We start from the raw sequence: 144,179 nt of genomic DNA on the forward strand, positions 1-144,179 counted from the left end.
AAAAAGGTCTCCCCAGGCTCCGGAGACCCTCTGGAGACTGGAAACAGACCCGTCTCTAGCCTTCCTGAACTTCCGGTAGGCCTGTTTTTCGCCCTCTCCGAGCCTGCATCCAAAACAGGCCACCTGGGGACTCCTGAGAGGGGAGGGGAGGGTGGGGCCAGGCAGGAGTGGGATTTGGGGGTTCTCTGCACTGCACAGAATCTTAGCTAGAGGTTCTCCCAAACCCTGCAAACTCCCAGCAACCCACCTTTGGTCTCTGGGCCAGAGAAATAAGTTAAGGGGAATTTAATGTTTCTTTTCATTTCCTGCATTTTAACAACAAAAAAATCTTTCTGAAATTGCTATTAGTATTTTAAACACAGCTTCCTTGATGCCTTTGGGAGTTTTCTATGAAATGCAAACAGCAGTTTCGAATGAAAATTTTAATCAGGACAGTGAATGAGAGAAAAGGATGAACTTTCCCTCTCCAGAGGTCTGCTAAGGTTCCATTCACAGAACAGCAGTTAACCTCCCACTGTGTTTGGCTTCAAAATCGTAATGTCAACCCTGCGTGGAATTTCATCATTACCCCTTTAACTTTAGATAGGATCTAAGAAATCAAGAGAGTTTTGATTTGTTCTGTGCGGTGATAATTGATTAACTACACATGGTAAGGTTGAAGGCTGAAAGGAGTCGTAAGTTACCCCTGATTAGTGAAATCGGTTCAGTTTGTTTAGCACACATTTTTTTTCCCCTTAAGCTAAATTATAACCTTTTTGGTGGCAAGTAATAAATAGCTTTGTCTATAAACCAATATGGAGGCTAAATAAAGAAGGAAGGAAGGGCATGGCTTCCCCAGGAATGTGGTTTCCTGACCATGTTCTGAGGCCAAAAAAAAAAATGCAACTCATCATGAATATTGGAACAACTATATCAGCAGAGAAACTCAAAAAAACATCTATGTGTGGAAACGAACTGCTCTTTGCCTAGAGCAGTGAAGGTTAACCTTTTACGTCACCGTGTGCCAACCTGCAGGCTGGAAATGGCACGCAAAACCATCCCGCCTGGACCATGCGGCCTTGCTGGCCTTCGCATGCGCGGGAGTGCTGAAACCCAGAAGAGCAGCGTTCCGTCGTGCACGCACGCACCAGCACCCAAACTTCCGGTTTCCGGTGCGGAGGTGAGCCTGAGGAACAGCTGACCAGAGCACGCATGTGGGTTTGGGTGCCGGTGCGCGCATGCACGACGGAACGCTGCCCTTCTGGGTTTCGGCACTCCTGCACGCACGAAGGCCAGGTGACCAGTGCACTTGTGTGCATAGGAATGCGGAAGAGGAGCCAGCGAGGCTGCGCAGCCTGCGCAGGATGGTTTTGCGTGCCGCTTCCAGTTGCCGTTCCATAGGTTCGCCAATACAGGCCTAGAGGTCGATGGGGAAACTATTAAAAGTCTCAATTTTTAAAATGTGCTCACAACTGAGCAGGTTTTAATACAAATGGCCCTCGACTTACAACCAGAATTGAGCCCCAAATTTATGTCGTTAGGTGAAACATTTGTTAAGTGAGCTTTGCCCATTTTACAAGCTTTCTGCGCAGAAGCAAAGTGCGCAAGTGCGCGTGCACGATCCCATTGCGAACCGGCAGTAAAGGTAAGTAGAACCCACCCCTGGATCACATGACCCCGGGACACTGTAACCATCATAAATATGAGTTAGATGCCAGGCGTTCTGAATTCTGATCATGTGACCATGGGGATGCTGCAATGGTCATAAGTGTGAAAACCGATCCTTTTTTCAGTGCCGTTGTAAATTTAAATGGTCACTAAACAAACTGTTGTAAGACGAGGACTAGCTGCACTGAAGTAGTGCCCCCCAAAATGGGTCAAAACCTGGCAGAGAATAAGCTGGGCAGAGACCTGATTAGTAAACTTGTTATTTTTTTCACTGACTCACATTTTTCAGTTGGACTGATGATCCAGGTTGAATTATTAAACCAGGTGCCTTCATATCCTTTGATAATTTGGAAAGGCTTTTGACCTGAGAAAAATAGAATGACTCAATTTTTTGAACCAAGTTGGAATGATCAAACCAAGCAATGATCTGAATCAAACCATTGGTCTCCTCTGAATAGGTCCAAAACCAGGGGTGGGCTTCAAAAATTTTAGCAAGGGGTTCACTGCCCTGGTTGCTGGGTGGGTGTGGCCTAATAGGCCTCCTGCACCACGGCAGGGGGCATTTTTGACCTCCCCGGGCTCCGGAGGCTCTGGAGGGCCTCTGGAAGCCAGAAACAGGCCCATTTCCTGCCTTCCCGATCTTCCAGGAGGCCCGTTTTTCACCCTCCCCAAACCTCTACGTGCATCTTGCACTTACCTGCATCCAAAACGGGCTGTGTGGGGACTCCTGGGAGGGGAGGGGAGGGCGGGGCCAGCCAGGAGGGTGATTTGGGGGTTTTCTGAACTGCATAGAATCTTAGCTAGAGCGTCTCCCGAAACCCCGTGAACCCCCAACAGCCCACCCCTGTCTGAAACCAGCTTGCAAACCTTAGCAAAGACTTTAAGAAGAGGAAGGGAGGAGGAAATAAGGAAATAAGAAACATACCTTAATTGATGGAATCGTGGAGGAACAAGATGTACTACAGGGAGTTAAATCAGAGATTGTTTAACAGAAATCTGATCCCCAGAGAACTTTGCCTGTCATTACAATAGTGAAGATGCTTGAACAAGCCATGTACTCTTCACTCACATTCATAATATATGTGTTATCGTTAACAGACTGAAATACAAAAAAAGTAGGAAAAAAGCACAATAAAAAAAAGACTGTTTAGATTTAGAAAAATACTAAAAAAAGAAAGAAGATAAATCGCCTTCTAATGATATTTCCAATCACTCCCTTCCATTTATATCGCAAACCTCTAGCCATTGTTTAAATATTTAAGCTTTGCATTAAACATTAAGTAACGATTGCTAGTTTCTATTTAAGTCTTAGAAACCGTACTGCAGATGGCTAAATCTGCCTTGCTCTGTGATATATTTTACCCAAGAGAGTCAATCCTGCTTCAATTTGGTTAAAAAAAAAATCTGTTGTGGACATATACTATCAATTTTGCCATTGTATCTTAGTCTCCAGTTTGATGTAGTAGGTAAAGTATTTCTTTTCCAACTGGTTTAAAATATGGGCCATTAATGGTGTGACATGGGACTGCAACATGAAAAAGTGCCATAATCTGATACTCTATGAAATAACCCGTAAATCTGAAAAAGCACAAGATCACAGATATGCAAATAACATCGAGTACAGCTTCCATAGTTTATTCAAGACTTGTACAGGTACCAAAACATAATGAAATAGAGTATTTTTATTACAACTTATAAAACAATTAAATAGTACAATTTATGCTTTGAGTTTGTTCATTTTTTTTTCCTTTTACATCACAATCTATACTTCTATGCAACATTTCTTTGCATTGCCATCACTTACTTGGGAAGCCAGTGATAAAATTAAAAAGAAGGGAGAGCTATGCATTAATAAATTAATATTTTTTACATCAAATAATAAAATATGACAGTTGTAGAACAAAAATTGGTCAACACCTTGTTGGAGAGAAAGATCTCTCTCTCTCTCTCTCTCTCATTTTAAAATGTTCAAGGAAAGTCTACTTAGAACTCAAGATTGTTGGAATAATCATTCCTTAATGCATCACATTTCATGTTGTTCCTTGCAAAAAAGGAACTGCTAATGTTGACTGACCACTTTCTGACATTAATGTTGACATGTCTAATTTTAGATCAGAAATGATAGTTTGGAGAGCCATAAATCTGAGCTACATTCATCCAGGGATGATGTGGGATTGGCTGGAAAGAGGACAAAAACGCCCAGGATAGCCATGCCCCAGAAAATTACATCAAAATTTAAGCTTCTTTAGCTGTATTGGTTTTAGTGAGGAGATCTCCTTGTACTTTAGTTTATCGTTTGAGCATTCACAATATATTTTTTCCATAATGGATGCAAGTTCTTTCTATTTATTCCACGAATGGTGAATCCACTAATATCAGTTGTACTGCAAACATGGGCTGTTGAGTGTATTTATGTGCCAACTGTCCAGTGGTGAAATCCAATTTTTTTTTACTACCGGTTCTGTAGGCGTGGCTTAGTGGGCATGGTATGGCTTGGTGGGCATGGCAGGAGAAGGATACTGCAAAATCCCCATTCCCTCCCCACTCCTGGGGGAAGGATATTGCAAAATCTCCATTCCCATCCACTCTGGGGCCAGCCAGAAGTGGTATTTGCCGGTTCTCCGAACTACTCCAAATTTCCACTACCGGTTCTCCGAACTGCTCAAAATTCCCGTTACCGGTTCTCCAGAACCTGTCAGAACCTGCTACAACTGTCCTAGATCAAACGGGGGAAAATATTTTGCAGCAGAGAAACACAAGTGTACAGGACCATCAGTTTGACTAACTAATACAGAGCTTCTTTTTCTGATAAAGAAAACACAGATTTTTTTTTTTTTTTTTTTTGAAAACCAGGCAGCTCTCCTTGGCTCAATTGTCATGTTCATCAATATCCTTTAAGAACAGGTTTCTGACTTACCGTGAAACACTTAACAGCTGTATTTGCACAACGCTTAACCAGATGACTGTATGGTATGGTTAGTTTATGGTTTAACGTGTTCCATAAAGAGGTTGGGTTTGTATCAGTGGTGGGTTTCTACAGGTTCGCCCTGGTTCAGGAGAACCGGTAGCAGCAGCGATGAGAGGCTCCGCCCACCCACCCGGACGTCATCATGGACACTCTGCGCATGTGCGCTCACAGTTCCGAACCGGTAGTGAAGGTAAGTGAAAACCACTACTGGTTTGTATTATATGGCAAATAATAAAAAGAACACAAGACAAGGATAAAATTAACCAGACATAGCATGTTACTGTATCTGAATGCAGTTGGTAGATCTTTAAATAACCTGTTCAAAATGTTATACAAAAATAGCCAGTGCATTTAATCCTTGAGCCTATAAATCCGTAACTGTGTTTGTGTTTAGCACGACTGATCATATCTGGAACATAGAAAAATGCAGGTTCGTTTTCTGGCCCTGTTTATATAAATGAATCCATAAAGGAAGAAATTTCTTTCAAGTGGTTTGCAGATGGAATGGATAAAAGGAAAAAAAAATAACTATTTGTCTGCAATAAAAGTTCAAGTAATAGCAGTGTGCATTTATGTTTGAATTCAGGAAGATGGGTCTGAAATGGTTTGATGAATTTCATGCAATTCCTACTATTTCGGCCATAGTTGCAATTTCCTTTTCATTTCTTTTAATGTTTGAATAGAAAAAAAAAGGTCTGTTTTTTACAAGGGACACCCCAATTCTGAAACAGTCAGCACAAATCAACTTCAATGTTGAATGTAAACAAGAAAATGGTGGAATTTTTGAATGCCTGTCAACGTGAGTGACAATAAGGCAAAGCCCATAGGTAAGAGGTGAAATTCTCGCAATACAACACAGAAATGCTATGTTAAAAAAAAAAAAATTCAATGGGGTTTTGTTGGATGAATATCCCAAGACATGCCAGCCCATTCAAGTGGCTAGTAAGCTATGATTCATTTATTGCTAAACATGGAAAGAGTAACACAATAAAGCAAGGAATTCCATTTTGATATAGCCCTTAGTTTCCCAGAAGCACCTGAAATAGAAGAAGCACCTTTTAAGTCTTGTTTGTGCAGCATAGTGTTTGTCTAGCTATCACACCTCTGTCGTGTATAGCAATTCACAGTCTCAGCAGCCAGCGTTGTAATAAGCCTAAAGGACCTTCTCCTTCTTATGAAGGACTCTGCTGACAAACACCACATTAGCTAACATGTCTCCATAGAATGTTCTAGTTCCCTATTTTAGGCTCTCTGTATTGACTCTTATGGTGGAAAAAGTTGGACCACTGTGCCAAATATGCCAATCCAGTGGGGTCGGGATCAGCTTTGACCATGAAGTGGAAAGATTTCTTAGTCTTATTCCATCCTATGTTCAAAATCCAGTCCTTGAAGATTCATCACTGCGATTACTGCTCCATGTTTAGAGAGTTATTGTTTTCCTTGACAATTTGGGTGACGTTTGGTTCTGGAAAACTCAATCTTGACAAAATGGAATCAACCTGTGGAAGCCTCAGCCTGACATGTTCAAGTCAGTTCTTCCATGTGCAGGATTTGCAGCACTGTTTGCCATAAAATTTATGATTGCAGACACCATGTTGAGGAACCAGGTGGCACCAAGCGAAGAAGTCCACACAAGAAGGATCTTCTGTTTTGATGAAATCACAGACAGTATATTTAGCTTACAATTCAAATTAAACAGTTAACATTTCATTCTCTGTGTGCTGTATAGCCTTCATGTCCTGTCGATTTTTTTAAAAAGAAACGGGGACTTTGGATATACAATAAAGCTGTTTTCTGTGGATTTACTTGCTAGAAAGAAGCTATCAGTTCACAGTTTGTGAAATTAGTATTTTGCATTATATAGCATTTAGCAGAGTAGTGCTGAGCTAGTTGAGGAATGGAAAGAAAAGCATTTCCATATACAGTAGTGGCCAAGATGGAAACCTTTTGGGAAAAGTGTATTTTCTAAAACTAGCTAATAACACTACTTTTTTTTTTTTGAATAATACCCTAAAATTATATATCAATAGAAAGATAATTTAATCAAGAATGTAATGCAATAACTTTTAGGAAGGATTTGCTATTAGACTAGCAGTTATAGTATGAAGAAGAAAAGTGAAACATGTAGAAAAAACGAGATCTACAAAAATGATCACCATGTCAGTTAATACTTAGCTGGGTAACCTTTAGCATGAATTATGGCCTTACAACGTCTTCCCATGGAATGAACCAAGTCTTTTAGTTCTGCAGCTGTTCTAATGTGAAACCAAGATTGAAGGATTGCTTCTATTAACTGGGTTTTATTGCTGGGTCGCTTCTGAATAACAAGTTGCTTTAGTTGGCTCCATAGATTTTCAATTGGCTTAAGGTCTGGGCTATTCCCAGGCCATTCCAGCAGTGGAATAGGATTATCTTGAAACTCCAAAAAAAGTGGTGTTATTAGCCATCAAACCTCAAAAATACACTCTTCCCAAAAGGTTTCCACAATTTTGGCCACTACTGGTACAGTACACAAAAAGAATGCCCATAGACTGTATTTATTATATACATTATCTTTTCAGCTCAAATCAGTTGTTGTAAGATACTGCACAGCCAAATAATTGATTTGTGGTTCACGTTCTCTTCTTAAAGCATGCGATCATGTAGGTCCTGTACATTAAAAAGCAAACTACATGAGCATTAATGTACTGGAATGAGTTAGGAAAGACTGCAGCAAATGTCAAGCTGTTTCTGAAATGAAAAACCACCTTTCAGTTTATTCTTAATAGCTCATAGCATAAAGGCAGAGGGAATTGCCAACACAATATCAAAACATCTAGTTTAGTATTGTCTACGGTAGAGATGGGGGATCTTCTGGACTGAGAGCAGGGGTGGGCTGCTGGGGGTTCGCAGGGGTTCGTGAGAACCTCTAGCTAAGATTCTGTGCAGTTTGGAGAATCCCCAAATCTACCGGCCCTGCCCACCCTACCCCGCCCCTCCCAGGAGTCCCCAGACAGCCTGTTTTGGATGCAGGTAAGTGCAAGGCACGCACTTGGGGAGGGCGAAAAACGGGCCTACTGGAAGTTTGGGAATGCCGGAAACAGGCTCATTTCCAGCCTCCAGAGCTGGGGAGGCTGTTTTCACCCTCCCAGAGGCTCAAGGAAAGCCTCCAGAGCCTGGGGAGGGCAAAAACACCCCCTTGCCGTGGTGCAGGAGGCCAACTAAGTCATACCCACCATGGTCACGCCCACCAAGCAACCGGGCAGAGAACCTCTTGCTAAAATTTTTGAAGCCCACCCCTGACTGAGAGATACCCCAACAGTTATGAGAATGAAAGAGCCCCTGGATGATTTATTTATTTATTTATTTATTTATTTATTTATTCAATTTATATACCGCCCTTCTCCTAGTGGACTCAGGGCAGTGATGGAGATGATGATGATGATGATGATGATAGTAATTAGGGTACTTCTCTCCTATCCCACACAGCCCCTTTTCCTGGGCATTTAGAATTGGTTTGACCATTTTCCTTCTTAACTCTGATTTCATTAAGTTCCAATTCCCCAAATGTTATTGATTTTTAGCCAAATGTAGTCAAAAACGTGGTATGGCTCCGAAAGAAGGACTGGCGGTGTGCTTTCCTGGGACCACCTGATGTCAGTTTCTGCTTTCCAGGAACCCATTGTAACTTCCCAGAGTTGCAGATTTAAAAAAAAAATAAAACCAGCCTTATCAAGACTGGCATTGACCCTGGGGATTTTTGCAGACAAAGCAGAGGTAACATAGCTGTATAACTTTCCATAACTTCTCTTTAGAGAAAGAGAAGAAAAACTCTTGGCTGATACAGCTTCTCCAGGGAAAAAAAAAAGCCTTTGATGTTCTGAATTCATTGCAACTCATCTTCCACATAGGAGCATCCCGTTAGGACTGGAGAATTGAACCATTTTTGCCCCCAAAACTGTTTGCTATTTGTGTTCAATTCTGGAGGAGCAGCGGTGAAATGTGAAGCTTTGGTCTTCTTTGTAAATATCTCAGCCGGCCACAGCATGCATGGTTTTCTTCCAAGAAAGCTAAATTGACTTATAGCTTTGCAGTTTACAGGACATAACAAGATACTCCAGACGACCAATGGAGCAGATCAGCTTGTCTTGAGAAACATGTTCATTCTCCCTAAAAAAAACCCTCTCTTTTTTCCCCCCTCTTTTTTGCCCCCATCATCTCTCCCTAATGTTTCACGGAGCAACGTGGTGGGTGAATGGAAGTGTTTGGCTTCAGTGCAATTCAAGCACAGCTGGCTGTGTTCGCTGGTGGAAACGGATTAAAACCACAGTGAGGAAATAATTGATCTCTCGAGTCCAGAGATCTAGTTGTGAGAAAGCAAAAAAAAAAAAAAAAGGTTTCTGCAGCTGGGAAAGGAGAAGGCTAAACCCAAAATGAGTAATAGGATCCATTCAGAAGGGTTTTATTTTTCTACTTTTGCTTCCTTGTATTAGACAGAAATTGTTTCGGTGTCTATAGGGCACCGCTAAAAATTAGTAAGAGGAACCACATTAATTTACTGGAATAATACTTTTTTCAAAGGTCCAGGATTCCGTGCATATTCCAGAAAGGCTATGTTCTGGAAGGAATCATGCAGAAGCTTTAGGACAGTGTTTCTCAACCTTGGTAGCTTGAAGATGGGTGGACTTCAACTCCCAGAATCCCGCTGGCTGGGGGATTCTGGGAGTTGAAGTCCACCCATCTTCAAGCTTCCAAGGTTGAGAAACACTGCTCTAGGAGGAAACAAGTTCTGGAAGGAATAAGAAAGCCATGATTTTGGACAGAGAATCTTTCTTTCCTAGCTATGACGCAGAAACTTTTGGTGGCTTAGAGCCGTGATGGCGAGCCTATGGCATGCGTGTCAGAGGTGGCACGCAGCGGCCTCTCTGATGGCACGCGAGCTGTCGTCCCAGTTCAGCTCTGTTGCACATGCGCACATGCCTCCTACTGGCCAGCTGGTCTTCGGGTCTTTGCTGCACATGCACGGAGGATGGTGCAGCTCCCTGTTGCCGGTCAGCTCCACAATTAATAAGGCTTTCAGTTAGGACAGGTAGAGGAAAAAGGATGCCATGGTAGGAGGAGACTCTATGGTGGGGGAACCAGACTTCCGGTCGGCTCCAGAATTGAATGAGGGGCTTCCGGTTAGGACCTTTGTGGCTCTTTGAGTGTTTAAGGTTGCCGACCCCTGAACTAAGCATTGCAAGTTATGAGAATGCAGCCATTGGGGTCTTTAACTGGTCTAACGGTTGAAAACCCCGTCAGTGTTTTAGATTTCGTAAAACCGTTTTTACCTTTCTTCTCAGGAGCAAGGCAGAAATTAGTATTGCAGGCTCGCGACATTGCAGGCTTCTGATGAAGCAGGCACCCGGTGGCTGGCTGTCCTTGAAGGAGACACTGCACACTCCGTGTTTGTACTCCCCCACCACATGTCACTGTGCACTGTATGTGGGATGCAGGAATAAGAAATTAAACCTTCACACATTCCCCATTTTCTGCACACAGGCAGTCCTTGACTTATGCACCCAACGGAGTCCAAAATTTTCATGGCTAAGCAAGAAGTTAAGTAAGTTGTGTCCCCTTTTTACGACATTTTTTGGGGGGTCACACTTGTCGAGCGAATCTCTGCCATTGTTAAATTATCAGAGCTCCCTGTAACATCATTGCAAAAAAGGCCCTAAGAGTTGTCAACCTTATTCTATGAAGTTTTCTCTCTGGTAACGCTGTACTTCAAACTAGTGCATACAAAACCTTTGCCAGACCTATCTGTGATTACTGCTCACCGGCCTGGAACCCTCACTGTATTTCAGACATCAATACAATAGAGAGGGCCCAGAGATATTTTATCAGAAGAGTACTCAAATCTTCTGCTCAAAATAAAATTCCCTATACCACCCTGCTTGAAATTTTAGGCCTGGATAGCCTCAAACTACACCGTCTACGTTCTGACCTAATCTTAGTACACAAGATTATTTACCATAATGCCCTACTTGTTAATGATTTATTTCAACCATAATAACAAAGGGCTATCAATAGATTCAAACTCAATGTAATTCGCTCTAATCTTGATTGTAGGAAATATGACTTCTGCAGTAGAGCAGTAAATGTCTGGAACGCCCTACCTGATCCTGTTGTTAATCTCGCTAATCCCCATACCTTTTACCTTAAACTGTCTACTGTGGACCTTTCACGATTCTCAAGAGGTCCCTAAGAGGGCATGCATAAGTGCACCAGAATGCCTACCATCCCTGTCCTACTGTCCCCATTTATATGTAATCATTTTATGTGTTTATGGCTATGTTTTGCTTATTTATATCCATTTATTTGTGCCAAAAAAATTTGCATGCGTCCATGTTTATATCTATACTTCTACTTGTTTCCTTGTACTTAACTGACAAACAAACAAGCAAACCAACAAATAAATAAATAAATAAAATTAATCATGCAGTTGTTAAAGCAAATCTGGCTTCCCCCATTGACTCTGCTGGTCAAAAGCCATCTGGGAAAGATTACAAATGGTAATCAGATGAACCCTGGGGGTAGTGCGATTGTCATAAATGCAGTTTATGACAATTTGGGCACTTGTCAATTGCCAAGTGCCCAAATTTTGATTATGTGACCATGGGGATGCTGCAACTGTCGTAAGTGTGAAAAATGGTCATAAGTCATGTTTTGTATAGCGCTATTGTAACTTTGAAGGGCCACAAAACAAATGCTTGTAAATTGAGGACTACCTGTAATCTTTCTGCATAAAGTTGCAGGTTTTACCTGCCAATACAATTGAAAGTTCCCTATACAGCAGTTGAGTTCATAGGATGAATTTGGGCTATTTAGTTTCTCCATGTTCATAAACTCCATAGAATGGCTGTTATGAAAATAAAGTGAAAGGAAATCACATTTATGCCATTTTGACCTTCTCCAAGGAAAGCTACAACTTATATACAATGAACAACTTTAATAAACTCTTCTCTTTTTAATGATCTCTTTATAGAGATTATGACTATCTCCAAAGCTATCAAAAAGTATTTTGGCTGAACTCAGGAACATTTTAATACTTTTTTTAAAAAAGAATAAATAGTTGCCATAGAAGTTACTCTCCATTCCTATGTCTATTTATTGTCAGTGATTCCAGTTTATATTAAAGTTAATTCCAGTTCATTAACAGTTTGTTTTAGGTTGTAGACATTGTGCCCTATAATTGATATTTTTCAATGAACATATGAACAAATGAAGTTATTTAGTAAGATATACCTACTTTGGCATTAGTACCCATTTTTTCCCTCTACGGACTTAATTATTATAACTGAGATTAAGTCAATTTTTTTCCCTAGTTAGCATAGTTTCTAGTTGAAATCTAGAGACTTCAATCTACATTTTATTGCTCCAGGTCCAACACTGTACTACACTTGCTCTCATTGGAACATGACTCCATCTAGAACATTCAACATAAAGGTAAAGATTCCCCTTGCACATATGTGCTAGTCGTTCCCAACTCTAGGGGGCGGTGATCATCTCCGTTTCAAAGCCAAAGAGCCAGCGCTGTCCGAAGATGTCTGGCTGGAAGTTGGCGAACAGGCCATTTTCGGCCAGTGGAGGGGTGGGGAAGGCTGTTTTCACCCTCCCCAGACTCCTAGAAAGGCTCTGGAGGCTGGGGAGAGCAAAAAACGGGCCTACTGTGCCATCGCGTGCTAGGAGCAGGGGTAACATGGGGGAGTTGCGTGCGCATGCACAGGAGCAGGCCACATATTATTATGAGTGTGGGCACGCACATGCCGACACCCCCTCCCCCCTGCTCCTGGCACGTGATGGCAAAAAGGTGAGCCATCACTGCCCTATACCATTCCAGGCAAATAGCTGTCCTGTCTCTTCTTTAAAACCTCCAGAGATGGAGCAGCACAACTTCCGGAACGAAGCCATTTCATTGATTAATTATTCTCATTGATTTCTCCTTAGCTGTAGGTTAGAGTTCTTTTTCATGATCTTCCACCCCGTTACTTCTTGCGTGCCCCTCTGGTGCTTTGTAGAATAGGTTGAGCTTTCTTCTTCGTCTTAGAGCCCCTCAAGCACTAGAATTTTGTTCAATCTGGTTCAATATTATCTTCTCTCTTGACATCAGAACTCCAAATATACAGAAGTACATTAAGTGGCCTTTTAACATCTTTTTAACCTCTTTCATCTAGAGTCACTTGATAGCAGAGAATAACCTTTTGTGGGCAAACTGTCTGCTGTCCCAAAAACTCCTCATCTGCTTTTGCTCACTGCCAAATCTGAAAACCCGTCAACTAGGCTGAACTTGCAGAGAAGTGCTGAGAGATAAGCACGCTTTAAATTACTTCTTCTTTGCTTCTTTGTTGGAATTTATATTGCCATGGGCAGTTAGGAAATTTGAGGAACTTGCTCTGCTATTCTACGCAGGAACAAATAATGAGTTATTACAAGTCTACCTAGAAGGAATTCCCTGAAGCGCTGATGATGTATGTGAATTTGTCTACCAACGCTGTGTCCACAAGACAAATACAATCATTTCCATCAGATTATTAAACCTGAGCATCCTCTATGGCCTGTCAAATGAATCTTAGAGACAGGTGACCCATGCAATGTAATCAGTTCCAAAACACAGAAATGTGTTTGCAAGGCAACACACTAATCCAGACATCATAGTAGTTAGGGAAATCCAGACAGCCTTTTGTTGGTCCTTGAATTGTGTCTGAAAACCTAAATGGTTCAAGTACAGTGCAAGTTTTTGAAGAATGTGTTGGGAAAAAGCACAAAATGCACAGATTACAACTGCAAGGATTTGGTGAACTAAGCGACAATCTTCAATTGCAATAACTCAATTGCAATAGCTCACTAGTACCGTGTTTCCCCCAAAATAAGACCGGATCTTATATAATTTTTTGCTCCAAAAGACACATTATGGCTTATTTTCCGGTTAGGTCTTATTTTGGGGGAAATACAGTACTAAACACCTCTGTCTGCTCATGATCTTAACTGGGGCTAATTTTTGGGGTAGGGCTTATATTACGAGCATCCTGAAAAATCATGCTAGGCCTTATTTTCAAGTTGGGTCTTATTTTTGGGGAAACGGTATAATTACACATAATCCACAAATTACGATGGCAATGAAGTATGCTCACCATGGTCGTTAGTTGTGATAGTCATAAAACAGGACATCATGAGACTGGTTTGATTTTATTACCATTAGATAGAAGTTAAAAATTGTGAGGAAAAAGTCTTGTCTCCAGATCTACCTATGGGCCTCCTGGAGGCATCCCATGGTGGCTGTAGAAAAGACAAGATTGATCCAAATGGACATTAAGTTGATTCTTATGTATCATCTTATATGCTTATTGCTTTTAATTATTATTCCCTTCCTGGAGAGGGAAGCACCCACAGGTCCTTTTTCCAAAGATTGACCCACCATCCAAAATTTGCAATGAAGAAGCTGGCATAATTATAGGCGCCTATATGTTGGCGCCAAAGTATTGAGGCCTTTGAACTATGGTGCTGGAGAAGACTCCTGCGAGTCCCTTGGATTGCAAGATGATCAAACCAGTCAGTCCTAGAGGAGATCAACCCTGATTGCTCTTTAGAAAGCCAGATCCTGAAGATGAAACTCAAATACTTTGGCCACCTAATGAGAAGGAAGAACTCACCGGAGAAGAGCCCAATGCTGGGAACGATTGAGGGCAAAAGAAGAAAGGGATGGCAGAGAATGAGGTGGCTGGATTGAGTCACTGAAGCAGTAGGAGTGAGCTTAAATGGACTCCAGAGAATGGTAGAAGACAGGAAGGCCTGGAGGAATGTTGTCCATGGGGTCGCAATGGGTCGGACACGACTTCGCAACTAACAACAACTACAACATGTTGGCCCTTACACAATGATGATACATTTAGCTCTTTATTTCCCAGTAAGTTCAAGGACTTGCATATTCATAGCCTCTTAGTCTACACTCAAACATCCTTACCTGCTGCCAAGGTGAAGAATACCACCCTGATATCCTATTGTACAGAGGATGCATAGGACATGGTCCTTGGTGGCATACTTCTTCCAAATCAATGCTTGGCTTCTTCAGATTTCGACAGCGGCGCAATGGGAAAGTGATCAATTTGCCACCAATACTTTTCTCAATGCACTGCATTTCTCGCCTCCTAATTCCCGGCCCACAGGTAGAGGAACACTGGGGACAATAAAAGACGTACAGAGGTTCATTTAAAGCTGGTTTGCAAAACAGCCTACCACCAGACACATTTCAAGTCTACAGATCCTTCCAAAATTGGACTTTTTGTGGAGACAAGTAGCAATATGAATTCTTTCAGGAGCTGGGGGAATCTATTTTATCCCTAGCAATGAGGCTCCCTTTGGGTTCTGGCCTCATCAATTTTTGGGATGTGGCTCTTGACATGTTAAATAAAGCCCACAATGGCTCTTCAGCTGCCCAATGATGCATGTGTCTGATTCCAAAGGTATGTCCATTTCTGGTGATTAAGACCACTGGATATTTTTTCAAATACTTCACATCCAGAGGTGAGCTTCAAAAATTTTAGCAAGCGGTTCTCTGCCTGGTTGCTGGGTGGGCATGGCCATGGTGGGCGTGGCCTAGTCATCTTCCTTCACCATGGTGGAGGGGCAGGCATTTTTGCACTCCCCGGGCTCCAGACCCTTTCTTTGAGCCTCTGGGAGGGTGAAAACGGTCTCCCCAGGCTCTGGAGGCCCCCGCTTCTGGCTTCCCCAAACTTCCAGTAGGTCTGAGCCTCCACGCATGCCCTGCACTTACCTGCTTCCAAAATGGGCTACGTGGGGACTCCTGGGAGGGTTGGGGTGGGGGGACCAGCCAGGAGTGGGATTTGGGGATTCTCCGAACTGCACAGAATCTTAGCTAGAGGTTCTCCCGGACCCCCCCAGCAGCCCACCCCTGTTCACATCAGGTCATACTATTGATCCAATCACACCCATTTTGTTTACACAAATTCGCCACAAACTCGTCAACATTTGTTTACACATGGCAAGCTCCAATTTATTAAGTCAACCAGACAGAGCACTGTAATTTAACACCAGCTGTCTGCAATTAAAGTAAGATCGAATGTCACCAGGCTCAAGGTTGACTCAGCCTTCCATCCTTTCTAAGGTACGTAAATTGAGGACCCAGTTTGTGGGGGCAATAAGCTGACTTTGTATAAATATACAAAAGTATAAAGGCTATTGCTTAACGCATTGTAAGCCGCCCTGAGTCTCCGGAGAAGGGCGGCATATAAATCAAATTAAAAAAACAAACAAACAAAAACCAAACCAGTATCGCACCTCTAACAGTTTTGCAGATACACACAGTAATCATGGCTTCTTCGACCAATACTTGGGGGTTTTTTTCTCTCTTTCCCTAAAAACAATGCTATGTTTGGATACTTCTGTAGAGGAGCCTTAAAAGCTTAGACAAGATGCTCATGTGTGCCTTCAGGTCAGTCTTGTCTTCTGGCAATTGAGTGGGCAAGTCCCTGCAGGGCATTTCGGTGACATTTTCAGAAGCGGTTTGTTATGACCTTGTTTCTAGGACTGAGAGTGTCACTGGTCCAAAACTATCCACGCAACTAGGTACCCATGGCAGGACTAGGACTCACTAACCCAGTGCTTTTAATCACTATCCCAAATGACCATGGGTGGTATTCACTTATCTTCACTACCGGTTCGCAAATGTGAGCGCGCACACCTCCTCCACGCATGCGCAGAGCCAGTGATGGGATTCAAAAATTTTTACTACCAGTTCTATGGGTGTGGCTTGGTGGGTGTGGCTTGGTGGGCGTGGCAGGGGAAGGATGCTATAAAATCTCCATTCCCACCCCATTCAAGGGGAAGGTTACTACAAAATCCCCATTTCCTCTCAATCAGCTGGGACTTGGGAGGCAGAGAATAGATGGGGGCGGGGCCAGTCAGAATTTTTGCTACCGGTTCTCCGAACTACTCAAAATTTCCGCTACCGGTTCTCCAGAACTGGTCAGAACTTGCTAAAACCCACTTCTGTGCAGAGCCTTCTGTGCATGTGCAGAGGGTCAAAAACAAGACATGATGACATCCGGGCGGGTGGGCAGAGCCTCCCGACACCGGCACTACCGGATTGTGCGACCAGATAGAGCCAGCTGAATTTTACCACTGCAAATGACTCTCTAACACATCCTACTTGATGTCTTTACTGATGATGACAGCAAGTTGCATTTTCCATGTTTTGCATTCATTTGCTTCAGCTCTTTATTCCCCAAAATTTAATGTCACAAGTCTTTGTTAAATAGAGTGCTTCTTCTGTTTGCCTTTATCTATTAGATTGTAAGGAGCTTCTTAGTGAAAGAATAATGACAAATAAGAAAATAAACCCTGAGGCTTTTCTTGATAACTCCTAATATTTACAATGGACCAAGTCTTAAGTTAGATCTAGCAAAGTTCCAAGATTCTTAAATCTATAAAAAGGGGGTGGGTGGGTGGGACATTTTTAACAACAGGTTATGTATTACTATATATTATTCATGTTGTGTTTTATAGACAGGTTTTATTACATGACTCAAAGAAGCATTGTTACTTTACCTCACTCCAAGCAGAGATCACCCATTGAAGACGCTCATTCTTAGGGCATCGTCCCAACACGCAGGCCTGTTGCATTTCTGGCTTGGTTTCACCGTTGCACAAACTCTCTGGCACAATTTTTAAGATGGATGTTCCTACACTTTTGCAGGAAACCTCACGTTTCATTATTCCTCGTCCACAGGTTTTGGAACACTTTATGGGATTGGGAGAAAGTCTGATGTTAGTAACCTTTAAAACTGAGCTTGTTCTCCTGTCATAGGGCAATAAACAAAATAAATTTCATCCCGTTCTGAGTTATATGCTACATATATAACCTCCAATCTTCCCTCCAGGACGAAATCCAACATATTAAGTTCCCAGAAAGATTTCCAGTGCAGCTATTTATTTATTTTATTTCCATCCTACTTTTCTGTTTCTTCGACAACTGTAGTAGGTTAAGGTAAAGGTAAAGTTCCCCTCGCACATATGTGCTAGTCGTTCCCAACTCTAGGGGGCGATACTTATCTCTGTTTCAAAGCTGAAGAGCCAGCACTGTCCAAAGATGTCTCTGTGGTCATGTGGCCAGCATGACTCAACGCCAAAGGCGCACGGAATGCTGTTACCTTCCCACCAAAGGTGATTCCTATTTTTCTACTTGCATTTTTTATGTGCTTTCGAACTGCTAGGTTGGCAGAAGCTGGGACAAGGAGGAACTCACCCTGTTATGCGGCACTAGGGATTCGAACCGCTGAACTGCTGACCTTTCTATCAACAAGCTCAGTGTCTTAGCCACTGAGCCGCCACATCTCTTTTATTGTAGTAGTTTACAATGCCTAAAACCAGGATCCCTTAACTTCATCGTGGATCTTAAAGCTATGCTCACATTCTATCTACCTATTTAGTAATCTATCAGGCCAGATCAAATTATATATTCTTAGGTAGTCATCATTTCATGGGTTTTTCTAAAACAAGGAGAGTGTCAACCATTTCCACCCCACTCAATATACTCCAGCAATTAGGGAGCTTTTGCGAGTATTTGGCAGGAATTAGCTACCAGTTTAGAGCCACCAACAGCCCTTTGATTCATCTGCAAGCTCTCCGAAAGCTGACTTTTTTATTGACTTTTTTTTGGGGGGAAAAGCCACTTCATCTTCGTCCTGCAATCTCTACTGTATTCCAAACACCAAACATCTATTTTTATTAATTTTTTTGCTAGTCACTTCTAGCCTATAACTCGGGCTAATGATAGATGAAGCGATGTGTTTCAGAAAAGTAAGTTAATACTCTCCAGTCTTAAAGAATGCTCATTAAGAGAAAGAATTTGACAGGGGGTGCTTTCATAGCTGGGGCTCCCCCACCCCTCTCTGTCTTTTTTTTTCCAGAAGAGGCTGAAAGATTTTTTTTTTTGCAACAGCGTATTCGCTTAAATGAAATCTGTGATACGTCTGTCTTGGCAAGTGTACAAAACAGCAAGACTTTGTTTCACTCTAGTGAAAAGGCTGCTAGAGATTTCATATCTTTCAGAAAAGGGGTGTCTGTGTGTACATATTGGAATTTGCCTGAGGCCCTATGCTACCAACTCTGCTTTTAAGAGCAGGGCTTTTTTTTTTTTTTTACTATATTATGATATTAGGTTGCTTGAAATGATACATTATCTAAAGGGGAGGGAGAAAAATACATCCTTCATTTTGCTGTGTGCTGCTGATCATCACTGAGCATTGAATACCTACTTTGGAAAAGTGAATTTGCATGCGCTTAGTGAAGTAATTAATAATAGCTATCTCTTAAATGCAAAATACTGCTTAACGCAAGAGCTATACCATTAAGAATTAGTATAAAGATATACCATTAGAAGACAATGTGATTAGAAAAATTATGGAGTGTGCAGAAATGGTTAAGCTCACGAAGGAGATACTGTACAAGAAAAGGATGAAACAGAATGCTCTCTAGTCTGGGAGAGATGGTATAAATGGTTGGAGGAAAGGGGGAAAAGGACAAAGGAAGACTAAATAATGGTTAAATGAGGTGGAGAAATATAGAAAGTTTATGTCAAATGTAAATAAAATAATTAGAATAATATAATATATTATAATGATATATATATGATATATTAGAAATATATGTATAAAAGATAATAAGATAAGAGAAAATGTATAAATATGGATTACTGATGTGAAACTGTTGAAAAGAAGATGTAAATATCTCTTTTTGTTTGTTTTTAAAAAACTGTTTAATAAAATATATAAAAGAAGAATTAGTATAAAGATAGAAATTAGAAATGGGGAAAAGATTCCTTTTTTTAATTTGGTAACTATTCTATTAATGGGTATAAAATAGCAGCAGAAGTTAGAAATCTAGACATGTAAACAAAAGTGAAGGAATTTGTGTAATTGAATAATGAACATTGAATAATTAAGATCAGTAAACTTTAGGATTATTTGTAAAATAATGGTTATAAATGTGATGTTTGCTTGATGTTTATGATGTTTGATAGTATTAATGGATTATAGATAAAATTGAACAGAGGGCCTAATCAAATAACACACAATTTTCAACAAGGATAAGTGAAGATGAAGTTGAATAGATATTGAGGATAATATTTACATCTATTGTGTGTATAAGATTTACTATCTGTATTCAATAAAAATTGTAGAGATTGCACCCAGATGGTATACTGTTATTGTGAATATAGAAATTTTTATACATAACCAAGAAAACTGTACAATAAAAAATAATAACAACAACAACAAAAGCTATCTCTATCTTATTTTTATATTTTTATTCTTTCTTAGTACTCTGCTACGGAAAGTTTAATTTTGCCCAGCTACTGTATGTGTCATTTGTCGCCCTATCTGGGGATCTAGGACAACTCAGTATGGCCAGCTCGCTTCAGCCAACTGGGGCAACTTGCCGTAGATAAATGAAATGTATATGACAAAAATTAAAATACTTTTTAAAAATTATTGTAAATACTTAATTTGAATTGTTGGATTGTTCCGCAGAAAGTTGTCCCACAGTGAGTGGGCCATGGTGAGTTGGCTGCATGAAGTTGTCCCATTCCACTACCTGGAGCATTCAGGAAGTGTGAAGGTAGCACAAGCTCTTATCACCATTTTTCTCGATTGCTGCAATGAGCTCTATACGGAGCTACTTATGAAGACCATCTAGAACCATAAAGTGCCAATGGAAAACTAGGTGGAACTACAGAACAATCTGATCACGTTCTTCAGGCCATCCAGTGGCTTTCTGTAGGCTCCTTAGTATAATTCAGAGCGCTGGTTTTACCCTTTAAATGACTATTGGTTTGGCACTGAGGCATTCTGATTTAATTTTGACCCACCTAACATATGTTAACGCAGTAGCTCACTGGCTAAGAGCTTGTCGATCGAAAGGTCGGCAGTTCAGCGGTTTGAATCCCTAGTATCGCGTAACAGGGTGAGCTCCTGTTACTTGTCCCAGCTTCTGCCAACCTAGCAGTTCAAAAGCACGTAAAAAATGCAAGGAGAAAAATAGGGACCACCTTTGGTGGGAAGGTAACAGCGTTCCGTGCGCCTTTGGCATTTAGTCATGCTGGCCACATGACCACGGAGACGTCTTCGGACAGTGCTGGCTCTTCAGCTTTGAAATGGAGATGAGCACTGCCCCTTAGAGTCACGAACAACTAGCACATATGTGCGAGGGGAACCTTTACCTTTACCTTTATTTTGAACAGAAGACCCTTATACCAGTGATGGTTAACCTTTTTGGTGCCAAGTGCCCAAAGCATGTGCACTCGCACGAATGCACACGTGTATGCCCGAACCTCCAAAATGCAATGCAAGTGCCCCCCGCCCATGCGCCCTTCCCCGCCTATGCACCCTGCCCCGCCCATGTGCACATGGACAGTCCATTCTTCTCAGGTTATATGCTGACTGACTCCCAACCATTTTTCTTTAGACTCAAAAGAAGATTGTGGCAACTTTTTAAAAAAAAATTACCTGTGACCAAGGCCCAGGATTCCATTCCGGTGGGCAGTCCTGGTTATTACATGCCTGTATTTGTGCCGGAGTGGTTACTGGGCAGAGAGCGTGAGCCACAATCTCTTCCTTATGAAAAGCCTTTTTCTGGACACATTGGATATGACGGCTTTGCTGTCCTCCACCACAGGACTGGCTGCAAATGCTCCATTCACCTGCTGACCAACTGAAAAATATATAGACATATATGACATATCCCCCTTGTGATCCTTATTACCTTGAATAAGGGTAATTCCCTTATTTCCCCAAAAATAGGACCCAATTGGAAAATAAGTCCTAGTATGATTTTTCAGGATGCTCGTAATATAAGCCCTACCCTCCCCCCAAAAATAAGCCCCAGTTAAGATTGTCAGCCAGATGAGTGCATTTAGTATTTTCCCCAAAATAAGACCTCACCAGAAAATACACCCTGATGAGTCTTTTGGAGCAAAAATTAATATAAGACCCAGTCTTATTTTTGGGGAAAAACAGTAGTAATATAAGTCTTCCTCAATTGCAGGTCTTCTACCAGAGCCCTGGGAATTTGAGGGTTCTGTGCATAATCTTAACTATTCCTAACACTGGAACACTCTTCTGGATAGAGAGCTCTGATGTTCTTGGGATCTGTTGGAGCCATTTTCCGAGCTTAGGTGTCCCAGCCTCAGTTGCTCCTACCACCACTGGGATCACTTTATTTTCAACATCCTCCCCAGTTCTTCCATCAGGGCCTGGGACTTCTCCAGATTCTCATACACCTTCTTCCTGAAATTGCTGTCACTTAACACCGCTACTTCTATCACTACTGCTATTGGTTTTTTGTGTGTGTGTGTGTGTTTTTTTGTTCCTTGTCTACTACCACAATGTCTGGTTGAGAAACATGTATTCTGATTCTGAAGCAGAGGTTGAAGCTGTAGATATCATCTCCACATGGGCAATTTTAGAAAATTTAAGACAATTTAGAACTACGCTGCCTTCGGTCTGACCTAAGCGTAGTACATAAAATCATCTGTTACAATGCCCTACCTCTCAATGACTATTTCAGCTACAACCACAACACACGAGCAGACAATAGATACAAACTTAAGATAAACCACTCCAAACTAGACTGCAGAAAATACGACTACAGTAACAGAGTGGTCAATGCCTGGAATACACTATTTGACTCTGTGGTTTGTTCCTCAGACCCCCCAAAACTTTAATCTTAGACTGTCTACTGTTGACCTCCCACCATTCCTAAGAGGCCTGTAAGGGGCGTGCATAAGCGCACCAACATGCCTACCATCCTTGTCCTACTGTCCCCATTTATTCATATCCTTATCCTGTATTCATAATCATGTTTATACATTTCATGTATTCATAATCATGTTTATACTTTTATCTGTAATCTTATATATGCTAGACAAATAAAATAAAATAAAATGAAATAAAATAAAATAATAAAATTAAATTAAAGTAAGTAAATAAATAAATATTTTTTTTTCCAGCTGAAGAGGGAATAATGAAGGTGCTAAACACTGATTTAAAATTATTCCTGGGCTATGTTTTTAATTAGCAAAATTATTCAATCAAGGAGCCAAATAAAAGTACCTACATATAGTTTTCTCTAGTTTATATTCTATTTTATATGCTCTGTTCAAAAAGGAGGAGAAATCTGTTGGGACAGGAAAAGACAGGAAAAAAAATACACTATAACTTTAATTTAACAAGCCATTTTTTGGGGGGGGGAATGTCCATTAAGCCCAAATGTCTTTTCAATCTGAATGCATGTAATTGAAGCAGTACGTGACATTTGCATAATGGCATGCTTGATGTTTTCATATATTTGATGCCACTTGCATCAAATTAAATAATCTGATGAAAATTAGATAAAACATCAATTATGTCATTACACAGATAAGATAATTAGTGCAAATGATGAAAACATCAATTAGGTCATTACAGGAATGATGTAAATAACATTAATTGTTTGGATAGACTTCAGAAACAAAGGACTTCATTATTATCTGGGGGTAAATTTTAAATGCAAATTTAACCTGTTGCATTCAAAGTCCATTAAAAGGAGGTCATTGAATGGAGGTTTTACTTGAAATGCATTTTTTTTCACTATAAATGCAATCATTGTGATCTTCAGCTCCAGTGCTTTAGAATTTTGCTCTCAGGAAATACTTGAATCATATTAGATATATGATGTAAAAATTACCAATTTTAAAGATATGCAAACTGTTTTGAATTCAAACTACTTCCAATTGTAAATGGTTTGTATATATATATATATATCATAATTGTTGTAAAACACTCAGTGGGTTGAGAATGGGGTGGAGAACAAAGCGAATTAGGAGAACAAATCATAAAGAATAAAGAAAACAATTACATAAAATGGGCTGAACAGATCCCACTCAAATTCATATTTGTATTATTTTACTTCACTGTCTCTCCTTCCCATTTTATCTGGTTTGCATGAATTTTGTATTCTTACTAGAGATTCCATCCATGGATGTTAAGGTAAATAATTTAGATAGTGACACTGATTGTTGCACATTAGTCTAAGGATTCTGATATGAATGTTTTATGTCTGTATGCTGAAAATGTTAGCGTTTTTCAGCCTCAGGGCAAAATGAGAAAGTTAAGCCAATTAAAATTGAATCCTTATAATATATGCACAAAATTGGAAAAAATAACAATATACCAACGGAAGATAATTTATTAGAAAAGTTTTGGCATGTGCAGAAATGTTCAAACTTACAAAGGAAATACAAGAAAAAGAGGAAACAGAATATTATATAGTGTGGGAAAAATGGTATGAATGGTTAGAGGAGAGAGATAAAAGGCAAGGAAAGAGCAAATGAGGAAGATATAGGAGTGGAAATGCAATAACTAATAAGAGGAAACAGAAAAGATGCAGATTTGTAGAAACGAAATTGTGTACACTGTTATTTATATGTATCTATGTAAATAAATCAATATTAGAATTATATGTATAAAGGGTAAATTGAAATAAGGGAGAAAAAAATGGATAAGTAAAAAATGTCTACCGATGCGAAATTGTTGAAAAGAAAAAAAATGGTAAAAGATTATTTTTTGTTTTCAGAAAAAAATACTGTTTAATAAAAATTATTTAAAAAAAATAAAATAAAATTGAATCCTTACATTATTAACGCTTAATGCTTATGCTTATGCAGGCAAACCTGACATTCCTCAGAATTAAGGGACACTACTAAAATCCTCTTGCCTTGGCAAAACTCTTCCCAGACTTCGTTTGAAATGCTGACTCCTGAAGGACTTCTTCAGTCCTATTACAAGCCATGACCTACAACCATTCCCCTATCTATAGGTACGTTGTACCTGCCAGGCCTGGAAGCCATCTTTTGCATAGGGCTTTCACATTTACTACTGTGGGAAATTGGGAGGAGGGTGATATATAGTCATAATAACATTCCTTTCTCAGAGAGTCAAGGACATCTTGCCCTGCACCTGGAGGGCTGTGACTGGGAAGCATCTCCAGTTGGACGGTGCTTTGATTGGGCCATGTGATGGACATGTGGGTACTGGGCAGGGACTTGGACTTTCTTTTGGGCGGGGAAAACCTGGAAGCTTTCAGATTCGGGTTTTCCCAGATGTGCCAATATAACATCTCTAATAAAATGGAACTTTGAGGAACTCCAAGCCTCGGAGTCTTCTTTCATTTGGGGTGCTATTTGGAACCCTGGCAATACCCTTGAAACTGGGAAAGAAGCCTGCCTCCATGATGTGTTAACTGCATGGAAGCAAAATCAAATTATGAAATGCACATGGCAGAGATGCAGTAGATGTAGTACATGGATTTCAAAGGATGTAAAATAATTTCGTTCTAACTAAAGCCTTTCCTTGACCTGCTTCCCTTTCTGTGGCCAACAGAGCTGAACAAGACAGCCTTGTCTCCAAAACATCACAGTTGGAAAACAGTATCTTCTAATGATACACTTAAGATTCATCCACCAGCTGCAAAGTACAGCTTGCATTTGGCACCCTAGCCGAGGCATGCCACGATAGCTACTTGTGTGGTTCTTTCGCCAATTAAAATAAATGCTACGTTTTAGAAGCTTCCAGCCACAATTAAAAGGCAAAACACAAACATCTACAGGGAAAGCTGAAGGAAACTTAATGGAAGGCTTTTCTCTCGGAGAAAAAGCAGAGCCCAGGGTACAGAAATAAGCCTTTGGCAGAAGATTAGTCACACCCAAACAGAATCCTTGGCTAGGGAGATTATCTCAAATTAGTTGTCAGACAATGGCATGGCTCAAAGCAAGGTAATAAAATTGCTAAAACTATCACATGATACGTTACCCTAATTAAACCTTATCTCTGCCTTTTTGTGATTCTCTTACGGTTTCCTCTGCATCTCCTGCAGTGTGTGTGTGTGTGTGTGTGTGTGTGTGTGTGTGTGTGTGTGTACATGTGCATATGTGTCAGCTCCAGACTTCTTATTACAGAGGAGCAGAATGTAAGAATGCCAATGAGCCCTAGATTGGTGGTGCCACAGAATTGGAAGTCATCAGGTTAATTTGTTTTAACGGTAATGTTAAGTATTAACAATAATCTCCACCACTCTCTACACCTACTCTGGTTGATTTTAGAGGACACTCCACCCCTCCCCCGGAAAGTAATTGAAAGATCCAATATGGCTCAGAAAGTGTGGATCATGATGACAGGAAGGAACATTGTGACTAGGAATTTGTGTGCAGTGTAGAAATGCCATCAGTGGAGACTCTCAAGTAATAATTTGTGGAAGATGCAGAACAATTACCACATAAATAAGGTAAAGGTAAAAGTTCCCCTTGCACATAGTCGTTCCCGACTCTAGGGGGCAGTGCTCATCTCCATTTCAAAGCCGAAGAGCCAGAGCTGTCTGAAGATGTCTCCATGGTCATGTGGCCGGCATGACTCAACACCAAAGGTGCACGGAATGCTGTTACCTTCCCACCAAAGGTGGTCCCTATTTTTCTATTTGCATTTTTTATGTGCTTTCGAACTGCTAGGTTGGCAGAAGCTGGGACAAGGAACGGGAGCTCACCCTGTTACGCGGCACTGGGGATTTGAACCGCTGAACTGCTGACCTTTCGATCGACAAGCTCAGCATCTTAGCCACTGAGCCACTGTGCCCCTAAATAGGACTGGGCAAATATTCACTGTACAGTGATGCTGAATTTACAAATGGGAAAACAGAGCAGCTCCCCTGATTCGCTTTATTGGGTATCTTGAAGCATGGATCATTCTGGTGATTTCTCCAAAACCTCTATAAGAATTCAGAGCTTTCTTCATCTGGTCTGTAGTTGTCCAATTTCACTGAATTTCACTTGCCGTCTTACCTGATTTTCAGCTCTGCGTTTAAATATTTTTGGGGAGAGCTTATTTTTTTGGGGAGGACTTATTTTAGCACATGCGCTCAAAAGCCCAATTAGGCTTATTATCAGGGGTTGTCTTATTTTCGGGGAAACAGGGTCAGATATTGGAAGACGGCTATCATGTCACCCATAGTCATTCTCTTCATTAGACTGGACAAACCTAGTTCCTGCAACCATTCATCATATGTTTTAGCCTTCAGATCATTTATCATCTTTGTTGCTCTTCTCTTCACTCTTTCTAGAGTCTCAACATCTTACTTGTATTATGTTGTATTGTGCTGTATTGTATCGGTCATTGTATTGTACTCTAGTTTCTTCAATGCAGAGACAATCTCGGAAGGTAAGTTTGCTCAGACTACGCTGAGATTCAGCTGTTACAACCTGAATCAGAATTCAAGCTTTTTACTCCACTGCTCATCTGTGCAAGCAGCACAGTTTTCAGACAGTCATCTATGGCTATGAGGTCATTTTCAAATAACAAGAGTTTGACTCTGATTTATCAATAATTGGAAATTATTATGGCAATAGGAGCCAGGTTTTCTTAACCTATACAATCCAATTTATGAGTATGATAAAAAATAAAATGTTACCAGTGTAAACCAGTGTGTAGCAATTTGTATTTAGCATATTAGACATAAGTATTTCAGGACCCTTCCTTAGTCCTGGTAAGTCATCAATATCCAATTTGAACAAGGGTTCAAATATCCACCCTTCTCTTCTTCCTTGGTAAGTATCAATCCTTCTTCTTGTGGCTCCATTGAGCCCAAACCTCCCTCTCAAAGAAGGGCTTTGATCGAGCTCCATTTTGAGGACAATGGGTTTCCTCCATAACAGTTTCCTCTTGTTTATTGTGTCAAATGCTGCACTAACATCTAGAAAGCCAGCAAACCATGGTTTACCCGACTGACATATTTTGTGAGTAGACATTTCAAGCCAATCTGTTGTCAATATTAGATTATTAATTTATTATTATATAAATGTATATATCATTTAACTCTACCCCACAATCAACTTTAAACTCTAGTCATATTTGGGAAGATTGTCAGCTAAAGTAAAAGTCTATACTTACTAGGCTGGGCAAGGATTTGCATTGCAAATCATTATTTCTGTTAAAGGTTTTGTCCTTGGGCCACAAAACGAAGAATTTACACGGGTTTGATGATCCTGTAAACACACAGCTTTGGCTATCAAATGCCCTGCAAGGAATTTTGTAAAGAACAAAAAAAGACAATTTAAAGGAAATACAGAATATACTAAATAATTCTCGCAAAAATATAAAGAGTGTTGATATTTGAGTGTTAATGTGTTGATACCATTGGTCTAGTTCTTTCTTCATGCCTATTTTTTCCCCACTCTCACTATTTAGATAGTGGTAGATAACATTGTCCTAATGAATCCCATTCTCAAGCTTGCTGATTCTTCATTTTTGTTCTTCAAATGTCAAAATGTTATACCAACACAGGTCCCATGGTGCAAAGCCAAGCCAGACTGGTACTTCCAACAATGCTTCTAAGAGGCCTCAGAGGCATTCTTAAAAAAATATAAATGCTGGGTTTCTGATTACTTGTTTAGAAACGTTATAAAGGCATGCTAGAGTGGCCACAAATATTCTAGAGGGAACCCTGAGGAGCAATCTCATTAACTTGTCTTCTGGTAAATGGATACGTTGTAATTGGCCATATCCATCATGGATCAATTTGATGAAGAGGCAAGCCCCCACATGATAACACTTTGTGAGAAGCACAACCTGACCTCATAATTGTATCCAATATCTAGCAGTAAAAGCATTTCTCCCTATCAAGTAGGAGGAAGTGTTGACGCATGCCTGCCTTTTCATTAAAATAAACTTTTAATAAAAGAAAGAAAGCAATAGAAAAGTTACATGGGGAACAAAGAGTGACAGAGCCAAAGATACAAAATGCCTATCTCCAAGTTAAAGACAATACTAGCAATCCCAGAAAGTTTTTTTTTTTCCCCTAAATGTGGTCTTTGGCTGTAAACCTAATGCCAACAGCTACGGGCTTTCTCACAGGGAACTGTTTTTAATATTACTAACAATGGACATTCTTGAAACTCCTGATTTTATGAGCTAACAGGAGGGGAGTAAAACTGATTGAGGAAATCAGCTTTGTCAGAAGGAATTCAAAAACAGAAGACCAAGAGGCAGGAAGGGGAAAAAAAGCAGTCTGCAAATTCCAGGAACTAGAAATATAATTCCTCTGCTTTGATTTATACTAGATAGATAGATAGATAGATAGATAGATAGATAGATAGATAGATAGATAGATAGATAGATAGATAGATAGATAGATGGATGGATGGATGGATGGATGGATGGATGGATGGATGGATGGATAGATGGATCGAGGGAGGGAGGGAGGGAGAGGGATGGATGGATGGATGGATGGATGGATGGATGGACAGACGTAGGGAGGGAGGGAGGGACAGAGGGGGAGGGATGGATGGATGGATGGATGGATAGATAAATAGATAGATAGATAGACAGATAGATAAATAGAAAGATAGATAGATAGACAGACAGACAGACAGATATAGAGATAGAGATAGAGATAGAGAGGGGGGAGATAGATAGATAGATAGATAGATAGATAGATAGATAGATAGATAGAGGGAGAGGGATGGATGGATGGACGGATGGACAGATGAGGGAGGGAGGGACGGAGGGGGAGGGAAGGAGGGAGGGAGGGAGGGAGGGAGGGATAGATAGATAGATAGATAGATAGATAGATAGATAGATAGACAGATATAGAGATAGAGATAGAGATAGAGATAGAGATAGAGATAGAGATAGAGGGGGGAGATAGATAGATAGATAGATAGATAGATAGATAGATAGATAGATAGATAGATAGATAGATAGATAGATGGGATGGGATGGGATGGGATGGGATGGGTGGATGGATGGATGGATGGATGGATAGATAGATAGATAGGTAGATAGATAGAGATAGATAGATAGATAGATAGATAGATAGATAGATAGATAGATAGATAGATAGATTTAGATACAAGTATATTAAAAGATGGATGGGGGAATGCTGGGGGGGGTTGCTATCAATCTAGTAGATACCTCAAACCAAAGACTGCATCTCAAACCAAAGACTGACAACAATCAGCCTTTATAAAATATCCTCTGAGAAATCCAATAGACTCCAATAAGTAAATACGTAAACCTTGTTTTAAGTTTTTGTCCAAAACTGGAAAAACAATGACATACCATCAGAAGACAATGTGATTAGAAAAATTATGGAGTGTGCGGAAATGGATAAGCTCACAAAGGAGATACAAGAAAAAGATGAAACAGAATATTACTTAGTCTGAGAGAAATGGTATAAATGGTTGGAAGAGAAGGTGGGGACAAAGGAAAACTAAACAATGGTTAAATTAGGCAGAGGAATATGGAAACAAATGGGAAGATATAAAAATTGTGGAAAGGAAATTAGGTACCCGTTTATGTTAAATGAAAAATAAAATATTTAGATTAATAGTATATATTATAACAGTATATATATATGATATACTAGAAATATATGTATAAAAGATATATTAAGATAAGAAAGAGAAAATGTATAAATATGGATTACTGATGCGAAGATGTTGAAAAGATGTAAATATCTGTTTTTGTTTGTTTTTTTTTAAAAACTGTTTAATAAAAATTATTTTTTTAAAAAAGGTAATAATACAAACATGTAATGCTGGATTTATGATAATAATAAATGCATTTAGAGTTCCTTGAAACCTGCGGGTGTTCCTACTCCAAATTTCTTGGATAGTCTTTGTGTGTATTTTAGCCTAGTTCTTTATATTGTGAATAAAATGTAAGCTTGGTCTCTAAAAATACTTTCTCTAACACATTCAAACCTATAGGGGTTTCTGAGGCAGCCAACACATCTGCTCCTAACAAAAATAAAAAGTAACAAATGCTTAATATACTTCCATTCAGCTCTTTTTGGCAAATCATATTCTCTGAAAAAAAGAAGGTAAGAGATTTTCTGCCTCAATCTATGAAAATTCTGAAGGTATCTTAGTGAAAGACTTGTTAGAAAATTTTGTCTCTTGATATAAAGAGTTGAACTACATACAGGGAAGACTGTAATACTGAAATACAGGAGGTGGTTCTTACTCAACATCAATGGTGGGTTTCAAAAATTTTTACTACCAGTTCTGTGGGTCTGGCTTGGTGGGCATGGCTTGGTGGGCGTGACAGGGGAAGGATACTGTAAAATCTCCATTCCCACCCCACTCCAGGGGAAGGATACTGTAAAATCTCCATTCCCTCCCCACTCCAGGGGAAGGATACTGTAAAATCTCCATTCCCTCCCCACTCCAGGGAAAGGTTACTGCAAAATCCCCATTTCCTCCCGTTCAGCTGGGACTCGGGAGGCAGAGAATAGATGGGAGTGGGCCAGTTTGGACAGTCCTAAATAAATAGAAAAAGGGAAGGCATATTCTGAGCAAATTTGGCATACTCACCCCTACCACAGGTCGCTGAGCAATCTGACTGCACCATCACCCATGAGTAGCTATGTCTTTTTGTGAATATCTTGTTCTCATTATTCACCTTAGATAAGGTATACCTCCACAAAATGCCAGGATTTTTCCCTTGTAACAGCATCTAATCATCATAAGAGGGGGGGAAAAAATGATGGAGCACCCATAAATTCAGAAGGCAATTCATTTCACTGATTAGTTGTTCCCACTGATAGAAAATTTCTTCTAAATTCCGGTTGGATCTCCCTTTAATGAGTTTTCACCAGGGGTGAAATGCTACCGGTTTGCTCCGGTTCATGTGAACCGATAGTAAAAAAAAATGCTTTAAAAATTTTTTTTAAAAAAAGGTTCCGACAATCACAGCTGTGCCGCGCGATCGTTGGAACCTTTTTTAAAAAAACTCTTTTAAAGCATTTTTAAACTACCGGTTCGGGCGAATAGGTAGTAAAAAAATGCTTTAAAATTTTTTTTTAAAAAAAAAAGTTCTGACGATCACACAATACAGCTGTGATTGTCAGAACCTTTTTTTTACTTAGTTGGCCACGCCCACCCAGTCACATGACCTCCCACCAAGCCACGCCCACCAAGCCACGCCCACAGAACTGGCAGCAAAAAAGTTTGCATTTCACCACTGGTTTCACCCATCGTCTCTTCTCCTGCAGTTGGGTTCCTACTAAACTTTCATCCTAGGAATTTGGTACAAATGAACAAGGAAACACAGCCGATTGCCTGGCTTTGCCCACTAGCTCCCTGTTCATAAAAGGCAGTACAACCGGCTCATTTTGTGGACTACCCACATCGATCTTTTTCATAATGATCATGTAATTAGACAGGTGTCAATTGTGAACATATTAGACCACTAATAGGAGGCAGGGGTCTACCCATTTTCAGTTGTGGCTCTTCCTGGAGAAAGGCTTTATTATTTATTTATTTTATTAATTTATTTGATTTGATTTGATTTCTATACCGCCCTACTCCTGAAGACTCAGGGCGGTGCACAGCCAAACAATAAAACACATACATACAAAATTTAAAAGTAGAATTAAAATCAAATTAAATAGTTTTGGCCCAGACAAATTAAAACCCCAAACTGTTTAAAACCAATTTTTGGCATCCATCAAATGGCCTTGATTGCCTTCTGGTTAGGTTACTGCAATAAACTCTATAGCAGGGGTCTGCAACCGGTGGCTCTGGAGCCGCATGTGGCTCTTTCATCCTTCTGCTGTGGCTCCCTGTGGCTCAAAATATGTGTCACAACCACCAACCGGCACGTGATTTATTGAGCTTTTCAACCCATCTTTTTTCTTTCTTTCTTTCTTTCTTTCTTTCTTTCTTTCTTTCTTTCTTTCTTTCTTTTTCTTTTTTTTTTTTGGAGTTCAAAATGTTTTTGGTGCATGCAGAAATAAAAAACTGTTTTCTCTGTAGCAGTTCATTGATTTCATAAATGCGACACACTATCATTTATTTATACATAGCATAAATGTAAAAAAATGATATATGCAGTGTTATCTTCATTTTAGATGTCAAAAGGGTTTTGTGGCTCCCGGTGTTTTCTTTTCTGTGGGAAACAGGTCCAAATGGCTCTTTTGAGTGTTTAAGGTTGCTGACCCCTGCTCTATAGGGAGCTACAGCAGTCAACTACGGTATTTTCCTGTCAATGAAAACTGTGATCTCAGGTTTTGACGTGTTACTATAATTCAATTAAGTATATGGATTGTTATATGTTCCTGCTTTGGAGTGAGATCCCTTTTTATTCACTCTTGTCCATCTCAGATGATACAGAAGAACTGAAGAAGCCTGTAGTAAGTGGACTAAAGCACTGTTATTAACATCTGCTGCTTGCAATTACTGCAAATTCAAATCTCGCCAGGCTCAAGGTTGACTCAGCTTTCCATCCTTTCTAAGGTGGATAAAATGAGGACCCAGATTATGGGGGCAATAAGCTAACTTTGTATAAATATACAAAAGTATGAAGGCTATTGCTTAACTCATTGTAAGCCGCCCTGAATCTCCGGAGAAGGACGGCATATAAATTAAAGCAAAAAAAAAAAAAAGAAAGAAAAAGAAAAAGAAAACACGTTAAGATTTTAGTGATAATAAATTTGAAATTAATGCATTAAGAGTGTTTAATGTATATGCATTGATACAACATATTTAAAAAAAAAAAAAAAAAAGCCACGTAAAACATCAACAACAAGGTTCTGCCAAAGACATTTCTGATCATTTATAACCAAAATGCAAACAATGGAAGTTTCTGTGAACACAATCACTTTAAATTAGGGACAAGTCTCTTTCTCATCTCTTTCACATATGTTGATTCATAATTTTTGTTTCTATTATTCATGAATGAATTGACAAAAAAATCCACTAAATCTTAGGTAAAGGGTCACATGTACAGTGGTGTCCAAAATTGTGGAAACCTTTTGGGGAAAAGTGTATTTTCTAAAACACCACTTTTTGGGGGGAGTTGTACCATAAAATTATATATCAATGGAAAGAGAAGAGAAGAGAAGAGAAGAGAAGAGAAGAGAAGAGAAGAGAAGAGAAGAGAAGAGAAGAGAAGAGAGTTCTTTATTGGTCAAGTGTGATTGGACACACAAGGAATTTGTCTTTGGTGTATATGCTCTCAGTATACATAAAAAGACAAGATACAATAATCAAGAATGTAGTACAATAACTTTTATGAAGGCTTTGATATTAGAATAACAGTTACAGTATAAAGAAGAAAAGTGAAACATGTAGAAAAAATGAGATATACAAAAATTATCACGTCAGTTAATTCTTAGTTGGGTAACCTTTAGCATGAATTACGGCCTTACAACATCTTCCCATGGAGTGAACCAAGTCTTTTAGTTCTGCAGCTGTTCTAATGTAAAACCATGATTGAATGATTGCTTCTATTAACTGGGTTTTATTGCTGGGTCGCTTCTAACAAACAAGTTTCTTTAGTCAACTCCATAGATTTTCAATTGGGTTAAGGCCTGGGCTATTCCCAGGCCATTCCAGCAGTGGAATAAGATTATCTGGAAACTCCCCCCCCCAAAAAAAAGTGGTGTTATTAGCCATCAAACCTCAAAAATACACTTTTCCCAAAAGGTTTCCACAATTTTGGCCACTACTGTAAGTATAATTTATTTCCATTGTATTTTTCTTTTTAATTGTTTTATAAAACTGTAGGATTTAGCTACTTCCTCGAGAAAAATAAAAGCTATAATATCAGTATTTTAATATCCAAGCCTCCCTATTTGATGAATCTGTGAAAGATTAAAGTGTGAATTCCAATTATGTCTTTGTTTTGAAGATGGATTTAATGGACAGAAACATGGTCCACTGCCAATATCAACTGGACTAAATCTATGGAGGGATGTAGAATGTAAAAGAGAACGAATAAGGAAACGTTTCATGGGAGAAAAATAAAAATCAAGATTAATTAACACTTTTAAAAGTCAAGACATTCAGACTTGAAAAATCTATATGGAAGTGGAGGTGGAGATCACATGTGGGGGAAATGATCTAAAATAATGTCAATTGTTATTCCCCCCCCCAAAAAGGGGGGGTGTCCATGTCCAGAGACACTGAACATATAACATCTGAGTAGTTTGCTATTGACTACTTGTACAGCAAATTGTGTGGTTTGGGATGGGAAAAGGAAAAAAGAAAAATTGGAAGAATGATACGTTTTCCAGTTCTATTAGCCAGTTTCTATTTCAGTCTATGAATTCTGGGAGAACTCCAACATGGATATTCATGACCTAGTCCAGCACTATACTGTATATCCATTCAGAAAAACTAATAGCTTGGCTTTCTGATTTATTGCAAGACCCAGAATTGAGAAATCAGGCAGATGTAATGTAACGTACGAGGGTTTATTATTATTATTATTAAAGGGAATGCTTCTCATCCACATCCTCATATGGAGCTAGCCTATGTCACAATACAGACTACAAAACATTCAAAAGTGGTTGATTATTAACTACATTTCCAGATTGTGAAACATAGATTTAGATGGTATAAAGATAGATGTCGATGTAGATTAAATATAAAGAGGAAGAGGAAGTTTGGTGCAGTGGTTAAGGTATAAGGTTAGAAACCTGGAGACTATGAGCTTCAGTCCCATTTTAGGTATAAAGCCAACTGGAAAACTTTAAACCAGTCACTTTCTCTCAGTCCTAGGAAGGAGGCAATGGCAAACCACTTCTGAAATCTTGCCAACAAAACTGCAGGGACTTGTTCAAGAAGTTACCAGGAATCCACATTGTCATCCCAAAAAGATTGATAGATATAGATATTGCTAGAGATAATGTAGGGATGCAGTGGCTTAGTGGCTAAAATGCTAAGCTTGTCGATTGAAAGATCAGCAGTTCAGCGGTTCAGATCCCTAGTGCCGCGTAACAGGGTGAGCTCCCGTTACTTGTCCCAGCTTCTGCCTACCTAGCAGTTCGAAAGCACGTAAAAAATGCAAGTAGAAAAATAGGGACCACCTTTGGCGGGAAGGTAACAGCATTCTGTGCCCCTTCGGCATTGAGTCATGCTGGCCACATGACCACGGAGACGTCTTCGGACAGCGCTGGCTCTTTGGCTTTGAAACGGAGATGAGCACCACCCCCTAGAGTCGGGAACGAGTAGCACACATGTGCGAGGGGAACCTTTTCCATTACCTTTATAGATAATTTGATTCAATAAGATAGTGCTTAATTTTTTTTTTATGAGAAGCATCCTGGTTATCACAGCGGCTTTCAATATGATCCATTTTTAAAGTCAAGACTGGGGGTTGTGATTCTGTCATGGTTTTACTCAGGGGTGAAATCTACTTACCTTCCTTACCGGTTCGGAAGTGCGTGCTCACATGCGCACTTGGACCCCCTGCACATGGGCAAAGCCTTCTGTGCATGCGCAGAGGTCAAAAACAGATTACTTCCTGGTTAAAACCAAGAAGTAACGACATCCAGAGAGGTGGGCAGAGCCTCAAGCTGCCACAACTACAAGTTCTCCGAACCAGTCCGAACCGGTAGCATTTCACCCCTGGTTTTACTCCTATTACTCAAATAGTAGCATACCTAAGGGCAGTAATCCTGGGGGGGCCACTTCAGTATCAAAGTTTGAATTGGACTAGAAGACTTCCAACTCTGTTACTCTATTATTCTATTATTTAACGTCTTAGTATGTCTGCTGGGAGCAGCAGGAATTGTACAGGGCTGGGTCAAAACTTTATGTCGATGACGTTAAGCTAGATTTCTCTTTTTATCTTCATCCAGAGTGCCCGTTTCCCTGATTGGCACCATCTGATACTAGATTGCAATCTAAATGAAATCTAACCAATTAAAATTTAATCCAGACATTTGGTGAAGGGAGTTCAGGATCGGAGATCCTGTGTTGTTCCTGAACACTCAGAATAGGGGTGATGGCCAAGAACATTTATGAACATCTGTAGATGATTCCCACCTACACCCTGTCTCTAACGGCTAACTCTTTTCCTTACATTGTTTGCTCCCTATTTAGATTTGTAGGAGACTTCCTCATCGAGGTATCTTTAATTCGCAATGGGTTTAAAATGTGGCAGGAAAACCTCTGTCGGGGGTCTAATGTTAGGAGTAGCTAACAATTAATTTGGCTAGCAAATGCATCAGGAAATCTATATTATTTTCTTTGGGTTCTGATGTATTTGCTGGTTCTATTGTTTAAGGGCTTCCCTTCAAGTTCAGAGCACGGGGATATAATTGAGCAAAAGCAATTCACGGCAGTTTTAAAAAATGGAAAATTAAAGATTGCCACAGAAACAGATTACCAGGCCCTTCTAAAAACTCATTTTTTTTATTATTATTTTTTTAATCTTCCAGCTTCAGCAAAAAGACATAGGAAAGCCCAGTTGCAGCTATGGAAAGTTTGAAACAAAATACTCTGGCTTTATCCTGAATGACCATGAAATTACAAAGCACATCATGTTCCTTTATTAAGACAGAACTACCATCAAGCTGCCTTCTATACAGAAACAAGTTCCTACAGAATATCTTAAACTAAACGCTGGGCATACATCTTGCATATTGCCATTCGTGGTGACATAAGCACATTTGCTTTTTGAAATATTTACTGAAGGAGAAGAGAACTTCAGTGAAATTTTCAGGGTTGGGACATAGTGTTCTTGTACTTATTTACTGACCAAGTGCCCAAAGGCGAGAAAGGAAAAATAGCCTGTCTTTCATTATACAAGCATCTCTCCATGGTTCTGAAAGCCGCCTTGGCTTCCCAGGAATCCATTAAATCCTAAAAAGGGAAGTCATCCACAGAAATCTATTCCCAAAGGCCTTTTATTTCTGATTTCTGAATTGTGGGTGATCTGAGATATTTCAGAGGGAAGACGCGTCCCAGAAAAAAAACAAAAACAAAATTCCAACAGCAAGCTTTCACAGAAAAGCAGCTTATAGGGGGAAAAAATGGCCAAGAGAAATGCAAGAGAATTGTTCCAAATTAGAAGAAGCTTTAGAAACAGAAGGGACATGGTGGCTCAGCGGCTAAGATGCTGAGCTTGCTGATCGAAAGGTCGGCAGTTCAGCGGTTCGAATCCCTAGTGTCAGGTAACGGGGTGAGCTCCCGTTACTTGTCCCAGCTTCTGCCAACCTAGCAGTTCGAATACATGTAAAAAACGCAAGTAGAAAAATAGGGACCTCCTTTGGTGGGAAGGTAACAGCGTTCCATGCACCCTTGGCATTTAGTCATACTGGCCACATGACCACGGAGATGTCTTTGGACAGCGTTGGCTCTTCGGCTTTGAAACGGAGATGAGCCCTGCCCCCTAGAGCCAGGAACGACTAGCACATACGTGCGAGGAGAATCTTTACCTTTACCTTTACCTTTACCTTAGAAACAGAAGCCTCTTTCTCAGGAGGAAATAAGAGGGGGGAAAGCTTCTGTCGATTTGCAAGGTCGATTTCATCACAGCATTAGATAAAATAACTCTGGCTACAATAGTGTGAAGTGTTCAGGTTCCAAAACAATCCCCTTTTTGGTAATACAATACCCAAGGTTGGCAAATACTGCCGTGTGATGAAAAACGACAAATTTTGGAAAGGCTTCCAAGCGCTTCCATCTACTTACCTGGAGAGATGCCAGGTAGAAACTTCCCAGCCAACTGGCATTAGTTCTTAAATTTACAGCTGGCAAACAACGTCCTTAAACATTTCCAGGTTTTCTATATAACTGTTTAATGTCTACCTTTTAATACACCAACCACCTGACTTCAGGCACAATGCTCAACAGCTCTCACCACAGGGCTTTATATGCTCAAAAACCACAGATTTGGCAGAATAAGAATTTGCCAAACCTGTTCATAAGAATACATCTTTTGCTGAGGGCTTCAGGAAGCTTAGACAATGGGCAAACTAAAATCTCTTACCAATAGAATATTTGTAGCTCAGAGCTGAACTGTGGGGTCCTTGATGCTCTCTAAGCTCTCCGAAATCTCTTAATTAAATACTTTTTCTTTTCTTTTCCTGCCAATTTTGATTTGATTTGAGACTTCAAGCCATAAATATCCTTGACCAAATAGGTATCTATTTCTTTCCCCTTCCTCAGTATTTACCGAGGTACAAATAGTTATGTACATTGGCAAGCCAATTGAGCAGTCCTTTTAACACGTATGTCAACACTTTCTTTAGTATGTCAACCTCTTATAGAGATTTTAGTGAGAATTATGCAGTTGGGTCTGACCTGCCAGTCATTAAATTGAAGCTATATTATGAATTCATCTTCTGAGATTTGCTGCACCAGCAAATACAGAATTAAAACTACAGAGCAATTATGGGCATGAGGAATAATTTTTCACATCCCGCAAACAAAGCCACTGAATGAGAGAATAGAAGAACTATAGACAGGTTGGAACACATTTAAGGAAGGAAGGAAGGAAGAAGGAAGCAAATTGAAACCACTGAACATGTTATGCGTTTTGCCCCAACTGCTTTTGGTGCAGTTGTTTCTGAACAATTCAAAGTAAGGAGAATCGGTTTGCAAAGTGAATAGAGAAAGGTATAATATGCATCCATAAAGAAGTCAGGCCTCATCAAAAAAGAGTGAAGCATGGTTTCTCGGAGTTGTATTATGAGGTTGAACTCCTAAATGTTTATTTCCCCCCAAAAAAGCAGTTTTCTTCTAATGCATACTTAGATTAGTAGAGGGTAAGGGAGTCACATAAAAAAATATATATGGGCATGTAAAGTTGAAATGATACACATGCACTCTTCCTTACTGATGGCTGGTGGACCAGAGGATTTTGTATCTCATCTGGAACATGCATGAGGCATCATATAGCAAGTATACCATAGTACTTAGCATTTTGGATGGGGGTCACCAGCTCCCTTTCCTGAGTGGTCTAGTGTTGTTTTTATTTCACAGCTGGGGTGAAATGCTGCATATAAAATACCTTCCAGTGACCCAGGTAATGCTGCAACAGAGCAAGGTCAAAAAGTCAAAATGACAGGCCCTTCACCCCATCCCATGGTCACAGAAAAAAAGAAAACATTTGGGATAATGATGGTTTCCAGAAGTCAAGACAGCATTATAATGAAATTTGCCAAGAACCCTTTTTTGAATCTGTATGTTAAGGTAGCAAATAGGATGTCGGGATCAGCCCGTTATCTTGCTTTTATTCACTGAATTTGAATCAACGATAAAGCTTGCCAGGAAAGTTGAGTTGTTTCCAAGGCAGAATGGGAGATCAGCTAACCAGAAGCAAAAAAAAAAGAGAAAAGGGGTACAATATTTCCCTGCAATCTTTATGGAATATTTTTCTATGAAACCAGATTCAGACGCTTTAAAAGGATTTTCACCCAAAAAGATTTCTTGAAATCTCTTTACACCAGTGGTGGGTTGCCCCCGGTTTGGACCGGTTCGCAAGAACCGGTAGTAAAACCAGCGGGAGGCCCCGCCCACTGCCCCGGATGTCATCATCAGCGAACTGCACATGCGCAGAAGCAAGGCGCGCACACAATCCCGTTGCGAACCGGTAGTAAAGGTAAGTAGAACCCACCCCTGGGTTACACACCTTATTTTGTGGGGAAGACTTTTCATTGCAAACTTTAAAAATAATATTTAGTTAGTTACTGGTTGATCCAGTCTCAGATTAGTTACAGCATTGTAACAGGATTGAACGTATGGGTTCAGTTGTACATTCGTTTAGGATCCAATTAATAAGAAGTAGATTGAGGTCACCAAGAAAAATAATACTGTCTGGGCAGGAGGCTGCCCATGTTAGTAGTGAAGTTAACTTGTTCGCATGTACGACGTCATAATCAGGGGCTCTGTAACATAGTAAGAAGCGAAATGTGGTATGTAAGGACAGCTTGCAGACGATGGAAGAGCGAGTTCCTGTGTATATTTTTTAGATTTAAGGACTTTTTATAGAAGATAGCAATTCCACCTCCTCTACTGATTTCACGATCGGACCGTATAAATATGAATAACTCCGAATTCACACAACCCTGTACAATGCATTAAGAAAAAAAGTAACTTTTAAAAAGTTTCTCCCTTTTTAAAAATTTCTCATTTTTCTTTCTCGTGAAATGCATTTCTCACCCTGTCTTCCTTTATAAGCACCATGTGGTAAATATACTTGTTTAAGGCACGGAGCACATCTAACCTCTTTCCACTGAATCAGGACATTTTTATCCCTGACAATGAATTTACATCTGTGTCTCATAAATAGGCTCCTGCTCTGACCAAAACACATTCTCTTTAGGGAAAATCAAAACTAATTTGTCAACCAGAAGCTAACAATAAAAGTAGAGCTTTGCATTTTACTCAGTAATTGCTAAACTATCAAAAACGTCCTTCTCTCAGGTTCCCGTCTTCCCTGTTGACAAGGGGAGAAGCTATCGGAATGATTTATTGATTTTAATTAGCCAAACCTTTCCCGGTTTGAAAGTAAATTCTTTTTCTGTTGAATGATTGCCACTTTAAGCATTCCATCCATCTCTTACAAGTTACAGTGGAGAGCACACTTATTTTATGGTGGATATTGTAATTTCCTTGTTCAGCAGTGGACAGGTTTTTGAAGCTGTGATGCACATATTAATTCTGTGAGATGTCATAATCTTAAAAAAACAACAACACTTTAGTTGCCTCTGCATATGGCAGCAACATCCGGAAAGATAGAAACAGATGGTTTGATTAAATCAGCCTTGTACTTACCTCTACAGTGCCTGCAGAAACTGAGTATTCAGTATAAAGAAATATGATATAGGTAATACCATATGGCTCAAAAGAGGCTCTGACATAAATTTCATTTCCATAATTCTTTCTCTGATTGTGTTTCTCATCTAAAGCAGGGTGCGACAGTCTGCTCAATTAAGTTGCCTTATTATCTTTTCTTCTTTCTCTAAGATGTTAATTTTGAAGGCTGGATTGTAATACAAAGAGTAATAACTTCCTGTCCAGCCAGCCTCTAGCCCACAATTTTTAGAACAAGTACGAAAAATTAAAACCAAACGACCTTAAATTACCTTCACCAGAATCCACCCCCACCTCCCAAAGAAAAACCACTTAACTGGATTGCAATAATAATAAAAATATTTCGCATGTCTTCACTTAAGAAGACACAACTATATTACCAAAACCATATGCCAAAGACTGGTATTACTTACATTGCCAGATTATAGCAGCTCTAATTTAGCACATATCCATAACACGACTTCTATTTTCTCCTCCAGTCATAATCATGGATTTTAGAGTTTTAGAACGAAGCTATATATCAGTTTCCCATCTTTAGTAAACTCATATTGTCTGCATGTTTGCATCTTTAGGAATGATGGGCAAGAAAATTGTTTCCTGGGTTTATTGATTGTATTTACATCCAAAAGTTTCCTCTGTGAGGTTAAGGTGGCTTGCATGGAAGTCTTTCCTAATTTCCCCACACACACACAACAACTCTGGGAGGTGAGTTAATTTTTTCAGTGTTGGATGCTTCCCAGGTCTCCTATGCTTTGATTAATCCCACAGCAAAATATCACAGGAGCAGCTCTCCCATCAGGCTTTTTCTGATTAGCAAACTACAGCAGCCAGGGGGGTTTTTAGGATGAAAACGACAGAAAACTACACCAGTGCCCATCAGTGTTTCACATGATAATTGGCTTGATTGATTTTATTACATTTTATTTGCTCCTCCAATTATCCAAATGGCTCTAGGTGACACACAACGTATGAAAATTCTCAGACAAGAAGAAAGGAGTTAATAGATAGCAACAACAATAGCCGTCATGTTTATTATTTCGTGAGAAGAGACCAAGAAACAAAAATCTCAGGGTCAGAAAGCTCCTCCACCCAAATTATAAGACTTACAAATCTTTTTTTTTTTTCATCTGGTATCAACCACTTTTTTGAACCTTAACTGATACCGTGTTTCCCCGAAAATAAGACCCTGTCTTATATTTTTTGAACCCCGAAATAAGCGCTTGGCCTTATTTTCAGGTCTTATTATTTTGGGGTGTGTGGAGGAAACCAGAGGAAATGGCGGGGATGGGCTGCGCATGTGTTTAAATATTTTCAGGGAGGGCTTATTTGAGTGCATGCACTCAAAAGCCCGATTGGTCTTATTTTAGGGGAAACAGGGTATATCTGAAATGGCAAGACCACAGATTTCAGATATATCAGTTAAGAAAATAGAGCTTGCCCATTGTCAATTTTAAAAAAGCTGTATGATTTCCTGTTACACCCATAGGAGGATTAGCATTCCTTCTGCCAACAATTCATTCTGCAGGATCCAATCTGGGTCGATGGCACAGAGTGTGAGTGTAACACTCCGCTGGGGAGAAGTTCACTGAGGATGGGCTCCAGCATGACTCCGAAAGCTTTGAAAACTAAACTTCTGGTCCAGTAGTGGGTTGCCCCTGGTTTGGACCGGTTCGCAAGAACCGGTAGTAAAACCAGTGGGAGGCCCAGCCTACCGCCCCAGATGTCATCATCGGTGATCTGCGCACGCACGACTGAAGCGAGCCGGTGGTAAAGGTAAGCAGAACCTGTTCTGGTTCTGGTGACTGACCCACATTGGAATCTGAAACATTATTCTGGGCCTACCAGAAGTTCGGGCCCGTTTCCAGCCTCCAGAGGGCCTCCGGAACCTGGGGAGGCCATTTTCACTCTCCCAGAAGCTTCAGGAAAGCCTCCAGAGCCCAGGGAGGGCAACACCCTCCCGCACCATGGTGCAAGAGGCCAACTAGGCCACGCCTACCATGGCCACGTCCATGCAGCAATTGGGCAGAGAACTCCTGGATAAAATGTTTGAAGCCCACCCCTGGACATATCGCTTTCATTCATGACAATTTACTCTAGTGGACAATTGCTACACCGAACTCGGATTTTGTCAGGATATTTCTAAAACAAGCTTCAAGAAGAAAATAAAGAGTAGTACACTTACTTCAAAGATGAGTGTCTCATTAGTTGGGCCAGCTGCGGACAGCTTCTCTGGATGGCTAAAAGGCCGTTGATAATCAAACATCGTTCCGGCAAAGTAAAATTTTCCAGGCCAGTCGACTGTCCATTCCTTGGTTAGGTAATATTTCTTATTCGAATTGCGGACTGCAAGGTAGCTGTTAGAGATTAGCAATTCTTGGATTTCAATACTGCGAGCTCCTGCAGGAACGGTTACAATGGGATAATAATCTAGAAACAGAAAAAGATCAATTGGTTACGGCTGTGTCTGAAACATTACCAGATTGTTGGGGACAGTATGCTGACTCTGTAAACCACTTAAAGAGGGCTGCAAAGCCCTATGAAGTGGTATGTAAGTCTAAGTGCTATTACTAGTTCAACAGTTGAACCTCTGTAGAGATTCTCAGTCATGCAGGTCATGGTTGTCCCAAAGGTGCTTTTTCAGGAGGCAACTGGACTTTCTTGGGGTTTTTTTTTTCCTTTGGAAGACGTTTCGCTTCTTATCCAGAGGAACAGAGCTGAAGAAGCTTCTTGGATGAGAAATGAAATGTCTTCCAAAGAAAAAACAAGAAAGTCCAGTTGCCTCCTGAAAAAGCTGTTGGTCAACAGTGAAACCCATTTCCCAAAGAACTGGTGAGTTACCCTTTGCTGGATATCTTCTAGAAGAAGTATGGCCAAACAGCATTAGTCAGAGAAGTGTTAAACCGATGCCTTCACTATAGAAGGGACTGCATGGTTAAACAGTTCTCCCAACTTTAGGATCCTATCATTCTAAGACCACCAACTGTACATGCAAAGGGTTTTTTTTTTCCCAGCAAGCATCTACAATACCGTATTTTTCGGACTATAAGATGCACTGGAATATAAGACGTACCAAGATTTTGAAGAAGAAAACAAGAAAAAAATAGGTTTTGGCCTCCACACGTCTGGTTTTTGCCCTTCCTGGCCCCCAGGAGCACTCTGCAGGCCTCCCGAATCCTCTGCGTGTCCCATTTTTTGAAAAACGGGATGCACAGAAGTTTGGGCCTGCAGAGTGCTCCTGGGGGCTGGGGAGGGCAAAAACGTAATGTATGGGGGGTTTGGGAGACCAAAAACGGGATGCGCAGAGAATTTGGGAGGACTGCAGAGTGCTCCTGGTGGCTGGAGAAGGCAAAAACACGATGCGTAGGGGGTTTGGGAGCCCAAAAATGGCTGTATTCGGTGTATAAGACACACCAACATTTCTACCCTCTTTTGGGGGGGGAAGCGTGTCTTATACTCCAAAAAGTACGGTAATAATTGGGGAAACATTTACTTGATCTGCAGGATATCGGGGATGGTAGCTACTACACCAGTCTCCCTCCCAGCTTGGGTTTTCCAAATGAGTATTTGGTGGAAAGCATACAAAGACTGTTACAGTAATGCAAGGTGGGGTGGGGAAACAGTTATGAAAATCACTGACTTAATTACACAGGGAAATTATTTTCTTACTGTTTGTTTTATGCTGGGTTAAATAATGGCCTGAGTAGAATGTACAGGAAGAATTGTCTCCTTTGCAAACTCCACAAGCATCCAAAGCAGCTTTGGATCCAAGGCGATGATCACACCCCACTTGCTGCAACAACAACAACGGAGAATGAGTGGAAGAACACCAGGTAGAAGAAAGCTGTTGCCTGTCTTTCTATCCATCTGTCTGTCCATCCGTTGGGTTCATTCAACATCTAAACAGCCTAAACAGCGGCTGTTTAAAGCTTACCTAATATATGTATGCCCCCAAAACACATATGATATTCTGCAGTGGTGAAATCCAAATTTTTTTACTACCAGTTCTGTGGGCGTGGCTTGGTGGGCGTGGTGTGGCTTGGTAGGCGTGGTAGGCGTGGTATGACTTGGTGAGCGTGGCAGGGGAAAGATACTGCAAAATCTCCATTCCCTCCCCACTCTGGGACCAGCCAGAGGTGGCATTTGCCAGTTCTCTGAACTGCTCAAAATTTCCGCTACCGGTTCTCCGAACTATTCAAAATTTCCGCTACAGGTTCTCCAGAACCTGCTGGATTTCACCCCTGATGTTCTGACTTGGTTCACACAACTTGTTAAGATGTCAGCTGACTTCTATATAAGGTTTATATGCTGATCCTTAAACTACCCAACCTTGTGTTAGATGAGTCTCCTGTGCAGGGCATGCCTATTCTGCTAATCCATCAGAAGCAGCTCTATAAGATGTTCAACAGAGAATTGTTTAATTTAGATGTCAACAACATTTGCCACAGGCACAGGATGATGTTGCAAGCAAAGTAAATATGCTTTACAGCCGAGCTAAACATTTTATACTGAATAGAATGCCGAGTTTCATCTTACTTCACAAACTCCATCAATGCACACATCTTCTTTATACAGTGAGCAGGGGGTCCCATCCTTTACTCGGTTGGACATGGCGAAGAAAAAGTCAAAATCTTCTGCTGTACAATAGAGTTTGCAACGATCTTCCTCTGAAAAGAGACCAAAATGTCCAATACAATATACTGACCTGAAGACTTACTGACCAGACAGCAATACCATGGAAGAAGCAAAAATCCTTATACTATATTCATACTCCTTTGAACTACTTGGTAGTGGTCTGCAATATCTTTTAACATGAGTTGAAATCAGCTTTTCTGATTTCCACTTCCACCAAATCTGCACATTTGATTTATTAATCCCTTCCCAGTTTTGTAACCGAATATCTAGGATCATCTTTTTCAAGATAAGTACTTAGATGAAGATCACTTGTGCAAGGCAGCTGTCTTACAAAGTTGGGCGGTAAGCATGCAATTATCAAGGACAGATCATTTTCTGTCGAGTTGTTCATGGTACAAAATCATCAATGAGTGTCAGCCTGATTTTTAAACATCTTTGTGAAGTGGTGCATATTTTCAAGGTGGCACTTTGGTTTGAAGACTCATGTTTAAACACCTAAAAAGCTGCTTCACCAAACAATATCAAAGAAAATGTTAAGACTCAGATGACGGCAGTTAAGTTGGGAACATGGTTGTTGAGTGGATCTGGCTTCCCCATTGATTTTGTTCATCAGAAGGTCACAAAAAATGATCACATGACCCAAGACACTGCAACCATCATAAATGTAAACCGGTTGCCAAATGTTTGAATTTTGATCACGTGATTGTGGGTATCCTTAACAGCTGGAAACGTGAAGTCATTTTTTTCAGTGCTGTTGTAACATCTAAGGGCCACCAAACTAATTGTTGTAAGACAAGGACTATCTGTATTTTCTTTTTGTTTAAGTGATGGAATCTTACTGCATGTTGTATTGACTGGCTATAATGGCTTTAAATCGACATGTTTAATGAAAAGAAGGACTAGAGGTTACATGGTATTGTATTTGAGGGGCTGCCCCCCAAAAGAGGGGGTCAATCTATTCTCCAAAGCACCTGAGGGCAGGACAGGAAGCAATGGGTGGAAACTAAGCAAGGAGAGAAGCAACCTAGAACAAAGAAGAAATTTCCTGACAGTTAGAACAGTTAGAACAAAGAGCCTGGTGGCACAGCAGACTAATAGCCTGTTATTATCATCCAGCTGCCTGCAATTACTGCTAGTTCGAATCTCGCCAGCCTCAAGGTTGACTCAGCCTTCCATCCTTTCTAAGGTAGGTAAATTGAGGACCCAGTTTGTGGAGGCAATAAGCTGACTTTGTATAAATATACAAAAGGATGAAGGCTATTGCTTAACGCATTGTAAGCTGCCCTGAGTCTCCGGAGAAGGGCGGCATATAAATCAAATTTTTAAAAAAATTAATCAGTGGAATGACTTGCCTCCAGAAGTTGTGAATGTTCCAATACTGGAAGTTTTTAAGAAGAAATTGGACAACCATTTGTCTGAAAAGGTATAGGGCAGTGATGGCTAATCTTTTTGCTGTCACATGTCAAAAGCAGGGGGAGTGCCGGGGGGGTCGCCCATGAGTGTGCCCACACCCATAATTCAATGCCTCCCCCCCCCATGCTCCCCCTGCTTTTGGCACGCAATGGCACAGTGGGCCTGGTAGGCCCGTTTTTTGCCCTCCTCAGGCTCCAAAGGCTTTCTAGGAGCCTGGGGAGGGCGAAAACTGCCTTTCCCACACACACCCAGGAGGCCCTCCGGAGGCCAGAAACAACCCGTTTCCTGACTTCCGGTGGGCCCGGAAGGCCTGAAAATCAGAAGGCTGGCATGCGCATGCGCGCTGGAGCTGAACTAGGGCAATGCTTGCGTACCCACAAATATGTCTCCGCGTGCCGTCTGTGGCATGCATGTCATAGGTTCACCATCACAGGTATAGGGTTTCCTACCTGAGTAAGGGGTTGGACTAGAAAACCTCCAAGGTCTATTCTATTCTATTCTATTCTATTCTATTCTATTCTATTCTATTCTATTCTATTCTATTCTATTCTATTCTATTCTATTCTATTCTATTTCACCAAAATTGATCCTTATTGTATCTGGTTCACCTTCTACTTTGGTGTAGGGTTTCCATTTATAGTACCATCCACGGAAAGGTTTGCTATTATACTCAGCACACTGCTGGGCTCGGAAGTCTGGACTGTTCGATGCACAGAGCTGAATGTTGCAAAGTTGATAAATGCGACTCGAGCCTTGGCAAAACTTGCCACCATGCTGAGGTCTGCAAAGAAAAAAGAAAACCCGTTTGCAATAACAAATATGGAATAAATAATTAACTGCTGGATGCGTTAGCATCATACCAGTTTCTATTATTTAATATAAATATGAAGTTAAAAAGTTTTTTTTAAAAAAACCCAAATCATTTAAATCTATGGTGAGCTGCATGAAATTGCGGGTTTTGTTTCATTTGCCTAAACAATGAATCTAGTATAGTTTAAGTTCAACAAAAAAAAACCCAAGAACAATCTGCTATTTAATACCTGATTGCTTGCTGAATAAAATTGCTGATCAACCAGAAAAATTCGCATTTATCAGGCATGTATACATTGGGCTAATTTATCTTATCTTCTGTGTCCGCGATACAAAGGGACCATTGAACGCATGCAAGCATATGAATCAAATCAAAATTTGCTAAACCAGCCTCAGATCTCTCGATCTCTCCCTTCTTTCCTTTCCTTTCCTTTCCTTCCCTTTCCTTTTAACTTAAAAGTAGCACAAGGTGGGAGGTCTCCATTTGACCAGGGCTTAAATTGAAGTCCAGGCCTGTCATGTCTTCCATCCAAAAATTCCCCAAAGCTGCCTTGCTAGGCAAAACATCATGTCTTTGACCTGTTGTGGAAAAATTAGAGATGGGTTGCTGAGGAGAACTTGTAGCTAAGATTCTTGCAGTTCGGAGAATCCCCAAATCCCACTCCTGGCTGCCCCCGCCCACCCCACCCTGCCCCTCCCAGGAGTCCCCACGCAGCCTGTTTTGGATGCAGGTAAGTGCAGGGCGCGCGGAGGCTTGGCGAGGGTGAAAAATGGGCCTACCAGAAGTTCAGGAAGGCCGGAAACAGCCATTTTCGTCCTCAGAGAGACTTGAGGAAAGCCTCCAGGGCACAAGGAGGGCTAACACACACACACACACCCCGCTGTGGTGCAGGAGATGGCCACGCCCACCCAGCAACTGGGCAGAGAACCCCTTGCTAAAATTTTTGAAGCCACCCTTGGGAAAAATAATAGGGAAAAAAGGACACTCCACCAGGTGTTAGAGAGGTGTGGACTACAGCCTGCTGAAGATGGGATTGCGACCTGATTGGACTCACATGATGGATGTGTGACATGCGGGCTTTTTGAGTTTTGATTTGGGTGGGGAAAACCTAGGGGCCCTTCAGAGTTGGGTTTTGGGTTTTGGGTTTTCCCTAGATGTGCAAATATGACAGTCCTAATAAGTCGATACATGAGGAACCCCCAGGATACAGAGTCTTGATTGCCTTGGGTCTGTTACTTGGATCCCTAACAAAATGATAATAAGGCAAGGGCAGGGGTGAAATCCAGCAGGTTCTGACAGGTTCTGGAGAACTGGTAGTGGAAATTTTGAGTAGTTCGGAGAACCGGAAAATACCACTTCTGGCTGGCCCCAGAGTGGGGTGGGAATGGAGATTTTGCAATATCCTTCCCCTGGAGTTGGGTGGGAATGGAGATTTTGCAGTATCCTTCCCCTGCCATGCCCACCAAGCCACACCACGGCCACTAAGCCCACAGAACCGGTAGTAAAAAAAAATTGGATTTCACTACTGGGCAAGGGCTACCTATATTGAATTTCTACTTGTAACATAAGTGGTTCTAGATTGACCAAAACTGAGTTATGGTTAATGGCTCCGTATCACTGATCATTTATTCAGTAAATAAGAATTGTCCAGATTTTAGAGCTACGTCATTTTTCACCTGCACACAACTCCTAAATATACATGCCATGAAGTTGCCCCTGGGCTAGATTTGGTTGAGTTGATCCAGGATTTCTTTCCTTGTGTAAAATTGCACGGATAGATTATGAAGAAATGTTCAGATCAACACATAATATTTATCTGAGAAATGATGCCTAAATCCTTATATTGTTAGTCATCACTAGAAGTTAAGCCCATTACAAACCAATTGCCATCATCTCACAATATGCTATTCAGTTAAATCCATCATGGGAAGAACTTGCTAACATGTGCAAGTTAGGAACCCAGGTGCCATTTGCACAATCTAAGACTCATCTATTTGCAAAACAAGATGGAACTTGTTGCCCTGGTTTGCAGGAATTTAATGCTATAACACCAATTTGTTGAAGAGAAAATAAACTTTCTTCCTTTTTGCTAAAGAATTTGGGAAAATATGCTCTCCCTTAGACAAGGGATAGGAAACAAAGAATTTCCTTTTTGGATAGAAATTGTGAACTCTTTGGGAGCACAACTCTTTGGGAGCAGTTTTCAACTGAATAGTCCAGTCTTAAACTTCTTGGACAAATGAATAGAATAGAATAGAATAGAATAGAATAGAATAGAATAGAATAGAATAGAATAGAATAGAATAGAACAGAACAGAACAGAACAGAACAGAACAGAACAGAACAGAACAGAATAGAATAGAATAGAATAGAATAGAATTTTTTATTGGCCAAGTGTGATTAGACACACAAGGAATTTGTCTTTGATGCATATGCTCTCAGTGTACATAAAAAGACAAGATACATTTGTCAAGAATCATAAGGTACAACACTTAATGATAGTCATAGGATACAAACAAGCAATCGAATCATACTTAGGAAGCAATCAATATCAATATAAATTGTAATGGTACAAGCAACAAAGTTACAGTCATGCAGTCATAAGTGGGAGGAGATGGATAATAGGAATGATGAGAAGACTAATAGTAATAGTAATGCAGACTAAATGAATAGTTTGACAGTGTTGAGGGAATTATTTGTTTAGCAGAGTGATGGCTTTCGGGGAAAAACTGTCCTTGTGTCTTGTTGTCTTGGTGTGCAGTGCTCTATAGCGTCGTTTTGAGGGTAGGAGTGGAAACCGTTTATGTCCAGGATGCAAGGGGTCTGTAGATATTTTCACAGCCCTCTTTTTGAATCGTGCAGTCTACAGGTCCTCAATAGAAGGCAGGTTGGTAGTAATTGTCTTTTCTGCAGTTCTAATTATCCTCTGACGTCTGTGTCTGTCTTGTTGGGTTGCAGAACCAAACCCGACAGTTATAGAGGTGCAGATGAACCCTAATTGTAGCTAGTATTCAAAGAAGGTTGACTATTTTTCTGTAATAAATCTACTGTATGTCCTAAAAGAAACTATATAGATGAGAAATGTAGAAGAAGGGACAACCAAAGTGACCAGGAGGCTGTAGCAGCATTTAAGGCTGTTTAAATTACAGTGAAGTAAAGTGAAGATTTAGAAGTATTTTATACAGTTACAAAAATAAGAGAAATAGGGCATTCTCTGAATTCTAATGCAACCAGTGCAGAAAGATTCAGGACTGATAAAAGGAAACGTCTCTTAAAATAAGATTAAGATTAAGATGTGAATTCAATGCCTTTAAATGTGGTGTCAGCTACCCATGGGAGAAGAAGGAGAACACACAAGAAGAAGGAGAAAGAGAATCAGAATTGGCTACAAATCTTAATTAGTTTTTGAGGTCTGTCAACTGCCTCCTGAATCATGGCCAGCATATTCTCATTACATATCAATTATAGGAGAAGAGGAGAGAAATAAAAACAGCTGTGAACTTTGCAAACGCACCTGGCTGACCACAGTGGATGAAAATGATAAGCGTGACCTGATGTAGCCTCAGGGCCCTTTGTGTGATTAATTATATATTTCAGGATGCCACAAGGCATGCTAGCTTTTTCAACAACGGATGACACAGTTATTTTTCAGATAATTTATGGAGGGCAGATTTGCTCAGTGATTGTTATCCAGGTGACAGGATGCTACTGAACACAAAGTTCTGCAAGTAATATAAGTGAAAGCCACAGGTTTCCTGTGTTGCTTATGGACTTCCCAAGAACATTTGTTTAACTGGTGGCGCAGCGGACTAATAGCCTGTTATTAACATCCAGCTGCCTGCAATTACTGCAAGTTCAAATCTCCCCAGGCTCAAGGTTGACTCAGCCTTCCATCCTTTCTAAGGTAGGTAAATTGAGGACCCAGATTGTGGGGGCAATAAGCTGACTTTGTATAAATATACAAAATAAAAAATATACAAAAGTATGAAGGCTATTGCTTAACGCACTGTAAGCCGCCCTGAGTCTCCGGAGAAGGGCGGCATATAAATCAAATTAAAAAAAAAAACTGCTGCATGAAATAGGTGGTTGAACTAAACAGAGCTCAGGTAAAATCTAAACATACTGTAAGCCAAGAAATTTCAATCAAAGCCAACGGTAGAAAAAGTACAAATTTAAATGTATACAATATTGCATTAATATTACTTTTAACATGCTACCACTAATATGTTTATTAAAAACGAGTTTTATAAAATGCTATGCTTAGAGAAACGCAGCTACTAAAAGGGATGATTAATTTTTAATAAAATTCTTTGTATTCAGTGTTTGTCTTTGCATGTGTGGTGTATGTATAAAACGTTAATATATATTAAAGAATATGGAATTCTTTAATCTATATATTAAATATTATATGTATATATTCAGATAGATAGATAGATAGATAGATAGATAGATAGATAGATAGATAGATAGATAGATAGATAGATAGATAGATAGATAATGATGGATGGATGGATGGGAGAGAGATGATAGATAGATAGATAGATAGATAGATAGATAGATAGATAGATAGATAGATAGATAGATAGATAGATAGATAGATAATAATGATGGATGGATGGATGGATGGATGGATGGATGGATGGATGGATGGATGGATGGATGGATGGGAGAGAGAGATGATAGATAGATAGATAGATAGATAGATAGATAGATAGATAGATAGATAGATAGATAGACAGACGATAGAGATAGATACATAGATATAGATAGATGATAGATGATAGAAAGACAAGACAGACAGACAGACAGATATTAAAAAAAGAATTCCATTGTCACCTACCAGAATTACAGATAACGAGAGAAACATGAGATCTTTTCATAGCAGGGCCTTACTTGGGATTGTTGCAATGTCTCTCTTGGTACGTGACTCCTCCGCCACAAGTCCGAGAACAGTCTGACCACCTAGACCATGCTGACCACTGGCCATTCACAGGTTTGGGACCATGATCTCCAAATAGTACACACTGGCCCCTTCGACACCACTGAAGGAAAGAGGAATAGAGAAAACATGTTTTGCTAGGATGATGGCTATCAATGAATCAAAACATGGGTTAGAAACAAACCTACCTTTCAGGGGAAGGGAAGGTGAGGGTTGGAATGGGTGGAAAAGACAAGTGATGTGTAATGGAAATTAAGGATGAGGAGAGAAATGGCACAGTAGCAAATTGCAGAGTTTCATTATCTCTACTCATTCCCCATATCAAGGAGGAGGAGGAGGAGGATCTGCTTATCAGCTCTGATTTTAAATATAAATACTTAAGTATGAGCACTTTCACATTACAGATATACATACTGTAAATCATAACATCACAAAGGAGTTCACTACTTCTGTAAGCAAATGGTGGCATCTGACTATAAGCATAACTATGTACATACTAGCTAAAGGTAAAGGTAAAGGTAAAGATTCCCCTGGCAGATATGTGCTAGTCATTCCCGACTCTAGGGGGCGGTACTCATCTCTGTTTCAAAGCTGAAGAGCCAGCGTTGTCCGAAAACGCTTTCGAACTGCTAGGTTAGCAGAAGCTGGGACAAGTAACGGGAGCTCACCCCATTACGCAACACTCAGGATTCGAACCACTGAACTGCCGACCTTTCGATCAACAAGCTCAGTGTCTTAGCCACTGAATCACCACGTCCCCATACATACTAGCTACCAGGGGTGAAATCCAGCAGGTTCTGGAGAATCAGTAGCGGAAATTTTGAGTAGTTCGGAGAACCAGCAAATACCACCTCTGGCTGGCCCCAGAGTGGGGTGGGAATGGAGAGTTTGCAGTATCCTTCCCCTGCGACGCCCACCAAGCCACACCACACCACGCCTACCAAGCCACACCCACAGAACCGATAGTAAAAAAAAATTGAATTTCGCCACTGCTAGCTATGATACTGATGCTGGGACTGCTTGCTTCTGCCCCATCTGATGTGTCTCCCACATTCACCAAGAAGGATCTGGAACCTGGATTTTGATCCTGAGATGCAAACGCATTCCTCAAAAGTATCCCAGACCCATCTAGGACATAGCTTTCTTTTAGATTCCTTGTTCAAAACAAGTAACTACCTACTTCCCCAAAAACATGCATTTCAACCTGGAAGAGGTGTGCATTCTATTGCAGTTTCTTTAACTTACCATGTTTATTCCACACAGTGTCCCTTCTGCAGCAGGCATAAACTTCGTCTCGCAGCGATGGCCAACTTTATGGCACCAGAGTGATTTGCATATATCCTGAGTATATTTTTGTAAGAGAGAGCAAGAGAGAGAGAGAACGCTCTTATCACTTTTAGCTTTCATATTCAAAGTAAACCAGCATTTTCATTCCAAGAGTTTCGTTCTTCTAGAAATAGTATGTTCCATGCAATATATATTATAAAGGGTTTTACTGTTTCTACGCTTTTATTCTTCGGTTTTTCATAGGTTGTAAGGTTATCACTTTTCCAAATGGCTCAGCAGGTGGCAGTACCTAGCTGACCTTGGCTGATTTCGGAAGCTAAACAGGATCAAAACTCATTAACCCTTGGATGAGAGGCTTCCTGAGAAACTCTTTGTTGGCTAGACCAAGAGTTGAGACAAACGTCTGTGATTTTGTTAAGAAAGCTACCCAACTGCCCTGACCAGGAGTCGAGCTGGACTGAATAGATCTTCATCATGACCTTCTTCCAAGTTGTACTTGCAGATCCTCAAAACTGAGCTCTATTCCCATGATTAATAGATGCCATGAATGAATTGGGAAACTGAGGCATTCCTATTCCCCGATCCTCAGCTTCCTCCACAACACAAGGACACACAGTCATTGTATACGCTCTACAATTACAGATTTCTTCCTGTAAGCCCAATCCTTTTTCCTGCAGTTACAGTGGGCCCCTTCGACTTCCAACCCAAAGCAATGCCTTCAAAACAAGCCATGGCTTTGCCCGACCATTTGAAGATTTAGAAACCATGAAGACCCTGGAGCTGCTTGGAACCCCTCCATTCATTCATAAACCTCTTGCTAAGAGCTCATTGTTCTTCTGCGGTGCAAGTTCTAACGTTGTCAGGCCCTGCACGGTTGGCAAGGATGTTTCCCAATACTAATCAGAACTGTTGGAAGTGTAAAATACAGAAGGGGACTTACTACCACATGTGGTGGTCATGCCCCAAAGTCAAAAAATTTTGGAAAACAATTCAAAGTCAGCTGGAAGAAATTACCGCCCAAAAAGTACCCCTCAGACCGGAAACTTACCTATTAGGTATACTGACAAAGGACTATAAAAAAGAGACACAATACTTGATAATACACATCCTAACTGCAGCTAGAATCGTTTTCGCACAAATGTGGAAATTGGAAAACACGCCACCAGAAGAAAAAATAATACAAAAAATTATGGAATGTGCAGAAATGGACAAATTGACCAAAGAAATACAAGGAAAAGAAGATACAGACTTTTACTTAATTTGGCAAGAATGGTACAAATGGCTAGATAAAAAAGACACGAAATAAGAGACTACCACCCAATGATACAAAAATAAGGAAATAAAAGGAAATATCGTTATATAAACATTGATACAAGATGAAAGATAATATATATAGACATATTGATATACAATTACCGAAGTAACTCTACTTTCAAAGTTCAAGTTATGTGACTTGATTTCACTGTATAGTTAGTTTATGTCTAGTTTGTTTTAACGTTTATGTCTATATGTGTATGTTTGTTTACAATAAAAAAAATTTTTTAAAAAAAAAAAGTACCTTCACGAAACTCAAGTTGCAGAGTTTTGCTTTTGCTCCAAACTGCCACTTGCATTGTGTATCAGCATCATAGATCTGTCCTGGGAGTTTATCGGGATACTTGTATTGTCCAGCTTGTTTGGGCTCATCTATCAGACAAGCTGCCTGAGCAGTGCTGTGAAAAAGAGCATCAACCATCTAAAAGCTTTGCTCTTCCACAAAACCTGGTTCCAGATTTGGAAAAAAAAATGCAATTTTCTAGGCTTGGACTTACTTGAGAAACTTGTTAAGGTACTGCCGGCTACACACCGACCATGAAAACACTCCATTGTTGCCTATGAGAGTGGGAGACATGATGTTACCTTCAGCTTTTCGACAAGGGTTTCCTTCTCCGTCGTGAATCATGCCAAAACTGAGCATCCCAGAAAAAAGAGAAAAGAAATCAATTTATTACAGCACCAAGGCCAGATACAATAGAATATTTCATAGTAGAATTGCTGCCTACTTGTAATATATGCGTAACAGAAAGACAAATATAGTCAGCATAAAATAATTAAGAACAGATGTAATAAAATAAGTGGTTTAAAGCACCCTGTTATTAACACAGCTGCCTGCAATTACTGCAGGTTCGAATCTTACCAGGCTCAAGGTTGACTCAGCCTTCCATCCTTTCTAAGGTAGGTTAAATGAGGACTCAGTTTGTGGGGGCAATAAGCTGACTTTGTATAAATATACAAAAGTATGAAGGCTATTGCTTAACGCATTGTAAGCCGCCCTGAGTCTCTGGAGAAGGGCGGCATATAAATCAAATAAAAATAAATAAATAAATAAATAAAATAAAATAAAACAGAAGAAATATAAAACTGTGAGCAGTTTCAAACTCAATAGTACGGTGTATTGTAGGGATGGTAGCACAAAATTGGGAAACTTTGAAGAAGTTAGAACTCACTAGATAAGACAATCTATAACTGGAATAAAAACTTACTATACTTATGATACTAACTGGTCATCATTACTGAGAATTCTGGAAACTGAACTCCGACACATCTGGAGGGTACTATCTTATAGAAGCTTCTCTGGGTGATCTAAGCTCACAATATTTTAAGATCAGAATTCTGCCTGGTGAACTAACTTACTGATTTAAAACACCAGAATGATCTATTAGTTAGGGCCTTTGAAATGGTTGCGGAAAAATGAAGTTCAACCCAACCATTCTTGATATTTCAAAAATAGCGGTGGAGGTAATGCAGGCCATAGTGAAATTCCTTGAAAGAAGAGTGATGCGTGAAACTAAATGAATGCTTCGTTGAAGACTAAGCATTCATTTCTCTTTAAATGCCCCTGTGTTATTTTGCAAAGCCAGTGGTGATTATTGACACAAAACAGCCATCCCGGTGATGGCATCTAGACTTTAGCATTTCTTTTCAGAGAAGATTTGCTTGCCCCATTAATCTTTTGCCATCTAAAGCCATTAACAGGGCAAGACCTTATGGTTGCAAAAGATATTTGGGACAGAGATCAATTGGCTTATGCTCATGTACAGCATTAGATGCTTACTGTTGTTAGTGCAATGCACACATTATTTTAATGCTATTCTATATCTTCTCCTTTCTGCTTTGACAGCCTAAAACTTTGTCAAAGTTTTAGGGATGGAAAAGTTGGAAAGAGGGGAGTAAATGAATGGGCTTTGATTTTTTTAAAAAAAATCATGTGCCTTCTTCTGGTGCTACTGTTGCTATAGATCCGCGATGGTGAACCTATGGCACGCGTGCCACAGGTGGCACGCAGAGCCATCTCTGCGGGCACGCGAGCCGACGCCCAGGTCAGCTCCACCACGCATGCTCGCGCACCTCCCGCCGGCCAGGTGATTTTCGGGTCTCTGCTGGGAGACGCATGTGCATGCATGGGAGGTGGAGGGGCACATGTGTATATGTGGGGGTGGGGGGGTCATGCACGCATCCGTGGGGGGCAGGGGAGCATGGGGGGGTCACAGGTGCATGCATGGGGGGGAAAAGGCCTGCGGGGGGCATTGCATTATGGGTGTCGGCACACACATACGCACTGTCAAGTGCGCAATCGTGCTTTCGGCACCCGAGGGAAAAAAGGTTCGCCCTCACTGCTATAGATCATTGCTTCCCAAACTTAGTTCAGTGACTTAAAAGCAGGGCTGGGCTGCTGAGGGTTTGCAGGGTTTTCGGAGACCCTCTAGCTAAGATTCTGTGCAGTTCAGAGAACCCCCAAATCCCACTCCTGGCTGACCCTATCCACCCTGCCCCTCCCCTCCCAGGAGTCCCCACACGGCCCGTTTTGGATGCAGGTAAGTGCAGGGCATGTGTGGAAGCTCAGGGAGGGTGAAAAACGAGCCTACTGGAAGTTTGGAAAGGCCGGGAATGGGCCCGTTTCTGCCTCCAGAGCCTGGAGAGGCTGTTTTACCCTCCCGGAGGCTCAAGAAAAGCCTCCAGAGCCCGGGAAGGTCAAAAACACCCACCACCACCATGGTGCAGGATGCCGACTAGGCCACCCCCACCATGGCCACGCCCACCGATCACCCAGGGCTTTGTTAAAACATTGTTAAAATGTTTGAAGCCCACCCCTGCTTTAAAAGGGATCTGTGGGGCGCTTAATGCTCTCAAAGCTTGGTGGTTTTCTTGCAGATACTGCTTTACCAAACTAGGTAACATCATCAAAAAAAAACAAAACACCAAGCTCAGAAAATCCCAACAACCCCACAGTTCAACCCTTAATTAATTATTTTCTCTAGCATTGGTTAAATGGGAACCGCCTAGGGAGGAATGCTTGTTTCTTTTATTATTCCTTGGTCCCATGAAAAAGAAGCGGAAAGAGATAGAATGAATCTCTTCCAGGACTGTCCACTGTGATGCTGACCCACCAGAAATGAAAATAAAAAGAGAGGAAATGTTCAATAAAACTGTGCCCCAGCCTCCCTGCCAACAGCTTTTATGACTGAAAAAAAAAAAATGACATCCTCATCCATCGTGCATTATTTGCATATGGAGTAGTGATACCAAAGATAGTGTTTCTTAACTTCATCAACTGTAAGATATTGGGGATTTCAACTCCCCAAATTTCCATGCTGGCTGGAGAATTCTGAGAGTTGAAGTCCAGGCATCTTAAAACGGTTGAGGTTGCGAAACTGATCAAAAGGGAAGGGATGGTGGCCTCGTTCATGGAAATAGAGCACCGTTTCTGCCCTTTCCCAAGAGAATAAACCATTTTAATTATGGAATCTCCATCAATGTTATTCATCCCCACAAGTTGGATAGAGAATTTGGGGATATTACCAATGCTGCCCTCCAGGTTTTTTTCATTTTTAAGCCTTTGGCTTCCATAATTGACATCAACTTCATTGGTGAAGTTCCTTCATAAGGATGTTCTATTAAAACCTATAGGGGACGCGATGGCTCAGTGGCTAAGATGCTGAGCTTGTTGATCGAAAAGTCGGCAGTTCAGTGGTTCGAATCCCTAGCGCCATGTAATGGGGTGAGCTCCCGTTACTTGTCCCAGCTTCTGCCAACCTAGCAGTTCGAAAACATCTAAAAAATGCAAGTAGAAAAATAGGGACCACCTTTGGTGGGAAGGGAACAGTGTTCCGTGAGCCTTTGGCGTTTAGTCATGCCGACCACATGACCACAGAGACGTCTTCGGACAGCACTGGCTCTTCAGCTTAGAAACGGAGATGAGCACCGCCCCATAGAGTTGGGAACGACTAGCACGTATGTGCGAGGGGAACCTTTACCTTTATTAAAACTTATAAGCTTTATTTTTTTTTAAAAAAAAACCTACCTATAATTGTTTCAAACGTTCTCTCCCCTCCATAATTACTATCTGACTGCTAATAGGATCATTAGGCAGCACTTCTAAAGGATTGTCTGCCTCTAGGCAACTGAAGGCCATTGTTGCCAATTTCCCATATTATTCAGCTGGAAAGGCACATGCTTGGACAAACGACAGTGGGGGAATTTCCTAGCAGTTATTGGCAAATGAATGAAGCTCAGTCTTTCCAAGATGCTTTTTTTTTTTTTGGAAGACATTTCATAAATCCTTCCTGTCCGGATATATCAACAATGATATGAAAGAGAAAATTAGGAAAAAGGAGGAAAAGGAGAAGAAAAATCTCAAAAAAGAATGTCATTTACTGTGCAATCATCAAACCGGAAGATTATAATGCAAAATTATCGCATAATTCTTTTTTATTCTCACTGAACTCAGTCTACTATCTATACTGCTGCGGATACAGCTCTACAGAGGAATTATTGAGTCTGTCATTTGCACCTCCATAACTGTCTGGTTTGGCTCTGCAACCCAACAAGGCAGACACAGACTTCAGAGGATAATTAGAACTGCAGAAAAAACAGTTACTACCAACTTGCCTTCCATTGAGGACCTATATACTGCACAAGTCAAAAAGAGGGCTGTGAAAATATCTACAGACCCCTCGCATCCTGGACATAAATTGTTTCAACTCCTACCCTCAAAACAACGCTATGGAGCACTGCACACCAGAACAACTAGACACAAGGACAGTTTTTTCCCGAATGCCATTACTCTGCTTAACAACTAATTCCCTCAACACTGTCAAACTATTCACTAAATCTGCATTACTATTACTATTAATCTTCTCATCGTTCCTATTACCCATCTCCTCCCACTTATGACTGTATGACTGTAACTTTTTGCTGTATCCTTACAATTTATATTGTTTCCTAGTATGATTTGATTGCTTATTTGTATCCTATGACAACACATTAAGTGTTGTACCTTATTATTCATGACTAATGTATCTTTTCTTCTTATGTACACTGAGAGCATATGCACCAAAGACAAATTCCTTGTATGTCCAATCATACTTGGCCAATAAAGAAAAACTACATATAAAAATGTCCCTGCCTCATTGCTAAGTAGGTCATTCCTTTAACAGCATACAAATTGGATACGTAGAGAAATACATGGCTAAATCTCTGGATAATCCCTGTTTTTTCTGACCTCGCCTCTGGATTAACATCTCTGTTCACTTTCTCTCACCCTGTGATTGTGTCTCATGGTTTTGGCCTGTCAGTTTGTTTTGCCACTTATCTACTGGGTGATCTGATCCAGAGACCAACCAATCCCTGTCATCATAATATTACTCTGAGAAAAGAAGGGTAGAATTATATCACAACAGGATTAACCAATCTGTGCTGATGAAGCAGACTTTTGAAACAGGAAAAAAAAATTTGGTTCTGAGATGAAGGTTGTGGGCATGCCTCAATTGTAATGAGTATGTGTCCCCGCATAGTTCTGCCCCCCTTCCCTACCCTCCCCCCTTACAAAATAGTGCACATCTCAATTCAAAAGGTCCAAGGACTGAATTCCCGACACTCATTTTTTATGGTTCGCCTCCCACCCGCCAACCATCCAAGACAACGCCTGGCAAAAATTAGCACTGGGTTAGGATTAGTCTTTTAATTCCTCATTTCCTTTCAGATGAAGAGGAATCAGTCAAAGGGCCACTCATGCAGACATGAGGTCAGAGCCAGTGGTTCACTGTGTGTTTACAGAGTCAGGACTGAATAGCTTGGAACAGCTCATGCAGAATTGGGGATTCACCTAGCATGCAAAGACTGCAGCTTGGCTGTTGATAATTTAAAAAAAAAAAAAAGGATGAGCTGAATGGAGCTGTCAACCAACAAAGGAGAGTTTCTGTGTGGGAGACATTTCCATAAGGCCTCCTCACAAAAGGACATTCCTCAGCCTCATCGCTGTCCGACTCCGCTGCCAACTCCGCAGGCTACAGGTGGACCACAACGCCATCGGCGCATACGTGCGGTGTAAAAAACACAGCAATATAGGACGGGATTGTGCCCAGACGGGTGGGCAGGCCCACCTGCAAGTCGCCACTGCCGGTTCGCCCGAACCAGTCCGAACCATCTGAATACACCTTTTAACTATCCTCTCATGTTTCTCTATAACCTTTGGTGATTGAAAATATTGCCTCCTCCTTCTCATATAATGTCACTATAAGAGGCAATAAAACCCTACGACCAGATCTCCAAAACCAAAATTGATATCAAACTGGGCGTTAATAGCCCAGAGCGCTATGTTAAGATTACAATGAATGAAAAGCATTTATCTTTGATGCATTCGGTAGGGATAAAAATGCATGAGAAATTGCTTACTTGTGTCCAGATTCATGGGCAATAGTAAATGCCAAAGCAAGGCCCGTATCTTCATTGATGGTGCAACTCCGGTATTTGCTGCACATTCCACTGATTGGAGCAAAGCCTGCCAGGAAATTACAAGAAATAGGAAGCATTGTGGAGGAAAAGAATGAAATTATGAAAAGAATTCCATTCTGCTGCCTAACTTTGTGCAAATGGAGGCCATGTTTTAGAGGCTGGACATTCACTGCGTATTTTGTTACCTTGTGTAAATGGAACAGATAGACAAATGGAAATAACGGGGTCAATCCAAGATAAATGCATCTTGTCTGCAACAGCTGGCCTGCAAAACTAACACGAGCTCATTTTCTCTGCTGACTCAACATCAGTCTAGGTCAGCTGGGAAAACGGGTTTTAAAAAGAGATGCCAATTCTTTTCTGAAAGTCAGCCAGGAGGAATTAAGAATGGTCGGCTAGCGATATTTCCAAAATCTAAAACAACAGAACTGGGAAGCTTCCTGAAGCACAGTGGCCATGTTTCTCTCATCCAGGTAATTCTTCTTTGGGGGTGTCATTTACAATTGCCCCAAATCCTGCTGTCAATATTTTTTTTTTTAATTTGATTTATATGCCGCCCTTCTCCGGAGACTCAGGGTGGCTTACAATGTGCTAAGCAATAGCCTTCATCCTTTTGTATATTTATACAAAGTCAGCTTATTGCCCCCACAAACTGGGTCCTCATTTCACCTACTTTAGAAAGGATGGAAGGCTGAGTCAACCTTGAGCCTTGGCGAGATTCGAACCCTGCAATAATTGCAGGCAGCTGGTCTTAATAACCAGCTTAATAACAGGGTGCCTTAAACCCCTGTACTACCAAGGCTCTTATTGAAGGAATAAGTAAAAGTTAAGAGATCAATATGATTTTTCGTAATCTGTATTTTCCTAATGGTTTTGCCTTGGAGTTTCAATTAGACATGCATAGAGAGGTTTAATGTTTCCTCATGCTACTCTGTGTGTGTGTGTGTGTGTGTGTGTGTGTGTGTGTGTGTGTGTGTGTATTCCAGTGGAGGGTTTCAAAATTTTTTACTACCAGTTTTACTACCTAGGTGTGGCTTGGTGGGCGTGGCTTGGTGGGCGTGGCAGGGGAAGGATACATTCTCTCCCCAATCCAGGGGAAGGTTACTGCAAAATCTCTATTTCCTCCCGATCAGCTGGGACTCGGGAGGCAGAGAATAGTTGGGGGCGGGGCCAGTCAGAATTTTTACTACCAGTTCTCCGAACTACTAAAAATTTCCGCTACCGGTTCTCCAGAACTGGTCAGAACCTGCTGAAACACACCTCTGGTGTATTCCCTTCTCATGTAGTCCTGAGCCTAATACTCTTCTCCTCTCTATATTCAGAATATTTAAAAATATTGAAACAATAGATAATAAAATAAACATTAAAATTAATAAAATTTTAACATTAATATCATATATAGTTTTGAACATTATCTTGGGACTATCTATAGGAGCATAGATGTATAGGACTGTCCAGAATAGATGTATAGGAAGTTATCTAGAACAACAGTCCTTAGTACCAACTAAGCCAATCACATTTCTCCTTCTTCAAACTATCAGCAATGTTTGCTATTGATTGGCTAATAGCAACAGCAACCTCTGTTAATCTACCAATTATATTTGGTAAAACAAATAATACTGAACCTTGTTCAGTAAAACAAGGTTTGCCTGATGAATTCTGAAGCCAATTGGTTACGGTATTTCTAACACATCATTTTGAGCTCCTTGGTGCTTTCTGAGCTTGGTGGCTTTCTTGCAGACGTTTCATTGCCAAATTAGGTAATATCATCAATGTAGTAGTTGAGTAATGAAACGTCTGCAGGGAAATCACCAAGCTCAGGGAGCACTAAGGATCCCACAGTTGAACCGTGAGCTACAAATATTCCCTTCTGCCAATTGATCATTTGCCATCCGTGTCCCCATGTTTCTCTTGTCTTACCTAAAGTGTCACAAGGCTCATTCTTCCAGGAGCAAATATCAAATCCAGTAAGCAAGATAGCATGATCGTGCCTTTTCCCGTTCTTTCCAACCAGAGCTGACTGCCATTGGCAAAAACTGTTCAGTGACTGGTCTGCATGATGATTGATCACTAGTCCCCCCTGTAGAAAAATTACAGATGATCGCACAGCACAATCCCCAGTAACACAAAAGAAAAGAAGATCTGGGGGGGGGGGGGCAATAAAAAGTAGATGGAGACATGAACATGAAATTTGCATTTGCTTTTCATTGTTAAAATCAATACTGTTTAGGATTCAGTGCTCTGAAGGCCACTTTTTAGAACATAGAATCATAAGGCTGGAGATCTCAGGTCTTCTAGTCCAGCCCCTTGCTCAAGGCAGGATGCTTTATATCAGAGGTCTTCAAACTTGGCAGCTTTAAGACTTGTGGACTTCAACTCCCAGAATTCTGGGAGTTGAAGTCCACAAGTCTTAAAGCTGCCAAGTTTGAAGACCTCTGCCTTATATCATGCCAGACACATTGTCCAATCTCTTCTTGAAAACCTCCGGCGATGGAGCACCCACAAATCCAGGAGACAAACTGTTCCGTTGATTAATCATTCTCAATGTCAGGAAACTTCTCCTTACTTCTAGGTTGTATCTAGATCTTTAACAGGCTTCTAACCCATTATTTCGTGTCCTGCCCTCTGGTGCTTTGGAGGATACTGTAAGTCAGCCATGTTTTCCCTTTTCATTTGTTTACATTTAGCTTATACTACCTTGTCTTGGTTCCTTATCTAACAAAAACCATTTTGAAATACCCTTGAAAGGCTGCCAAATTAATTATCAACTTTTATCTCTGTCACCTATTATGATAGTCAAATTCAATTATATGTATATAATACCAAGGCATGCAGCCAGAACATACATGCACGTCTCTAGTATAAAATTAAACAGAAAAAGAGCTTGCTCCTTTAGCATTCTGATGAAAAATCTTTTCTGTCTGGTATTTTTAGTGTGAGTTTAAGAACCTTGTGAAAATATAGCAGAAACCAGTAGCAGTCCTTAGACAATACAGCATGGGCAACCTTTTTTAAAAAAGCCATGTAACCTTTAAAGGCAAATTGTTGAGTAAAGCTAAGTGAAACATGATCGTCAACCACTGCAGATTATAAATATATCAAATTTATATTTCACTGATAAAGAAATAAAGGGAGACTAGTATAGATCTATAGTATAGATTCTATTTCTTTATCAGCGAAATATAAATTTGGTATAAAATGGTTTGTCATGAATGCGACTGCTTGAGGGCACCTGGATTGGAGCTGAAAGGCAAAAGGGATGCAGTACGCTCCCTCCCACATGTTGGGGTAAACAAGGTTTTTTTTTTCCTTCTCTCTCTCTTTTCAAGACATCATCTACGTTAAAACTGAGTCCCAGTTTCAGTGCTTTCATCTTTCTGGAGCCCTTTATTGATTTGATTTTGAGGAAGACCATTAGTCTATCATCCTTAGCACAATACAACGCCACTCACATTTTTCATATTTCATTTCAATAAGAGCCGAGGTAGCGCAGTGGTGAGAGTGCAGTACTGCAGGCGGCTTCAACTGACTGCTAGCTGCAGTTTGGCAGTTCAAATGTCACCAGCTCAAGGTTGACTCAGCCTTCCATCCTTCCGAGGTGGGTAAAATGAGGACTCAGATTGTTGGGGGCAATATGCTGACTTTGTAAAACTGCTTAGAGAGGGCTGTAAAGCGCTATGAAGTGGTATATAAGTCTACGTGCTATTGCTATTGCTATTTGAGGAACAAAACAAGGGGAAAAGGAACAACAACATATGGGAACATACTCTTGAGAATCAATGGACTCCCATCTAAAAGCCTAAGAAGGACAAAGGACATTTGCAAACATCACAGAAGAAATACACATAGCTATTCCTTTCCATTTCTAAACAGGGAAACAAGTTTCCCCTTAAAGCAAGGTAGTGTGAGAAAGAGAATTAAGAAGGGCCCCATCTTAATGTACTCCTGATAAAGGGTGAATTAAAATATGTACAAATCCAGTTTCCAAGATTCTATAACCTTATCCTTTTTTCTTTGTAATAATTCTAGCTAAACAAAACTCTGTGAGAAACTACTTTTCTGGGTTACTGTTATGGATTTGACACTCATTGTGTTATTGCATATGGTTCATAAACTCAAGAGAATCACCATGAAAATAAATTCTTCAGAGCAATTTCTTATGTAACAGGCTTGTGTGAGAGCCTCAATGTCCCAACCCCTAGCTCCATGTAAAATACATTCTGACAAAAATGATGACAAATCACTCACAGGTTCTTGCTCCAAAAGAAGAAGGCTCACAACAACGATATTGATGTCACTTCCAATGGTACCATCCTTGAAAAGACTTGAGACCTGTGAAAAGATTAACATGGCAAAGAAGATAAGGAAGAAAAAACAAGTAAAACCGATAGGAAGATGAAATTCACTCCTGACACAACTATGAAATTAAAACAGAAATGGACAATTGAAGGCTTGAGGGACACATGGAACATATCCTTTCTTTGTTTGAGCCTTATCAAAAATCGTGCAGGAAAATTTGTGTGGTAAACCAGTATATTTCAAAGACACTTTGGGGTAGGGTAGGGGCATTAAGTGAGAAAATGTGAAAATATCTCAACAATACTAATCTAATCAAGTAAACACAAGATTGACATAGTAGCATTCCTAATTCTTGATGGAAACTCTAACAGACCATGCAAATACGGACAATGGAGGACAACTATTATGGGAGAAAAAGGGCCTGGAATCACACAAAAAATATTTTCCCTCTAGAGCGGTCGATTAAAATAACTCTTAGGCTGGTTCCTACTACGCATTTGGTTTTGATTCAACATGTTACGGATGCCCCAACTACTGCATTTGTCTATCCAGCTTTAGAGTTTTGGTTATCATAAACCGTATTTTTCGCACTATGAGACGCACCTGACCATAAGATGCACCTCGGTTTAGAGGAGGAAAACAAGAAAAAAAATTCAGACGGAGCATTAGAGGGCCACAGATAGCCACCTATTGACTCCTACACTGGGGAAAAGAGACAGAAGAGGCAGACAATAACAAAGACAGAAGAGGTGGGGTTCAGCACTGTAAAAGGACCCCACAGCCCGCCTAACCCGCCACCACAGCCCGGCTGCTATTCACCAAAGGATCGGCACCCTTTCCACCCACTTTTTTGGGGGGGCGGAGTGTGTCTTATGGAGTGAACAATATGGTAAATTATCTAACCAATTGTGGTTGACAATTAAACAAATCATGGCTTAATAGAGCAGTATGGCTCATGCCATTTCTGAATCTTAGAAAGCCATTGCAAAAGGAGGAATCTGTTGTGGCCCGCCAGTGGCCAGTGGAGCTGGTGGCCGACTCAGACAGTGAGGAGATTGGGGAGGAACGTGGTCCAGTCCTGGAGTCTGGGGAAGGCTCTGATGAGGGCTCTGCGTCAGAGGCAGAGATGGGGCCAGGGCCGTCTAACAGTTGTCAGCTGCCTTCGGAGTCAGACATCAATGGGCAGAAGAACAGCTGGAGCCTGTTCCCAGTGTGGGCATACACAGAGCTGCCAGGAGAAGGGAACAGCTAAGGAACAAGGGTCAACTCAGGAGTAAAGCCACAGGCGGACGAAGAATGGCCCCTCCCATACAGAATAAAGAGGAGCAAAAGGGGAGTGGAGTTTGCAGGAGACAATTAGTTTGCTTAATTGGTTCATGACTCTCAGAGACTTCTTGCCAAGTTTTGAAGATATCGGCCTGGCAGCTCTCCTAGCCAGATAAATTCTGTGACTGTAAATTCTTCCTTGAAAGACTTTGCTGGATGTGAATGAGAGGAATTCACAGTAACTTAATAAAAAGGTTTTTTTGTCGGGACAAGGAGTCTGCTTCCTGCTCTTGGGAAGCCTAGGTCAGAACAGAATCAACTGCAGTAAATGTTCAGAAGACGGTCTTGAATAGGTAAGTTCATAAGGCAAGACAGTTGATCCTTCAGAAATCAGCAAGAGTGTTATAGCCCGAGACCAAATCTTTAAATTCCTTCTTCAAGGAAATAATATACCTTGGTATCTCCTCTGTCCTGAACTTCAGGCTCTGTGCACCCTCCTCATTAATGAAGGGGTTCAAGTAGCTGTGTCTAGTGCCAAAGAAGCAAGCATGCACTCCCACTCCTGCTAACACAAGCGAGGAGAAAGGTCAGGAGGGGAAAGAGGGAGCAAGTTCATAACCTCATTTCCTTCCTCACTTTGAAGCAAAGCGTAAACACTCAAGCAGGGCCACAGCACTGATGGCATTGTGCTATTTAATCTAACGTGACAATGTGGCTTGTTTGTTATCAGTGCTGGGCATGGACCCAGTCAAATCCTGGGGCAGAAAGAAACGGCTTACGAAAGCACTCCATTCAGTATCTGTTATCTATCTTTGTCACTGCAAGGCCATCAGGCAAATACTAAATCGAGACTCTTTCAAAGAGTCTTCCCTGCTTGAATAGTAGTACATTGGGAACAGATAGATGAATAAATGTTCTTACTAATAATGATATTCATAGGCGCCTTGTGTCCTAGGCACCTTCCAGGTGGACTACTGTAACACACCATCAGTTGGCTGCTCTTGAGGAGTATTCAGAAGCTTCCGCTCAGTGGTGAAATCCAAATTTCACTACTGGTTCTGTAGGCAAGGCAGGGGAAGGATATTGCAAAATCTCCATCCCCACCCCACTCTGGGGCCAGCCGGAAGTGATATTTGCCACCTGGTATCTTCGTAGTACTCAAAATTTCTGCTACCGGTTCTCTGAACTGCTCAAAATTTCCGCTACCGGTTCTCCAGAACCTGTCAGAACCTGCTGGATTTCACCCCTGCTTCAGCTGCTGCAAAATGTAGTAGCAGGAGCAGTTATGTATGCTTCAAGAATGACATGCATTACACCTCTGCTTCCCAAGCTGCCAGATTGGTTCTGGATCCAATTCAAGGTGTTGGTTATGACTTTTAAAGATCTATATGGCATGGGAGGTTTTTTGAGGGACCACCTCTCCCCAGTAACATCTACCCAGCCCATCAGGTCCGGCAGAAGAGGTGTCAGCCTGGGAGTTTCATCGGGAGAATTCTAGGAGGAAAACCTTCCTGCTGTAACCTCTGTCCTGATGAACATCATTGTCCCAGAGGTGAAGCTGGCCCAACCCTGTTAGCCTTCCAGAAATGAGCTTCGGGATACCATGATAGAGTGGGATATGTTGGATGGTTATATGATCATTAACTGATGCATTCTCTGTATGTGGGTACAGAAACTGGGTATGGCTAGTCTAATGAAGAAAAGGACCAGGGGAGACATGATAGCAGTGTTCCAATATTTGAGGGGCTGCCACAGAGAGGAAAGAGTCAAGCTATTTTCCAAGGCACCTGAAGGCCAAGCAAGGAATAATGGATGGAATCTGATCAAGGAGAGATTCAACCTGGAAATAAGGAGAAATTTTCTGACTGAGAGCAATCAACCCATGGAAAAGAAGTTGCCTTCAGAAGTTGTGGGAGCTTCATCACTGGAGGCTTTCAAGAAGAGATTGGGCTGCCATTTGTCACAAATGGTGTAGGGTCTCCTGCTAGGATGGGGTGGGCTTGGACTAGATGACCTACAAGGTCCCTTCCAACCAAATCTAAATATACATCTCTTTGTGAGCTTCCATTGGGGAATATCTGATTACCACAATGCTAGACTAGATAAATCTTGGGCCAAGCCAGATTGGCTCTATCTTGTTCAAATGGGCAGAGCTGCGTTGATTCTCTTGATCAATAATGCAAGTTGCAAACCATTTTCTGGCTGCACATCTCAAACTGCAAGTACATTGGGATGTGCAAGGCAAGCTGAGGTTCCTCTCAGCAGGATGCTTTGTGCCATAGAATGACATCATTCTCCTGATTGAGGCACAGAGGCGGGCAACCCAATTTGCTTCATTGAAGTGCTTGGCTTCAAAGCAATGGTACTGTCATTAGCTGGAAGAGATTTTAGGCATGTAATATTCAGCAACAGAAATCTCTTCCAGTTCCTGAAAGTGTTGGATCATTGGATCTATTGATTATATCTTGGAAAAGCTTACTTTCATACTATTCCCTTTTTATATTTTGCCGTCAAAATATGGAGGACCGATTCCAGAAAATTTATGGAGAAAGAAATTGCCCTTGTCAGTCTGGGAATAGTGAATCACTGACCCACATAGAGATACTCATAGTAAGCTGCTAACACCCCTCATTAGGCTGTTCTGTCAAAGACCAGATTAATTTTACATGAAGCTTCTCTTGGCAGACAAAGAGTCTAAAACAACACTAGCTAAGGGCTGAATTTGCATTTGTATCTTACAGAATTCTGGCTTCATTAACCATAAATTAGCGTGGGACCGATTACTACTTCCATAAAGTGGGATACCAAGTTTTCACATTGTTCTTATGCCGCTTTACTATACTTCATTGGATTTTACATTGATATGCATGATAGTATGGGACCGGTTATAAAATAAGAAAGAAATACTGGATAAAGCATTTAAGCCTGAGCAACCTGAAGCAACCTAAGACAGACACCCCAGCAGAAGGGTCCCTATAGATGTGAACCGGCGTTTCCTATGAAACTTCCCCAAAGCAAAGAATTCTCTTGAAACACTGAAATGCACTTAAGTGTGCATTTTTAAACCAGCATAGCCGTTAATTCAAATACGTTGCATTTTGAACTGTACACTGCATTTCCCTGCAACCCAGATGCTAAACTGAACTTCACCACTGCTATCCCTCTTAACCTTCAACCCATTCCAAGAGCCACAGTTTTATTTGTCAAACATCTTGCCTTACCATGTTCATCACCGTTAAGATATAGGTGGTAACGTTCTCCTTGCTGTGCTTCTCCAGCATTTTCCTATCTGCCACCACCAGCGTTTCAACATTCAAACTTCCACCCTTCTGATTTTTAATGGGGGACCTTTTCAACCTCGCTTGGCTCCCATATTCATCAGATAATATGAATGTATCTTCAGTGGGTGGTTTAGGACTATCTGAAATGAAACAGAGCAGAAATTTGGAAAAGACTCAGAACTGATTTTGTTGTTCTTGTCATTGTCCTAAGGTGTCGAGTGGTTAGAACCCTGAATAAATCTAGGAGAGTAAGAAAAGGCTGAATGCCAATAAAAAAGTTATCTTCAGAGTCCTTTTCAAGATATGTTTGCTCAGTTTTTTGGAAGGGAATGTGTTATCCTGCAACACAAAGAAAGGTGAACAATCTTGAAATCAGTATCTCTGCCTAGTGATTTTTGCATTTGCCTACAGGAAACACGCATTCATCAACCTCCAATAATTTCCTTCCCTTTTGTTTATAGCAGTGCTTTTCAGTCTCACGAACTTTAAGATGTGTGGGCTTCAATTTCCAAAATTCCCTAGCTGGAATGCTGGGAACTGAAGTCCACACAACTTAAAAGTTCCTGAGATCGAAAAAACACTGTTCTGCTGTATCTAAAAACCAGTTCATATGTTGGTAGCTGTGTACGCATCCAGTCCTTTTCTTCTCAGTTGGGTTGCAGGCAGAGGTGGGTTTCAGCAGGTTCTGACCAGTTCTGGAGAACCGGTAGCGGAAATTTTGATTGATTCGGAGAACCGGTAGTAAAAAGTCTGACTGGCCCTACCCTCATCTATTCTCTACCTCCCAAGTCCCAGCTGATCGGGAGGAGATGGAGATTTTACAGTATCCTTCCCCTGGAGTGGGACGGGAATGGAGATTTTACAGTATCCTTCCCCTGCCACGCCCACCAAGCCACGCCCAAGCCCTGCCACACCCACCAAGCCACACCCACAGAACCAGTAGTAAAAAAAATTGAAACCCACCACTAGTTGCAGGCCAACCTCAGAAGCAACAACTCCAAAACAGAGGTACTGTACTGAGGGATAGTACAGAATTGTGATAAGAAGAAATAACACTCCAAGTAAGTAAAGTTTTAGGAGGTTTAGGAGAAAAATGCTGGAAACGTTTTTGCTACAAAATAAAACCCATCTGGGCCAAATGAATAGAAATGCAAAGCATTCGTGGAACTGGACCTCATGTTCAAGAGAGGCAGATTTTGCAATACTCCAACATCATATGTAAAAATTAGCATCAAAACCACCCACGCTGCAGGACAAATCTCCTATAAACTGTGTATTTTTCTAAAGAAAACTGATCAGGTTCCAGAGTTGAATGAACAAGACTTTGTTTCCATAGGATACTGGGTCTTTACTGTTACCCCTATAAATGCTTTTGGGAAACAGATTTTTGATTTTTTTTAATCTTTTTTTTAGTCAGGAGTGCCTCTACATATAAAGATGCAGCAGTGGTGAAATGTAAAATTTGTTACTACCGAGCTTGGCTTGGTGGGGGGATAATGTGACTGGGTAGGCATGGCAAACTTTTTTTTTTTTTTTACTTTTAAAAGCATTTTTTCTACAACCTCTTCGACTGAAGAGGTTGCAGAAAAAATTGCTTTTAAAAGCCTCTGATGATCAGGCAACTCAGCTGAGATCGTCAGAGCCTTTTAAAAGCCTTTTTCTACCGAAGGCTCTGATGATCACGCGGCTCAGCTAGGATCATCAGAGCCTTTTAAAAGCATTTTTTCTACAACCTCTTCAGCTGAAGAGGTTGTAAAAAACAATCTCTTCAGCCGAAGAGGTTGTAAAAAAATGCTTTTAAAAGGCTCTGACGATCCCAGCTGAGCCGTGTGATCATCAGAGGCTTTTTTTTCCCTTTAAAAGCATTTCTTCTTCGGATGAAAAAATGCTTTTAAAAGTTAAAAAAAAAGCCTCTGATGATCGTGCACCTCAGCTGGGCATGGGGGGGGAGGGGCAGGGATTTTTGCTACCAGTTCTCCGAACCACCCACCGCCATCACTACCGGATCGGGCGATCCGGTCCAAACCGGGAGCATTTCACCCCTGAGATGCAGACATCTGTTGAATTTGTATTAACAGTTATATGCCTAAACATAGCTACAAAAAATAAAATAAATGGAAACATACACACTTTTTCCAAAGTTTCTAGAGAGGCACAGAAGAAAGCAGAGGGAAAGGTGGAGAAAAGAGCATAGAGATGATCTTCTACTCTCACAGCTTTTAAAACCAGACCCTAATATTGAAGTTAGGCCATAGACACTAAAAGCACTACGGCTTATTTTCAAGGCATAGGCTTAAAGCTCTCTTCAGCTGGACATATAAGATCAGGAAAAGGTATCAATTTTATGTTATTATTGTATTAATTATTAACAAATTTTCCAGGCCACCTTCTCTTGAGATCAGACTTGCCTTTGCTATTAAGAAGAAGAAGAAAAAAATAATTGAAAAGAGAAAATAGTAATATCAAAGTATACACTGTATTGCTAAACATATCCCTCTATACCTGTCTGAAAGAAAGAAAGAAAGAAAGAAAGAAAGAAAGAAAGAAAGAAAGAAAGAAAGAAAGAAAGAAAAGGCTTTGTTAATTTTATATTGAGAATCTTAACGTCTAGGAAAAGCAATCTTCACTATATGTTTGGGGAAATTCACCGCCCTGAGTCCGAAAGGAGAAGGGCAGTATAGAAATTCGAATAATAAATAAATAATAAATAAATAAAATAAATTCATTTCACATTTGACAACCTAGTTTTCATAATCATATTTTAGAATCATCCATCTGTGGAATTCATAGCAGCAATAAAAACATTCTCTATCCTAAAGCAAGCACTGAAATTCCATTTATGGATTCAACTGATGGAAAATGTTAGGTGTCCTGTTTCATATCTCTGCCCCTTCCCCTGCCTTCCATGTATGTGCCTAAAATCCATATTTTGATCTGATATTCTTGATCCATACCTGTCATTTGTCCAGAACTCTAGACTGTACATGTAAAAGATTATCCATATAATTTTATCCAATAGAAGCTGAAGTAGAATCAACTGATAGGACCCTGAATCATGATTTAATTTCTATACAGGAATACATGAATAAGTCAGGAATTATTCTACACTAACCATATACTTTTCTCCATGTCACTGTAAATCTCATCAAGAAATGATTTCATAGAATATGAAACATATAATAAGCAATAACCCGCTGCTGTATGTAAGCATCTCTACAGGGAAAATGTCTGCCTTCTGTAGTTGTGGATTGCCTGTATGAAAACATCTGATTATCCGCAGTCAGATCATGCTTTAGCACAACTAAAATTACACTACTTGCAATTTACTGCTGAAAGTCATGGGGGAAGAGGGCAAGTAAACATTTGTGCATTATAGGAAATTTAGCACAATAATCTTACAAGAATGAAACAGAAAAGTCACTACTTCAAAAATATTTAATGGGAACTAACAAGCTAAGTGTTATGATATGGTTGTGTTAACACCATCAACTTTTGATGTGTTCTTCAGCACACATATCTCCATATGTCTAGAATAAGCTTCTGTAATTTGAAACCTTCTATAGAAGCTGGACTATAACTTCCACCTCTGACCATTCTGGATGAAACACGGTGGAAGTTGTAATCTAACATCTGCAAAGAACATCAGGTTGAGAAGTCTGATAAAGTATCTACTATTAATGTCTGGACCCGTTAGCATCCTTTAAAAAAAGACCCAATTATTTAGTTCTTCATGTGCTCATTAGATGCTTACGTGTATCCATTGACACTAGCACTCTATCCTGCTTAAAGATATTCTGAACATTCTGTTCTTAAAATGGCCATATGGCCATATGGCATATAACAGAAATGACTAACTCCCAAAACAGACCATTTCAAATGGCCCATGTTGGGTTTGGAGTGCTTCAGGTTTAGATCATTTCTGAAGTTGTTGGAAATGGTCCATTCCAAAATAAAAACGTATCTGTGACAGACCCTTTGGATACTTCCACATCTGAATCAAGCCTGCAAATCTTGAGCACAACAATAAGAACTTAATATTCTTACGGACTATTATGTCAGAGAGAGAGAGAGAAACAGAGACAGAGAGAAAGAGAAAGTTTCCTTACATACATTTCTTGCGCCGTCCACAAAAATGCTGCTTTTGAAACCTTCCATGGTGGTAATCGTTAGCTGGAATGTGATACTTGTGGGCAGTGAGATTGCTGTGATGGTCAGGGGGAAAGTGGTAAAGATTTGGATCTACTTTGTGCCGGTGCACTTTCTCTTCAGCTGTCCGTTTATACAATACATGAGGATGGTGTCCAGCAGGTGGCATATAGTGAAGTTCCTGTGCTAGGTGTTGAGGTAATGGTGATATAAGGAAGTCATTCTCCTGTGTCCTTATCAAACCGGACTAAAGACAGAAATATAAAGGAAAGTAATGGTTATAAACAGATTCACTAAAAAAAAAAAAAGTCACAAATGATCAGCTTAGATCCTTCTTTGAGGCATCTATCCATGTGGATGATCCAACCATCCTCTAATATCTCTAAACACCCCACAAACCCCTACTGGTGTCAATGTATGGTCTGCAACTTCGTAGTGCTAAGTTTTTCCTCCAATAGCTACCCAAACTTACTCTAGGTGAGAACACTTTCCCAGACATTGTTGTGACCTAGGCTTCCTGAGTCATTAAAACCTCTTTTATTGCAACAGCTATGAATTACATTCATTCACAGCTGAGTCCCAATTAGTTGCAAAAAGTGCTTCGGGAGAAGTCCTTCAGGATAATCACCAACTTTTATCTTCCTTGACACTCTGTCAAAGACCTACTTGGCAAAGTCCCACGGAGTTCAGAATCAAACAGAGATGCCGACCGGGAACAGAATTAACAACGTTGCTTTCCTGCAAAGGGCCCACATGCCTTTGCTCCTCTTTTAAGGAGGGGCCAATGAGAGGGGCCAATCATCTCCAGGCCTTACTCCTGAGTCGTCCCTTTTGTTTTAACTGTTCTTGCCTTCTGGCAGCTCTGCGCATGCTCCCCCTGTTCCTCTGCCTCTCTGATGTCCAACTCTGGAGGCTCTGGAGTCTGCACATAACTCCCAGATGGCCCTGGCCCCATCTCTGCTTCTGACACAGAGCCCTCATCCGAGCCTTCCCCAGACTCCAGGACTGGCCCATATTCCTCCCCAGCCTCCTCACTGCCCGATTCTGCTGCCAGCTCCGCAGGCTGCTGGCGGACCACAACAGACATGGACCTATCAGTCCAATGACACGTGTGTCTTCAAAATCAAAACAAGTGGGTATCATTGAAGACTTTTCTTGCAGGAAGATCTGGAAAGGCTCCAATGTTTTTCAGAAGAAAACACCAAAGGAATGCCAAAAGAAGCAAATAAGTTTAAAGAGAAACTTATTTCCTCCTCCAATAGAAAAGTTTCATCCATCAAAAGTACTTTTAGAAAGTTCTTGCTTTCTAGAATGGCCTTGTGCATGAAATAAAAAATCTTCGCACGAGGGAATTCTGTCTTTATTCTCCTAATCTACCACTGCTTCATTCAAGCTAACTCACCCTGAATCCACTTTTGTTCTTAGAGAGGTGCAAATACTTCATTATGATGAAGCTTCAAACAAAGCATCCTTTCAAACAATGAAAGCTGGGATTCCAGCAATGGAATCCTAGCTTCTAAGCCTGAAGATGGCATCCGTATTGTTTTACTTCAATCTTCATAGTGCTTTCTCCTGCAGAGCCTGTGCTATCACACAAGGCTGAGAGAGAGACCTGTCCTGCAATCTTGGCTGAAAAATCGTACATCCATGTAGCTCCATACAGATCTTCAGGAAACCATAGAAATATGTGCTGGAGGGATTTCTTGGAGAAATACTATAAAATACTATAAAAACCATACTAAGAAGGCTTCCAAGTTAGGGAATACCATAGGGTATTTCAAAGCACTCCTGGGAGGCAGTCTAAAAACTAGAATCTAGAACCACATTAATGTAGGTCAGGGGTCTGCAACCTTGAACACTCAAAGAGCCATTTGGACCTCTTTCCCACAGAAAAGAAAACACCGGGAGCCACAAAACCCTTCCCATGCCTGACTATTTTCTGAGCAGCCACAGAACTAGCATATGTAGTTGAATTAAATGTTTTGTTTTCTTCTGAAACTTTTCTTTTCTTGGATTTATCCATGGTTGGCCTACCGGGGGTTGAAAAGCTCAATAAATCGTGTGCTGGCGGGTGTCGCACATTGGCGGTTGTGATGCATATTTTGAGTGAGAGGGAGCCACAGCAAAGAGGTGAAAGAGCCACATGTGGCTCCAGAGCCACAGGTTGCTGACCCCTGATGTAAGTTGTGGATGACACTGAAGGTACCAATTTAGAGTTATAGGTACCAACTTACAGGATGATTCCCAAGATGACTACCTTCATTACAGATTGTAAGTTTATTTCAAGCCACATTACTTAAAAGCTTTTCAACCAGCAGCACAGAAAGTTAGTAGAAGCCTTCCATCACAACGTTGGCCAGAAGCAATAAACTGTACAAACTCAAGCACACCTATGTTACTATGTCCTTAGCAGGTGGTAGTTTAACCTCTGTTTCAGAACCACAAGAGATCTAGATTCTTCCATCTGGGGCCATTTAGTATGTCCCAAACCAATAGGTCTGATTAAGACCCTGTTCCTACTATGAAGCCTCATCTGGCAAACCTCAGCTAAAGGCCAGTTTGAGAGACTCTGCATCCACCAGCATAAATGTTTAGTTATACAGTAGTGGCCAAAATTGTGGAAAAGTGTATTTTCTAAAACTAGCTAACACCACCACTGTTTTTTGGAGTAGTACCATAAAATTATATATCAATGGAAAGAGAATTTAATCAAGAATGTAATGCAATAACTTTTATGAACGATTTGCTATTAGAAGGATTGCTTCTATTAACTGGGTATTATTGCTGGGACGCTTCTGACTAACAAGTTTCTTTAGTCGTCTCCATAGATTTTCAATTGGGTGAAGGTCTGGGCTATTCCCAGGCCATTCCAGCAGTGGAATAGGATTATCTTGAAACTCCAAAAAAAAAAAAAAGAGTGGTGTTATTAGCCATCAAACCTCAAAAATACACTTTTCCCAAAAGGTTTCCACAATTTTGGCCACTACTGTACGTAAGAAATGCTTCCGTTACATTTTGTATCTGCATTTAAACTAAACTGCCTGGGATAGAAAATCAATGGAACCATATTTGAACCTCTGCCCAAACCAAGGCAGGCTAAAATAATTTAGTGCATGCTAGTACATCTAAATGCGCAGCCACTAGTAGAGTCTACACTTTAAAAAATGTTGCACGCAAGCAACGGTACGTATTCCTCCTTTCGTTTAAAGGAAGCCCAAAGCCTTTGCTTTTGTTTTTCATTTAAGTAGGAAAACCCACTTTTGTGCATTCAATTAGAAGACCTTAGAGGAAAAGAAAGTCAGTTGCATAAAACCATAAATGAAGACAGCTGTCAGCCAAACTGGCCTTTTCCAACTCCTCATCCATTCTTTCCATTCAGCATGGCAAGGAAGTCTTATCAGCCATCTTCAACCAATAGTCTCCCTTTTCTTGGGGTAAAACTGAGAACTCTTGGTTTATCTTACTGGCTGGGGAATTCTCGGAGTTGAAGTTAAAAGTTGCCAAGGTTGAGAAACACTGGTCTAGCTTCTAAAGGTCTACTTTTAGCAAGGGTGGGCTGCTGGGGGTTCGCAGGGGTTTGGCAGAACCTCTAGCTAAGATTCTGTGCAGTTCGGAGAACCCACAAATCCCACTCCTGGCTGGCCCCGCCCATCCCACCCCTCCCAGAAGGCTTCACATGGCCCATTTTGGATGCAGGTAAGTGCAGGGTACGCATGGAGGCTTGTGGAGGGTGAAAAACAGGCCTACCAGAAGTTCGCAAAGGCCAGAAATGGGCCCATTCCCAGCCTCTGGAGGGCCTCCGGAGCCTGGGGGGCCGTTTTCACCCTCCTGGAGGCTCAAGGAAAGCCTCCGGAGCCCGGGGAGGGCAAAAAGTCCCCCCCCACCCATGCCATGGTGCAGGAGGCTAACTAGGCCACACCCACCATGGCCATGCCCACTGAGCAACCAGGCACAGAACCCCTTGCTAAAATTTTTGAAGCCCACCCCTGACTTTCAGACCCTATATCAAAGACATAAAGGACAATCAGAAGGGAGGCGGGAACTAAAGAAGGTGCATGCGTTTGAGTCTGGGAATAAGAAAGCTAACAAGTTTAGCCTCTCTGCAAATAAATCCAAAATAATGAACTGGCTCACATACTCAGTCCCAGTTTTTGTAAATGAGTGTGCCAAAGTCTGCCCCACAAATTTTCAATGCTAATATTTTGATTTCTGCTTTATAGTTGCTTCTGTTTTTCTCACAGCTAAATAAATATTCTGCTAGACCTGTTTATTTTACAAGAAGGATACTGATCTTGTGCAGTTCCATGTATTAAACTCATGCTACAGCCATCATGACTAATGTGGTACCATGCAATTTCCCCGCCAATACAGGAGTTTACTAATTTTCTAATTTATTCTCAGAATCCTGGGGAATTGTTTTCATCTTTCTCTTGGCATTTATCAGTCAATTTGAGAAATTTGCTGATGATTGTTGTATGACATGTGTAATTTTACTACTGAGCTTTTACTGAAACTATTTCCTAGCAGACATCTTCCCATCATTCTGAAGCCTCGCTGGTTGTCCCACTTTCCCATTCTAAAGAACTCCAATGACAGTTCTGTGGGATTCAATCAAAGCTATAAACATTTATCGACTGTGTTTATAAATATTTGCACATCTTAGTTTGATCTTCCAAGATGATTCTTGGCAAGAACAAAAGAAACAAAGGAACATATTCTCTGTGCTGGCAAATCTGGACATCTTGAATAGATAGTTTGCTTTCCTAGTTTGTTTTAAATAACCTAACTGGAAAATTGTGAAAAGTGGAATTAGCTCTGCCACTTTCCTATAATGCTACCAAATACAAGAAACATTGTCAGTCATAGATGTCATCAATAGATCTGCCTGCAAGGAAAAACTGGCCCTCTAAAGCCCTCATTTTACGCAAAAGATGGGAAATTCCTCTCTGCCAATGGAGGGGACCACTGCTCCATCCAACTCTGTTTTTTAAAAAATATTCTCTTAAATAGAGAGTTTGGGGGGGTTCCAGAACAATTTAGGATCTATTTAACAAAATACAAAAATGCATTATGCAGCTGTAAAAATTCTCTGGTATGTACCCTCCCTCCCTCTCTTGTGTGCACGTACACACACACACAGAGAGAGAGCTAGAGCTATGTCCTTACTGGTATTAGTATATCCAGCTTCCTCAACTTCAAAGAGCTGGCATGATCTTTATCAAGGTCAGCACCAGCATTTAAATTTCTGTTAATCACTTATCAGCTTCTGTGGTTTGCAATTCTGCGGTCTCATTCAAAGCAGATGTGTGAAGAAGATCCAGGTTTTGTGCTAAACATCTCCAATAGGAAGGAAGGAAGGAAGGAAGGAAGGAAGGAAGGGACGGAGGGAGGGGAAAAGGAGAAGAAGGAGGAGGAGGAGGAGGAGGAGAAGGAGAAGAAGGAGAAGGAAGGGTGGAAGGAAGGAAAGAACAAGGAAGGGAGGGAGATGAGAATGAGAATGAGACTGGGAAGGAGGATGGGAAGGAAGGAAAGAAGGAAGGAAGGGGGGAGGGAGGGAAGGAGATGAGAATGAGAATGAGAAGGGAGGGAGGGAGAGGAGAATGAGAATGAGAATGAGGGTGAGGGTGAGAGTGAGAGTGGGAGTGAGAATGAGAAGGAAGGAAGGGAGGGAGGGAGGAAGGAAGGAAGGAAGGAGGGAGGGAGGGAAGGAGGGGTAGAAGGAGGGGAGGAGGGGAGGAGGGAAGGAGGGAGGGAGGTTTTCAAACTGCAATACTGGCCTCTATAAACTACTGGTCTGATTCAGTAAAAAGTAGCATGGTGTGTTTATACAGATATTATGCAGATGTAGGTTCTTGGCCAACAATAACACCCTTCTTGTGGGCTTTCCTGAAGCATCAAGCAGTGCTATTTGGAATAGGATAAAGGATTAAATGGGCTCCCAAGCTCATCCAAAGGGCTGTCTTTACATTTTTAAATGAGCGATGATGTGATAGCTATAGTCAGAATTTGCATCAGCATCCAGTCTTCTTGGGCAACTATCCAGACCCCAGTGCTCTGAAAGAACCTACTGTTGGATGCTTAACCTGAGTCTTCCTTCATTTACTGTATAGTAATGCAGCTTTAGTGAATAGTTTGACAGTGTTGAGGGAATTATTTGTTTAGCAGAGTGATGGCGTTTGGGAAAAAAACTGTTCTTGTCTCTAGTTGTTCTGGTGTGCAGTGTAGATACAAAGATAACCTCATAGATGGAGGGGAAAATATATTAGTATTTATGATTTAAGTCATCAGGAAAAGACGCTACCATCATATGCAGTTATGGGGATCTCACCTTGGTATCCAGTATTTTGCAATAACAGCTCATTTACTGATTTGCATATCTCTTAATGAGGGATGGGGGAGGAGAAGAGAAAAAAACAAGAAAACAGTAAATCTGTTTGAGATTTTGCCATTTAAAGGATTTCCAACATCTGAAATTATTCCTACAGGATTCATTTCATAACTGATTTGAACCATATGGAAAAGAATGGCCCGTGTCTCCTTTTTTTAAAAAAAATCAATCCACGGTGGTTAACCTTAACTGTAATTTTGCTATTGCAAAGTCATATTGGTAGGCAAAGATTTTCAGAAATGTATTACGAAAATTGACCTGGTTAGGGCTGACCAGCAATTTAAAAAAAAAAAAACATGTTTAGGTTATTTATATTTACCTATTATTAATAATCTACCTATTACCAATAGCTTAGTTTAAGTACATATTTGAGATGTGGAAAAGGAGAAACATCTTAACATACAGAGAAGGTTATTGCAATTTTCCAGTATTTGGCTTTTTCCCCCCAGGGGTTAGGATCGAGTGAGTGGCAGGTTCTGTGTGTTTTATTGTTTTCAAATGATTGCTCTTCCTCCAGATGTTTGGAGTTTTAATTGCGTATTAAGGCTGGTTTTACTGCACGCTGACCAGAGTCTTTAGATTGGGGATAGGAAAGGCATACATTTAATGTAAATAAATGAATGTCCTGCATGAATCTTGAGAAAATTACAGTCCTGAGAAAGCCAGAAACATGGTTCTAATTCTCCACCCAGTTTAAATTTGTCCTTGCTGAGTGAAATTTATCTTTGTTGATTCCTCAAAAAGTACAGGTAGTCTTCAATTTACGACCACAATTGAGCCCAGAATTTATATGGGCGCTAAGTGAGACATTTGTTGAGTGAGTTTTGCCCCATTTCTTGCCACACTTGTTAAGTGAATCACTGCAGTTGTTAAATGAGTAACACGGTTGTTAAGCAAATCTGGCTTCCCCATTGACTTTGCTCGTCAGAAGGTCACAAAAGGGAATCATACCAGGGGTGAAATTCAGCAGGTTCTGACAGGTTCTGGAGAACCGGTAGCGGAAATTTTGAGCAGTTTGGAGAATCGGCAAATACCACCTCTGGCTGATCCCAGAGTAGGGTGGGAATGGAGATTTTGCAATATTCTTCCCCCAGGAGTGGGGAGGGAATGGGGATATTTTTTTTTAATTTGATTTATATGCCGCCCTTCTCCGGAGACTCAGGGAGGTTTACAATGCGTTAAGCAATAGCCTTCATACTTTTGTATATTTATACAAAGTCAGCTTATTGCCCCCACAAACTGGGTCCTCATTTAACCTACCTTAGAAAGGATGGAAGGCTGAGTCAACCTTGAGCTGGTAAGATTCGAACCTGCAGTAACTGCAGGCAACTATGTTAATAACAGGGTGCATTAAACCACTGTACTACCAAGGCTCCTTATTTTCCAGTATCCTTCCCCCAGGAGTGGGGTGGGAATGGAGATTTTTGCAGTATCCTTCCCCTGCCATGTCCACCAAGCCACGCCCACAGAACCAGTTGTAAAAAAAAAAGAATGTCACCACTAGATCACATGACCTCGGGACACTGCATCTGTCATAAATATGGATCACTTGCCAAGTATCTGAATTTTGATCGTCTGATCCTGGCGATGGAGCAATGGTCAAATGTAGGAAAAATTATCCTAAGTCACTTTTTTCAACAGTCACTAAACGAACTGTTGTAAGTCAAGAACTACCTGTACTCATTTATAGACATTTGTCATTGCTTGCATGCTGATAATTGATCGTCATCATAATATGACAATGAGGGTATCGTATTTTAAATGCAGGACTGAACACATAGAGAAGGAATTGCCCTTCCCCGACTCTTTATATTTTCCCCCCTTAGCCTGAAAAGCCTAACAGGAAGAAAACTTGTGAAGGCAACATCCATCCACTTTGTTAGGGTGGTCAAGAGAATTTCATGGATGTGTCCATCAAGTCATCAGCACTTGAACTGGACTTGGAAGAGACTCTGCACTTGAGTACATCTGGAAGACTGCAAACTCCTGGGAAAAGGACTGTATTATGGAAGGGAAAAAAAACCATTCACACATTCACAGCCACATTGCACTCACTTCCTAGCCATCTGGTCACACGCTAATTATAAGCACAGTGTACCCATGAGAGTTTTGCTGAAATTCCCTTGTCTTTCCATCAGATTGAACAACTTGGCCAAATGCTCTCCACGACGTTAAACGTTATTCGTGTTGTAACTGCCTACATGAGCCTATAATAGGGGTGTGTCTGTTATTGGGGTATGTAATATTCGAAGGCAGCTGAGGAATTCACATCTCAATTACTTAAAAATAACTTGCCCACGTTGCATTAAAAAAAAAAAAGAAATATTTTCTCCTCTCCCTATTAGGCCATGTACGCATGAATTTCATTCCCGTGAACCTTAGTTTCATGTTACATTCATGAAATTGTGAGGAACGGCTCATCAAAACGCGTTTAGGACGGAGAACAGAAATGGTCAATCCGGATGCAAATCCTGAATTACAATTTGGAGCAAGATGAAATTCCACACTCGGGATAGAAGAAGACAATCAGACCAATGTTGGGGGCTCTAGTCTAAACAAATCAAGATAATTAGCTTTGAGTTCTAGCAATGAATATATCCTAAAGTGCATTAAATGCCAACTTAAGGGAGGCCAATAATGTAACCAGAAAACATGTGGGAGTTGTATAATCAGATCTATCCTGATGTTGCTTGTATTTTTCAACGCAGCTCCGAAGGGACAAACTGGATCAAGGATGCTGTATGGGCGAAACCAGAGTTCCATCAGTGTCCCATTCAAATTGCTATTGGGTATCTTCTCAGTGGGCAGGGATTAACAGTAACTTTTGAAGATCAAAACTCATGTGCCCAGGGAGTACATCTCTCTTGTGCTATGTAGGCTCAAAGGATCTTTTATATAGAGAGCCGAGGTGGCGCAGTGGTTAGAGTGCAGTACTGCAGGTTACTTCAGTTGACTGCTAGCTGCACTTTGGCAGTTCAAATCTCACCAGCTCAAGGTTGACTCAGCCTTCCATCCTTCCGAGGTGGGTAAAATGAGGACCCAGATTGTTGGGGGCGATATGCTGACTCTGTAAACTGCTTAGAGAGGGCTGTAAAAGCACTATGAAGTGATATATAAGTCTAAGTGCTATTGCTATTGCTATTGCTATGTTCCAAAGATTTAATATTGGCTTTAAAAATTGCTTTAGGAAGGAAGGTCATTAAGGGCAAATTGATTAATAAGATATTAATAGCTTTATAGGACTGAACTGAAAACTTATGCACAGCTAGAATATGGGAATTGAACCCAACGGTATTTATATATGATTGCAAAAGGTTCAACTTATACATTAATGTTGTGGTAAAGGGCAGGGGTGGGTTCTACTTATCTTTACTAGCAGTTTGCAAGGGGATCACATGTGCGTATGAGAGAAGCGAGTACTAGCGCCTTGCTTCTGTGCATGCGCAGATCACTGATGATGACATCCGAGGCAGTGGGCGGGGCCTCCCGCCGGTTTTACTACCAGTTCTTGCGAACCGGTCCGAACCGGGGGCAACCCACCACTGGTAAAGGGGCATCTTTAGATGACCGCAAAGCAACATTTAGTCTTTATTTAAAAGGCTGCATTCTTTAAGGGAAAAAAGGTGTTGTCATTTAAACCAGCCAGAATGAAAGTATGAATATCATCAAAGGGAAGGAAGTATTCAGTCTCTGCCTGATTATTTTCCTACTTCCTATATATTAAGCTGTCAAAAACAGGAGCAACATTTGAAATCCTCGTTATCGTCTCATTCAATTGTCTTGAGTAAAGCAAATCCAATTGCTTACCAACTCCGACAAGAAATGTCAATAGCTCTGAGCTGAAAAGCAAGCCCTAGAACTCTGACCTTCTACGGGGGGGGAGGTCTTTAGGTTGGGGGGTTCAAAAATCTGGACAACCAGGTTTCCTGCCATTTAATGGTCTGGATTTTGGCAGGTCAGTTGTGAGACTTCCTGCTCCTGTCTCTACCAACCCATAGCCAATGAACTGATTAGATTGGTGTCAAAGGTCTAGGTCAAGAAAATAAAAATCATATTCCATATTTTGAAAGACTTCTCCCATAGAAGTCATTCATTATGTAAGACTGTTTGTTCCTCTAAAAATTCCAGAGATAACAGTAGAGAGTCCAAGAGACACTACATAGAATCTTTGTGTTTTGACAGTTTAGTGAATCTTTGGAAAACATCTCCAGAACATCTGATTCCATTCTATGATGATGCGGTTGTTTCATTCATTAACTGGATTTTTTTTCTAATTTTGGTTAAAACATATGTTGTTTCCATTGGTTTTGTATTTGTTTAACTATATCATGGATATAGGGATGAAGTGGCTCAGTGGCCAATCAGAAGATCGGCAGTTCAGCGGTTCGAATCCCTAGCGCTGCATAACGGGGTGAGCTCCGGTTACTTGTCCCAGCTTCTGCCAACTTAGCAGTTTGAAAGCATGTAAAAAATGCAAGTAGAAAAATAGGGACCACCTTTGGTGGGAAGGTAACAGCGTTCTGTGCGCCTTTGGCGTTTAGTCATGCTGGCCACATGACCACAGAGACGTCTTCGGACAGCGCTGGCTCTTTGCTTTGAAACAGAGATGAGCACTGCCCCCTAGAGTCGGGAACGACTAGCACATATGTGCGAGGGGAACCTTTACCTTTACCTTTACCTATCATTGATATGCACCATTTCATGACTCTTACCATCCGGAAGGACATATAGAAGCATAGCCAGCACATAAACCGGCTGAAGAACAGTTTTTATCCGTGGGCTGTCATACTCCTGAATGTGAAAAGATATCATAACTACGTAGTAGGATGGACTTGCAGGGCCGGCACAACGTGTAACTTGTTCAGACTGGGGCAATAGGACTGGGTGTTTTGTTAATTTGATTTATTGGGTTACGGATTTTCTGTCTTCACTGTAAGTTGTATTGTGTTGTGGGGGGTGCACTGAGGAAGCTCAACCAATCTCATTGTACAGATGTTGTGCACTGACAATAAAGATTTGAAATTGAAGATCTCTTTCTAACTTAAAATGCGGAAATAAAGAATTCATGTTTTCCCCATATAATATTATCCCCTCCTTTTAAAATCTTTTCAAAACCCCTTGCCCATCTTCTCCACACTATAGATTAACCAACAGCACAGTTGAAGACCAGATGTTAACTATAGCCAACCTTTCACTGTAGGCTGTTCTAATAAAGCTAAGTATAGTTGGGTCTGATGAGCACTTGAGACAATGGCACCAAACAATTGCATAGCTGTAAATTAGACTAAGAAGTCAAAAACAATCCAGAAAAAAAACAAAAACAAGAGCAATTTCACTTCACTTCTATTCCAAAGAAAAGTACTGCAATATTTCCAAAGTTTGAAGGAGTCCAGTCCAGTTCAATTCAGAAGAAATGTCACCTTCGCTAACTTCTGACCAGAAACTGTGTTTCTAGCTGTTGTTTTTTTTTTTTTATGACTACTGGAAGAAAAATATGATTCCCCCACCCCACCTCACCCAAAAACATACATCTTTCTGCATCGGGCCATCAAATCTACGTTCCAAGTCAAGCAAGATTTCTGCAAGTTCAGGATAACAGTCTAAATACTTTATTCACAGTGACAGTTCCACCCAGCATTGCAAAGCAAACGGGAAGCCACAGGATTAGGAGAGGAATTCCCTAATGCTTCGCTTGTTTTACCGTGAAAGAAGGCAGCACTGTTTGAACTACAACTCATGCACCAACAAGTAGCTGATGAAAGGTTAAAATATGGGTGAGTGATAGGAAAATTTTGTCAGAAGTGGGAGAGGGATAGTCACACATAGGAAAATCAAACGGCTAATCAAGTCATTTGCAAAATGAATGTGAAGTTAGTGCAAATAGCAGGAAATCTCTTTTAATCAGTAATATTATTTCCTCAAACAATGAAGACAGATGGTAAGGCTGATAGACACAGATCTACTTAGTCTGTTGAGTAATAAGAGGAATTGCTTGGGGAAATTACAGTTTGCAGAAACCTATCCTCCTCTTCCTCCTCTCTCTCTCTCTCTCTCTCTCTCTCTCTCTCTCTCTCTCTCTCTTTCTTTTCTTTCTTTCCTTTCTCTCTCTCACTCTCCCCCCCTTTCTCTCTCACACATACACACACAACACACAAAGGTAAACAGAAAACAGTGCTCAAGAAAATTAAACTCAGCAGCAAAAGAAACCGTCAGCTAAACAGTGCCGGCTGGCAGGCCCACGGGGGAGGACCTTCTCTGTGGCTGCCCCAGTTCTCTGGGACCAGTTACCTCCTGAGGTCCGGACCATCTCCACCCTATTGGCCTTCCGAAAAGCGGTGAAGACCTGGCTTCATTCGTTGATCTCGCTCTTGCGATCTGGCAAGATCCGGCCATGAATGGTATGAATGAGTTTTAATGTTTTTAATGTTTTTAATTTTTAAATGTTTTTTATTAGGATTTTAAATGTATTGTGAGCTGCCCTGAGTCTTCGGAGAGGGGCGGCATATAAGTTGAATTAAATTGAAATTGAAATTGAAATAAACACTTCCATAAGATTATTACGCTTTCTGTTTTGCTACTAGTTCAGAGCATTCAAGGAACTGAATTTCCCACATGTGAAGAATGGTATTAGTTCTGAGAAGCTACCAAGAGACTATCAAATCAGGCACTAAGGTCTTATACAACACAGGCAGAATGACACAATTCTACCCTGTCTCAATTTTACCATAAAGAGCCATTCCTCTTCTCTTTTTCATCATGCCTTGCAAATGATGAAAATGGTGAACTCCATGGTCACCATTGTTTAATCCACCTTTGACCTCTAGCCAGATCTTCAGATCAACAGCAGCAGATCAGAAGCAAAGGGCATTGCTGTTCTGAAATCTGCTGCCCCGTGGTTTCCATAGATAGTGATCTCTGTTGTCCCTTATAACATTATAATTCCCCCAAAAGTATTTATTGCATTTTTTTAAAAAAAAATAGAGACATATATAGCATTTCTTCTTCACCTTCACCCAATTCTTTGAAAGTAAATCTATTTGGCATGTTTGTGGGAGTCAGCACAGGAAGAGATAGGAAATGTCATCCTTTACCATCAACTACCCATTTAAGAAATTCTTGGGCCCATCTGAATCCCATTCTGATATAAAGGGTGATAAAGTGTTCAATTTAATTCCTCCTTGGCTACAATTCAGGTTTTGTTAGCAGGAATACTAGACTATTCTAGACAAATAAATTTGAAAGATTATAAAGTTACTTCCTCTGACCTCATGAATTATCTCAAGTTATAAAAACAAAATGTGAGAGATTTAGGAGAAGAGGTAGGGTGGAATCAAGAGAGGACTCAGTCTAGAATCATTACTGTCCATAAATGTTCCACGTTCAGCTTCCCTTGAATTCCATTGACTCTTATTTAGCCCCAATTTTATGCTGGTCAATATAGTGCTGACCGTTAGTTGACTAGATTCTTGTGATATAGGCTTGAGCAATAAATCTTCTTAACTTGCAACTTAATGTATGGTCTTGATTCTTCATGCCTGACATAGCATTTGCAGCTCTACCACTTGCAGATGCTTTATTCTCAATTCCATATGGGGTAAAATCAGAGGTGGGCTGCTGGGGGTTCGCAAGGGTTCAGGAGAAACTCTAGCTAAGATTCTGTGCAATTCGGAGAACCCCAAATCCCACTCCTGGCTGTCCTCTCCTGCCCCGCTTCTCCCAGGAGTCCCCAAGCTGCCTGTTTTGGATGCAGGTAAGTGCAGGGTATGGGTGGAGGCTCAGGGAGGGTGAAAAACAGACCTACTGGAAGTTCAGGAAGGCTGGAAACGGGCCCGTTTCCGGCCTCCAGAGGGCCTCCAGAGCCTGAGGAGGCTATTTTCGCCCTCCCGGAGGCTCGAAAAAAGCCTCCAGAGCCCTGGGAGGGCAAAAATGCCCCCCCCCCGCCATGGTGCAAGAGGTCGACTAGGCCACACCCACCATGGCCACACCCACCCAGCAACCGGGCAGAGAACCCCTTGCTAAAATTTTTGAAGCCCACCCCTGGGTAAAATCTCCTGTGAGCACCCAGTGTTGGAGAAAATACATTTTCCATCTGTTCCTCGACATTTCTATCAGGTGCTGCTGATACATTCAAGGTGTTAGTTATCACCTTTAAAGCGCTCCATGGCTTAGGACCTGGGTACCTACGAGACCATCTTTTGCCACCAATAGCCTCCCACCGACCAGTTCGTTCTCACAGGGAGGGACTACTCAGGGTACCGTCAGTCAAATTATGTCGACTGGTGACTCCCAGGGGGAGGGCCTTCTCTGTGGGGGCTCCAACCCTTTGGAATGAACTGCCCCCTGAGATACGAAATATCCCTGATCTCCGTGCTTTCCGCCGTGCCCTCAAGACCCTGATGTTCCAACAGGCGGGGCTAAACATACGAACATGTGAATGATTTTTTAAATGTTATCTAATTCTGGGTTTTATTTAATTGACCAAACTAAGTAATAATTTTAATTAGCAATTTTATGATGTTTGTGTGTCTATATTTTTCTTGACTGTACACCGCCTTGAGTCCTACGGGAGAAAGGCGGTATAGAAATATAATAAATAAATAAATAAATGAGGTTCCTCTGAATGAGATTTTCCATCCTTAGACGTGCACCTTCTTTAAGCATCGCAGCCTTTTTTTTTTTTCAAAAGAAAAATGTTCCCTTCAGCACCGCACGTGATCTGCTTCCAATCCGAGCATCCCCTATAAAACCAGCTAACATGCTGTGACTTTTTAGACACATGCATCTGGTTGAGGAAGGCTGTCTTGCAAACTGCTCACTGTATGGAGATCATTTGTCATCTGCAAAACAGATCCAATGTTGGCTGCCTGGCAGAATCTTAAAAGACTGCAGTCATAGAGGAAATTAAAAGAATTACATGGGAACTAGGAAGTACTCCCATCTCTACCCCACACACCCCCAATACTTTTTTTTTTTCAGATGTTTATAAACAAGTCTGGGCTGGGAAGTCAAAGAAAAGGCAAAGAGAACGAAGATTGTTCACATTTTCGTGCCATATGGCAGGCATGTATTAGATTTTGCTTGTTTGGTTTCAAACTTATGAATATCATTTCTTGATGAAAACCTTCGCAGAATGGAAGATGTCCAAAGAACAGCATGTTCCCAAAAAATGGTCTCAAGGACCACCAATAAATTGGCATGTTCTTTGATTAGCCTAGAAAAGATCATGGCACCAAGAAGAGTCACTTAAGGATGATCTGAGTGTTTTTCCAATTTATCCATTTAAATTCATGGCAGATTTAAGGTATAAATTACAGCTCTAAATTGTAAGGAGTGGGACTGCCTTGGCTCCAATGGCAAACTGCTTCTTAGTTTTGGTCACTGGGGAAGCAGAATTCTGTCTTAACCATACCTTCACCTATGATGAGGATGTGCAAAGATAGCTAAGAATATGGGATGTACTCGGGGGGGTGGGGGCTGCTAGGGGTTTGCAGGGTTTCGGGAGAACCTTTAGCTAAGATTCTGCGCAGTTTGGAGAACCCACAAATCCCACTCCTGGCTGGCCCCACCCACCCCAGGCTGCCCCTCTCAGGAGTCCCCACGCAGCCTGTTTTGGATGCAGGTAAGTGCAGGGCCCAGAGGCTCAGGGAGGGTGAAAAATGGGCCTATCGGAAGTTCAGGAAACGGGACTGTTTCCGGCCTCCAGAGGGCCTCCAGAACCTGGGGAGGCTGTTTTCACCCTCCCAAAGGCTCAAAAAATGCCTCCGGAGCCTGGGGAGGGCAAAAACAACACTCCCCCCCACCATGGTGCAGGAGGCTGACTAGGCCACACCCACCAGGGCCACGCCCACCCAGCAACCAGGCAGAGAACCCCTTGCTAAAATTTTTGAAGCCCACCCCTGGATGTACTGCATGGGAATAGAATTTATATGAATAATGAAGCAGAATGTCAAAAGTTAACTTAGTCCAGTGTTCTGGGACAAAGAGAGGTCAATGAGAGGTATCTGAGACCCACACTACTGTTATTTTGTGCAATTCAGATGTACAGTGAAACACAAATACTATAAATCAGAAATAGAGACAGGGGAATCCATCCCAAATTTAGGACAGATAAATGTATGGACTTGAAGGTAATCTGGAAGAAGTATTTGTGTACCACCAATAAAGTGCACAAAAAAGAGAACACAGATCTGTATGAAATGCACATTTGCTTATTTACATGCATTAGATGCAGATTTGGGAAGAATGCACTAATTTAGAATAATTAAGCTATCTTCCTATTGAAGAAGGAATTAGATAAACTGAGCTTCTCACTTTTCATAGGAACTTCAAATGCCCTATTCTCACTCCTACAATTATTTAGTTTTAAATCAGTCTTTAAAACAAAGGAGACTGGACACTCTGAACTAAAACATTAAGTGTGTTTCTGATTGTAAAAACTAGAAATAAGAGCTTAACCTATGGTCTTCTAGATCCTATCAAGATACAACTAAGTAGCCTTCACATCTGATCAAGCTGACTATGAGTGTTGGGAGTTCAAGTTCTGCAACATCTGAAGAGCCACAGATTTTGCTCAGACCCCTGATTTGGCAGATTTGAACATGACATCTGTTTGAGCGAGCGACATCTGGTTGAGTGAGTATGTCACAACATGAAATCCTCTGCAATAAGCAACACTGTGTGTAAGTTAAACAAATGGCATTCTAGGGAAAATAAATTCTTCAGTCTGAGCCTTGTTATCAGAAAACATCCTATCTTCATACAGCAGTGGCCAAAATTGTGGAAACCTTATGGGAAAAGTGTATTTTCTAAAACTAGCTGATAACACCACTTTGTTTTGGAATAGTACCATAAAGTTATATATCAATGGAAAGATAATTTAATCAAGAATGTAATCCTTTTATGAAGGATTTTGTATTAGAATAGCAGTTACAGTATAAAGAAGAAAAGTGAAACACATAGAAAAAAATGAGAAATTACCAAAATTATCACCATGTCAGTTAATACTTAATTGGATAACCTTTAGCATGAATTATGGCCTTACAACGTCTTCCCATGGAGTGAACCAAGTCTTTTAGTTCTGCAGCTGTTCTAATGTGAAATCACGATTGATTGATTGAATGATTGCTTCTATTAACTGGGTTTTATTGCTGGGTCACTTCTGACTAACAAGTTTCTTTAGTCGGCTCCATAGATTTTCAATTGGGTTAAGGTCTGGGCTATTCCCAGGCCATTCCAGCAGTGGAATAGGATTATCTTGAAACTCCCCCCCCCAAAAAAAAGTGGTGTTATTAGCCATCAAACCTCAAAAATACACTTTTCCCAAAAGGTTTCCACAGGTTGGAAATTCTCTTCAAGTATTCAGTTGAATAAGTGTAGGGTTTCATATTGAGCAAAGCAGAGAAAATATGAGACCCAGAAGTATAAATATGCTCCCAGAATTCTCTACTGGTAAGTATCACTCTCATTGCCCTACTTGTCTAAACAGATAGACAGGACAGACACTCATGAAGTATAAGCTTCTAACAACTTGGAATCTATTTGGCCTTCTGATAAATAACTATTTAGTCTACTATGGCAATCTTTTTGGGAATGAGCCACATACTGATCCCAGGGTTGTTTATATTCTCCTGATCCAAAGAAACTGGTAATATTGTACTGCTAACTAGAGCATACAAAACCTTTGCTAGACCAATTCTCGAATGCAGCTCATCTGTCTGGAACCCGCACTGCATATCGGCCATTAATACAATTGAGAGAGTCCAGAGATATTTCACGAGAAGAGTCCTCCATCTTATGCCACCAGGCCTGAAATTTTGGGCTTAGACAACTTAAAACTACACCACCTTCAGTCCGACCTAAGCGTAGTACACAAAATTATCTGCTACAACATCCTACCTGTCAATGACTATTTCAGCTTCAACCACAACAATACACGAGCACATAACAGATACAAACTTAAGATAAACCGCTCCAAACTCGATTGCAGAAAATACGACTAAAGCAACAGAGTGGTCAGCGCCTGGGACGCACTACCTGACTCTGTGGTTACTTCCCCAAACCCCAAAACTTTAACCTTAGACTGTCTACTGTTGACTTCACCCCATTCCTAAGAGGTCTGTAAGCGGTCATGCATAAGCGGACCAACGTACCTACCGTCCTAATGTCCCCATTTATTCGTATCCATTTCATGTATTCATAATCATGCTTAGATTTATATCTGTTAACTTACATATGCTTGACAAAATAAATAAATAAAACAGTTTGCAGAAAAACATGAGGTAGCCCACTCTTTTCTCTCCCTGCTCTCCACACATTTACAGAGACATTTGGAGAACAACAGTAGTCTAGTTGACCAACTTTGCTTCTCTGTGTTGGAATTATGTCCACATAGTCAAAGGCATATTATATGGAGGGATACATTGTATTTGAAAGTCTACAAAGATTTTAAATAATAAGATGTCAAAACACCTACAGAAGGTACCAAAGAACTTCACTGCCTATTGCATCCTTTGGTCAAAGGACAGACTATTTTCTTATCTAACAATTCAGCAATAAGAGTGGCCAGAACCTTAGCTATTTCTTTTATATTATATTATAATTTTATATTATTATAAACTAGGGGACGCGGTGGCTCTGAGGATAAGACGCTGAGCTTGTCGATCAAAAGGTCGGCAGTTCAGCAGTTCAAATCCCTAGTGTTGCATAACGGGGGTGAGCTCCCATGACTTGTCCCATTTCTGCCAACCTAGCAGTTCAAAAGCACATAAAAAATGCAAGTAGAAAAATAGGGACCACCTTTGATAGAAAAGTAACAGCGTTCCATGCGCCTTTGGCATTGAGTCATGCTGGCCACATGACCATGGAGATGTCTTTGGACAGTGCTGGCTCTTCGGCTTTGAAACAGAGATGAGCACCACCCCCTAGAGTCAGGAATGACTAGCACATATGTACGAGGGGAACCTTTACCTTTATTATAAACTAGTAGCAAAACCAATCAATTCCTGCAAGAAAATAATTGACTGAAGACACCAGATGGGTGTGCCATGTGTGCAACTGATTGTTTGGGTATGTTGGCTTGACCTTCCACCTAATATTCTAAATTTGGTGAAAATGATGTGAATGCCAAATGGTCATGAAATTATTTTGTCTACTCTAGCATCTTCAAACTGCTTCCTATTTGTAATTGAATCCATGACTTAATAGAGATCTCAACTGATGCATAAAGACGCATAAAGGCGCATTAGAAATCTATGTTCAATAAGATTTGTGTTATTAATACATAAGAATGACTTCACTGGATCAAACTAGCAGCTGATATGTTCCATATGTTGTGACCAAGGCCCAAGTAGTGATTACCAAACACAATTCAATCCTTAAACAAACCCAACGCCTCGTTACTGCTCTTTTAAGCCTTATGGGACTGGCCAATCATCTCCTGGCCTTACTCCCGAGTTGTCCTCTCTGCTTTAGCTGCTCTTGCCTTCTGGCAGCTCTTCTCATGCGTGCACTAGGAACAGGCTCCTTCTGTTCCTCTGCCTCTCTGCTGTCTGCCTCTGGAGGCTCCGGAGTCTGCGCATCGTTCCCAGATGGCCCTGGTCCCATCTCTGCCTCTGATGCAGAGCCCTTGTCTGGGCCTTCCCCTGATTCCAGGACTGGCCCATTGTCCTCCCCAGCCTCCTCACTGTCTGACTCCATTGCCAGGTCCGTAGGCTGCTGGCGGACCGCACCACCAGCCTTCTGTTCCTCCACAGCAGATAATTAATTCAAGGATCAACCTGTAGTACCATTTTAATAGCCATCATGTTCTTGAGCCCACAATGTCCCATAGCAATGCTAAAAAGTAAATGGGTGAAAACAACGGTCATACTCTTATAATAAGAATTATTAAATTATTAAATAATAATTTAACAACCGGTTCTCTGCCCTAATGACTGGCTGGGTGGGCGTGGCCAGGGGGTGTGACAGGCAGCTCCTGCACCCCCCTGGGAACAAAAACGGGTCACAGCGGGGGGGCGCACCGCATCCCTATGCCCCGTTTTGGGCCTAGGAGTCCTTCCTGTACTTACCTGGGAGCCAAAATGGGGCACATGGGGACAGGGAGAGGTGGAACCAGCCAGCAATTTAACTACCGGTTGGCCCAAACCATCCCGAACCAGCTAAATTCCACCACTCCTCTTATGGAAGACCCATCATTTGACCAAGGTAATGTCCCACACCATAGCTAAGCAAGGGAATAGTCCCAGAATATTTCTTCAATAAAATCTAGTGGGAAGTTTCAAATTCATACTTCTATTTGCTTAGACCTGATGACACTTATTCTTCAGCAGTATTTACTCCACCCGAATACAAGAATTTCCTAATTCTCTTTCTAGTAGTAATGTGGACTTTTACTGTGGTACAAAGGTCATTTCATCAGGCCAGATAAAGAGTTAATGGCTACATTTGTACAGGAGGGACTCTAGTAAGGCTCCATTCGTAGGCTAAGAACCATTTTCTAAAAACCATTGGTGAAGAGTACCAGCACTTATCCCAGACATACAAGCTGCTCGGTGGTGGGATTCAAATTTTTTACTACCGGTTCTGTGGGTGTGGCTTGGTGGGCGTGGCATGGCTTGGTGGGTGTGGCTTGGTGGACATGGCAGGGGAAGGATAACTCTAACATCTCCATTCCCTCCCCATTCCAGGGGAAGGTTACTGAAAAATCCCCATTCCCTCCCAATCAGCTGGGACTTGGGAGGCAGAGAATAGATGGCCAGTCAGAGGTGGTATTTACCGGTTCTACAAACTACTCAAAATGTCCACTACAAGTTCTCCAGAACTGATCAGAACCTGCTGAAACCCACCTCTGAAGCTGCTGTAATGATATATCAAAAAGAATCATTTCAAACACAACCAAACCAGCTCCTTGACCTTCCAAGATTGCTCCCGTCAGTTGGATCTTGTGGTAGTTTAGACAGTTTTCATATTCACACTTCCTTAATTATGATTTATTTTGGCAGTATAAAATATGGCTTTTAAGGGTGTCTGAAATTACATCACTTCACCAGTTTGGAAATGAAAGACAAGAGAGAGAGATGGAGGGAGGAGGGAGAGGGAGGGAAGGAGAGAGAGAGAGAATAGTAACTTTTACTCACATTGGACATGTTGTAACAAGTAAGTAAACACATCTATATCTTGATGAACACATCAAAGCTTTGCAATATATCAGTCAAGGAAAGGCAACAAAATATAATGTAACTTTTATAAACTTCACTTAAAGTTTCCACAGTCAACACGTCGAATTGTTACACAAAGCTGGGCAGCTCGTCTGCACATGCTGTATTTCTGACCTCTGGGAAATGATAGACAAACATTTAGGCTTCAGCTGGGAGATTCACACCATAAATCGCTGGATCTGTTTTATAAGTCATAGTTCAATTTTAAATAGTTCCAACACAGCAGGATTGAAAGACAAGAAGTTAATTGTCCAACTTCCTAACAAAACAGCCCAGGAAGATATCCCCCTACATCTTCCATTCTCTGTATATATATAAAAAAATCTACTTATACTTTGCCAACTATTTTGTGTCCTGTATTGCCCTTTGTTATCTTCAACTTTCCACCAAAAGAAATGTATTCATTTAGTTATTTATTGAATGGCATAGAGTACATAGATACCATGTTTCCCTGAAAATAAGAACCTGTCTTATATTTTTTTGAATCCCGAAATATGTGCTTGGCCTTATTTTCTCGGAGGTCTTATAATTTTGGGGCGCATTGAGGAAACCAGAGGAAATGGCAGGGACTGGCTGTGCATGCTTTAAATATTTTTGGGGAGGGGTTATTTTTGGGGGGGTTATTTTAGTGCATGTGCTCAAAAGCCCGATTGGGCTTATTATCAGGGGATGTCTTATTTTCAGGGAAACAGTATATATAACTTCTTGAATCCATCATACCTTACAAAATTGACTACATATTTCCATCATCCATGTACCATTGTATTATATGCTCCTTTTAAACATTTTTACTATTACTCTGTTTCCCCAAAAATAAGACATCCCCTGATAATAAGCCCAATCAGGCTTTTGAGCGCATGCACTAAAATAAGCCCCCCTGAAAATAAGCCCTCCCTGAAAATATTTAAATACATGCGCATCTGGTCTCCGCCATTTCCTCTGGTTAGGATTAGGGAGACAAAATTGGAAATCAGGTAAGACTGGAAGAAGAGCCCCGTCTTGCTCCACGCACCCCAAAATAATAAGACCTCTCTGAAAATAAATATAAGACAGGGTCTTATTTTCAGGGAAACATGGTGTGTATATACCATGTACCATATATACATGGTATATATATACATATATATGTATGTATGTGTGTATGTATGTGTGTGTGTATATACATACATACATACATACATACATACATACATATATATATATATATATATATATATATATATATATATATATATATATATATAAAAACACACATGTGTCTGTATATAAGATAGGTTATAGGTTATATTGTGAAATATGTTGGTTCATGAGAATGGAATAAGTGTTTTATATATTAATATCAAGGTCATTTGTCCAATTAAGCGCAGTATTGGTTAGTTGGAGAAAATCTGCTTTTCTTCCTGCCCTTAAACCGAAATTCCTTGAGTGTAACAGGTGCTAAACTTCTGAACTTGCCTCCTTAATCAAGGAATCTTTCCCAGCCTTCTCATCTGTTACACTTCCCAACTACTGGCAGACTTCCCCCCTAATTGTGATATTTAAAACAAAAAAACAAAAAACCTACCTTCCAGAAACATTTTCAATTACAATATTAACTTTAAACAGTTCCTGCTATTTGGACTAGGCTAATTGAAAGCATATGCCATGGGAAATAACATTCCATGCAGCTGCCTTCTTTGAAAGTGGGGAAAAGTGCAGAAATTGCAAACATGGATGTACAAGTCCATGTGGGGGATTAAGGATGAAAGTTCCACTGTTTCAAATATGTATTCAAAGATGCACAACAAATTTGAAAATGGAATTTTCACCATTCCATACATCATTATATAATAAGCCACGCATCTTACACTATGATGTTTGTGCGGTGACTCTGAAGAAGCTACTTGGATGAGAAGCTAAATGTTTTCAAGGGGATTTTGGGGGGGGGGACCCAAGAAAATCCAGTTGCCTTTTGGAAAAGCACCTTCGGGACAATTGATACTTTAGAATGTAGGTGGATTTCAAGGAAATCATACTCAGCTCCAAGAATTCACGGCATTTTTGAGCACTCGACAAAACCCTTTTCAAGATGATGAAGTTAAGGCAGGCAAGTGCTGTCTAAGGGCACTGATTTTTAGCACTGATATCCTACTGAGCTCCAAATATTCCTGGCAGTTTTGAGCACTTGTCAAAACCCTTTGCAAGATAATAAACATAAGACAGGTTAGTGCTGTCAAACGGTAGTGATATTTAGCACTGATATCACCTAGACAAGTCACATAAGGGCAGAAAATATATCCCCACCGTGTCTAATTTGTAGTTATCAGCTGAAACCTCAAATGCAATTCCCACTTGACTAGGTTCTACATCCATATGACTTCCATCAACACATGCAGCGTATCTATGACTTAAAAGACATAAAAAGTAAAGGTTCCACTCGCACATATGTGCTAGTCGTTCCCGACTCTAGGGGGCAGTGCTCATCTCCGTTTTAAAGCCAAAGAGCCAGCACTGTCTGAAGGTATCTCTGTGGTCACATGGCCGGCATGACAAAACACCAAAGGTGCACGGAACGCTGTTCCCTTCCCACCAAAGGTGGTCCCTATTTTTCTACTTGCATTTTTTTACGTGCTTTCGAACTGCTAGGTTGGCAGAAGCTGGGACAAGTAACGGGAGCTCACCCTGTTACGTGGCACTAGGGATTCGAACCGTTGAACTGCCAACCTTTCAATCGATAAGCTCAGCATCTTAGCCACTGAGCCACCACGTCCCTTATTAACACACATATCCTACTGTTTAAAACCCAAAGCAGTCCTGAGCAGAGCTAGTCAAACCAAGGTCAGGATTATCTGCACACTTTGTCTGCTGTGCGTTTCTAACCTACAGTAGGCCTGCCAAAAAAAAAAAAAAAGAATTTGGCAAGAAAGAAGCAAGACCCCTTTTTCCACACTTGAAAGGCAATAATCAGCAAATTTCTTATCCAAGAATTCTCTAACTAGGTCATATCTATACAATTGTTACTTCATTTGCACCCACACCAGGCTGCTAGTTAACCAAGGACTTTCATTATGTTGACACAGCAAAATTGGACTAGATCTGTAGCAGGGGAGTAATGAGGCAACAAAACTCCCAAAAAAGAAGGCTAAGATATTGCTGACCAATTAGATAAATGCAGGTTTCTTGAAGTCTCCCAAAACCATATTTTCCAGTGGCTGTATTGTCATCATTATTATGAGGTCTTTCTTCATGGCAATAGGATTTTTTTTTTTTTGAAGGAATCACCAATGGCCACTCATAACATTTGCTTTTAGGTAATAACTGAAGATAACCCTATTTACCCAGGCAGCTAATAGATAATGATCTCAGGACCAGTCCAATATATTTGATTGGCAAGTAAATGTGTGTATATGGCTGTGAAAGTTGGACCATAAGAAAGGCTGAGCACCAAAGAACTGAGGCCTTTGAACTCTGATGCTGGAGAAGACTCCTGCGAGTCCCTTGGACTGCAAGGCAATCAAACCGGTCAGTCCTAGAGGAGATCAACCCTGACTGCTCTTTAGAAGGCCAGGTCCTATGATTCCAGACCACATCCCACCACAGTATTATTGTGCCGTAGTGGCGCAGTGGTTAGAGTGCAGTACTGCAGGTTACTTCTGCTGACTCCTAGCAATTTGACAGTTCAAGTCCCACTGGCTCAAGGTTGACTCAGCCTTCCATCCTTCCAAGGTGGGTAAAATGAGGACCCAGATTGTTGGGGGCAATAGGCTGACTCTGCAAACTGCTTAGAGAGGGCTGTAAAGCACTGTGAAGCTATATATAAGTCTAAGTGCTGCTGCTGTTGCTATTCCATTACTTTTTAAAAAAAAATTCCCCAATTTTCCAACTAACCTATAGTCCTAAAATTGCCTGGCCATCCCTATCTAGGAACTAATCAGTTCTAATCCTAATTTTTAGCAATCAGCTAAAATGGACTAGATTGTGGATTGGTGCATCCTATGCCAATCCAAAACTTAGAGTGCAGTTGCAGAAACTCTCCAAAAATGCCATTCAGTTGCAGGATTTAATTGTACAGAAATTAAAACAAAAACAAAAACCAAACCCTGAAATATTAAAAAAACAAACCCTGAAGTATCGGCCTTCATCCAATTGAATTATGTTTAGATTTAATTTGACAACTTTTGTTGCTTTTGGTCACTTTTTGAAACAAGCCCCTTCCAACATGTCCCACTGCTACCCTCAACTAAAAAAAAGTTGTATGATCATGTATACATACTTACATCTATGCATCCCTGCATTTCCCTTGTACACCAAGTGAAAATACATCAATGCCATTCCACCATGCCCCAATTTCAAAGAATGCATAACAAAATACACGATGGGCTTTTCTACAGAACAGAGGCCCAGCCCCCTGAATCCGAGGTTAGCCTTTGGAAGGCTCCTTTTTTTAATTACAATATTTGGAATTCACTCCATAAGTGTCCATATAGGTATAGGCAAATGAGTAGTAAAACTGAGAAGATAATATCTACAGTACATAAGCCTGAAATCTTAGTAAAGTGTTGCCCATCACTATGTCAAACATATATCATAATAATAATCATAAGTTTATTTGTCAAGCATATATAAGATAACAGGTAAAAGTATAAACGTAATTTGAATGCATGAAAAGAGTAAGCGAAAAGGAATATTAGGACAGGGATGGTAGGCATGCTGGTGAATTTATGCACGCCCCTTACAGACCTCTTAGGAATGGGGTGAGGTCAACAGTAGACAGTCTAAGGTTAAAGTTTTGGAGGTTTGGGGAAGAAACTACAGAATCAGATAGTGTATTCCAGGCATTGACCACTCTGTTGCTGAAGTCATATTTTCTGCAATCGAGTTTGGAACGGTTTACCTTGAGTTTGTATCTATTATTTGCTCATGTATTGTTGTGGTTGAAGCTGAAGTAGTCATTGACAGGAAGGACATTGTGACAGATAATTTTATATATTATGCTTAGGTCAAACTGAAGTCGGCATAGTTCTAAGTTGTCTAAACCCAACATTTAAAAATTAAGTCCAAAATTTGGAGTAAAAATTTGATATATTTGATGCAGAAAAGGAATTCCCGTCGCTGAACATCTGTCCTCCAAGTGTTCCCACTGCTCAAGAATCAATTTGGAGAAACCACTGTTTCTCATGCGGTGATATCATCGCTATCTAAAACTCTTGCTGAATGCTGAGAAATTAAGGGTGAGGTGGGGTGGAGGCGAATGTTGCGAGATTTTGATAAATGTGCCAAAAAGAAGATCTCACTGCAGTTGTTTGGAGAATTTTGACAGTGGATTGGCTTCTCACATTGCACTAAGCAATGGTTTGCTTACACATAGCCTACCAACAAATCGCAATTTGTCGAGTTTACAAAAATCCACCGAGCCATAAGAAGCATGGCTTATAAACACCACAGAAGGATTCGCCCATCTCGCTAAAGCCGAAATGGATCGATCACATGATGATGTAGCACGATGCACAATCTCAGACTGAACCTGGCCTTCATATCACAAGACAGAATTTAATTGGCTTCTGAACAAGATTATATACCATATTTTTCTGACTATAAGATACACCGGAGTATAAGACACACCAAGATTTCAAAGAGGTAAACAAGGGGGGAAAAAGTGTTTGCCCTCCCTGGCCCCTAGGAGCACTCTGCAGGCCTCCCAAACCCTCTGTGTGTCCCGTTTTTGTGAAAAATGGGCCCATTTTTCACAAAAACAGGACGCGCAGAGGGTTTGGGAGGCCTGCAGAGTGCTCCTGGGGGCTGAGGAGGGCAAACACACAATGCATGGGGGGTTTGGGAGGCCAAAAACAGGCTCGTTTTTTTGCAAAAACAGGGCCTGCAGAGGGTTTGGGAGGCCTGCAGAGTGGTCCTGGGGCCTGGAGAGGGCAAAAATGCAATGCATGGGGGGCTTGGGAGGCCAAAACCGGGCCTGTTTTTTGTGAAAACGGGCTCATTTTTCACAAAAACGGGGCCTGCAAAGGGTTTAGGAGGCCTGCAGAGTGCTCCTGGGGGCTGGGGAGGGCAAAAATGCCCCTGTTTTTGCAAAAACTGGGCCTAGTTTTGGCCTCCCCAGCCCCCCATGCACCACATTTTTGCCCTCCCCAGCCCCCAGGAGCACTCTGCAGGCCTCCTAAACCCTTTGCAGGCCCCGTTTTTGTGAAAAATGAGCCCGTTTTCACAAAAAACAGGCCCGGTTTTGGCCTCCCAAGCCCCCCATGCATTGCATTTTTGCCCTCTCCAGGCCCCAGGACCACTCTGCAGGCCTCCCAAACCCTCTGCAGGCCTGTTTTTCGCAAAAATGGGACGCGCGAGGTGAGGTTTCAGGAGGCCAAAAATGGCTGAATTCGGTCTATAAGACGCATCATTTCCACCCTCTTTTAGGGGGGAAAAAGTGTGTCTTATACTCCGAAAAGTACGGTAGATATCCCCAGGAAAAACTCATCCCAGAGACCTGAAGGAAGGTCCCTGTTAAAGGGTCAAGCAGACTTCTCCGGCCCTGTGCGTGAGGGAACATACGCATCTGTCATTCATGGACAGTTACACAGAATTCCTTTTCTGCATCCATATGTCTGCAAATTTTAACGTTCTGACACTTGAAACAGCAAAGCAAAGAAGTCAGATCAACCAATCATCATACAGGATGCGCCTTCCACACAATGTACAGATGGGATCATCTAGGAGGTGTTTGTGTCAGTCCATCTTCTGCACTTACCCATCCACCTCTCTCTCTATGGAAATGGTCAATTATCCAGGTCATGGTTGTCCTTTCAAAGGTGCTTTTCCGAAGTCCTTGGACTTTCTCGTTTTGTTTTGTTTTTCTTTTGAGTTAGAACTGAAGAAGCTTCTTGGATGAGTAGCGAAATCGTTTTCAAAGGAAAAACAAAAATCAAGAAAGTCTAGTTGCCTTTTGGAAAAGCAGCTTGGGGATTTAGCAGCATAAGGAGCCTGAGTGGCGTAGGAGGCTAATGCCTCCTAAGGCAGCATTTAACATCCAGCTGCCTGCAATTACTGCGAGTTCAATTCTCACCAGGCTCAAGGTCGACTCAGCCTTCCATCCTTTCTAAGATGGGTAAAATGTGGGGACAATAAGCTGACTTTGTATAAAATATACAAAAGGATGAAGGCTATTGCTTAACGCATTTTAAACCGCCCTGAGTCTCCGGAGAAGGGCGGCATATAAATCAATTTAAAAAAAAAAAAGTACAAAGCAACAGCTGTGGGCAGAGGCAGGCAACTTTAAATCAGCCTTAAGCAAACAGGAGAGAACAAGCATAGCAGAAGGGGAAGAGTTCTGAAAACCGAGCGACGACACGTAACACTTACCAAACCTGTGCACGTGGATATGGCAACGGAAGAAGAACTGTAGTTCCTTATAAATCCCTGATAGAAACACTGTTCAATATCACGAACCTGAGAATCTTCAATGCCATTTTTCCCAACCACCTGGACAGTCACATTATGGCTCAGAAAGTCTGAGGGCTTCAGCTCGAGATGCAGTTCCTGTCCAAAGGCTGAAAACCTGTAGTGCAAGGAAGCTTTCGAGCTCACAGTAGATCTCTTCCTCCTGGCGCTGTGCAAAATGTCATGCGAGAGATAGGATCCGCTGGAGTCCACCTCGACAGGAACAACAAAGGTGTAATCTGGAAGAAGGTTGAGAACGGGGTTAGCCACCAAGATACATCGATTCAGAGGTGGGTTTCAGCAGGTTTTGATCAGTTCTGGAGAACTGGTAGCGGAAATTTTGAGTAGTTCGGAGAACCGGTAGTAAAAATTCTGACTGGTCCCACCCCCATCTTTCTCTGCCTCCCAATTCCCAGCTGATTGGGAGGAAATGGGGATTTTGCAGTAACCTTCCCCTGGAGTGGGGTGGGAATGGAGATTTTACAGTATCCTTCCTTTGCCACGCCCACTAAGCCATGCCACACCCACCAAGCCACACCCACAGAACCGGTAGTAAAAAAATTTGAAACCCACAACTGCATTGGTTGTGTGTCATCAACAACGATCGCATTTGAGAAGCAGTGTCCGAAGCAAAAAAAGATAACGGAATAACAGAGTTGGAAGGGATCTTGGAGGTCTTCTAGTCCAACCCCGCTGCTCACAAAGGAGATAGGCATGGTGTCAGAATCTTTTCTAGAATCTAGAAAATCTAGAATCTAGAATCTTTTAAATTCTAGATTCCAGCTTCAAAGTACAGTACCTCTAACTGAAGCACTCAGCTGAACTCCTACAGTTTTCTGATCTCTGATAGCAGCTTGTATTTTAAGTTTGTAAGCTTCTTAGGGGTTTAAGTCAGCTATTTTTAGAGGGCCATTATCAAATTCTTTGGGGATTACATTTTTTTTAAAAAAAATTCATTTGATATGGTCATAAGGCTAATAAACTATCCATCTATCCTTCATTTGCATTTATTAATAATGGATTTCAAATTCCTCCTCGCGTGGAACTTTTTTTTTTTTTGGTTAATCCTGGAAAAGAAATTGAAGAAACTAATGCAAGCAAGAAAGCTATACTGCTTTTCTCCGTTTCGTAAAGTTGGGAAGGAACGCTACTCTTTCCTTCCACCCCACCCCTTGCGTGGAGAAGCAAAGATATTTTTGAATGGAGTTTTTATTATCTCCTCATCTTCACAAACTTGCAAATGGAGTCATCCTTGCTTGCTTTCCCCCCCTCCCTCCCCTCCCCATAGAGAGAGGGGAAATGTTCTGTTGAGAGCATCTCACTTTTCACCAGCAGCGCTAAATCAGAATTTCAGGATGCTAAGCAAGGCCGGTAGCCAAAAATACAAGCAGCTGCATGAGAAGGGAATTCCCCCCGGTGAGCAAAGGCTCCAACACTCCAGAGCAAACGCTCCGCACACCAGCATGCTTTTTTTTTTTTTTTTTTTGCCACGAAACGGGGATCATTAGCATGCCTAGTGAAGATATCCTTACTTCTTCCTGAGCTTGACTGGGATATCCGCAACCCTGTAAGGATCTCTTCAAGCAGCATAGAATGCTACCGGTTTAAAACTCTTCCTTGCAGCCTGTACTGGAATTCTCTTTCTTTCTTTCTTTCTCTTTCTTTCTTTTTCTTTCTTTCTTTTTCTTTCTTTCTTTTTCTTTCTTTCTTTCTTTTTCTTTCTTTCCTTTCTTTCTCTCTTTCCTTTCTTTCCTTCCTTCCTTCCTTTCTTTCTTTCCCTTCCTTCCTTCCTTCCTTTTCTTCTTTCTTTCTTTCTTTCTTCTTTCTTTCCTTTCTCTCTTCCTTTCTTTCCTTTCCTTTCCTTCCTTCCTTTCTCTTTCTTTCTTTTCCTTCCTTCCTTCCTTTTCTTTCTCTTTCTTTCCTTTCTTTCTTTCCTTTCTTTCTTTCCTTTCTTTCCTTCCTTCCTTCTTTCCTTCTTTTTCTTTCTTTCTTTCCTTCCTTCCTTTCTTTCCCTTCCTTCCTTCTTTTTCTTTCTTTTTCTTTCTTTCTTTCTTTTTCTTTCTTTCTTTCCTTTCTCTTTCTTTCCTTTCTTTCCTTCCTTCCTTCTTTCCTTCTTTCTTTCTTCCCTTCCTTCTTTCTTTCTTTTTCTTTTCTTCCTTCCTTCTTTCCTTCCTTTCCCTCCCTCCCTCCTTCCTTCCTTCCTTCCTTCCTTCCTTTTTCTTTCTTTCTTTCTTTCTTTCTTTCTTTCTTTCTTTCTTTCTTTCTTTCTTTCTTTCTTTCTTTCTTTCTTTCTTTCTTTCTTTCTTTCTGTGAGATGAACTTTCGATCAATGATGCCTCTCCGTCTCCAGCTCTCTTTGAAATCTAGGAATCCTGTTTTGCCTGTTCACACATGTTTTCCTAGAGTGAGACTTCTCACTAGCTTCCCATCCCCCCCCCCATCCCCATTCTCATTCTCGCCCTACGCAAAAGGTTTTAGAAATGCTGGATTTTCAAGTAATTCTTTCTGGTGGCTATGCTTTAACATATTTTTTTTAAAGTGAGATTAACCTTTTGCTTTCTCCCTCTTTTTTTGAAGGTATTCCTCTGTAATTTCTTTCTTCGCGTTCGTAGTTATGAGGGTGGATTGAGAAAGAATTGACCCTAGTTATTGATCTATAATTATTTCCCCCTGCCTCTTGTTCCTATGGAAGTGCATTTCTTTTCCCTGAATAACTCCTGTAATAAGAGCAGTTGCAATCTTGGATTATGACTCGGGAAGCCTGGGTTCAAATCTACTCTTAAGAGAAATAGCTCGGCATCTTCTCTTAGCCCAATCTACCTTGCAGGCTTGTTGTTGAAGATACACCAGAAAAGTGAGCATTACATCCATCCCCTTAAGCTCCAGGAATAATGTTTAATCAAGAATTTAGTAAGCTTGTTTCAAACAGATCTTTGAAACTCACGGAAACAAATGGACCTGTTCAAGGTAGTCCAGACCAGGAAGCGCAGCTATGAGGAGTGCTAACTCTATGTTTATTGTAAGATTCATTAACACAATCTTGCAAGCCTGAAAGTATTTCTCCCTTCTTCTCCTTTTACCCTCTGGAAAACTATCTGCTTCCCAGTCTCCTCTCCTCTGTGGGCTCAGCTATATTTTACCTGATGGTTGTCCGATCTGAGGCTCTCCTCACTTATCCTTCCACCTAACTTTTGTTCACAGCTACATAAAGTTAACTCTGCGGTGTGAGTGCAGGTTTGTAGTTCCCGTAGCTATTTCCCCCTTTAGGTTTAAGAGTATAGCAGTCACATTTCTAAAACATCTTGAGTCCAACTAGAGAGCCAGACCAAGGACTTCGGCTTCTAAGCAGCTCTCTGTCAAAAGTTCCCAGGAAGCACACAAGTAGAATAATGCTCATTACTCAAAGCATCTATAGAGATTCTCAATCATCCCAGGTCATTGTTGTCCCAAATGTGCTTTCTTTTTTTCTTTTCCCAAAAGGCAACTGGACTTTCCAAGACAAAAAAAGCACCTTTGGGGCATTGCTCAAAGTGTATCCTCAATGCTCTTCCAATTGACAGAATAAAGAGAAGAGTTTACACCGCAGGGAGCTTGCAACAGAGGAAGGAAACACACAAGCAGGGGTAAAGACTTGAGTACATTGTCCTTTCATTTACATGTCTTTAGATTTTGTTTCAGGAAGGGATTAAGGGATTGTGCCAGCAGACCAGACCAGCCTCCCAACCCTGGCTAAATCTCAGCATCTGATATAACCTGAGGTAGGAACACTCCATAATCCAATAATACACCAAAAGATTTACCCAGTACTGCAACATTTTAACACACCTGGGCTGCAAAAATTTAGCCTTTAGAAGTGGGTCCATTTCAGCACTTCAAGGCGAAGCTTCACTGGAAAAACCCCAATTTTTTTTAATTTTTTATTTCAGATGAACTATACCAAGCTCTCCTCTGTCCAGGACCCACTTGGCTCAATCACGCCAGGTTGAAATGGGAAACTTAGCCAGGACACCCACGTGGGAGGAGAAGATCTCCAAGCTCCCTTTCCAACTCATTCTGCATCCTGTCGGTTTCCAACAAAACAACCTTGCAATGTTGTCCTCACAGTAAAAAAAAAAAAAAAAAAAAAGGCTTCCAAAGCCAAATCGCGGCTCTCCTGCCAGGAAACTCTCTGGCCTCCCTCAGCAAGACCAGGAGGAGGAGGATTCCTTTGGATGCCCCGTCGGAAATGTGGGAGCTCAAGGAAAAGAGCCTTGGTAGTACAGTGGTCTAAAGTACCCTGTTATTAAGACCAGCTGCCTGCCATTACTGCAGGTTCAAATCTCGCCAGGCTCAAGGTTGACTCAGCCTTCCATCCTTTCTAAGGTAGGTAAAATGAGGACCCAGATTATGGGGGCAATAAGCTGACTTTGTATAAATATACAAAAAGAATGAAGGCTATTGCTTAGCACATTGTAAGCCGCCCTGAGTCTCCGGAGAAGGGCGGCATATAAATCAAATTTAAAAAAAAAATAAAAATACCAACCCTGGTTGAAGGCGCCGAGGCCACCGCTGTCACCGGGTAACGCTGCCGCCAGGACGCCACAACAGAGGCAGCACAACTGGAGAATCTGCAGAAAGAAAGAGAGAGACAGACAGAGAGAGAGAGAAAGGGTGGGGGGGGAAGAAAGAAAGAAAGAAAGAAAGAAAGAAAGAAAGAAAGAGAGAGACAGACAGAGAGAGAGAGAAAGGGTGGGGGGAAGAAAGAAAGAAAGAAAGAAAGAAAGAAAGAAAGAAAGAAAGACAGAAAGAAAGAAAGAAAGAAAGAAAGAAAGAAAGAAAGAAAGAAAGAAAGAAAGAAAGAAAGAAAGAAAGGGGGAAAAATACACCAAAAAAAAAAAAAAAAAAGCCCAGGCAAAAATTAAAAAAAAAGAAGAAGAGCAAGAGAAAAAACTCCGAGGAAGGTTTGCTCTGCTCTCCAGGGACCCCGGGGAGACCCTTCTCACCTCCCACTGGCAGCGGAGGCGCCCCGCTCACTTACCTGCGCAACGCTGCCCAGCCAGAGGAAGGTGAGCGCGTGCATGGAGGGGCTCTTGCCAACCGCCACGGGCCAAGCCGACGGGGAAGAGCTGGAAGCAACGCCTGGGTGTCTCCGCGGGACATCGGGGTGGAGAAGGCGGAGGGCGGGGGAGGACGGCTCTACCTGCCGCCGCCGCCGCCGCCGCCGCCTCAGTCACCGCCACCGCTACCGGCAGCAGCAGCAGCAGCAGCAGCAGCCGAGCCGTGCGGCGGGAGCTCCACTCCCCGCCGCATGTTTACAGCGCCGGGGGCATCCCCCCGCCTTGGCATCCCCTCGCTGCAACGCCCCCAGCGGCGGGCACCGGCGCGGGGCAGCCCATCCCGTGTGAGTGTGTGTTTGTGTGTGTGTGAGAGAGAGAGAGAGAGAGAGACGCGCTGGGAGGGGGCGGCAGCTCCTCTTTCCCCCCCCCCGCCTCTGCCCCGGCCCCAGCGCGCGCGCACCGCCCGGGGAAAGGCGCAAGGAGGGAAGCGCGAGGGGCAGCTGCGCGGCGAGCGGAGGGGCTGCCCCGGCTGTGGAGATGGAGGGGGGGGACGCAACACGGGTGGGGAGGGGCAAGGGGGGGGAAAGCCGCGGGAGTCGCCAATCAGGAAGCAAGCGCGCGCGCAAGAGAGAGAGCGCGTGAGAGAGCGAGATGGAGGTTTTTCCCTCAGGTCGGGCGAAAGGGCGCCATTCGAGGGCTTCCGCTCGGCGGTAAAGCAGCCTCGGGTTTGTTTGTTTGTTTGTTTTTTTCTCTCCCCTCTAGCCCCGTCCGGAGCTGTTAGTAAAGCAACTTTTCCTCTCCTCCCCGCGCCTCCGCCCCTCCGCCCTCGGGGAAAGAGGAAAGAGTCGCCCCAGCCAATCCACGGGGGCAGCGGCAGGTGCGATGCGGTGGAAAGGTGCGATTGGAATGAGAAGAGTAGAGTAGAGTAGAAGAGGAGAGGAGAGAAGAGAAGAGGAGAGAAGAGAAGAGAAGAGAAGAGAAAGGAGAGAGGAGTGAAGAGGAGAGAAAGGAGAGAGAGGAAAGAGAGAAGAGAAAGGAGAGAGGAAAGAGGAGAGGAGAGAAAGGAGAGAGAGGAAAGAGAGGAGAGAAGAGAAGAGAAAGGAGAGAGAGGAGAGAAGAGAAAGGAGAGAGGAAAGAGGAGAGGAGAGAAGAGAAAGGAAAGAGAGGAGAGAAGAGAAGAGAAAGGAGAGAGAGGAAAGAGAGGAGAGGAGAGAAAGGAGAGAGAGGAAAGAGAGGAGAGGAGAGGAGAGAAAGGAGAGAGAGGAAAGAGGAGAGAAGAGAAGAGAAAGGAGAGAGAGGAGAGGAGAGAAAGGAGAGAGGAAAGAGGAGAGAAGAGAAGAGAAAGGAAAGAGAGGAGAGAAGAGAAGAGAAAGGAGAGAGAGGAAAGAGAGGAGAGGAGAGAAAGGAGAGAGAGGAAAGAGAGGAGAGGAGAGGAGAGGAGAGAAAGGAGAGAGAGGAAAGAGAGGAGAGAAGAGAAGAGAAAGGAGAGAGAGGAGAGGAGAGAAAGGAGAGAGAGGAAAGAGAGGAGAGAAAGGAGAGAGAGGAAAGAGAGGAGAGGAGAGAAAGGAGAGGAGAAGAGATGAGATGAGATGAGATACTGGCCTCGTTCATGCAAATAGAGCCACTGTTTCTGCCATTTCCTACGAGAATAAATCATTTTAATTATGGAATCTCCATCCGTGTTATTCACCCCCACAAATTGGATAGAGAATTTGGGGATATATAGAATAGAATAGAATAGAATAGAATAGAATAGAATAGAATAGAATAGAATAGAGCAGAGCAGAGCAGAGCAGAGCAGAGCAGAGCAGAGCAGAGCAGAGCAGAGCAGAGCAGAGCAGAGCAGAGCAGAGCAGAATTCTTTATTGGCCAAGTGTGATTGGACACACAAGGAATTTGTCTTTGGTGCCGATGCTCTCAGTGTACATAAAAAGAAAAGATACATTTGTTAAGAATCATAAGATACAACAATGATAGTCATAGGGTACAAATAAGGAATCAAATCCTACTAGGAAACAAACAGTATAAATTGTAAGGATACAAGCAACAAAGTTACAGTCACACAGTCATAAGTGGGAGGAGACGGGAGATAGGAACAGTGAGAAGATTAATACTGATAGTAATGCAGACTTAGTGAATAGTTTGACAGTTTTGAGGGAATTATTTGTTAAGCAGGGTGATGGCGTTCAGGAAAAAACTGTTCTTGTGTCTAGTTGGTCTGGTGTGCAGTGCTCCATAGCGTAGGAGGCAAAGGCAGCAACTCCGAGAGCATCTCTCAAGCTTCTTTTTTTGGCTGAGGCTTTTTCGTTCAAGAATAAAATGGTGCAGAAATCCCATTTCACTGTGAATATTTCCCTTGTTACCTGCTGGGAGGAAGAGGCTTTGGGTTATCCAAAGCAGAATATCTAGATTGGATCACAGTTTTGTTCCACAGAGTATCAACCTTGTGAACTCTCCCATTTCCTCTTTCCACTACATATTGAAAATGAACAGTGATTTTTTTTTTAATTTGATTTATATGCCGCCCTTCTCCGGAGACTCAGGGTGGCTTACAATGCGTTAAGCAATAGCCTTCATACTTTTGTATATTTATACAAAGTCAGCTTATTGCCCCCACAAACTGGGTCCTCATTTCACCTACCTTAGAAAGGATGGAAGGCTGAGTCAACCTTGAGCCTTGGAGAGATTCGAACCAGCAGTAATTGCAGGCAGCTGTGTTAATAACAGGGTGCTTAGACCACTGTACCATCAAGATTAATATAGTGCAGATATATATGTATGTATAGCACATGTATATGTGTGTTATGTATGTGTTTAGGTAGATATCCACTTTGTCTTGAGAGCAGGCAAAAGAATTTCATTTTTAATGTGGGCCAGTGGACAATAAAAGTTATCTTACAGTAGTGGCCAAAATTGTGGAAACCTTTTGGGAAAAGTTCCAATATCTCAGGGGTTGCCACAAAGAAGAGGGAGTCAAGCTATTCTCCAAAGCACCTGAGGGTAGAACAAGAAGCAATGGGTGGAAATTAACCAAGGAGAGAAGCAACCTAGAACTAAGGAGAAATTTATGACTCAAAAGTCATAAATCGAAGACAAAATCGAATTAACTACCTTGGATTTTGTATGTATAGAAGCCATCCCAGCCCTTCTTCAACAAGTCATGATTCTTTAAAAAAAAAAAAAACTGGCTTAATCATAGGTGAACCAAGCACATTCTTCAATTATATTATTTCACCCTCCTATGCAACAGTCTTCTGTCCTTTCCCACTAGGTTGTATCTCTGCTGAATTTCACCCAGGGCTGTGCTTGTTCAAAGGAGAAAAAGTTAGAAATGTGGTCTCAGAGGTGTTCGCATCAGGCATCTAAATGGAGTGATGCAGTGGTAAAATCCAAATTTTTTTACTACCGGTTCTCTGGGCATGGCTTGGTGGGCGTGGTAGGGGAAGGATACTGCAAAATCCCCATTTCCTCCCCACTCCTGGGGGAAGGATACTGCAAAATCCCCCTTCCCTCCCCACTCCAGGGGAAAGATATTGCAAAATCCCCATTCCCTCCCCACTCCAGGGGAAAGATACTGCAAAATCCCCATTCCCTCTCACTCCTGGGGGAAGAATACTGCAAAATCCCCCTTCCCTCCCCACTCCAGGGGAAGGATATTGCAAAATCCCCATTCCCTCTCCACTCCACGGGGAAGGATACTGCAAAATCCCCATTCCCTCCCCAGTCCTGGGGAAGGATATTGCAAAATCTCCATTCCCATCCCACTCTGGTGCCAGCCAGAGGTGGTATTTGCCAGTTCTCTGAATTGCTCAAAATTTCCACTACCAGTTCTCCAGAACCTGTCAGAACCTGCTGGATTTCACTACTGGAGTGATGCCCATGGGAAGAAGTGGAAGTACAAGCTAGTTTTACCCCATGGGCATCTTTGCATTCACCTGTGAACCTCAGATCCAGTTTGTCTGAAATACAATTCTTGACCAGCATGCCTAATGCTTCCCAACGGAGTTGTCGGTTTGGAACAATGCCTTCTATAACCTTTTAAGCTTCGTCCCCCTTGCTAAGAGAAAATGTCTCTTTGATCATTCTGTCAAAAAGGGTTTTGTGCTTCTCATAAATATGAGAAGTCCTTGTCAGCATTACCACTGAGGTGAGCCTAATTCTCACCCAGGTGCTAAACAAGGTATCTCAGCCGTCATGCTTGGAGAACTTGCCGATGCGCTACTCCTAGAGTCAATAAAGAAAGAACATTTTCAATCCATGTTTATTTACCATAAAAGATCACCCTGATAAAGAAAACATTTAAAAAAAACAGATTCAGGTAAATGATTAATGTTTTTTAAAACATAAATGTTCCTAACACAAAAAAATGAGCTGGCTCACACAGACCGCTACAAAAAACTTTTGTTTCCTGACAATCAGTAATCATCAGAAATAAGGAAACAGGTCATCCTATAATACCCCCTTAAATTTACAGGTATTTTGTGAAGTCGTGTCTGACCCATCGCGACCCCATGGACAACATTCCTCCAGGCATTCCTGTCCTCTACCATCCTCTGGAGTCCATTTAAGCTCACTCCTACTGCTTCAGTGACTCCATCCAGCTACCTCATTCTTTGTCATCCCCTTCTTCTTTTGCCATCAACCTTTCCCAGCATTAGGCTCATCTCCAGTGAGTCCTTCCTTCTCATTAGGTGGCCAAAGTATTTTGAGTTTGATCTTCAGGATCTGGCCTTCTAAAGAGCAGTCAGGGTTGATCTCCTCTAGGACTGACCGATATTTATGTGGGTACAAATCTAGAAATGATTACTTAGATTTAAAATGAAGTCCAAACACAACTGAGTTTAGCCAGTTACAGTTGCCCACTATGCTAAGCCATAAATGATGGTTTAGAAACCACACGGCATAACAAATCTCGGGATGGTTTAGGATGATGTGTCAACAACATCTTCCCATAATGGGGAAAGACTGTAAGGAGGTGCTCTGTCCATAAGCCCCCCAAATAATTATCTCTCCAGATTCTGCTGGAACACTACTAGTTTCCAACCCCCCGGCCCCACATACACATCCTAATCCCCCCAGATCTTGTTTTTAAACTGTTCCTACTGTGTATCCTAAAGTTCCTCCTAAGGGAGCACACATCATTTGCTGGAAATGAATAAATACTGCCAAAATCTTTCCTGGATGGATGGATGGATGGATGGATGGATGGATGGATGGATGGATGGACAGATCGATCTGTGAAATGCATCTGATAGCATTTGTCTGAAAGTAGTTCAAACCTTTGTTGAGTCTCCTTTTTTTGGCTGACTTTAGGAAAGATTCGATATCCTTTATGTGGTGTATAGCTTGCATTTGGAATTTTCAAGGGTAACGTTCTTCACCTAATAATTTTGGCATAGAGAAAGGTTGGGAAATTTGGCACTGGTGGAGACAGACTCCTCCACTCACTAGGAGGTTAAGGCAGAGGGTGGAGGTGAGCAAATTGCCAGCAAATCTGCATAGATGTGGAGGGAGAGAAAAAGCTCATGGAGTCAAAAGCCATGCCCATCCACGGTTCATCTGAAATAGGTTTACAGTGGGAAATTACAGACACAAATCAAGCAAATTTAGTCAGTCTACCCTGTTTCCTGACCATAAACATTTAGTAAATTATTGTTGGGGGAAAGGTCATTTCTGTTTGTAGATCCTTCAGAAGAGATCTGTTTGAGATAAGATGGCCAGGTAGAGGATGTTTGTGTGTGTGTGAGAGAGAGAGAGAGAGAGTGAGTGAGTGAATGAGAGAGGGATGGAGAGAGGGAAGCAAATATATCAGCAAAACAGGATACAAATTTACGGTTTTTGCAAACTCCCAACAGGTTTGGTGTCTTTTGTTCTATTTGTGATTTAATTTAGGGACTCTGAACCTAAGCATCAAATAAACAGGTACTTAGGCAAAGAAGAAATTAACTTCACTTTCATTCCAGACTCTTCCCGATTTTTTTTCCCATAAGCCATTTCCATACAAACATTGGCTGGACTGACAAACATCAAAATAAGCACATCTTCTGTCTAAATATCTGCTCATGTGATTACTTGATTTTCATGAGCACTCTTGCCCATATAAGACCATAACCATTCTTCCCCATACAAATATTTCCTAAAACCAATTTTTTTATGGGCCAAAGTTGTGAGTCTTCATCACTTTAACCAGAGTCACCTATGTCAATATCTACTAGGCATCTTTGTTAATCTTTACCTGTTAATTTGGTAAGACTCGATGCTTAAAATTGGGGAACTAGCATCTAGATTTGATCATATTATTAACTTTTATTTACATTAATTGGTATAAACCAAACAGGGCAGATTCCAACCTTGTGGGATTGAATTGCCTTTTAAGACAACTCCAATATCCTTCAATCGGGACCTGATTCAAAAGATGTGTATTTAGAGCTGATAATTCTGAATTCAGAGAAGTACTTAGTATCTCCATTCATTTAATGGACTACTTTAAATGAATGGAGATCATAGCCTGCTTCATTTTAGCAATATAATTTATGGTATTAGGAAGCTACTACTGTTATTACAAAAGAAAATATCAGGAGACAGAAATTCTTCCCTATCTATGACAGGTTGTTGAGAGATCGGCCATAAAATTATACCTATTCTCTGTTTGTGTCTAATATACAACTTTGACGGATGCTGTTTTTATTAGCCTTTATAAAGTGAATCAAGGGCTGAGTTTACACATGTATGTTTATTGTTCAGGAGCTGCAACTTCATCTGATGACATGCCAGTGAGAAATAGCAGACCAAGATCAAATACTGTGGGAGAAACAACTACCAAAACAAACCAGAATGAAGGAGAAAAGTGATAGGTAAGTTTGGACTTTTTCTTGGTTTCTGTTATAATTTTAACCCACAGACCAACACAAGGGGCCTGCAGCGGTGATATCATCAGCATTGATTAGGATGAATTATTCAGCTTCTAAGTGTATTGCCTGTTCATTGAGCTCAGTCAAGCAAGGATGCATTAAGATGTATCTAATTTAAGATTAATTAGGGAGTCAGTTTGTTATAGTGGTTAAGGCACTGAGTTCTACTTTCATCTTGGGCAAAAAAGCCCAAAAACCTTGGGCCAGTCCTTCTCTCTCAGTGAAGAAAACTGCAGGGACTAGTCTACGCAGTTGCTAGTTCTCATGACAAGAAGGGAGAGGAGAGGAGAGGAAAGGAAAGGAAAGGAAAGGAAAGGAAAGGAAAGGAAAGGAAAGGAAAGGAAAGGAAAGGAAAGAAGGAAAGATAGAAAGAAAGGAAAAGAAGAATGTTGAAAGATGATCATCATCAAAATATTCCCATTTTACCACTGGATTTTAGTAGCATGAGTAGAAACTTCATCTTAGATGAGATGGTGTTTATTAAAATTCGAAATTACTAGGAAATCACTCATGGATCTGTTTTTCGCTCACTTCCTTATTGGAGATGCTGGAGGTGGCAGCTCCTGATCTATTTCTAGGGCTATATTAGAAAGGGAAAATGTGATACAGAGCACAGAAACAGCAGTACAATCCTAGGAAAAGACAACTTTGATTTAAAGAGCTGCTGACGGGTAAAATCTGCACACCCACGCATGTTCCAAATCAGCTTTTTCCCCTTGAATCCAGACGGCTGCAGAATCCCGGTTATTTTATTTTTTTTCTCCCTTTATATATTTTCCAATAATTCTGAAGCCTCCCAGGTTGCTTGTATTGAAGAAAGGCCCTTGGGAGGAGTTTCCTCTTCATATCATACTTTGGGATTTAATGGAAATGTGTTACAGACCCCTGGAAAGAATATTGTGTTTTAAAAGATAAGGATGTTTTTTTTAAAAAAAAAAATTCCTTGGACCACTTAGGAACTACAGAAATGTATGAAGGCCATGATCTACTTGTGTGAATTTCACTATTCTCTTCTTTGAAAGAAATGGGTTGGAACCTAAGGCAAGAGTTTGCAAGTGCTGGATTCATGCCTTCTGATCTATATAGAAGAATATTTTATTCAGTTAATTGTGATTAGACACGCAAGGAATTTGTCTCCTGTACAGAAACTGTACATGCAAAGCAACAGAATAATAATAATAATAATAATAATAATAATAATAATAATAATAATAAATAAAAATAAATAAAATAAATAAATAAATAAAAATAAAAACTTGATCCACAACACACCTGACATAACAATAGTTGAAAAGAAAAAAGTATGGTTCATTGACATTGCAATACCTGGTGATGCACGAATTGAAGATAAGCAGCAAGAAAAAATACCAGGACTTACAAATTGAAGTTGAGTGACTGTGGAAAAAGAAATCGTGTGTTGTCCTGATTGTAATTGGAGCCCTCGGAGCAATACCCAAAGGGCTACCCCGCTATTTAGAAATTCTAAATTTGCCGGACTTGAACATTTTGACTCTACAAAAAACCACCTTACTCGGAACAGCTTACATCCTCCGACGATACCTTAACAGCTCCTAGGTCCTTGGTTAGGACTCGAGCTGCTGAGCTATTAACCAGCCTCAAAGGCTGTGAATCTCACTAAAGATTAACCAATAAATAATAATAATAATAATAATAATAATAATAATAATAATAATAATAATAATAATAATATATGAGGTGATTGTTCCTAATCATGGGGACATCTAAATGATAAATTGGTGCAGAGAATTAGGAAGGTGAATAGCAATAGCCCTTAGATTTATATACCACTTCACAGAGCTTTACGGCCCTCTCTAAGCGGTTTACAGAGTCAGCATATTACCCCCAACAATCTGAGTCCTCATTTAAATTTACCAACCTCAGAAGGAAGGGAGGTTGAGTCAGCCTTGAACCTCTGACAGTCAGCAATACTGACTGTCAATACTGCATTCTAACCACTGCGTCATCACGGTTCCTACCTGATAGAAATAGTCCTAGAAATAGAAATAGAAGGGTGGGGGGGGAGGTAGGGGGGTGATTTTGTTATATTGTAGTATATTAATTTATTTGATTCTTTTTGTTCGCTTTTATTGTTTGAAATGTGGTTTTATGTTCTGTAAGCCACCTTGAGTCGTCATGGGCGAATAGGCAGCAATAGAAAATAAATAAATAAATAAATAAATAAATAAATAAATAAATAAATAAATAAATAAATAAATAAATAAATAAATAAATAAATAAATAAATAAATAAATAAATAAATATTGCATAAGAAAGAGGGATTAAAGCCCTAAGTGTTTGTTTTTGTTTTTTCTAAGTCAGGAAAACTACTGAAATAAAACCTCAAACTTCTCCGCACTCTCAGGATTAAATTCTACATTCTGAGAAGCATCAAAATATTAGTAATGGGAATGGAGATGTTTTCTCTGGAGAGTATTAATATTTACATATTACCAAGACCCAAAAATTGCTGGCAATAAATGAGGATCTCAGTAGAACTGGTTTTTCCCACATATTTGCCGTAGTATTATGACAGTAGATTTTTGGGTGGGGGGGGAAATGTAGTTTAATTAATTTTTGCAAATGTTTTTAATCAAAGGATCCCAAACTGAAAATCTATTTCAGAGCAAAAAAAAATCAGAAGGGATCAGAGCTCTGCTTTCTAACTGATCCAACTTGTCTGATCCAAGAGATGCTTTTGATTACTGATATTTAAATAGCAATGTTCTACTTACATGATTTTACAATGCCATTCTAATTTGATTAGGTTTACTTTCTGGGTATTGTTGCATGTCCTCTCTCTGGAGTACCACAAATGAATTTCCTGCTGACATTCCTGTCAGCCACAAGCAGCCAGAATCACTGGGGAGTAGTCTCAAGCAGAAGCTTTATTGCTAGACACTTATGTTACAAGAATCTCACCAGATTGACTGCATCCCCTTGGGAATGGTCCGATAAGACTTCAGGGATTCTGGGAGTAGACAGGCCTGTGCTGCCTTCTGCAGTGCAAGGACTCTAAGCTCGACCCCCTCTTAACAACTTCCTTCAATCTAACTGGAGATTCCACCACATCAGTATATTTTATTATGTTGTTTTATGTTGTGTTGTATTGTACTGTACTGTACTATAGTGCACTGCACTGCATTGTATTGCATTGTATCCGGGGTGCCCAGTTCCTTGGTGGGTGTGGCCATGGTGGGTGTGGCCTACTCAGCCTCCTGCATCACAGAGTGGGGGGGTTCACCCTCCTCAAGCTCCGGAGGCTTCCCTTGAGCCTCTGGGAGGGTGAAAACGATCTCCCCTGGGCTCCAAAGACCCTCTGGAGGCCAGAAATGGGCCCATTTTCGGACTTCCGGAACTTCTGGGAGGCCTGTTTTTCACCCTCCCAGAGCCTCCACGCGGCGCTGCACTTATCTGGCATCCAAAACGGGCTGCGTGGAGACTCCTGGGAGGGGAGGGGAGCGGAGGGGAGCGGAGGGGAGGGGGGGCAAAGCCAGCCAGTCCTTGCAACTACCGCGAACCAGATGTAAAATTAGCATCTGGTTCACCCAAACCAATCCGAACTGGTTGAATCCCATCCCGGATTGTATCCAATTGTACTTTTATTTCATTCTCCTTGGCTGCTTAATCTAGATTTCAAGACAGAAACAAATGCTGTATTTCCATGCTGAGTGCTTTAGAACCCATATTCAGTGTCTTGAAAACATTTTCAATCTGTCTTTGCTTTAAAAAAAAAAAATCCTACTCTTGGATTTGAAAAAAAGATTAACAGACCTTTTTCCCCCCTAGCGTCACCAATAAGGCATTAAAGAAATTGAAAAAGAAGACGACTAGAAAGGGGAATTCCAAGTACGGAAACCAAAGCAGAATACCTTTAAAATGCACAAATACATACAATTTTTTTTTTTCTGGACCGCTTCCAAATGCCATGATCTTTCGTTATCGTGCACCAGAAAAATGAGCAAGAAAGAAGCTGTACAGACCTCTGCCTTCTGTCCTCAACAGAAAAATTAATAATGATGAGTATCATGATAAAATTCCCATTATGTAGTAGGTAAATGTGGGGAAGGGAGTTTGACAGTGGGTGGTCAAATTTATATTTTTAAAGGGTTATATTTTATAAGTGTTTCCTGGCAACTTGCCAGAATTATTTTCTTTTAAAAAAAATAGATAACTGAATGTATAAAACCCACCTTTATTTCACTCCCTCTTTTTTTAAAAAAAAAACATGTTAGAATCACACACCTTGAATTGTGATCAGGGATCAGAATATTACTTCTGTACAGAAATGTCCGTGGTTTTCCAATTAAGACTTCTGAAATCAATAAACGAATAAATAGAAAGTGCTATTGTTGAATCTTTGTTTATTTTTAAATCCTCTTTTTAAGCTGAAAAAGTATTTGGAGTAACTAAAATATACTGCAGGCAGCCATTTCTGACATGCAAAAGGCTTTTTTCCCCAAACGGGACTAAACAGCACACATGTATGATGCATATGATTAGATCCTCTTGCTGTCTTCAGGATGATTTCAGATATAACTCCCATCTATGACAACCAGCATTGAAAACATTTAAATCCACGTAAATTTAAAACATTTAAAAACTATTCTAGTTGACTTTCATCATTACAGCTGTTGGGGTCAAATTGCGCATTTCCTACATGGGAAAAAGTATTTCCTTCATTCAGTTGGTCCTGGATCTTTCTGCATTGAGATCCAATGACTGTCTGGTTTGGTTCTGCAACCCAACAAGACAGACACAGACTTCAGAGGATAATTAGAACTGCAGAAAAAACAATGGCTACTGACCTGCCTTCCATTGAGGACCTGTATACTGCACGAGTCAAAAAGAGGGCTGTGAAAATATCTACAGACCCCTCGCATCCTGGACATAAATTGTTTCAACTTCTACCCTCAAAACAACACTATAGAGCACTGCACACCAGAACAACTAGACACAAGGTCAGTTTTTTCCTGAAAGCCATCACTCTACTAAACAAATAATTCCCTCAACACTGTCAAACTATTCATTTAGTCTGCATTACTATTAATCTTCTCATCGTTCCTATCACCCATCTCCACCCACTTATGACTGTATGACTGTAACCTTGTTGCTGGTATCCTTAAGATTTATATTGACTGTTTCCTAATATGATTTGATTGCTTATTTGTACCCTATCACTATCATTAAGTGTTGTACCTTAAGATTCTTGACAAATGTATCTTTTCTTTTATGTACATTGAGAGTGTACGGACCAAGACAAATTCCGTGTGTGTCCAATCACACTTGGCCAATAAAGAATTCTAGTCTAGTCTAGTCTATGACTGACTTTGAGACCAGAACTTTTGAGACAGGGAGAACACCTTTCTGTAACATGCTATTTAGGCCATGTATGATGTAATGGTTTCATTATATACTGCATTCAGTTTGACATACTGCATTCAATTTTGGTCACCATGATGTAAAAAAGATGTTGAGACTCTAGAAAGCGTGCAGAGAAGAGCAACAAAGAGGATTAGGGGACTGGAGGCTAAAACATATGAAGAACGGTTGCAGGAACTGGGTATGTCTAGTTTAATGAAAAGAAGGACTAGGGGAGACAGGATAACAGTGTTCCAATATCTCAGGGGCTTCCCCAAAGAGGAGGGAGTCAAGCTATTCTCCAAAGCACCTGAGAGCTAGACAAGAAGCAATGGGTGGAAACTAATCGAGGAGAGAAGCAACTTAGAACTAAGGAGAAATTTCCTCACTGAACAATTAATCAGTGAAACAACTTGCCTCCAAAAGTTGTGGGTGCTCCAACACTGGAAGTTTTTAAGAAGATGTTGGATAACCATTTGTCTGAAGTGGTGTTGGGTTTCCTGCTTCAGCAGGGGGTTGGACTAGAAGACTTCCAAGGTCCTTTCCATCTCTGTTATTCTAAATTCTAAATGGTTATTCTAAATTCTGATTGTGTCTCTCCTTCATTCCACACAAAATGATTACTATAGACTTTCTTCGTTGATGATAATCAAGGGATTAGAGAGTCAGATGGCAATAGTATATCACAATGTACTGATGATGTTACTTCTGCAAGCAAACAACCAAGTTTAGAGAGCACCAAGAACTCCACCATTCAACCCTGCACTACAGATGTTCTCCTCTGTTAGGGAATGAACTCTGCTAGTCACTTCTCCCATGATTGCAACAAGATGGAAATGTTGACAGCAAATGACAGTTGAGGGAAAGGAGAAACCATATGGAATCTTCCTCTGCTTTACAATAAAATATATATTATTCCATAGAGGATAACGTAGCTAAATACAAATGCATTTTAAATCCTATTTGCAAATCTTGGTTGTAATACTATTGAATGCAGCTGGAAAACTGATGTTGATCCCTGCATTGGAAGAATCAGCCATTTTCAGAACAGGAACATGATTTCATTTCCTGATTGAATTTTGGCTCTTGTGAAATTTCAAATCTCCCAGTTGTTGAGGTATGCAAACCCAAACACATTCCACCGAATGCAGACACAATAAGAAATTAAGTAAGTGCTGTTGTCTAAAAACAATGGTTTATAAAATAACTAGAACATCTTCAGCATGGCAAAATGTTTCACTCTGGAATGGTATACAGTAGACTCAATTGTCAGTTTTGTGGCATACCAAGAATTTTATTTCCAAACAGGGAAAACAGTGTGGTTAATTGAGAAATCAAGAATTGAAAATTAGAAACAGACAGTATGCATTACAAGGTAAGATTGTATATTTCACTGCAGTTTAATTTGGATAACTAAAGGATAGCACTACTGAAGGTTTTGGTTTTTTTTAGACAAACAAACATTTAGTACATCATTCATTTCTTCCATGTGACATCTCGGTGTTATCTCCAAAAACTTCTTCTTTTCTATTATCTCTTCTATCTTCGTTCTCGCCAAATCCATTACAAAAATTTCCCACCAATCTAATATTCTAGTTGTAACATATTTTATCTATCTCTATTAAAGCTTATTTATATCTTTTTTCTAATCAATAGTAAGATTGATTCCATATCTTAAAATATTCTGAGTCTTCTCTTTCTTTTGTCTTCATAGTTAATCTATTCATTTCTGCACAATCTAAAAATTTTTTAATTACTTCTCCCTCCGATGGTATATTCTCTGCTTTCCAATTTTGTGCATAGACAATCCTCCTTCATTTTCTTTAAACATCTGTTTTAAAACAATACTTAACATGATGCTACTGCCAGTGTGGTGTGGGTAGAGCTAAATTCAAAACAGTGACATAGCAGTGGGATGAGCAGCAAACACATTTAATCAATAAACAAATAGTTCTAATATGAAAAATTATAAATAATGCAGATGTACATCTGACAATTAGTTACCTGCATCCAACTTCTTATACTACTAAAGTCTTTTCAACATGAAAAATTACATATAAAAACGAATTGTATCAAGGAAAGTAGCTTGCAAAAAAATAATGCATGTTAACATTTACTTTAGACCCCTTGCCTAGGTTGAAAATGTGATTGAATTATGTGAAGCATAAATGATGAAGTATGGAATAAAACGTACAATTGGCTGGAAAATAGAAACCAAAACAGGAAATGTTTAACTTAGTACTGATGAAACTTAAAATGGAGCAATTGAACAATATTAAACAAAGAGATGTAAATATAAATGAATATAAATTGGTGGATAAGAACAATGAATACTACTATGTGTGTTAATATATACGTTGATGTAACATTATATTACTACCGAGAAGTAAATAGATATGATAGAATAGAGAACTACAAAAGCAAAATACACATGTTGATACAGAAAGCTGTAAAATGACCTTAGATGGTATGTATTATTTGCTGTGTTTTGTTTTGTTTTTATGTACCTGTGGGTTTTTTTATGTTGTTTTTAAAGACAAAACTGTTTAATAAAAAAAATATTTTTTAAAAAAAGAATTATGTGAAGCAAAATCAAAGACCGAAATCTATCTCCACCCACCCACCCAATCTCGTCCTGTTATAAGCCATCTATAACCCACAATAATTCCATGTTTTCCTTTCTTACCCCCCAGATCTCAGCTTCCAACACTAGGAGACATCAGGGTTACTAATCATGTGAATTCTACCATTCTATAGACTCAGAAACAGTAATCGAGTGGTATGAAAAGTATTTTTTTCCCCCTACATACATTTTTTTTCCTTGCATGAAGATGATGCGATGCGAAAGCATCTTAGTTTGGAGAGGAGCCAGCCATCTGGGAACCCTTTGCACGTACCTGAAATAGAATCAGAGGAGGGCATATTGAGGTGAGTAGCTTCCTGGTTTTACCTGAAAACTTGGTTGGTGGCTGGAGGCCACTTGAACTGCTGCCAAATGAAACACCTGCCTCAATTTGGATGCCTGCCAGTTTTATATCAGATTCTATTACTTGAGTTATGGTGTCTGCAGACCTCTTTCATGCCTTGTTGTTGTACATCTTTTTCAAGCTAACACTTCACTGAAAGATGTTTGAAATCTGAAGGTTTACACATCCACCCAATTCCATCCATTCGATCCAACTTCCTACCACACTCATTGCTCCAACATTGCCACATTAGATCCAAGAAAAAAAATTATCTGATTTCACAACATGGGCTTGAATGAGTAAATAAATACAACTTAAAAATGAACTTCTTGCTAATCATTCCACAAGAATCTATTGATGCAAGTATAACTCTCATGGAAGTTATTCCCAGATTCCTTTTTTTCAGAATATAACACCAGATCACATGTATGTCTAAGATTGTCATGAAGATAACTAAGGCAAATTCAGCCTTTATAAAACAATGCTTAGCTCCCACAGGTACATTTTGCATTTATCATTTACTTTCTGACAAGAATTAGAGAATAGTTATAATTTTTTTCACTGTCTTGCAACAAAAATCTGATATACTTCTCTATTCACCCTGGGTCTTCGGAGAGGGTCGGCATATAAATTGAATAAATAAAATAAAATATTCCCATGGATCAGAGAGCTGATAACATCTAAGGATACAGGAGCTGACAGGTAACAGCATTTCTGTTCTATTCTACAACCCCTATAAAATTATTGTTACTGCTATGGTGGCCATGAAATCCTGAACTTCACTCAATAGTATACAGTACAGACTTTGGTGTGAAGACTTGACTCTTCCAGGACAATAAGCTCTAAAGATCCTAACATTTAAGAAGGTGGCATCCAGCACAGGTTTTATTTTTTATTTTTTTGCAAGTCACATAAATTTAATAAATAAATAATGAAGTTTTCATTTTGCTCACCATCACCCATCATAGCAATAGCACCTAGCCTTATATACCGCTTTACAGTGCTTTACAGCCCTCTCTAAGCAATTTACTGAGTCAGCATATTGCCCCTAACAATCTGGGTCCTCCTTTTACCCACCTCGGAAGGATGGAGGGCTGAGTCAATCTTGAGCCTGGTGAGATTTGAACTGCCAAATTGATGGGAGCAGGCAGTCAGCAGAAGCAGCCTGCAGTACTGCACTCTAACCACTGCGTCACCGTAGCTCATAATATGCTCAGGACAAAAAAATAATATGAGGAATGAGGATTCCAGGGATACAGACACCCATACAGAGACACACATATCTAACATTTTTTTAAGACAGCACAATCATAGCTTCATCGCTTTTCAGCTAAGATATGTGTAGCAGCCCAAGATATTGTGTTACAAAGGCTTCTGGAGCTTAGATTTCTCTCAGACTTTTTTGCCTGGAGCAATGAAGTCCATATCCTCTGCTGGTGTGAATTGACAAAATACTGGGGAAATAGAATTTCAGTTTGGTTCAGGAACGCAACCACTTCAAGTAGCTGTAACATTTGTCTAGATTTAGAAATATGAATAAGTTTAACATATAAGACTATAATAGTTGTTATATTGGGGGTAAGATTTAGATTTAATTGATTTTTGTTAATAAGTTAAATGATGTAGAAATGTGAAATAATGGTATTATTTGGCATATTTGTTAAATAATTGGAGATGGTATTATGTTGTGTCAATGCAAATTAAGGGGATCAAATTTTAAGGAGGAAAAATAAAAATTTGAATTAAGTTAAGAGGAAGGGTAACATCAGATTTTTTAAAATTAGAGGGAAATAAATATTATGCCAAAAATTGAATGTACAAAATTGTGTTAAAGATGAACAAAAATTTGTACAAATTTATGACCGGGTCAATGTTTTGTCTAGAAAAGATGTATTGTATGTTTGTCTGTCTGTCTACCTGATTGAGTAGTTGGACTATAAAGGAGAACCAGAACCAAAACTATACAGATTTAGGACTAGATTAATTTTTCCTCCAGACAAGTAATGGAATCATTTAAGCAATGGTCCCCAGGAAGGAAGGCTGATCTTTTCTATATTTTCTCTTCGATCAAAAAGAGAAAAACAATTCACAATGACAATCAATTTTGTTAAGAAAAATACTGTTTTGCTATTCTAAAAAAACATCCTGGACATAAAGTGTTTCAACTCCTACCCTCAAAACAACACTATAGAGCACTGCACACCAGAACAATTAGACGCAAGAACAGTTTTTTCCCGAACTCCATCACTCTGCTAAACAAATAATTCCCTCAACACTGTCAAACTATTCACTAAGGCTGCATTACTATTACTATTAGTCTTCTCATCGTTCCTATCACCCATCTCCTCCCACTTATGACTGTATGACGGTAATTTTGTTGCTTGTATCCTTATGATTTATACTGATATTGTTTCTGGATTGCTTATTTGTACCCTATGACTATCATTAAGTGTTGTACCTTATGATTCTTGATGAGCGTATCTTTTCTTTTATGTACACTGAGAGCTTATCCACCAAAGACAAATTCCTTGTGTGTCCAATCACACTTGGCCAATAAAAAATTCTATTCTATTCTATTCATTGTTTTTCATTATTAAAAGTTAAACATGAAGTAGATGAAACTGAAAGCTGTTTTTATTCTTATGGATGCCCTTTTCTTCTTAAAAGGTGGAAGACTGAATGAAAGTAAACCAGCTTGATTGCAGCATAGAAAAATTAAATAATTGCATCATTAAACTATTACACAATGAATGAAATAACATGCAACATACATGACATCATAAGAAGTAGATAGCACAATAAGCATACTTAGCCTCCCTAATAAAACAGAAGCATCTTTTACAAATAATTTAATTTCTTTGCAAAGAAATTGAGTTTCGGTTAAAAGAGATGTCAGCACGATAGCAAAAGATGTGTTTTGCTCACATAAGTATCTTCGACTTAATTGTATCCTTGCATAAAAACCTTTGAAGCAGATCTTACAACCACTTCAGTCAAAGATAAAAACCGTAAACCAATATAATATTAAAGCCAATTTCAGATGGTTGATACAATATGAAAGTACCACAAGCTGTACAGTAAAGTTTTATAGAAAATGTTCAATTTTTGAGGAGATATTACAACTAATATACTTTGGAAGTCTATTTTCTAGAGAATTTAGGAAGTCTGCAAGTTTGCCATAATATAATCTATTGACAATATTTGCAGTTTGTGGACCCTCTGGTCTGACCACAATCACTAATGTAGGATACCTAGCAATCAATGAATGTTCAACTCTATGCATTAAAAAGAGAAGCCTTCTGGAAAAACAATTTAGATAGAATCAGATACAACAACCGAATGAACTGGAAAAATTATGGAAAAGATGAAAATAAATTAAGAAACAGTAAGAACTAGGTGAATGGTGGGGGAAATCTGCAGTTTTCCAAGGCAGGACAATCAATAATTGCCAAAATAATTCAATCTAAAAAAGAATTATCAGTGACATCCTTTCACATCAGATTTGTTCAGCAATCTATCATAAATCTCAGAAATCCTCTTTTTATTTTTATTTATTTAATATTTGCCCTTATGCAATAGTGATTTGCAATGGGTTGCTACGGTTTGGGATGCTAAGCTTGCAATTTAAGATTAAGAGAGTCTCGAACTGTCTGGGTAAATGAGAGATGTACTTTATGAATTTGGCAAATCTCCAAGACAAAGAAAGACTCTTATTATCGTTTGTGGCCTCTGCTGCCAGAATAATGAAGAAACTCTGAGAATCAGCATGACAAATTTAGAATTAAGAAAGAAAAACAAGAAGAAAGACAATTTAGCACTTCTTCATGAAACCTTCGTGCACAGATTTATTTTCCCAAACATACAATTGGTATAATTAACTACTGGACTATCAGAGAGCTTAATAAGTTTTCGTTTTTAAAAAGATGCCTTAAGAGCTTTTAATCATTTGTTTAAAAAAATTGAACCCATAGTGCATAGGTGGGTTTCAGCAGGTTCTGACCAGCTCTGGAGAACTGGTAGCGGAAATTTTGAGTACTTCAGAGAACTGGTAGTAAAAATACTGACATCTATTCTCTGCCTCCCAAGTCCCAGCTGATCAGGAGGAAATGGGGATTTTGCAGTAACCTTCCCCTGGATTGGGGATGGAATGGGGATTTTACAGTATCCCTTCCCTGCCACGCCCACCAAGCCATGCCACGCCCACCAAGACACACCCACAGAACTAGTAGTAAAAATAATTGAAACCCACCATTGCAATAGTTTTAAAACTTAAAATGGTAAATACATTTTCAAACTGAGCTTGACTTCTAGTGATTTCATGGACTTGGAAATGATTTTTTGTTCACTCCTTCCTTCCTTCCTTCCTTCCTTCCTTCCTTCCTTCCTTCCTTCCTTCCCTGCTTCCTCCCTTCCTCCCTCCCTCCCTCCTTCCCTTCCTCCCTCCCTCCCTTCTTCCCTTCCTCCCTCGCTCCCTTCTCTCCCTCCTTCCTTCCTTCCTTCCTTCCTTCCTTCCTTCCTTCCTTCCTTCCTTCCTTTCCTTCCACACAGGTTTTCCCAATGGTCCCTCCATTCAGATACTAATCAGATTCAAATCCTGTTGATCTTTTTCAAAATCAATTAACCTGGATTTATTTTAGAATATTGAGAAATAATTGTCTGAAGTCTGTTTGCTTTTCCCTTTAGACACAAAGCCTTTTCTTTTAATCTTATGTTCCAAGGTAAAATTTGAGAAACCTCCCAACAATGGGCCTTCAGAACTTGGATGCTCCTTCTATATAAGGGAAAGGGGAGGGGATCTTCAACAGTTTTAAAATGGCAGGTGCAAATGAGTGATGGAAGCACTCCATCACTTTATAACATGCACCATATGCATGCAAATAAAAGGGGTGGCAAAGGATTTCACTCCTTGGATTCACTGTTTTGAGGATATTAACCCCTTCTGTAGATGCTTGTCACAGCAGGTAACATCTTTTTCAGAAGTTGTCTGATGTCATTGTTGGGAAGATTATTCTGTGATTAAGACAAATATTTTGCCTGGAATGTTAATTTTGTTTCTGAGAATATCAGTTTTGCTATCTGATGTATCAATTAAACAACGGGGGAAAGACGTATCTAAATTTATGTGGCCGGGGGAGGTGGGGGAGGGAATTACAAGTCAAATGTGTCACATGTACAAGGTGTCACTAGATGCCAAAGAAAGAGGAGATTTGGATTTACTTGATTTGAAATTATATTTTGCTAGCTTGTTGTTCAGTTTGGATGAAAGAGTGGGTGGTACTGAGAAATAGAAGATTATTGTGGTTAGAAGAACACAATTTGAGGTTTAGGTGATGTGGTGATCTATGGTACGATAAAGCTAAGGCTAATGTAGATTACAAAAATGATTTTGTCAGATGTGACATGTAAACCAAGGTTGGCTCTAAAATATGTCTGTGACTGTCATCACAAGAAGCATATTATAGAAAAAGTTTTTGATTTTCTAATCTAGCCAACATCCATACTATTTTCTGAAGACTGTCCTATAGGCAAAGTCTACTTCTTCATGCTTCATGTCTATCCCACACTGTTTCTGTTCGATTTCTTCATGGTTTCCAGGCTGTTTCTCACAATCCTGAAGCCCTAGTATTTCATGGCAGCCTTCTACACCTATACTAAATCAGATCCTCCTTAACTTCTGAGCTCAGACTAGGTCAGCCAGTGAGAAAAGTGAAGGAAATCATGGAGGTGAATAACAGTGGTGAGGTAGATAATGACTTCACTTTGTCCTCTCCCTGAATAAAATGAAGATGAGAGTCTCATGTAGCCCACTAAAGCCAGGGATGTGAACCTTAGAGACCCACTAAAACTTGCTGTTAAAAAAATTGTTCATATCACAAACAAAACAATGAAATATATGGAAAATAAAAATATGGGCTTATGTACAGCGCTTAAGGGATGTGTTGGCTCAGTGGCTAAGACGCTGAGCTTGTCGATCGAAAGGTCAACAGATCAGCGGTTCAAATCTCTAGTGCCGCGTAACAAGGTGAGCACGTAAAAATGCACGTAGAAAAATAGGGACCACATTTGATGGAAAGGTAACAGCATTCCATGTGCTTTGGCATTTAGTCATGCTGGCCACATGACCACGGAGACGTCTTCGGACAGCGCTGGCTCTTCGGCTTTGAAACAAAGATGAGCACCTCCCCGTAGAGTCAGGAACAACTAGCACATATGTGCGAGGGGAACCTTTACCTTTACCTTTTTACAGCACTTACAGTAAGTTTTGAAGGGGGAAATGAGTTTTAGACAGTATAAGGGCACTTGCATAGCATCTGTCAGCCCGCATTATTATTGCAACTGGTTTTAATTTATTTATCTTCAATGAAATGCTGTTTTGATCTTCTTTTACTTAGCTTTGCCCACTTTGGGGAGTGTGGCCTCTGGTCCATTACTCAAAGTTCAGATCCAAATCTTTAATCCCAAAAGATTGTGAATCACTGGTTCCCCCCTCTGGCCTGGTGGAGGAGACGGTTTGAAGTCAAATTCAATTGCCTGCTCAATTGGCACCTATACATACAGAAAGGGAGGTGAAACACCTCCTTCTCCTTCACCTCTGCACCATCCCTCGTATCCTGGATCCCTTTGAAAAGAAGTGATGATTTAAAAAATATAGGTTAATGAAAAGAAAATCCTAACCCAGAAAGTTAATCAGAACCATATTGGATTTTACCTCCCTTTAGCATTTATTTTTTAAAAAAAAAAAAAAAATCAAAGCCCATGAAAATGTAATCTTTTGTGCTCACATAGAAGAATGTGGCGGTCTCAAAGAGCATGTTTATTTTTCAAACAAAAGAGAGACAAGCCACCGGTGCAGCCCGACTCCTTCCAATGTCTTCATTGCGGTCTAATTAATCAAGTCAAAATGAATTTTAGAAAACAGTAACCTTTTGCCAAATACATAAAAGAGATGTCTACTGTTGACATTTAAATAAACAATGCATTTAGGGCAAGGTTTGTTTGGGAAGGGGGGGAGGGAAGAGCTTTTGCTGATTCAGAGCTTTTTTTGCAAAAAAAAAAAAAAGTAAAAAATTCCCACCCATCATTTTCTTACAGAGACTAAATATAAATGTATCAAGTACTTCATCATCATCAACACTTCAATCTAAGAGGCTGGTGAGATGCTTTTGAACCAACAGTTCTTGTCCCGTTTTGAGTTCATTGTGTTTCAGTCCCATGGGTTTCAGTCCCAAAGGGATGCAGTGGCTCAGTATCTAAGACGCTGAGCTTGTCGATCGAAAGGTCGGCAGTTCAGGGGTTCGAATCCCTAGTGCCGCGTAACGGGGTGAGCTCTCATTACTTGTCCCAATTTCTGCCCAACCTAGCAGTTCAAAAGCACGTAAAAAATGCAAGTAAAAAAATAGGGACCACCTTTAGTGGGAAGATAACAGCGTTCCGTGCGCCTTTGGCATTTAGTCATGCCAGCCACATGACCATGGAGACGTCTTCGCACAGCGCTGGCTCTTCGGCTTTGAAACGGAGATGACACCGCCCCCTAGAGTCGGGAACAACTGGCACCTATGTGCGAGGGGAACCTTTACCTTTTACCTTTTAGTGTATATGATGTAGAGTGAAAAGAAAGAAACTAAGTCTGAAACTTTCTTCTGCTGTATGTATGTATGTATGTGTGTGTGTGTGTGTGTATATATATCTTGTTTTTTATACTACACAATTGCTAGATTTCTATATTTAGAGTTTTCCTAACGTAATAAAGCTAGCTTATTAAGAGCCATATACTTGAATCTTTTTATGAAAGGTATCTAGTTTCAATGTCAATCTGGAAGAAACCTGTCTCTAGGTTAAGACCATCAGAGCAGGGCCTTCTCCCATCTTACCAGTGTTAGAAATATGTTTATTAACAACGAAGCTATTTTTTCACTGATTTTGCCTTGGATTTCCCTTCTTAAACAAGATAGAACAGAATAGAATAGAATTCTTTATTGGCCAAGTGTATTTGGACACACAAGGTGCATACGTTCTCAGTGTACATAAAAGAAAAGATACATTCATCAAGAATCAGAACAAACTTTTGTAGACAGTAGATTGATTTCTTCTGGAATTGGATGGTGGGGGATGATTCCAAGTCAACTCTTTGACATGCGGTGGTAATCTCTCAACTGTCTTCCATTATTTTTTGTATTTTTTTGCATTCTTATTTTAATTGATTTGGATATGTGGCTGTGGAAAGAAAAGACAAATTAATTTAAATAACAAGTAAATAATATGGAACATGCCTCCATCAGCTCAGTATCATTGCAGATTGGTATTGACTGGATCCTAAGGAATTGGACCGAAATACCAATTGACTAAGTAGATTAAGTTTCCTAAATTGAGAGATGAGTAGTGATGGATTATTTAATTCAATGTGAACCTGAACAACCTTTTGGCTCATAGAGCGCATAAGAATTTCTTCCAAAACACACAGCCAAATTACTCCAAGTCAATAATTACCAGCAAGATCCCACATGGTATGCATATGGTCCCACTGGAGAAAGGGAAAAAAAGACTCATGTTGCCCTTTCCAAACATAGTTTGAAATGTTTGGATATTTTGAGCAGGCCACAAAAGAAGAGCAAGAGAAAAAGCCCAGCATCTCAATAAAACAGAGTCTGATAGAACTGCAGAGGCATCTTTCCCATTCATCAAAATTCCCTCAACTTGATTTGAGCACAGATATTTTGTCTTTTCTTTCCTTTGTTGTTGTTAGTCGTGAAGTCGTGTCCAACCCATTGCCACCCCATGGACAACGTTCCTCCAGACCTTCCTGTCTTCTACCATCTCCCGGAGTCCATTTAAGATCATGCCAACTGCTTCAGTGACTCCATCCAGCCACCTCGTTTTCTGTCATCCTCTTCTTCTTTTGCCCTCCATTGTTCCCAGCATTTGGCTCTTCTCCAGTGAGTCCTTCCTTCTCATTAGGTTGCCAAAGTATTTGAGTTTCATCTTCAGGATCTGGCCTTCTAAAGAGCAGTCAGGGTTGATCTCCTCTAGGACTGACCGGTTTGATCGCCTTGCAGTCCAAGGGACTCACAGGAGTCTTCTCCAGCACCACAGTTCAAAGGCCTCAATTCTTTGGCACTCAGCCTTTCTTTCCTAGGCCATCCTATTACTTTCCAAAGCACAATGTGAGTTTGCAGTACTTGGTAACCATCTCATTGGGTGAAGGTCCTCAGAGGCCAGTTTCATTGCTCAATCATCTACTTAGCCAAGATGTGTGGGTATGAATCTGCAAGTGTGTTTTAATGCATTATTTATATCTTACAGGTAAGAGCGTTATAGTTCCAGTAAGTGAAATGCTGAGAATGAGAAAGAGGTTTATTGAACATTCAGATTTACGGAGAATAAGATTATAATATTGCTTATACTATATACCATATACTATATAAACCACAGTTTTATTGGAAACCAACAATAAATTACAGCTAATTGTTTGAACTTTCTACCGTGGCTGCATTAAGCCATATTATTAAACCAAAAGCCATGGTTTATTAATCACAGTGGGGAGAAACGTGGCAAAGATAAATAAAGCGTGTTGTGACTTGGCTTGATAAATGAACTCTTTTATTGATGGAAAGGAGTTCAGACAAGGATCTAAACCTGACATATTTTCATGCAAGGTTTATGATCTCTTAATCAACCTGCAGTCTCCCTTCCTTCAACTCCCACCTATAGAGTATCATGATTCTCATCAAATCTATCATAAAAAAGAGGAACTAACAAAGAAGAGAAGAAAACAAAGGAAGGAAGGAAGGAAGGAAGGAAGGAAGGAAGGGAGGAAGGAAGGAAGGAAGGAAGGAAGGAAGGAAGGAAGGAAGGGACTCTACCTTCTTCCTCACTCTTCCTCACTCTGTCAAGGACCTTGGAGTACTCTTCTCAAACAATCTAAGTGCCAGAGCTCACTGTAACTACATTGCCAACAAGGCATTAAGAGTTGTTAACTTAATCTTGCATAGCTTCTTCTCTGGTAATATTGTACTACTAACTAGAGCATACAAAACATTTGCTAAACCAATTCTTGAATACAGCTCATCTGTCTATAATATTTCACGAGAAGAGTCCTCCACTCCTCTGCTCACAACAGAATACCTTATGCCACCAGGCTTGAAATTTTGGGCTTAGACAACTAAGAACTATGACGCCTTCAGTCTGACCTAAGCGCAGTACATAAAATTATCTGCCACAATGTCCTTCCTGTCAATGACTATTTCAACTTCAACCACAACAACACATGAGCACACAATAGATACAAACTTAAAGTAAACCACTCCAAACTCGATTGCAGAAAATATAACTTCTGCAACAGAGTGGTCAATGCCTGGAATGCACTACCTGACTCTGTGGTTTCTTCTCCAAACCCCCAAAACTTTAACCTTAGACTTTCTACTGCCAATCTCACCCCATTCCTAAGAGGTCTGTAAAGGGCATGCATAAGCACACTACCTATGCATGGTGCCTACCATCCCTGTCCTAGTGTCCCCTTTTATTCAAAACCATCTCCTATATTCATAATCATGTATATACTTTTATATGTAATCTTATATATGCTTGACAAAATAAATAAATAAATAAATAAAAGAAGGAAGGAAGGAAGGAAGGAAGGAAGGAAGGAAGGAAGGAAGGAAGGAAGGAAGGAAGGAAGGAAAACGGGGGACAGCTACAGCAGAGAAAGCCAAGGAAAGAATAGGAAAGAGGAAAGGGAGGAAAGAGGAAAGACAAATGGAGAAGACAGGAGATAGTGGGAAGGAAAATGGGAGGGGGAAGAGGGAGGGGGAAAAGAAAGAGGGAGATCTAAAGAGCAAGAAAGAATTCCTATTGTTTCATCTATGTGGTCTTACTGAAATAAGAGCCCAGGAGAAGGAACTGGGAACATTCTCTGAAGCTCTGCCTCATTGTTTACATGTCCTTTCAAAAATAAAGGTGGGTTGCCTTGTGGTAGGGTTATTCTACATTCACAATAGCCCTGGGGAATCTCCCTGACACAAGCAAGGCTGGAATTTGCTCCTTAACGTAGACCAGGTTTTCCGACCATTTTTTCGACTCGCACAGATCCACATGGTGTTGTTTTGGTTCATTTAGGAGAAGCAGGACAGAGTTCCAGAGGGGGAAACGTATAGTGTTCTCAAGAATCTTTGGTTTCAAAGCTGGGCAGGTCTCCTGAATTTTGGGGTGGCTCTTCTCAAAGACCTCCTGTGGTGGACACCCTCGAGTAGCCCGTGAGCTGCTTCAGGAGACCATTTGTTTTTGTAACGTGATGCAAATAGAGATTTTTATTAAAGAAAATAGAGGAGTAGAAGCCCAAGGGGTCTTGTCCTCCAACATCAATGGACAGTGGAATCTGTTTAACTTGTAGGGTACCGAGTCAAAGCTTTGACCATAGAAAGCTTATAACACCCCTTGTTTGCTTTCTGCTGTTGCCCGTTCTTGCTCCAGTTAGAAATCTTGCTTATTTTTGGATGGTGAGAAAACATGATCTTCTAATAACAATCAGGTAATTATGTTTATGATGGAAGCAATCTGCTGACAATTAATACAATAAAAATCGAAATAGAGAGTAGAGGCATCCTTCCCAAAATGTTTGGCAAAGCAATATGGCACCTATAGCAGTCATGCGCTATGGAACTTCTCTTATTGCCTATTGGCTTTCTTGTATCTATAACATTTGTCATCAGACGGAGCAAAGGATACAGCAATTTATTTATTTTTTTGCATCACTTTTATATGAGCCACTTTCAGAGGTGGGTTTCAGCAGGTTCTGACCAGTTCTGGAGAACCGGTAGCGGAAATTTTGAGTAGTTCGGAGAACTGGTAAATACCACCTCTGACTGGCCCCGCCCCCATCTATTCTCTGCCTCCTGAGTCCCAGCTGATCGGGAGGAAATGGGGATTTTGCAGTACCCTTCCCCTGGAGTGAGGAGGGAATGGAGATTTTACAATATCCTTCCCCTGCCACGCCCACCAAGCCACGCCTACAAAACAGGTAGTAAAAAGTTTTGAATCCTACCACTGGCCACTTTGGTGTAGTGGTTAAAGGCACTGGGCTAGAAATATAGAGTCCAGGAGATCTAGTTCCACCCTAGGCACAAAGCCAGCTGTATGCCCTCATACCAGTCACCCTCCCTTTCTCTAGGGAGGAAGCAATGGTAATTCCATGAGTAAATCATTGTCACCATCACCACCGGATAGTATAATTGTGGGCTAGTTGCCTAATTCCCATCATGTGACCATTTTGGATGGAACCTCAAATCTGGGTCATAAGGTCCCTTTTTTGGTTGGAACTTTGAACAGTTGCTGAATCAAGGACTACCTATAATGTGAATATATTCCTTATCGAGGTTCCCAAAGTATTTTTCTTGCTCTGAAGTATTTCCATTGAGCCTTCCATTGACAAGCTGTATACTGCATGACTCAAAAAGAGGGCTGTGAAATCTCTACAGACCCCTCGCATCCTGGACATAAACTGTTTCAACTCCTACCCTCAAAACGACGCGATAGAGCACTGCACATCAGAACAACTAGACACAAGGACAGTTTTCCCCCGAATGCCATCACTCTGCTAAACAAATAATTCCCTCAACACTGTCAAATATTCACTAAATCTGCCTTACTATTACTATTAATCTTCTCATCGTTCCTATCACCCATCTCCACCCACTTATGACTGTATGACTGTAAATTTGTTGCTTGTATCCTTATGATTTATATTGATTGTTTCCTAGTATGATTTGATTGCTTATTTATACCCTATGACTATCATTAAGTGTTGTACCTTATGATTCTTGATGAATGGGTCTTGTATTTTTATGTACACTGAGAGCATATGCACCAAAAATGCGTATTGTATTGTATTGTATTGTATTGTATTGTATTGTATTGTATTGTATTGTATTGTATTGTATTGTATTGTATTGTATTGTATTGTATTGTATTCTCTTCTCTTCTCTTCTCTTCTCTTCTCTTCTCTTCTCTTCTCTTCTATTCCATTCCATTCCATTCCATTCCATTCCATTCCATTCCATTCCATCTCACTCACCCTGAACATGTTTTTGAATTGCTGTGTATGTTTTTTGATCATGAACACAATTCCAAAAAAAGATTGATTGACTTCAGCACCATTGTGATGAAAGCTTGCAAGCATGATCTATCAGCTTTTGATGGTTCCTCACCTCAACTGTTATGCTTCTGAGACAACAAAAGGATAATTTATAGCTTTGGTCCTAGAGGACCTCTGTCTGGAAACAACAGTAACCATAACCATGGAACAGGCATTCTTCTCCTTGCTAAACAAGAGCTGGTGTGAATACACAAGTTTCTTCATTCAGACATCTGCTAATCAAATATTTACCTCTGGACGGGCCGATATGAAAAGATAACTAACAAGTCTGACTGAAGTCTGAGCAATTACTTTTCTTTGCTTTGTGGCTGTTGGTTTGGTGTTTTAACAAGGGGAAGCCATCAATTCATTTGTTTAAAAAAAAATGGTATTATATAATGATTTGCATCTTGTCAAAAGTTCCCATTACAAGGTTCTGTTTTCCCCCACTCCCGCTCATTCCTAATGTTATAAAACAGCTTTTGAGGGCTGTTTGCTTATTCTTTTTTTTAAAGTTCTGGACATAAAGCTTATCTGCAAAGTTCAGCCCTATGCTTTATCAGCTAATGGATGTAAACTACAGCTTAGTATTGAAATGACTTACGCACACATAAACAGTGTCTCCGTAAGAAAACCAGTGGCCGAGGCCTGAGTATTATGCTACATGTTATCTCACAGTACATTACTTAGTTGAATGAAAACATACCATGTATGAGTGCTCAAAAGAAAACAACTCAATAGTGTTGGTCACCAGCCTACAACAATATCGTATAAATCAAAATATAATAACCAGCCGATCTGTGGCTTATCAGACATGACCAAACTACACAACTAGTTGAACTAGAGAAATTGAAATATATAGACGTCAGACAAGGAGAAAGACTTCAAAATACAAATATATAAAGATGGCGGAAAAAGAGATTTGGGCTGTGAAAGAATTAGGGTAGCTACAATGGATAAAGATAGTACCCTGTTTCCCCCAAAATAAGACATCCCTTGATAATAAGCCCAATTGGACTTTTGAGCGCATGGCAATAAGGCCAAGCGCTTATTTCAGGGTTCAAAAAAATATAAAACAGTGTCTTATTTTTGGGGAAACACGTTATTATTCATCTAAGGTTTGAGCTTCTATATCCAGTACATTTAGCTACATAATTAATGAGGTATAATATTTTTAGGAAGTCTCCTAGCCTGATACAAACAAGTACTTACAAAATAATTACTGTATTTTTCAGAGTATAAGACACACTTTTTTCCCTCCTAAAAGAGGCTTAAAAGTTGGGTGCATCTTATACTCTGAATGTAACCCCGTGCGGTGCCCAAAATGGCTACCTGGAACAGCTGCTGCCTTCTCTCACCCCTTCCGTGCTTTGCCTGCTTTAGTCACTCGAGCTCCCTCCAACAATCAGATGTGCTTTTGAAGCTGTTTTTCAGCCCCAATCAGTGGTGGGTTACTCCCGGTTCGGACTGGTTCGCAAACCGATAGTAAAGGTAAATAAAACCCACCCCTGGCCCCAACGCGAGCGAGGTGATCTTCCGTGCTTTGCCTGGTTTTCTAATTGCTGCTCCCTCCGACAATCAGTTGTGCTTTAGAAGTACAGCCCCAACCTCAAAACCAGCAAGCGAACTAATGTGCTGAAGCTGCCGCCCCAACCAGCCCCAACCTCAAAACCAGTAAGCGAACTAATGTGCTGGGGCTAGCCAGATGAATACCTGGTAGGCAGAATATTTTTCCCCCTATTTTCCTCCCCAAAAACTATGGTGCGTCTTATACTCCGGTACGTCTTATACTCCGAAAAATATGGTATCTAATCAATTCACACAGTTTATATAACTTGCTTCATAGCATCTGCATGGACAAGTCCATACATTTTCTTGGGAAGAATTTCAGAAGTGGTTTGCCACTGCTTTTTCCTAGGGCTGAGAAGGGATGACAAGCCCAAGATCACCAAGTTGGTTTCAGGCCCAGGACTGACCTATACCTGAAGTCTCCCAGATTCAACCCACTGCACCAACCTGGAGAGTTAACCTTTGCCAGGAACGCATCATCTAAGGCTGCAGGAATTTCAAACCCTTTTCAAAACTGGTCACCCAATTCTTCTTTTTCAAAACAGAATAAATGGAACATTGATTTCCAATTTGATAACTCACAAACGATCCTCATCCTTAATGTTCATACCTAAAAGGAGCTTTTAACACTCTTTTTTTCACTTGGAATCTCCAGGTTGGCAATAGTTGATCTCCCAGCCTGATCTCCTTTGCTTGGTGGATGAGTAGGGATCCAAAACATTACATTTGTTGGTCACCCTCATTAATTATCTTTGAGGGCATGGATGTGAAGAAATAGGTCTCCCCACAAGAGTTCAGTGTATGAAGGCTAGATCCTTCCTTCTAAGAATTGTTTCTTTTTTCTGAGAAAGTTCTATCACAAAATTGGGTGATGTTTTCGTGTTATTTCTGGACCATTCACAAATGTAAGCATGTGGTATGTGTTGGCATGTGTCTTTGCATGAAGGTTTCTCTTCCTTCACAGCTGTGGAGTCCAACAACAATAGACTCTAGAAAGAAAATAATTCAGATACTTCAATTTTCACAGCCTATGAAGAAAAGGTGAGCACCAAAACATCTGGGGTATCATCCAAGGAAAGATGTTGTCAAAGAAAGCTGACATGATCATCAAGTTAAGAAAGATTTTTGTCTGGCAAATTGCCACTAGCAGCTCCCTCTTAGAAGCTAAAAAAAAATATGGGAGAATTTTTAAGTGCATCTGAAAGTCAACGGACAAATGCCAGAAAAAAGCAAGTGGAAACTTTCAAAGGGAATATTGTTGGAGGGTTAAGGGGGGAAAGCATTAACCCTAGCTGCAATCCTTCTCTGAAAGGAGATTCACTCAGCTACCCACAACACACACACACACACACACACACACACACACACACACACACACAGAATGTATGAGAAGATTACACAGTTGCATACTGAAAAGACCACCCATGCTGTTGATATATGTTACACTCACTGGCTGTGTTTTTAGTGACCGTAAGAGTGGCAATATCTTGATCGTTCATTGGCGTGAGCATAATGTTCTCTCTTCTGCTGCTGAGAACCGAGATAGTGAGGGAACCATTTTGGAAGGGTTCAGGCCAGTGGAGAAATTCAATTTTTTTTACTACTGGTTCTGTGGCCGTGGTTTGGTGGGTGTGGTGTGGCTTGGTGGGCATGGCAGAGGAAGATACTGCAAAATCTCCATTCCCACCCCACTTTGGGGCCAGCCAGAGGTGATATTTGCCGGTTCTCCGAACTACTCAAAATTTCCGCTACCGGTTCTCCAGAACCTGTCAAAACCTGCTGGATTTCACCCCTGGTTCAGGCTATCATGGGAGAAGGGCGGTATACAAATTAAATAAAAATAAAAATAAATAAAATAAAATAAAATAAAATCACATTCAGCCACTAGCCTGAGAAGATTCTGTCCTTGCTGGTTTTGAACATGCCTTAGAAGCAATATATAATTAGTGTCAGCTCAAAAAAAAAATGTCTGTTTTATGTACATTATTGTCATTCAGTTTGATGGATCAAGACATGCTTTCAGCTTCCTGTGGAAAAGAAATCATTTTGGAATGTTTCCCCCTTGTGATTTTATTAAAGTGTGGGAAGCCAATGAGCCTGCCCACCACTGGGGAGGTACCCAGAAACATTTCTCAGCCATCTTGTAACAAAAGTAAACACGAGGCAGGCAAGCCATCCAGGAGAATTTCATCAAAATGTTCAGAAGGAATTTCATTTCCATCCATCTGAAGAAAAATAAGTTGAAAATATAAGAATACATTTTAATACAACAGACTCTCTTGTTTCACACACAAACCCTAGTCATTTTTGAAACCTTCCAGTATTGAGGACAGGTTACATGTGAAGGCAAATAAAGTAGTATCAAATCTGTAGAAATGAGTTTAATAAGCTCCCTATTGCATCTTTTTCAGCTATGAAACTACTTCTTTTTTTCTTTTTTTTTAAATTTGATTTATATGCCACCCTTCTCCGGAGACTCAGGGCGTCGTCGTCTTCTTCTTCTTCTTCTTCTTCTTCTTCTTCTTCTTCTTCTTCTTCTTCTTCTTCTTCTTCTTCTTCTTCTTCTTCTTCTCCTTCTCCTCCTCCTCCTCCTCCTCCTCCTCCTCCTCCTCCTCCTCCTCCTCCTCCTCCTCCTCCTCCTCCTCCTTCCTTTATTGTAAGGTGACCAATCGTCCTCCTTTAGGGAGAACAGTCCTTCTTTTGTAAGTTCTGCCCTCTCTCGAAAAGTGTCCTCCTACATGTCCTCCTTTTTGATATTTGAAGACTAATCTGTAAAACTCCGTATTCGATCGATGCCGATCCGATCTGTTGCATGTGATGTGACGTATTTGTATTTGACATGACGATTCGTCAAGGCTCGGTACAATGTGGCGAGACGCGATTATGAAATGTATGAGCTCCGCACAGGAGAATTGTTTTGAGAGAATCCGCCACGCGCAAGTGGCTTTGTTTACTTCTTACCGAAACACGACATGGCACACATGCACACATTAGACTCACGTCTTTTTTTTCTTCAATTTATTTGTGTCCTCCTTCTCATTATAAAAAAGTTGGTCACCTTATTTATTGCTACTCAGTGCCTACCCAGGGCTGCCCTAGAATTGTTCTCTGCGTTCCTGCTCCAAACCATCATATTCTGAAGCTTCCTCAAAAACTCTGCCTTAAGTGCCTTGACCACCTGAGGACTAAAGTTCAAGAACCCTATGAGAATTTATTTATTGGTTCAATTTATATGCCACCCTTTTCCGGAGACCCAGGGCAGCTTACAATGCGTTAAGCAATAGCCTTCATACTTTTGTATATACCTGCTTAGTAGGGCTTTCGGGCCCCCCTTTTTTATACAAAATCAGCTTATTGCCCCCACAATCCGGGTCCTCATTTTACCTACCTTGGAAGGATGGAAGGCTGAGTCAACCTTGAGCCTGGTGAGATTTGAACTTGCAGTAATTGCAGACAGCTGGTGTTACTTAACAGTGCTTTAGTCTGCTGCGCCACCAATTACAGGTGACTTCATCTCGCTCTTTGTTTTCTTGGAGAGAACAGGTGAACAACAAAGAACAACATCACTCAGTCTTTGCTTAGCTTTAACCATCTCAATATAAATGTTTTCCTGATAAAAATTTACCTCATGAGTTTCAACACAAAATTTACTGGGTTTGTGTTTAATTCCCGCACTACCATCATTGTTCCCCACATGCCAAGGACATATTTCGAAAGCTTAATGTTACTTCTCCCCCCCCCCGGCTCCCCCACCCCATGTGGTTATTTTAAACTGAGTCTGCATTGCTGACACCACAAAGTTGTAAACCCTCCCGCGAAAGAAATAAAAAAGCACAACCCCATCAAGAAACAAGCTTTGCTCCCACAAGGACTATAAAGTTAACTTTGGGTGTTGCAACATTAAAAGCATTCTTCTCCTCAGACTGTTGAACTTGTTCTAACAAGGGCTTGAAGTGTATGGTAAGTGTTTACTGCACAACATGTGCCTACTGAAAACCACACTGTATATGTAGTGGTCTTTCTGAATAATCCTTCAGAACTGCAGAATATATATATGTGTGTGTGTGTGTGTGTGTGTGTGTGTGTGTGTGTGTGTGTGTTTTTCTTCTAGCCAGGTTTTCCCTACGTAGCCAAGGTTTTTTTTGTAGCTCCAGCTCAGTATATATATAGCTTTGGTGCTTATATTAAGAGAATAAAAATACTCTGGTTCCCTGACATTTGGAAATACCTCCTTAATTTTTTTTTATTAAAAGTTTATAAATTTTATCAAAACACAAATTAGACATTTACACAACATACGACATATAAATAAATAGCTTATCCTTTTTAAGCATTGTTTCATAGTGGTTTTCCATCTGATACTTTATATTTCTTCCCCTTTTTCTTAGTCTAATACTTTTTTTCCCCTCCTCCTATTCTTCTTTTCTTTTTTTCCCCCTCCTTGTCTTTCCCCCTATAGAGATCTTTATATTTTGATTATATCTTTACTTTTTAACATTTCTATATTCATATTATATACCTATAAAAATTATTTATATACATATTTACATTTTTATTAACACCATCAATAAAGAAACATAAATACAGGAAGAAAAGAATTTTTTTTAAAGTGTCCCTTTGTTTCCCTAAACGGGAAAAAGAACAGAATGGTAAAACCTGTAGATATCCTTGAGTTCCCCTGTCTGAAGTGTTACAATTTCATTTTTCTCTGATATGGATGGCTTTAATTTATGGTCCTTGTGATTTTTCCTTGAAATCCCTCTGAAAGTTTGTGACTGTGCAGAGGGCCAGAATATTCTAGTTATTTCCAGATTCAGCTACCACCTCTAACTCTACCTTGAAAGGGCATTCTGTTTCCTAGACTTCTGAAGCTGTCTGAATTTTAAATGGTCCTACCGCAGGATTTATTTCACCTATATTAATAAGTAAACATAGGCTACAGGTCAACTACAAATAAAGGATATACCGGTAATAAACACAAAACACCCAAATGCTATAGTTTAAGGATTCTGCCTTAAGTTGCATAATGGTGGCATCC

The 144,179-nt window shown here is 40.7% G+C and overlaps 1 protein-coding gene and 1 long non-coding RNA gene across 5 annotated transcripts; one reads left to right on the forward strand and one right to left on the reverse strand.

Moving 5' to 3' along the window:
• Nucleotides 1–3,261: 3,261 nt before the first annotated feature.
• Nucleotides 3,262–109,747, reverse strand: ADAMTS18 (ADAM metallopeptidase with thrombospondin type 1 motif 18). Of its 3 annotated transcripts, none has more exons than XM_087877067.1 (23): nt 109,172–109,747; nt 108,677–108,761; nt 104,077–104,393; nt 75,097–75,379; nt 70,927–71,126; nt 66,389–66,472; nt 64,061–64,220; nt 62,081–62,186; nt 56,179–56,316; nt 55,926–56,079; nt 54,326–54,421; nt 53,035–53,183; nt 47,939–48,111; nt 45,819–45,949; nt 44,952–45,075; nt 43,468–43,712; nt 31,050–31,191; nt 27,625–27,751; nt 21,157–21,361; nt 17,201–17,392; nt 14,598–14,810; nt 9,925–10,072; nt 3,262–6,260 (listed from the first exon to the last, which is right to left on the reverse strand). In XM_087877067.1, exons 1-23 carry the CDS (start codon nt 109,211–109,213, stop codon nt 6,145–6,147), a joined length of 3,630 nt encoding a protein of 1,209 aa, XP_087733193.1. In that variant the 5' UTR covers nt 109,214–109,747; the 3' UTR covers nt 3,262–6,144. The 3 variants fall into 3 exon arrangements, with proteins under 3 accessions (XP_087733193.1, XP_087733195.1, XP_087733194.1); XM_087877069.1 differs by having other exon boundaries at nt 75,093–75,379; nt 109,172–109,736; XM_087877068.1 differs by lacking the exon at nt 9,925–10,072 and having other exon boundaries at nt 109,172–109,729.
• LOC117676331 (uncharacterized) lies at nt 109,062–120,465 on the forward strand. Of its 2 annotated transcripts, none has more exons than XR_015729585.1 (3): nt 109,062–109,199; nt 115,935–116,044; nt 119,909–120,465. It is a non-coding gene; the product is annotated as an uncharacterized LOC117676331 (long non-coding RNA). The 2 variants fall into 2 exon arrangements; XR_015729584.1 differs by lacking the exon at nt 109,062–109,199 and adding an exon at nt 109,779–109,915.
• The last annotated feature ends 23,714 nt before the right edge of the window (nt 120,466–144,179 follow it).

Source organism: Pantherophis guttatus, chromosome 11 (genome assembly GCF_059756535.1).
Source record: "Pantherophis guttatus breed Tessera chromosome 11, ASM5975653v1, whole genome shotgun sequence".
Taxonomy (NCBI): domain Eukaryota; kingdom Metazoa; phylum Chordata; class Lepidosauria; order Squamata; family Colubridae; genus Pantherophis; species Pantherophis guttatus.

What these genes read in the sequence shown, in the direction of transcription:
- ADAMTS18 (XM_087877067.1), bottom strand. Translation starts at nt 109,213, where the DNA reads ATGCACGCGCTCACCTTCCTCTGGCTGGGCAGCGTTGCGCAG. An exon ending in CACTGTGTGGAATAAACATG is followed by an intron (nt 53,184 to 54,325) that starts GTAAGTTAAAGA and finishes TCTTTCCTTCAG; the next exon opens with TGGTGTCGAAGGGGCCAGTG. An exon ending in ATTCTTCACCTTGGCAGCAG is followed by an intron (nt 10,073 to 14,597) that starts GTAAGGATGTTT and finishes TCCCACATACAG; the next exon opens with TGCACAGTGACATGTGGTGG.